The 119003-nt window shown below is 29.8% G+C and overlaps 6 protein-coding genes across 13 annotated transcripts; 4 read left to right on the top strand and 2 right to left on the bottom strand.

Annotated features, from left to right (window-relative positions):
- Positions 1–712: 712 nt before the first annotated feature.
- Positions 713–19780, top strand: LOC129905670 (endoplasmic reticulum metallopeptidase 1). 3 transcript variants are annotated; one of them, XM_055981208.1, is made up of 11 exons: positions 713–754; positions 14050–14732; positions 14802–14886; positions 14939–15214; positions 17679–18243; positions 18306–18490; positions 18551–18694; positions 18749–18848; positions 18906–19008; positions 19119–19398; positions 19474–19780. In XM_055981208.1, the coding sequence occupies exons 1-11, from the start codon at positions 752–754 to the stop codon at positions 19639–19641; spliced, it is 2592 nt and encodes an 863-aa protein (XP_055837183.1). In that variant the 5' UTR covers positions 713–751; the 3' UTR covers positions 19642–19780. The 3 variants fall into 3 exon arrangements, with proteins under 3 accessions (XP_055837183.1, XP_055837180.1, XP_055837182.1); XM_055981205.1 differs by lacking the exon at positions 713–754 and adding an exon at positions 762–1114; XM_055981207.1 differs by lacking the exon at positions 713–754 and adding an exon at positions 6862–7087.
- A 9639-nt stretch (positions 19781–29419) lies between these two features.
- LOC129905344 (endoplasmic reticulum metallopeptidase 1-like) lies at positions 29420–51208 on the top strand. Of its 3 annotated transcripts, none has more exons than XM_055980815.1 (13): positions 29450–29542; positions 43364–43566; positions 43643–44156; positions 44377–44551; positions 44617–44822; positions 44886–45040; positions 45148–45528; positions 45625–45805; positions 45865–46049; positions 50134–50380; positions 50447–50546; positions 50613–50901; positions 50961–51208. In XM_055980815.1, the coding sequence occupies exons 2-13, from the start codon at positions 43525–43527 to the stop codon at positions 51138–51140; spliced, it is 2655 nt and encodes an 884-aa protein (XP_055836790.1). In that variant the 5' UTR covers positions 29450–29542; positions 43364–43524; the 3' UTR covers positions 51141–51208. The 3 variants fall into 3 exon arrangements, with proteins under 3 accessions (XP_055836791.1, XP_055836790.1, XP_055836789.1); XM_055980814.1 differs by lacking the exon at positions 29450–29542 and adding an exon at positions 29627–29771; XM_055980816.1 differs by lacking the exon at positions 43364–43566 and having other exon boundaries at positions 29420–29542.
- A 4401-nt stretch (positions 51209–55609) lies between these two features.
- LOC129921349 (trafficking protein particle complex subunit 2-like protein) lies at positions 55610–57249 on the bottom strand. Its single transcript, XM_056003147.1, has 5 exons — positions 57126–57249; positions 56424–56596; positions 55950–56037; positions 55808–55887; positions 55610–55741 (listed from the first exon to the last, which is right to left on the bottom strand). The coding sequence occupies exons 1-5, from the start codon at positions 57216–57218 to the stop codon at positions 55696–55698; spliced, it is 480 nt and encodes a 159-aa protein (XP_055859122.1). The 5' UTR covers positions 57219–57249; the 3' UTR covers positions 55610–55695.
- Positions 56858–57971, top strand: LOC129921348 (protein Vhl). Its single transcript, XM_056003146.1, has 2 exons — positions 56858–57082; positions 57232–57971. Exon 2 carries the CDS (start codon positions 57312–57314, stop codon positions 57855–57857), a length of 546 nt encoding a protein of 181 aa, XP_055859121.1. The 5' UTR covers positions 56858–57082; positions 57232–57311; the 3' UTR covers positions 57858–57971.
- A 2000-nt stretch (positions 57972–59971) lies between these two features.
- On the bottom strand, positions 59972–68448 carry LOC129905714 (WD repeat-containing protein 48 homolog). The gene is made up of 12 exons (XM_055981255.1): positions 68207–68448; positions 67638–67734; positions 67412–67537; positions 65106–65230; positions 64941–65028; positions 64308–64874; positions 64041–64246; positions 62000–62104; positions 61802–61941; positions 60807–61002; positions 60551–60745; positions 59972–60480 (listed from the first exon to the last, which is right to left on the bottom strand). Exons 1-12 carry the CDS (start codon positions 68249–68251, stop codon positions 60364–60366), a joined length of 2007 nt encoding a protein of 668 aa, XP_055837230.1. The 5' UTR covers positions 68252–68448; the 3' UTR covers positions 59972–60363.
- Positions 68449–78925: 10477 nt separating this feature from the next.
- Positions 78926–114836, top strand: LOC129907684 (snake venom 5'-nucleotidase). 4 transcript variants are annotated; one of them, XM_055984006.1, is made up of 10 exons: positions 78926–79540; positions 105109–105244; positions 111825–112188; positions 112257–112343; positions 112656–113219; positions 113289–113623; positions 113687–113866; positions 113938–114177; positions 114404–114499; positions 114572–114836. In XM_055984006.1, the coding sequence occupies exons 2-10, from the start codon at positions 105113–105115 to the stop codon at positions 114644–114646; spliced, it is 2073 nt and encodes a 690-aa protein (XP_055839981.1). In that variant the 5' UTR covers positions 78926–79540; positions 105109–105112; the 3' UTR covers positions 114647–114836. The 4 variants fall into 4 exon arrangements, with proteins under 4 accessions (XP_055839981.1, XP_055839983.1, XP_055839980.1 ...); XM_055984005.1 differs by lacking the exon at positions 78926–79540 and adding an exon at positions 100708–101011; XM_055984008.1 differs by lacking the exon at positions 105109–105244 and having other exon boundaries at positions 78928–79540.
- Positions 114837–119003: the final 4167 nt, after the last annotated feature.

The raw sequence follows: 119003 nt of genomic DNA, 5'->3' as shown, positions 1-119003 counted from the left end.
AAAAAAAGCAATTCTAAAAATTAACGAAGATTCTCTTGGTTTTTCTTTTTACTATTTCCGACACATAATTGTGTGGAATATTTTTTCGAAATTTAAATTTCAATTAGGTAAATTTCCTCTGTGATTGTCTGAAGTTTAAATTAAAGTCTTTTTATCGTGATCATTGAAATAAAATTGTGCGAAAAATAGATACAATAGATAATAACAGTAGACAGTACATTATCTATAGAGCACCGAAGTTCCTATGCGCAACTGTGTTTTTATTCTCATGTACCTATCATTACTTTTACATACTTGCAAACATTTTCATTCATTTCAAAACAACATTTCGTTTCAGCCTTCCATAGAAGCTATCAAAATAATCATGCATCTACAAAATGATACAAAATGATTAACAACAACAACAAAAAGTACACACCTTTTTACAACTTTTTTGTAAAAAAAAAAAAACTTATGTGATCTCAAAACTAACAGCCATAAAAAGTAAAAGCTTAAAGTAAACAAATCGAAAGTGATGAGTACCAATGCAAGCTAAAGTTATGTAGATAGTGAATTTAAGCCTCATGTCTAGTCAAGTATTTGTTCATCATAGAGCAGACCAAAATTAATATTAAATATTTATTCAATCATCGATTTTTTGCTAAAAAAAACTATATCAATATTGTGTTGAAGTGTTAAAAATTTTTAGTAAGTCATCATTCACACACAATATTGAAAACCTGACACACTTCTAAATCGTGTTTGAAATGAAATGGTAGGTAGTTGGGAAGAAGCTTTTTTAACGGCGGCGTCTAGGTCATAGATATCTACGTTTTGTATGTATCTTAGCAGTTTATCGAATCTATTCAACTCATCAGTATATTGTTTTGTTATTCATGTGCGGATTCAGTCATGCGTTTCGCGCAATTAGTCAATTGAATGATATTTCGCTCTGATGTCAGATCTAATGCCAAATTACTTTTTGTCGTGGAGGTATTCGTAGGTAGTCTTTCCGGTGGTGCTCAGATAGTGGCTTTAGTGGGAGTACGTTTGCAAATTTGTATTGGGATTTTCTGAAGAAGATTGAGTGTAATAAGAGTTGTAATAAAGCATCATGGGAATATTTTTTGATCTTGTGAGTGAATATTAAATGTTTAAAATTTTTTAATACTATCTGCATTCTGCATTCTAAGGATTTTTGTGTTAATTTAACTAAGGAAGCCTACAAATGTGACACGTTTACGATATGAATTCAGTAAAAAAAAATTTGTTTTAATAGTTCAATTTCGTCGTTATAATAAAAATGAGTGGAAAGTGCCTTAATATGTATATTTAGTTAAATAATTTAAAATAAAATTTTTACTTCTGCATTAACTTTTAAAAAGCATCAAACTTATTTGTTTAAACTTTTATTTCGTATATGTGAAAAAAGGTGTCGTGGCATAAGGTCTAAGTTGACTGATACAAAAAAACAAAAGTGACTTCATAAAATCCAAATTTTGCTGAATTATTTAAATTGCAGGATTAAAATCAACATCAAACTTCAGTTTAAATGATAAAAGTTTGATGCAAATCAGTTAGTCATTGACACGAACTGAATTCTAGTCTCATTCAAAGATAAAAACAAAATTAAGAAAATAGTACGCATACGCCCCAGTAACTTTTTTTTAGTTAGTTCATAAAAACATGTGGTTCTTATCTAAACATGCAGTTGGATGGCCATCTTAAGGTTTTAAATGTTGAGAAACAATTTCCGTATTTTTTTTTTAGATTTTTATTATACTTCCTTTTCCTCCCGGATTTAAAGTGAAATTTTAATGTGAAACATTTCCAGTTGAAATAAAAATTCGCAAAAATTACAGAATTTTGTTTGGCTATTTAGAACTAATATATGTCAATCCACCGTGGATTTTCGGAACAAAAAAATTAACATAAGGACCACCCTAATAAACATGGGTAATACATTCAAATTAGAAAATTGGAGTTTTCCAAATTGATAAACTAAGCCAATTATCACTTTTGAACAAGTAACACATGACCCACATAGAATAATAATGGGTCAAGTCCACTTCTCTATACGAGTAGGTTGAATGTTTTAAGGTCTTAATATTAAGGGTTTCGTTTAAGATCAAATAGTATGAAAGAAAAATCTTGGGAATTATTTATAATCCACTATAGTGATTTGCTTAAAAATTCGTAGAGTTTTGGGCCGATATTGATGGTACTCTCCACAAAATGGAAAATGTTTTTTTTTCTCAAAAACGGTTCTAACGATTTTGATTAAAAATAGGATGCAGGACTAGCTCTAATGGTAAAAGTTGCTTTATGTAATATTAAATTTTGTATTTTTGGAATTTTAAAAGGGGGCCAGAAGAAGTTTAACATGATTTTTTCATAATAAATGAAATTTTATGGCTTACAATTAGTTTTGAATATACTTGAATGAATCTTGGGAACATTTATATTTGAGTGATTTTGCAACTTGGAACAATTTTTAGATTTTGGAGTTGTGAAAAAGAGAGGCAAGGGAGCATTTTTTTTTTAATTTTTCATACTAAAATTCAATATTAAGAAGCGAAAGTCTGGAACATTTTAGAAGAGCCCTAAAAGAATCTTGAACAAATTTTGGATTATTAAAATTTGAAGAGGGGGAGGGCAGAAATTTTTTTTAATTATGTCGTAAAATTTTTGTAAATTTTTAAGTCTGTTATTTTAAGTATTAGGGACTTAAATTCGTATTGCGTGTTCATCGTGTATTTATTAATATCTTTACAATTTCGTATTCTCAATTTTGGTCAAAAGAAGGTCTTTTCTAAAAGGACTTAAGTATCCTTTTTTTCGTATGTTTTAACTTGAATAAATTTGAAAGGACTACTTACCTATAATATGAAAACAACATTTTTTTTTAACTTTCAATATTTGAAAATTTTGGGGTTCAATAAGAACTTTTTTCTATAATAGCCGTGTTTCATTGATAACTCAGTACTACTACTACTCAGTAAAATTTTACACGGGAAACAACAACCTTAACCTGTTTTAATTATTTTATTTTAAAATTTTCAAAAGGGGGGCAAAAGTGGGGTAAGAGTTTACTAAAACCGTTTATTTTTTAGGGGAGCGGGTCAAAATTCTGGCTTCAAAATTCTGGTTTTCAAAATTCTGCTTTTTTCAGAAAAATTCAGCTTTTCAAAATTCTGCCAGCATTTTTTTGAAAAAAAAAATTCTGCTAATTCTGTTTTTTTCATAGCATATGCGTTTACTTACAAAAATACACCTCATTTATAACTCACATCTATATACCGTTGAAAACTAATAAGAAACGATGAAGATTACTTTTCTAATTCAATTCTTTTAATATGAATTTTTATTTGTTTAATTAAAAAAATTTAAATTATCATTTTGCGAAGATATTTATCATTAAATACCTTTTCTCAATATTTTTAAACAAAAAAAAATAATATTACAAAAATTGAAATAGTATATAAGCAGCAAATTTTGAGGTGATGATTTTACAAAATTCTGAAAAATATTAAAAAGCGCAGAAAGAATTTTGACAAAAGAATTTTGACACCGGCAGAACTTTGACCCTAACCCATTTTTTAGTTTATATGTCTTGTTCTTTTCTTAATGATTTTTAGTTTGGCTTAAGAAAAAATTTACATGTTCAACTTGGAAGAACTTAAAAAAAAAAATTTTTTTGAAAAAAAATTGGAAACATTTTTTTTTGGCTCCTAACTTTCGAAATATTGAACACAGAGGTGCAAAAACTTGTAACATTGTTAACATCAACTTTTAAAACCCGGAACAACTTTAAAAACTTAATTTTCGAAAAAAGGGGGCTGTGCCAAAAACGTTTTTTTGGCTTTAAAACTCCCATTTTTGAAAACAAATCGGAAAAAATCGGGAACAACCTGGAACAACTTTCAAAAATAACGATTTCAAAAAAAGGAGCACACTTGACACAACTCAAATTACTTACTGTTAGGTGTTCTGTGCACTGCTTTGATTTCTAAACAATTGGTTTGGAAAATTAAATTTTAAAAAGCTTTCGCTTGAGCACTCAAAAATCATCTTCATAATGTATGGACTGAGTTGCAAAATTTAATGTTCACTAAAAGGAGTCCAAATCATGAACCACGCGGAATGAATTATACTCTTTTATTTTGTAGGTACCAATGCGTTTGGCAGCAACTCTTATTGTATTTTGAACTAATTCCAAACTTTTTACAAGGTATTTATACTCCGCAAAATTGGACCTTTTTATTATTTTTAAAATCGCAACGTCATACATATGTATTTTTAAAACAAAACAAAAATATGATAAAAATAAAAACATTGTTTTTAACATTTTATAGATACTTCATGACTATTTATCACTCTATGATTTTATTTGCCGATTGAATTCTGTTATTGATATTTTCTCCTCATTTCTTTAATATCTGTTTTGTTTTTAAAATTATTTCTTTATGACTATATTTATCCACTTCTAGCCTATACTCAAGGTTAAATTCTTTTTAAATTTAACAACATAAAAATATTTTATATTATTATCATTAAAGTGTATCCCGTAAACAAGTTTAATTCACATTCAATTACACCAGCACAAAAGTTTATTGATTCCCACTTAAAATGAGTTCAAATTATTGTGGTAATATGGAAACATTCTCTGATATAAGCCCCCCCAATATCAACTCGATATTCTTTATAGAATAAAATTGATAAGAACCAAAATCAAGTTGATTCTTCAAAAAAACATAGACAAATTATTGTGTTGCAAAAACATGATAATATCTATTTTTTTATTACAATTTCACAAGAGTACAATAAAGATAAATAATTATTAATCGCCTATTGGATCATTATAATAATACTCCATGCATATGAATGCATATAATGGACTTTGTGAAAAATAACTTGACGCACGCGCCAAGGACATAAACGTAGGAATAGCGAAATTTCAAAATATGCGATTAAAAATGATTTTACTCGAGGTGGTAGGTCTGTAAATTGGAGGTGTTGTAAATTTATTTAAGATAAATTGAGCAATTAATATCGAATCGTATATGAACCTCGATAGATACACTCCGCTTCAACTGAATAAGCACACAAATTTTCAAAGGTATTTTGTCCATTTTTTCTTAAGATTAAGCTTTCATGTAACATTTGATGATATTTACAGTTAGCTTGCGATGTTGAGAAACCAAATCAGAAAGAATAATTCTCAAAGTACCGCTATTTTTTTTCGTGTTCTCTTACAAAGCGTCCCATATGGAAAAATGCAGTTTTTTTTTGCGTCAACTGAATAGACACACGGTCTTTCAAGGTCAATATCTTCGTCGTTTATGAGAGTTTTGAGGTGTTTGGCATACCAAATCAAAGGTTGAAATGTTCTCAGTGAGATTTTGCCATTTAATTAAAATTAAAAAAAAAAGTAGTAGATTAAAAGCTTTGAATATTGTCGACAGAGCTAAAATCAATTTGCTAACGGAACAAGTACTGACCGGGTCTGCTATAGCTACCAAAATTGATCGGAGTTTTAGTGTGTTGCCTATTCGTACCTCAAAAATAAAAGTTCGTACAGGAAAAATATGAATTAAGGTAAAAAACGGCAAAAATAGCAGTTAATCGACGAGAAATTTTGAGATCTGCCTCCAATTCATTTGACTCTGGGGCAAAAATCAAACAAAAAGCTGGTGTTTCTGCAAGTGTTTCAACACTCCGCAGAGTTATTAATAGCACGGATCATTTTAACCCATTAAAAGTCCAAAAGAAACCAACTTTAAACAAGCAACAAAAAGGTATTCGTTTAGAATTTTCTAGACTCCATATGAGCTGGAAAAATGAGTGACGCAAAGTGGTTTTTTTCATTTGAAAAAGGTCAATTTTGATGGCCCCGATGACTTCAATTGTGAATCCATCAAAATTGAACTTTTTTAAATGAGAAAAACCACTTTGCGTCACTCATTTTTCCAGCTCATATGGAGTCTAGAAAATTCTAAACGAATACCTTTTTGTTGCTTGTTTAAAGTTGGTTTCTTTTGGACTTTTAATGGGTTAAAATGATCCGTGCTATTAATAACTCTGCGGAGTGTTGAAACACTTGCAGAAACACCAGCTTTTTGTTTGATTTTTGCCCCAGAGTCAAATGAATTGGAGGCAGATCTCAAAATTTCTCGTCGATTAACTGCTATTTTTGCCGTTTTTTACCTTAATTCATATTTTTCCTGTACGAACTTTTATTTTTGAGGTACGAATAGGCAACACACTAAAACTCCGATCAATTTTGGTAGCTATAGCAGACCCGGTCAGTACTTGTTCCGTTAGCAAATTGATTTTAGCTCTGTCGACAATATTCAAAGCTTTTAATCTACTACTTTTTTTTTTAATTTTAATTAAATGGCAAAATCTCACTGAGAACATTTCAACCTTTGATTTGGTATGCCAAACACCTCAAAACTCTCATAAACGACGAAGATATTGACCTTGAAAGACCGTGTGTCTATTCAGTTGACGCAAAAAAAAACTGCATTTTTCCATATGGGACGCTTTGTAAGAGAACACGAAAAAAAATAGCGGTACTTTGAGAATTATTCTTTCTGATTTGGTTTCTCAACATCGCAAGCTAACTGTAAACATCATCAAATAATACATGACAGCTCAATCTTAGGAAAAAATGAACAAAATACCTTTGAAAATTTGTGTGCTTATTCAGTTGAAGCGGAGTGTATAAAAATCATTCACAATATAAGGCATCATTTTGAGCTGAAAAGACCTAGAATACGGATAGAGTTTTTTTTTTTGCAAACATAATCAATTTTTTACTTTGGTGAACGGAAATTTTTTCACTTATTTTTGAAACGTTCTAAATAAGTTTTAGGGATTAAGAAGCCTTGATATTTGTAAATTTAAATAAAATTTAAAATTAATAATTTCGAATAATGCATTTTTTTACCGTAAAATGACGTGGCATTATAAATAAAATGCGCTAACTTAAGTTTTATGTGAACATAAATACTAAAGCAAGGATACTTAACTTATATACCAACAATTTATATAAGTAAGACCAATCAATCCAAAGTTTCTTGAAATGGATACGAATATGAAAAATGTAAGTGTATCAAAACATATCTTTTCAAATTTGTTTTTTTTTTTATTGCAATAAATGCCTACAATCTATCGAAGGACTAAATTAAAACAAGCTAAGTTTGCACTCAATACGTGTAATTTATGTCAAATTGACGGAAAGATGTTGAAAATTCTAATTTTGTGTTTATGATGAAAAAAAAAAAATTAGAATAAAAAAATTATAACTTTTTATGAATTTTAAAACAAATATTCAAGTGAAAAACAGAAGTAATGAGATTCTCAGACAAAATAGAATGTAATATCGCTGACTGAGAATTATAAGGGTGTATTTCATACAAAATACAAAAAATGAGTTTTATACACCAAAGTTTTTGTAATTTCAACGGCTTTCAGATAAAATTAAAAAAAAAAAATTAGAAAAAATTAATGGCGACGGTACAGGTAAAAAAGACATACAACTTTCATGATTTCACATAAATGTATTAATATAATAAGGTTCTATGTCATTCAAATTGTAACATAGAACCCTTTTACTGATTTTTTTCAAACAAAAAATACATTGATTTAAGTTAAATAGAACTTTTTTGAGCAAATTTTTCAAAATGAAATCTATAGGAAATGTTTTTTTTTTTAACTAAAGTAAAAATAAAAGATCTTTTGATGTTTTTGCTGGTATTGAACGACAGGGGTGGAATCGGCTAACTTGATAGTCGATAGTTGACAGTCAAAAACGACGATTTTGCTCCATAATTCGTCGTTTTTGACTATCAACTATCGACTATCAAGTTAGCGGATTTCACTCCAGGGCTTTTGCTAAACTGAAAAGAATTTTTTTTATCTCGTTCTGTACGCTTTAAACCAAAATATGTACTATCCAACCTTAACTTTTGCAATAATTCATTCGGGTTACCTAACCTAGATATTCTTACATCATAATTAAATTAGAGTTATTTTTTTGTCTGCCAAGAATTGGAAGTGATTTTTTGAAACGTTTTTTTTTTTTCATAATCGAGGTTGGGAATTTCATAGTTCGTATTAATAAACTAAAAGTTAAAGAAACACTTAGATTCCTTAACTTAAAACAAAAGAAGTCAAATCTCAAAAAGTACCAAAAATGTAAATTCGGACAAACCTAAATCCGATGGCAAGATATACAAGATCCAATCCTCTTAAATTAATAAGATTTCTAATAAAAATAAGTAAAATTTGTTTAAAATTTGTTAAAATCAAAGTGAACTTCATTTTAACAAGAATTTTCTTCTTAAGAAAATTTAAGTGCTAAGATTGAAATGATTTTTCATTAATTTTATGTGCATTCTTATTAAAATTAAAAGATTAAACAAAATTTAAATTTTTTTTTGGCATACATTTTGCACCGTAGAAGATGATTGTTTTAAGACGACTGTCTTGTTGGAAAAAGCATGCAAAATCCGATTGATTTAATACAAATTCTAATTGTTTTTGGCATGTCTTTTTTCTGCGTACCTAATTCAACAAAAGCAGGAAATATTGTTTTCTATAAATGCAATAACGTAATTTGTGGTATTATTTTCTGTTATTTAAAATAGAATTTGACTGTTTTGTGCAAAACTTGAATAAAATTAAATTAAATCAAAGTCTATTTCACGATGAAGTCACTTTATTTCATATAAAATCCATTTATTACATGTAAGCTCTTTATAACTATAAGGTTCTATGCATAGCCGTATTTAGGGGGGGATTTTTTTTCAGAAAATCCAAAGATACCTATATTATAAACATATACAAGTCTAATATATGCAGCACTAAATGATTTGTTTTTGTATTTTAGTGATCTGATTACCTATATGAAAATCTCCCTTAAAATCACTACCAATTTTGCATAGTTGCAGAAGCTGTCGATGAAGTTTGTATAAAGGAAAACAAAAATTGTTTGGTCCATTACAAAGAGTTTTTATCTCTTTGACCATTTTCTTAAGCACTATGTTAACACCTTAAAATGCTCTTGAACCCTTTAAATACCACAAGTACTTATGCAGGGTTTTTGGTGCCGGGACTAAACTATGCTTTTTCAATGGGTTTCGGTGGCCGAACTCGAATCCAAAGACGGACTTATTCGATCACATCTCATTTTTGAAATATTACCCTTAAATCTATTTAAATCTTTCAGACATCTTTTCTACTGTCCGAGATATCTTCAGTTGCTTATTACCCACTTTTGTTCTATGTTAACCTTAAATCCAGTATGTAAGCGAAAATAAATGTATCGATTTATTCAGAGACTGTAGTACCTACCAACGCTAGGAAATAACCTCGAAAACTGGTAAAAAGCGGGATTTTCGATTTTCTAACGGGAATATCTCAAAAACGCGATGTGATAGAATTTTTCTGAGTTCGGATTCGAGCTCAGCACATAAAAAACCTGCTGAGCTCGAAACCGAAGTCAGAAAAATTTGTAACAATTTCTAAAAGAATTAAGTTTTGTCTCTCTAAATCCGTTTAAATCTTTTAAATATCTATTTTCTTCCTCGAGAAATCATAACTTGAAATCAAAGTGTTTGGGGCATCTCATATTTATTTGCTTTTAATAGCAAATATCGAAAAGTTGTATACCAATCGCTTTCAAATTTTGACACAATTCTTTTAGAAACTGACAAATTTAATTTAAAAAAAAATAAGTAAACGCTAAAAAATAACTTTGAAAACTGGTAAAAAGTGTATCTAGAAACACATTCGTTCAGCACCTTCTCTTATGATTCACACTTTCAATAAAACCCAACCAAAAAACATTTGCTCAAATTCTCAAACCTACTATGAACCAACTTTAAAATGTGATTAGACTTGAAAATAGTTTTTTTTTTCTTCCATTTTGAGGTTAAAATTATATTATTACTTTGGTATCAAATGAGAAATCCTATTTTCACTAACCAATGTGGCTTAAGTAGAAGTGTTCCTGAGTTGTTTTGATTTCATTTTAATACTACACAAAAATAAGAGAACATTTAAGTCAGAAATCACCTATTTTATTGAACTTGTTAAATATTTTTGTTGCAAATTGTTAATTTTGTTTGTTATAAAAAAGTAGTTCGTAAAAATCTAAAATCTTTTATTATAAATTTTAATTGAAATCGGTTACCTAATTCGTTTGTGAGAACGTCAGAAATAAAAAACAACCGATCTATGGTCTTCAAAAGTAAGACTACGTTTATTTTTTTTTTTTTTTTCACTTCAGATATTTTGATGTAGTAAGCTTAGAACAAGCTTTTAACTACAATCAGAGGCTCATCATAAGTGCATGTTAGTGGTTAGTAGACAAAAAATACAACCTCCCACATGCACAATATAAACAAATTTACAAGTTATAAAATTATAAGTACAAAAAATCCAACATGTATAATTTATTTAAAACATTGATTAACAGTCACGATTGTGGAGCACTGGTTCGAAACAATGTTTTTAAACCCATTTTCGTCAAATTAAAGTCTAAGGATGAATGGTTCAAGTTAAAAAGTTTACTCATGCGACTAAGAGGCTCATTAATACCATAGTTTGTTCTATGAAAGTCGATATGCAAAGGTTCAAATCTTCGTAGGAGGTCAGATCCACCCGGATAATTTATACCAATAGAAGCTAATAGATCAGGGGCGTCAAGTTGGAAATTAATAAGCTGATGAAGAAAGATTAAATCATTATTTACACGTCTCTGTGCTAAAGTTTGTATCTGAAGAAGTTGAATGCGATGTTCATAAGGTGGCAAGTTGAAAGGGTCGGTCCAAGGAAGACCTTTTAGAGCGAAGCGTACAAAATTGTGTTGAATAGATTCGATTCGGTTTTTATGAACTTCATAAAAAGGACTCCATACTTGAGAAGCGTACTCAAGATGGGGTCGAACGTAGCAGTTGTACAATTGTATAAAAGCTCTTTGCTTTTTAGTGGTAAAAAAATTTTTTCATAAAGAAAATTTTTCCAGTGTTATTTTCATTTGAATAGGGTTGCCAAATTTTTCCTTCCTCTTATTATTTTATTAATTTTTTTTTTTGACGTGATAACGTCTTATAAATCGATGAATCATGGCAGCCACCACAAAAAGTGACGCCATTTTCTAGCGTTACACTCTAGCACTTTCGCAGTGCGGCAAAAAATTTCAATTCAAAATTAAAAATAAACTATTAGAGATACAAAAATCTTTTGTATCTATTTTTAAAAATTCCGTCCTTTAATAGGGTAAACAGGGGTAAAACGGAAAGATGAAATTTGGGCTAAAATCTAAACGCAAACTCGTAGAGAATTGATTTTTTTTTGCTATAGATAAATGAGACTAATTTAAGAATAACTGCATTTAAGAAAAAATTCCCAAAAATTTTGAAACTAAGCTATAACGTTTTGTTTGAATGTAGTACACGTGTTGGGGCTATGACAAAATGATGATTTTGGGTAAAGGAAATTTTTTTTTGACAATTCTAAAGATGCCAGGTGAAAGATGAGGGAAAATAAAATTAGGGGTCTAATACGGATTTTTTTCCAACACTCTGCGTTTCGAAATATGAATTTTTGAAAAACACCATGTTTTTAAGGGGTATTTTTTTTTTTTTTTTTGAGCGTCCAAAAAATCTCAAACTTATAGGACATTTAGGTTTTGGCCTTATGCATTAATGTGCAAAAACTTGGAAACATTTAGTGAGTTTTTATAGAATAACGGAAGGAACAAGTTTTTAAAAAACACGTTTTTTTACCGTTTATCTTTTTATTTTTATTTTTATCTTTTTTTCTTTAATAGATACAGGAATAAAGTATATGGAGTAATGATAGACCACGACTATATGTGTGCGAAGTTTCAATTTTCGTAAACAAAATTTTGAGATAACGGTAAAATAAAATTTTAGAATTCAACAGGTTATAACTTTTGACAAAGAGCAGATAGAAATTTTATTAAACTTTTATGAGCATCCTGATACAATTACCTTTCGTTTGGTATATATGGTATAAATCAAGAAACTTGCGAAAAACCTCAAAACACCAGTGGAGATCTGGTTCTAACTTCTCTTGTAGGCATCTTTGAAATGAGATTGATACGTCATTTGAAAGGTGAAATAATAAGCTTTCACATGGTAAATTTGTTTATAGATTGTCAAACAAAAAAATTGATTCCATAGCCTGAGAATATAAAAATAAATGTTTTTTTTGCTTTTTTTAATGAAATTTGATCGAGTTCAAAAAATTGTAGCTCTTTTTGTAGATGTCTCATAGACCTGATAGATATATATATTTTGAGCTAAGACAATAAGCTTTCAGATGGTATAAAATTATAGAATTATAGAAGAAATACTTTACATAATTTTTTTTGTAAGCTTTTAAAATAAAAAAATTAATGTAATGAGAAAATAAAAAAGGTATTTTTTTAGCTTTTTCTTGTAAATTATGATTGTTTGAAATAAGTAAACGCTTCAATTGACTCATTTTAAACAAAAGCACACAACCTGTTTTCTGACGACGTTATCACGTAAAATCATCGTTCGTAAACCGGCTTTACAGACAACCTCTTTTTTTCAGTAAATAGGCTTTTGTTTGGCTTTTCAAAATTTTTTTGATCTAATTAAAGAACATAGATATGGCAGTAGGTATTAGTTATGTTATGTGACGTTTTTTCCTTTAAAATAGGGGTGCCACATAGAAGTTCCCATTTTAGCTAAGTAACTCGACAGTCGCCTCTCCGAATAGAGTACATGATTAAATTCCCGGAAGTCTGTTAATTTTTCAACACTTTGTCCAGAAATTGTGATTTCTTCTTTGTTTCTATATAACTGTTTTTATAACTTCAGTACATTTTTTTAAATTTAATTTCAAGTTCATAAAACCTTTTTTTTGCATTAAAGACAATTTTTGTATATGCTAATGAATAATTTAACAAAAAATAATTACAAAAATAAACTAAAATCTGAATACTCCAAAATCATAATAATTGATTTCAGCAACTTTACATAGCCTTTAACAAGCGGACAAGCTCATTTCCTTTTAGTAAAAAAAAAAAACTGAAAACTCCACTAACACCTAGTGACTTATTTTCAAAGTCAATTATCACGCGTTTCATCATATATTGCAAGCAGTTTATGCGCAGGTTAAAAGATTATGATGATTTGTCTGCATTTTTGTAAATCCTGTATTTGAATATTTGATTAGTAGCCTAGAAAATCTGTCATAAATTTTTAAATTGCTATTTGTTTTCAGTACAATCACCGCCAAGTTTTATACGTGCTGAAACTAAAACTAGTCATTAAAAGTTCGGAGCTTTACTTTTTAGCGTTTCTTATTTAAATGAACATTTAACTAAGTTTTTATTTACTAAAGTTCTGAGAAATTAAAATCTTGAACTAATCAAAAATTAAACCCACTGAAAAACTCAATATTTCAAATTCTCTTAAGGTTTTCGGTGCTCTTAAACTAAGAGTACTCTGCTAGCTTTACTCAACTATGTACGGAGAACTACTTTTGATAATTTTTATGATCTACAGTTTATCAGCATAAAAATGTACCTACATTAACTTTTAATATATTATAAATTGAGACTGACAAATCGCCATCCTACTACAATTGTCTGGATCGAACTAGATTGTTCCTTTATTTATGATTCTAATCAAATATAACAGCACCAAACCGCAACACTAATTATAATCAAAGGTTGTAAAATATCCAAATTAGCTAAAAAAAATAACTGTTATCAAAAACTCGTGGCTATTTGCTATTATATGCCACCCACTTAAGCAATCATAACCAAATTATATCTGCTTCTTCAGGAATTTGAAATTGTTTTAAGCTTCTTTATGACTTCATTGCTTTTTAATCGAAATTAATTTTTAATTTTAAGAAAAACGATAAAAAATCTATATGACTCTTTAAAGTACAAAGTCATTCTATAACCTATCAAAAATTTATCAATTTTTTTTTTCATCACTGCTATTATATAAAAAAATTTTTTAATTTTTTTATGAACTTTAATTTTCATTGCAGACTCACATTTTAGATAATAAATCTAAATATCACCTAAATGTACTCTATAGTGTACCGAAAAAAATTAATTGGTGGTTTGCACCAATTTTTGTCGCCATTTGGATTATCCTCTATGTGACGGTTGTTTTGAATTTATCAATTCTATTGCCAACACCGTTGACAATAAAAGATGAACCCAACAATCCGGATCGTTTTATTGCCGAACGAGCTTATTCAGTACTCGAGGGTTTGGTCAACCTTGGACCTCGTATTGTTGGCAGCGAAGCCAATGAAGTGAAGGCTGTCGAATATTTACTTAATGAAATTGGGAAAGTTCGCGAACAATCTAACGAATATTTTGACATTGAATCAGATGTACAAACTGTTACTGGCAGTTATATGCACTGGACCATGGTCAATATGTATCAGGGTGTACAGAATGTTGTTGTGAAACTTAGTGCAAAAGATACGAATAGTTCATCGTATTTGCTAATCAATAGTCATTTTGATTCAGTGCCGGGAAGTACTGGAGGTGGAGATGATGGGAGTATGGTTGCGGTAATGTTGGAAGTAATGAGAGTTATTGCGAATTCAAGTGGACCCTTGGAGCATCCAATAGTGTTTTTGTTTAACGGTGCAGAGGAAAATCCTCTGCAGGCATCTCATGGGTTTATAACGCAACATAAATGGGCGAAAAATTGCAAGTAAAGAATAAATAGAATTTTAGAAAAATAAATTGAAATGAGTTATGAATGGCGGATATTATGTTTCAGGGCCCTTATTAACTTGGATGCTTGTGGCAATGGCGGAAAAGAAGTACTTTTTCAATCTGGACCAAAACATCCGTGGCTTATGAGGGTAAGAATTGAATTTTGAATTAAAATTAAATTTCATGATATTAATATTTCAGTATTATCGAAAACATGCAATGCATCCTTACGCTTCGACAATGGCCGAAGAGATTTTTCAAGCAAAACTAATTCCATCCGATACTGATTTTCGTATTTTTCGTGATTTTGGTGGAGTTCCTGGTCTTGATTTTGCTTATACATACAATGGATATGTCTATCACACTGAACATGATCGAGCTGATATTGTTCCAATGGGAAGTTTACAAAATACTGGTGATAATATACTTGCAGTTGCAAAGGCTATTGCTAATGCACCGGAAATGTACAATACTGAAGTGAGTATTAATATTTTTGATTTTTGGGAAGTGAAGAAATGAAAAGTTACAACAAAGCTTTTCTTATTTAATTTTGTTTTATTGTGTCAAAGTCATAATTTCGCGTTCACTGTGGCGTATGAGTAACATTTTTGTTAACATCACTTTATTAAGATTAAGATCTAATAGTTGTAGGTTTGGATCAGAAGTTTTAGTTTGGTTTGACTGTATTAAATTCATTCAAGCTCCCTTTGCAAAACTAAAATTCTTTCAAAAATGTTCTCATTTTTTTTAATTTTATCCTTTTTGCTAGTGTTTTTTTTAACTCATAAAGTCCTTAAAAATATTTTTGCTGAAATGCTGTTTTTTGATGGGTTGAGTTATGTGTGAGAAAAATATCATAGCAGCTGTCATAAATATTGTTAATTTTTTAAACTTGTTTCGTTTGCTATAAGAACTAAAAACCTAAAGAGTCTTAAAAATTATCTTGAGTGAAAGGGTGTTTTTTTTTTTAGAAATGATGAAATTCGGAAAAATTATCACAAAATTTGGAATAAAATTTTACTCCAATGAAAATTGGAAAAAATATTTCATTAATAACTGAAACGAATAATCTAATCTATTAAACTATTTAAGGTCAAAGATTACAAATGGTACCCGTACGAAATCTATGTTGTCTTTGCGATTACGAGAAAAAGGTCTTTAATTTTTTTTTAATATGAAAAAGTATTTTTATAGTTGTAGAGAAAATGTGGGTTTATTAGAAAAACTAAGTTACAATATTGAAATTCAGCAATTGTTTTACTTTTAAGATTGGAAGCAAGAACCTAAAGTGTCTGTAAGAATATCATGGTTAAAGGCTGTTTTTTTTTAAGTGAAACAAAATTGATGGGCCACTCTAATGAAATTTGGTAAAAACGTTGCATTTGGGATAAAAAGCAAGAATAAAGAGTTTTGATTAAAAAAAATTCCGTGAAAGGGTGTTTTTTTCGAAGAGGCAGTAAAATCTGCAATTTCTCCAAAAAGCCAATGACTCGTATATAGTATAACGTCTAAAAATTTAAGTATAAAAACTTTCAATTGTCATCGAAACAAAAAATAAAATGAAAAATTAACTTCAAATTGGGAGTTGGCGTCCCGAAAAGCAGGACTTAAACTTTTCTAATACCGTTCTTTCACACTTGAAAAAATCAGCCTTCCTCCTGTATTTCGTTCTACGAAAATGTCTATCTTTCATGTACTATTTAGCACCACAAATTTTTGCTTGCAATGCTAAAATTCCGAGAAAAGTAAAGAAAAGAAAAGAAAAGAAAAGAAAAGAAAAGAAAAGAAAAGAAAAGAAAAGAAAAGAAAAGAAAAGAAAAGAAAAGAAAAGAAAAGAAAAGAAAAGAAAAGAAAAAAGAAGGAAAGACATTAAAAATGCTACTTTTTTGATAATTTTGAAATTAGCTATATATTAGGTTAAGCCTTATTTTAGCGAAATCTTGAATAACAAGAAAACCGATCGAGCTACAAAATCGAGCTTTTCTTTTTTCATCTAAAGTTTCAAATTTCTGCAAAAAAAAAAATTGAATTTCGCATTTTTTGGATTTGAAATCTTTGTATACCTACTTTAAAAAGTATTTGGGCTACAAAATTGAAATTTGTATCAAAATTATTTTTTACGAAAAGCTTTAATTACTGTGAAAAGAAAAAAATTATAAATGTTATTTTTCTTAAATATCTCCAATGGCCTGATCAAACCGAAAGTGCACTTCTGAAACTTTAAGTTGAAGTAAAAAATGACTGAGAGGACGTACAAAATTAATTTTAGGGCTACAAATTAACATTTTTAATTAGCTACAATTTTGGTTATCAAAAAAATAATATAATTTTTCTATTTTCTTCCTCTAAGTCAGTCTTATTTTAGAGGAATTTTGAATACCAAAAAAACTGTTGAGACTATAAAAACCAAGTTTGTTCAATTGAAAAGCATTTAATCATTTCAGATTTTGTATACGCTAACTTTGGACTTATTTTGGCGAAAAATTCAATAACTCAAAACCCATGCGAGGTACAAATTTTTCGTTTGGGCAACGAAGAAGCATTTAATTAGCTACAGTATTAATGAGAGTATTTTTTTTTAAATCCCCCAAAGGGATGTAGTCGGTTCTTAGAAGTTTTGGGTTTGTTGACATGTATGTTTTATAGCAGTCACTTAAAAGAGTTGGACGTTTTAAACCTAGGGCTAGGGTATGAAATGCCTTACCTTCATCTTCCCTCTTTGACCAGCGGAAATTTAAATCAATTAATCATACTTTTTCAGTATATGATGAGTAATTGATATAAATCGATTTGAAAAATTGATGGGTGAAATAGGGAAATTATGCCAAATTATATTTTTATGCCTCCGTTACCCCCGAATTTTTCTCTTATTTGACTACAACATTATGAAATTCTGATAAAATATACAAGATTCATGGTTAAAAAATTTATTTTTTTTCAGGAACACGAAGATGGCCATGTCGTATTCTATGATTTTCTTGGATGGTTTTTCATCTTCTACACTCAAACAGTTAGCACAATCATCAACCTTGTCATTTGTGCTGCTGCTTTAGCTGCTATTGGTACATCAATATTCTTCATGATTATTCGTTCTGGACTTGGAATTGATGAAATTCTAAAACGTTTTGCTTCTGTAATTGGTCTTCAAATGTTATCATTGATTTTAGGAATTGTCCTATCACTTTTGGTAGCGCTATTTATGGATGTAATCAATCTTTCTATGACATGGTTTTCACAAATGTGGCTTTTAATTGGTTTATATTTCTGTCCAATGTTCTTTGGAATGGGAATTATTCCAGCAATTTATTGCCAATATAAGAAACGTGATCAACTAAGTTTGGGCTTCAGAATTCAGTTGTTTATGCATGCACATTGTTTATTTTTGGTAGTTTTAACTTTGTGTTTAACTTTACTTGGATATCGATCAGCTTTTATGGCAATGTTGGCAGTACTTTTTGATATAATTGCTTTGATAATTAATTTGGCTACCAAGTGGCATAGAAGAGGTATAAGATTATAATGATAGTTTGTTTTTTTTGAAATTTATATTGAATACTGCTTCTTCTAGCCTATCTTTTTGCTGTGACTGTTATCGTTTGCCAAATAGTGCCATTTATCTATTTCACCAACATCACTTATTCCTTTGTTTATACTTTGGTTCCGATGATGGGACGCAATGGATCCGATGTTAATCCAGATTTAATGATAGCAGCTCTTTGTGTATTTATGTCAATTTTGTTTGCTGGATTTCTGGTAAGTTTACCAAGTTCGTCAAGCTTAAAAATTTACTTTAAAGGGTCTATTTTCTTTTAGATGCCACTTCTTCTCTTTTTCCGTAAAACGAGAATGTTGATCTCGGGGTTCCTTGTGGTCACACTTGTGTTCTTCATTATTGCTGTCACTCCAGCTGGATTTCCTTATCAAGAAAAGACTGCTGTTCAGCGAATTAATTTGATTGTAAGCTTCAAAAACTTATTGATCTTTTCCAGAGACTGTATTTCTGCATTTCAGCACGCTAGAAGAGTTCTTCACGATTTCGATTCATCGGTTAGATTGAACGATTCCGGAATCTATGTTTATCCCCAGGATAGAAGAACTTCTACTCTTGATGGTAAGCTAATAGCTTGATAGAATTGTAACCATCATTTATTTACCTACACAATTTTAGATCTAGTTCCTGTTAAGAGGAAATCACAAAAAGTTAGTGACTTTTGTAAAACTGAGATGTTCTGCGGAGTACCGGCTTACAATCATAGATGGAATAAGGCTTGGTAAGTAGAATTATGTGATCAAAAATCTAGCTTTGCTAAGAACCTTTTAGAAGATTTCACACAGAAGAAATTTGTAAAAATGTCCATTAATTACTTTTTTCCTTTTTTAGTGAATACAGTTCGTGGATAGATTTCAGTGAACCAGATCTTCCGTCCATTCCCAAATTGGAACTTTTAGCAAAAGAAGTCACACCTTCTTCAGCTCGATTTGATTTCAAACTTTCAGGCCCTGATCACATGACAATATTTATTGGAACGAAAAACGATGCCAAAGTAAAAAATTGGACATTTAATGACACTTCGATAAGGGAAAACTGGGAGCAGCCATATTTTATTTATTTTTCTTATGGCGTTGATTCAACAGCGTTACAATTTTTTGTTGAAATTGAAGTAATACAAACATATATTTTTTTTTTTTTTTTCTGGAATCTAATATTTCAAATATTTTATTTTTTATTATTACAGAAAACTGGAGGAAATTTTTCAGAACCAAATCTCGAAATTGGTATTGGAGCTCATTGGGTGCATGATAATGCACAAAAAACAAAAGATTTTCAAGAATTTTTAGATTCTTTTCCAGTGTGGTCTTATGTTAGCAATTGGGTAGCTTCATATGAGAGTTGGGTGTTTTAGAGAAGTAAAATTAAGAATTTTTAAGAAAAAAAAGTTGATTTGTTGGATTGTAACAATCTCGTTATTATTTATTTGATTTTTTAAGTTTTAAAATGTTTTATGATATTAAAAGAAATACAAAATGTGTTAGTTAAATAATTTTTTTGAATTTTTAGTGTTTATGTTTTTTTCTTTACAATCACACTTTCAAACATTTTGTTACCTATTTCAAGTGCAGTTCTTTGAATTCATGAGAACTACAGGGTATTTTTTTAAAGTCTTGTTATCGTAAAAAAGAAGTGCATTTATTTCGTGAAAACGTTGAAAACGAAAAGAAATAAAAAAGTGGATAAGGGTTCAAGGCTTTGGTGGATCTTAATTACTTGCTGCGTTTGGCTGCAGGAAAAAGTAATAATCTAAGTTATTCCGTCAAGTTCAGTGAGGAAAAGACTCGTGAAAGCTGGACTTAAAGCTCTTAAGTCAATATTGAAGCCGTGCTTTTTAAAAATAGTCAGAGAAAAACGGTCGCTGTGAGTCCACAGCATTTTATTTGAACTCAAGACATGTGAAACAATGTTATTTTTGAGGAATCGAAGTTTTACTTGCATGTTTAAAATACTCTGAATACATCTTACGGATGCACCCGCTTTTGAACCAAAATTTTTGACTTATCGTCAAGAACAAGCGAAAGAAGTAAAAATAATGGCAAAAATTGTATTGAAATGCCCACTGGGTTCGTTATTAGAGGCAACAAAACAGGTTACTTTTTTTATTTTACAGAAAATATTAAAACAAACAACAAATTTTCGAAAAAATTGATAATTTTTAATATAAATCATTACTTTTAGCTCTTCAATGTTTCATTATTATTTATTTATGCAATATCAAAAAGAAATTTAAATTAAACCATCGGCCTAAAGTTGGGGAAGTTAGTAAAAATAAGTCCTGGGACTGGTGTTTAATCCTGTTTGAGGTTTCGAAACGTTGTTTCTGTAATAACTAATCCCATAGTGTTTCTGGATTGATTCTATCATTTCCAGACCTGTTTGAACTTGAACTTAAAAATATTATTCTTTGACATAGACGAAAAACTGTCAAGAATCAAAGATTAAAAATCTAGGTGGCACGTGGTACTTGAAGGCCTAAGAGATTTCAGTTGGCTGATAGCAAATCATTTTTGTATTGAAAATTGCATAGTTTGGGACACCCATGAAAATGTGAAGATTTTTAAATTTTTAACGGTGAAGTGAGTGATATAGAAAAGTATAAGATTTAATGCAAAAACACAAAAATAATTCTGCTACGAGTTTTTCTGACTATAATGCAAAAGAAAACCTATAGAAAATAAAAATTGGTTTTCGTAAGTAATTTTACTCATTTTCCCAATGGTTTAAATTTGGCATTTGAATTAAGCTGGTTTCTAGCAACACAAAATATACATATTGACTAATGGAAAGGTTTAAAAGGTTTTCAAATATCATCTAATACCGCAGTATGGATGCTTTTTGAAACTCTTATTATCAAAGTGATATAAAACAAACCGCCTTTAGAATAATATTTGAATATTTATTCGAATCCATATACCAATTCAGAACACAAGTGATGGCTTAGTAAGTTGATAATGTCTTACGTAATTTTACTTGAATTAACATTCAAAACAAAAATTTTCTTTCAATTAGATTTAAAAAAAAGTACATTTACTTATTGACTTTAAAATTTTACTCATTTACTCAAAAATCATAACGGTCGTGTTCAAAGATTAAAAAATACTAATTTAAATGAACAAATTATTGTTGGCAATACTAAAGGGATGAATCAATATTCGTTTACCTTCAACTGAACAATGACTTTTTAAATCGATTGACTTTCAATTAGAATAAAAAAAAATTCTTTGCGTGTTGTTTAGTTAAAAAAGATAAAAAAAAAGAAAAAAAAATCAAAATAAATAATTTAAAATGTATTTAGATAATTTAAAGTATTTGTTACTATATCGTGAGGAAATGACGTGTGAATGTGTAAGTTTAATCTTTTTTTTTTTTTTAATGTTAATATATTTATAGAAGCTTGTTCAGTGTTCTTACATACCGTTAATGAAACGTCGTAGACGCAATAAGATTGTCGTTTCAAAGTAAAGCAAAGTGAAATATAATTGCATACTTATAGACACATCTTCAATATTAAGAAAGCCGAAAATATAAAAATATAAATCCTTTTGATATGTATAGTTTTCCAACAAAGCTTAGTTTGAAATTTTTTGTAAAATGTCAACCGTCTAGTCTATACCTCAAGTAATATTCATTTAATGGATATATTTTACAAACATATGCATATGTTCACATGCACGTAATTTACACCAACCAACGGGTTCACTGGCCACTGCCTCATAAGAAACTATTAGCCTCCACCTAAACGTAGTTTAATTGAATATAAAAATTGGATTTGAGAGGGTATCTACTTAAGATTTAATCTTGTCATGCAAAAAATATAACCAGTTCAATCTTAAATGAGCGCCAACATAATCAGAGCATGTTGAATATCGAAACATCTATCAGATGTAAGGCAGTGGCGTAGATAGCTTTTTGCTAAGGGGGGGGGATGGGTTGGGTTCGATATCCCGCTTTTTATATTCCCGTTTTTTTAAATCCCGCTTTTAAAATCTCGTTTTTCATTATCCCGCTTTTTATAATCCCGCTTTTTAAAATCCCGATTTTTATAATCCCGTTTTTTACTATCCCGATTTTGCAAGCAAAACTAGTTGTTTTATTTTAAAAAATCGCGCGATTTTTTAAAATAAAACAACTAGTTTTGCTTGCAAAATCGGGATACTAAAACAAATTAAAAAATGAGACATTGTTCTAAACGCATTTAATTAAAACCCTTAACAAAAAATATATTATATAAAAAAAATAAGAAAAAGTAAGGAATGTGATAATAAAAAGAAATCAATTAACAAACTAATATTTACTTTATAAAGCATAAAGTTTCAGAAGAACAATCAAATCGTGATAATCCCATAGATTAATAATAACATAAAATGATCACAACACCTTAAGTTAAGTACACACTACATAATGAAAAGAAATTTCATTTAAATATATTTCAACTTATATTTGGATGCATTTCAACAATTTTGATATTTAAATAAATGAAATTTCTTTTACTTGCGAACTCAATTTAAGGCTTTAATCATTTTATGTTTTTATAAAAGAAATACCGTTTTCATAATGTGTTGAAGGTACATATTGTGTGGGCAAAAAATCAGTTTTACTAGTTTTTTGTCTATTTCTCATGATTTTTTTATTTGTGAATTAAGCATGTATTTTGTAAAAAAATCGGGATTTTCGGGATTTGACGGGATTTTAAAATGCGGGATTTCAGGAAACGGGATTTAAAAAAGCGGTATTTTAGTAAACGGGATTTTGAAACTTTTTTTTCGGGATTTTCGAAAAACGGGATTTTAAAAAGCGGGATTCCGATACGCTCCCGGGGGGGATAGATCTAGTTCGCAAATTTTTTTTTAAGTTTTAATAGTGCTTCTTTGTATTGTTTTTATTCTCTTTAAATTGGAGAAAGTTCTTTCGGTAGTTGACGTAGAAACCTGCAGTGTAGCTAATATCTTTAATAAAATATAAATACCAGGACAACTTTTTTCGGTGCAGCTTTTGAGCGCTTTCAATGAGTTCATAGAGGAAGTATTTTCCCTTCTAATCAAATATCTTTTCTGAGTTTTTAATTCTTCACACAGAGAAAAATATGACCAGGACCACCCAAATACCAACAGATTTCCTTATTGAACTGTTTTATGAAGAAACCTTATTAATATCAACAATTAATAAGGTTTTTCCATAGAGATTTCTTATTATTTTCATGTACAAAATCTTTCAAAATTTTTTTGTAAAAATTTCATATTTTTTCTAACTTGGCACTAGAACAAAAATTGTGACCAATATTTCTATAGTAAGTTGGAATAGGTGATCCCGTACATGATCGTATTTTTTTTATTAAAAAAACAAAACCGACTTCCATGGATCAAAACTGGGTTTTATGGTTTTTCTAATGGTACTGAACAGGCACCAGCTTTTCAATACCTACAAAAAGAATTATCAAAATTGGTTCACTTGGTCCAAAGTTATGAGGTGACAAACACAAAAAACAAAGTACAGACGAATTGAATAACTCCTCCTTTTTGGAAGTCGGTAAAACAATTAGGAAATCCCGATTGTTTAAATAATATTTCCTTCTTGGATGAAAACTATAAGGAAATCTTATTGTTTTTGTTCTATTTTATGTGGTCTAGTTTTTGGTAAAACTCAACAGTTTCATTAAATTTTTTAGTTGCTTTGTCTATTTCAGACGAAGAATCCTTAGAAAGAACCGGAAACCCTTCTAGTGTGTTTTCATGGTTTGTACATTTTTCTCCAAGGCCCATTACATAGAAATCGAGAAAAAGATTGAAAACAGTAACACGAAAATATTCTTTGCTGTACTTTGAACCGAAGGGTTCGAACGATTCTTTTGTCGCTTCACTTTTCTCTTATGTTTAACGCCTATGTCAAGGATTTCAGCTAATTTTTCTCATATACAAAAAACTTTCGAAAATGAGTCGTCTTCTGCCCGTTTAATTTTTAGTTGATCCCTTAAATCTTTAGCGAGCTCCATTGCTTGGACCAAGTCTAAATTCACTCTTTGAAAGACCGACTTAATGGCAACGAAAGTTGGTAAACCATATTTATAACCTTTAAGCTAATCAAGAACTCGAAATCCATAGCGTTTTTTTCAAAGTGCGCTTCTTCAACTTATTTATTCATGACTGTTTATACTGCACAATTATCGATCCCAATAAGGGGGATATATCCCCCTGATCCCCCCCTATCTACGCCACTGATGTAAGGTGCATTATTTTTATGTACTTGAAATATAATAGATATTGATATACCTAGGTTTATAAAAATTACAGTAATTACATGGAATAAAGTCTCCTCACACTTTTTGGTTTTGAGATCTTAGATTTATGGTGATTAACTAGATTTGGTTTTGTTCATACACATTCAATGTTAAAAATGTTTCTTGATATTTAAAAATCCAATAGTTAGACACAGGACCAACATAGGTAGGTTAAATACTTCTTTCTCGCTCCAGGTGCATCGCAAGGAAGTCATTTACGTCCATTAATCTTCTGTCATTTTTTTACCTAAAACGCTTTAGCATTTAATTATTTTTTTTTTTTGTTATTTCTTCTTTTTATATTTTTTTTTATTTGTTAATTTTGTAATTATTTTATTATTTTTTGTATTGATTTTTTAATTCTTTGATTTAGGGCCAATTTTTCAATAGTCAGTTAAACAGTCAGTTAGTACTTATTCCTAAGGATAGAGAAAAAATCAATTTTTCAACAGGCAGATATAGCTTATTCCTAAGATTAAATCTATCTGCTTCTTTCAGAGACGAATAAAATTATTCTAAGGAATAATCTCAATAAAATTATTGTGTCAGTTGTCAAAGCTGTTTTGAAAGAATTTTGAAAAAAATACAGTGGAAAACAAGAAAACAAAAACAATCATGAATAAAAATGACGTTTAATTTTAAATATTTTTGAATTTGACAATTTTTTTTTGTTATTCTGTAGAATAAATTATTCTTGATTGAAAAATTCAATGTTTTTATCTGATTGTTTATGAGCCTAATAACTTTATTCGTCGAACAGTTAACTGACTGTTTATTAGAAGATTGAAAAATTGGCTCTTAATTTAATACTTTACTTCGTTTATTTATCGGAACTTCAATAACTTCACAATTAAAAAAACAAATTAAATAAAATCAAATCAAAATTTGTTTGATAATCTCATAGGCATAAGGGAGTGTTTTAAAATAAATAGTTATATGATTCATTTCTTAGTCTATCTACAGGGTGATTCATAAGTAATGTTTAAAAAGCTAGAGCGTGTAGGTTAAGTCAAAGCAAGCCCCCCTCGTTTAGCGGGTAGGGGCAATGGAAAAAAAATTATTAAAAATCAACTATTATACTTACAATAACGTGCTATACTATTTTGTAAAGCCAAAACCCTAGTCTTTTACAAAAACTTCAAACAAAGCCAGTTTTTGAAAAAAAAATAATTTTCAAAATCAAAATTTTTGAAAAAAAAAAATGGAAAAAAAATTTCAAACTAATTTTTTTCAAAATTTTATGTAATTAAGTACTATTTTAGAGATTTCAGTTTTTGTTTAAAAATAACTAAAAGCATCGAATTTTAAAAACTAAATTAGTACTTAATTACATAAAATTTAAAAAAAAAATTACTTTGAAATTTTTTTTTTCAATTTTTTTTCAAAATTTTGATTTTGAAAATTAATTTTTCAAAAACTGTGCCATAAAATGGCTTTGTTTGAAATTTTTGTAAAAGACTAGGGTTTTAGCTTTACAAAAAGGTATAGCACGTTATTGTTGGAATAAAAAAAAAAAAAAAAAAATAGACCCCCCCCCCTCCCATACGATTTTGTTCTTGTCTCAAATTAACATAAACGCTCTAGCTTTTTGGACACATTACTCCTGAATCACCCTGTATAAGTCTGCAAGTCACTGGTCAGAAACAAAGCCAACTTTTCAACAAGCTAACTAACCAAAGAACAATTATTTTATTAATAAACTTTATGATTTATAACTTCATTAAATTATTTTGTTTGTTTATAAGTTTTAAACTCTATTGTTTACTATAACCTTTTGTACCGTATTTGTCATGGTCAAAAATTTTTTCAATGGTGAATCTGCCAGAAATATAAAAATTTATTTTCAAATTGTTTATTTTATTAACCGGCAATTGCTTACTTTACAAACCAGTGTTACTTTTTTTCAGCATTATTTTTTGTTTTCCTAATGAGCCAATAAATAAAAATTGTTGATTAACATAGGCATCGCACTACCCACAACATCAACTTTTTTTTGTTTCTGGTTTCTATTATGTATATATCTTGTTTTCTCATTTGCATTAAAACTACGAAAGAACAACATTATTATTGTATCTGCTTGCATTCATAAAAAGTGTGTGTTGTAGACTCAAATATATTAAATTGTATCTAAGACTCTAGTCAACTTGGTGTATAATTGAGTCACACTAATCTTAATCTTGTTTCTTGTCACATAGACAACGACACTCCCCCTTACATTGACGCAAGTCCCCCAATTTACTTTATTTATCATAAATAGAGGAAAAGGGGGTGAAAGAATAATATGAGTATTATTGTAGTAGATCTAAATGGCACTTCTTTTGTCTTAATTAAAAAAAAAACTCAAAACTAAAAATATCGAACTGGCAATTTTAAGTGTTGCCAGGGCCGGATTTAGAGTTGTGGGGGCCCCGGGGCTGCAAAAAAGTGGGGGCCCCCCTCTCAGCTAACTTATTTCCAAAATAAAATTAAGATTATTTTTGATAGTTTTAAATTTATAGGGAATAGAAGATAAATACCATAAAATGGTATGATAACGAAGAAAAAAATAACAAAAATAATAAAAAATTATTAAAATTATTTTTATTTTAAGTGGAGTGATTGAATATAGGTAATTCAATATAAGTTCAAGTGACCTCAACTCCAAAAATTAATAAAGCGTTTCGCCCAGGTACGACAGTAGGCTCATCGCTTTATTAATTTTTGGAGTTGAGGTCACTTGAACTTATATTGAATAAAATGGTAAGATTTTGTGACTCAAAGGTTTTTTTTTACCTTCAATTCCGTTTAACCAATAATTTTACTTAAACATGGAATTTCTTAAAATGTGGAGTTGTGCTGGGATGCTTTTCTAATCATTTCTTTGGGAACAGAAATGACAAAATTCAAAATAGTTTATATTAAGCGTTAAAGTCAGGGATTCAAAAACAATCTTTTTCTTGTACTTTTTATGAGCTTATTTTTAGAAAGCCGCAAATTCCTGCGGTTAGGTACTTTGGGCAAATTCAATTGCTAATTTATTTCACACAGAGTCGCAATCAAAATATTTATATCCATTTAATATTGAAGGAGACAAGGTATTTCGTAATATTTAACTCTTTAAATTTAAATTGAATCGACTCAGTAAGAAACTTGTTGCAAAAAAAGTCTATCAGCGGTTTAAAAAAAAATTCTATTCTCTTCATTCCTATATATGTGTTTCTTTTTAGTTTAAATCAAATTAAATGTATGCACTTGAAAACTTTGGATATTATATGCTTTACCTTATTCTTAGGAGAGATTAATTACAAATCTCATTTTGACTGGATATCTTACATATTTCGAATTACTTTGTGACAAAGTTTGGAGGCTTCCAGTTAAAAACGGGAATTTCTGAAATATTAAAATAGTTTTTTTAATTGATAATACTTTTCTTTATGTACATTGAGGTGAGCATTCTAAAAAGATTTGAAATTTTTGGATTGGAAATACATATAATTTTCGTTATCTGAAATTTATACTATTTGCTTTTTTTTTGAAATCTTGGTTTTCGGTATTGATTGAAAATTACAATATTGTAAAGAAAATTTGTTTTTATTCGTGGACTGTTAACTAAAATTTTGCGTATTATAAAAGTGTACCACATCATCTGACTGATGAGCCCAACTGTTGTTCCTTTGAAGTACAAACCAATAAAATTGAATTTATTTCAAACTGTCCACAAAACAAAAAATTATTTTTTTGCATCATTCTTTTTTGGTGATAAAATTCACTAAAGATCTTGTTTCTTGCCTTTAAAGAACGAATTTTACATTTTTTCTCATAGTTTTACATTAAACAAGGTTTTATGAAAAAAAAATTAGAACTTTGAGCAACCCAGTCATACATTTTATTTTTTTTATGACGACAATAGCTGCTTTGCACTACTTTTTCAATATAGCAAAAGTAGTTCAAAGTAGTTTTAAGTACTAAGCAGTAGATAAATGTTCCCAAAGGAATGCAGCTAATGATACAGGTTCTTTGTTTTTTTTTTTTTGATTTTGTGGGGGCCCGGGGCTATAGCCCCGGTTGCCCCGCCCTAAATCCGGCCCTGAGTGTTGCCATGTACTTTATAGTATTTTAGGAAATTTTGTATCTTTTATATTGTTTTTCATTTTCCTTTACGTGTAATAAACTTTTATACCAATTTGTACTTATTAATTTACAACGACAGCCCAAGAAATCATTTTTGACCCCATGCATGGATTTGCCCCAACTTCCCCTATCTCCAAACAACTTCTATTATTTTGCCAATTTTTTTTTTTTTTTTTTTTTTTTTTTTTTTCAAAAAATATTCAATAGTCAATGTTTACATTTTTGTCTGAGCAATAATATTTTTTCTCTCTCAAAAAAAAAAAAACAAAAAAAAATATTTAAGTGCATGATTAGCAATAACCTAAAAGTTCGTGACCTACAAACTATTATATTCTTTTGTTGTTGTTTCCATTTTATTGTGCTCCACAATCTGTATCTTGGTTGTTAGTTTAACTTCTCTATCTAAATTTAGATTTTTAGATACATTTCTGTCAATGCAAAATAAACCAAAAGAATATGTATAATATGTTTTGGCGCTGGCGCTGTTAACTTCTAGACTCTGAGTTAGCCGGTCGGTGTGTTGGAGGCAGCGAATGAACATTGTGAACATAATAAAAACTGATTGGCGCTCTCCAACTCTCGTTTTTTTTTTTTTAAAGGCCCAATCATCCATCCATCCATCAGCATCCATCAGTTTAAGTAGCAAAGTAAGATCGCGATGGTCATGCTAATTTTCTAACTTGCTAGTAGTTCTCTCTCGAAGTAATTTTCTGATTTTTTTTTTAATCTGAATAAATAAAAAAAAAACATCTTCGCGCTCGTTAAGTTATTTTTGGACAATTTTATTTTGGCAAAAAAAAAAAAAACGAAATAAAATTGTTTAAAGCTGACGGCACAATTTTAATTAACGCACCTAAATATTTATAAGGTAAAAAATATCGGAAGAAATAAAAAAAAAAAACTAAACTAAAACGAAACAAAAAATACTTGTTTAAAACTTTGAAACTCTTGAATAGAAATACTTGTTTGTCATCTCAAATCATGCAAAAATGTGATCAAAGCATTGTGATAATACGATAGTTTGCTATATGATCATTATAGTGACAATCGCGGCTGCTACTGGTTGATTGAAAAGTACAATTCAAATTATCTTTGAGGTTGAGAAATTGAATACTTTTAGATACATTTAGATCAATTTTATTTTATAGTTTTGAGTTTAGATGTTATAATACCTAGAAGGTGCTATTCTATCAATTTAATTTTATAGTTCTTGAGAAAGAGTGTGTGTTGTGTTGTTTTATGTAAACAATGACGCCCGGTCTGTTATCTAAATAGATATGAAAAAAAAGTTGATTGTGTTGGCAAAATATTTAGTGAAAAAGCATTGGAACATGTTTTTGAAATGAAAAGAAAATTGTTTACAAAAATAATACGTATCAATATTTTTGTTTAAATTTTAAATATTAAGTGAGCAGTTTTGTCTATATTTAAACCTACCTAAAAAAATGGAAATTAACCCAAATCATTACATTCAACTTAAAAAATAATCCCACACAAAATTATCGGAGCATAAATCCTTATTCAAGCTTCATGTTATTCAAAAGTCTTGTCTTTTTTTATAATCCATTGATATAATAAAAAAAAAAAGAGTGGATTTTATGACAATTTATCACTTTACGGAGTTAATTTATTCAATTTTTATTCACAATTTTGCGAGTTTGTTCATTTAGTTCCTATTATAGTTTTTTATTGTTGTTGGTTTTATTTTGCGAATTCTTAAAGAAAAAAATTACTAATTTAGCATTGCCAACATAAAAGTTGTGTTGTGTTATTGTAAACTTGTTTGTGAGTTAATTGTTTTTAAGATGAAAATACGGCATTATTTGTTTACATCAGTTTCCTAGAAAAGTGATACTATAATATTGATATCCATTTCTGTGAAAATATCTCCAATTTTTGCCACTTTATTGTTCTTTGAATAAATAAATAAAAATATTTGAGCGAAATAAAAATGTCTGTTTTCAAAAACTTGTGCATTGTAAATAAAGTCCTTTTCTGCAATAAATTTATCTCTTGATTATCACACTGGTCGGCAAAAAACTAAAAAAAAGTCGGAAGCAAGAACTTTATAAGGTGATTTTGATTGACTTTAGTGTGCTGAATTCAAAACTGTTTACACATTTTTTCTATCACGTCTAGTTTTTGAGCTATACTCATCACTATTTTCGCTATAAAGCTTCAAAAACTAATTTTTAATTGAGTTTTTTTTATGTTTAGTCAAAAATATATATTTTCCGTAATATGTTGCTCTTTATAAGTCCAAATCAGAAGACGCAAGATGGAATTTGATTCAAAAAACCATTCATTACTTTGAAAAAAATAATCAAGATTTTGAGATATCTATCATAAATTTCTTTTTTCAATATCTTTGAGAAAAAAAATAATTTTGAAAAAATATAAATACCTTTAGGACGTGTTGATATGGCGTTTTGAGATTGCATAAGTAGTTTTACAAAAAAAAAATAACGGTGATGTAATTCAATGTCTAATGTACCCAAAAACACGCGTTTTTGACCTATTAATATTCAATTATTTCAAAAACGTGACGTGCCAGTGAAATTTTGACTTCAGATTCGGACTCAGCACACAAAATTCCTCTCGAAAAGTAGGGTTTGGTTCTTGCTCTATATCCGTTGCCGACCAGTGTTATTAAAGAATATCCGGACGTAAGCAACATTATGCTTTTAACCTACTTCCAAAAAGCAGGAGGTATTCAATTCGTCTGTATTTTTTGAAGTGAAAACTTCTTTAGTATCGTAGTGATTTGAAACACGATGGAACGAAAAAGCGACAGGAAAAATCAATTGATTATGACTTTTTTGTTTTATTAGATAGATGAATGAAATTTATACTGTAGATAGGTAATAGAATAAACTATAACTGTACAAAATGTCAATTAGTTTTATATTCAAAATCCTGAGATAATGGTGAAGAGATGTTCTTTTTCTAAACACGTTAAAAATTCATTAATCAGTTTTTAAAAAAATGGTTTTTCAAAAAAAAAAATTGGAAATATGTTTAAAAAACACCCAAAATTGATATTTTGAACATTTTTCTTAATTTTTAAACTAAAATTATTAAAACTTTTTTTTCACAAAAATTGCAATATATTTATTGCGATGAATTTTTGTTTTATAAAATGTTGGTTTAATAAAAAAAAAAGTATGATTCCTTTCAATCGAAGCGTTGCGACTTTCCACTTCACTTCATTGCTGTCGGATGCAATCTTAAAACAAAATCTACTCGAAATGGGATTTTGTTTATATTTTTCTTATGACAGTGTTAAATCACTGGGAAAAGGATTTTTGCCGCAATTTGAAGATCTTGATTCTTAAAAATAGAATGTTTAAATTTTGTTGTCTTATGTTCAAGTGTACAAGTCATTTTGTTCAATATGTTATCTTAGTAAATAAGAAAAATTTTAAGTAAAATATGAATTCCACACGCGCTAAAATATTTTTATCAAACAGCTATCAAAACTTTTTCATCCAAAATTCGAAATAAATCTTCTCGGATTTTTTTTACTTCTAGCCTACACACAACATACAAATATTAATACATCATCTCTAAATAACCATTTGAATTATATTCGTCGTCTTCTTGACACAATGAAGACCTTGAAATGATCTTTTATCTTCAAAAAATTCGATTATAATCAAAGTGTAATTGATGGACAATGTGGTGATATTTTATATTTATTTTTTTTCGGACACTTCAACTTTATAACAATATTTCCCATGTATGCGCGTCTTCATGCCATGATGAGACAATCACTATTTAAACATTGAATAGCATCAGACATCATCAGTTTTTGTTATGATGAATAAGTTGAGAGATTGTTTAAAGATGATTTCAAATTCTTATATAGGGGTGCAGCCATATGATTTTAATTTATTGTCTGTGTCAAATTAACCGATGACACTTCTCTTAATAAGTTTGTTAACTTAGCTGAAATGCTGAAACTAATCAAACAATTATTAAGATAGTATAGATATGATCAACTTTTGATTTTATTTGATATCATAAAATATTCTATACCATCAATCTGAAATGATTTATTATTACTAGTTGCAAATATAATTACAATTTAAAGTTGTTGCGATCATCAATAATTAAAAGTTATTTAAAGAATTTCTCTTCATTTAATATTCAAAGAAAACAAACTTAAATAGTCAATAAATATGCAGTAAAAATCCCTCCCAAAATGTTTTGTATTTACGTAGACTCTAGACACTAGACACCAAAGAAATGACGATATGAAAAAAGCAACAAAATGACCACTATAACCATATTCTTGGTGTGGGTGTTTTTAGAATATTTTAAATCTTATATTTTTTGAATTGCGATATTGGTACCATAGAACATGATAGAATGCGGTAAAACTGCGCGTTGCAATTCTGTCTGTCTGTTCGAACTTGAATCTAAAGACTAAATCACTGAAATTAGGAAGTTTAATAAATTGACATTATATTAAGCTCATTTATCTATGGATACAATAGATAGATAGAAACATGAAAGCCATAAAACTATTTTTAGCCATAAAAACCTTAACGCAGTCAGAATTGACTGTAATTATTTCAATCGGTACTTTCAAAAGCTGTTATACAATATTTCATTTTATTTTATTTTAAAGGTTTAAGATTTCTACCAAACACCACATGTATTTTTTTATGTTTTTCTAATATTGGGTATCAAACTTCGGGTGCGTTTTACAAAAATTAAGCTCATTTGTAAAATATGTGTAAGAGAATTTATTCGAAACTTTGATTCGGAATATTTCAAAAATAACATTGTAATTTGTTTTAATGCATTTTTTTTAATGCATTTGTTTTCATTGACGAATTAAAACAAAAATATTTATTGCAAATAAAAATATTTTGCATTAAAAAAAAATTAATGCGAATATAAATTGTATGCATTGAAAAAAAAAATTAGGTAGGTAATGCAAATATTCGTCTAATACAACTATAATATTTAACCTTATGTACGATCAAATAGCCAAAATTATAAGAAATTAGACGAGTATTAAAAAAAAAAATGTTTAATACACACATTTTGCATTTAATTTTATTTTCACTGCATAAAATTTTTATTTGCAATAAAATTTATTTTAATGCAAAATATATATTTTATTTGCAGTAAAAATTTTATTTTAAATGTAAATATTTTTTAGTTGCAATACAATTTTTTTTTTAAGCAAAGTTTTTTCAGTTGCAATAAATATTCTTCTTTTAATGTAAAGTTTTTTGTTCAATTGATATTCTTACAATCCTGGTTGTTTGTACGGATACGATACGCTTGGTCCTTGTGCCACCTCGTACTAGGTTATGGTTGAATTAAACAAAAAAAAAAAACAGGTTATACTTGAGTAGCGCGACTATAATCTGGTGTAACCAATTTTTTCGACCATTTGAAAAATTATGGTGGCCCGAAAAAATTTTTAATTTCTTACCAAATTTTTTCGGGAACGTAAGTTTTGCCCGGAAAATTTGAGCCCGCGGCAACGTTTGCCCGCAGAAAAATCAAAAATTCCAAAGACTTAGTGCAAAAAAAAGTTGGGTTTTTTTACGATTGCCCGCGTTGATTTTTTCGGGCTAGCCAGTACTTTTTTGGAAAAGTAGTCACTACTATTTAGTACTAAAAAAAAAAAAAATTTTTTTTAAGGTTTTTTCTCAAAAAATCGAGTTTAGGAAAATTTTGGAAAAAAGTGGTAAAAATTTCTTTAAAAAAAATTTTTTGGCCTTAAAAAGTGCCTTTTTGGTGAAAAAAGTTAGAATCTCTTAATAATATCGAGCCCTGATAAGAACTCGATATTTGTCCACACCTCCTCGAGACGAAGGTGAGGCAAAATTTCTCAAAATCCACTTGCTTAGGTACTTTTATTGAACGAGAAATTGTCTTTATGCACCAAATGCAATATTTGTACTTAAGCATCTGGGTTTTTCTTAATTTCTTCAGTTGTGTGTAGGGCTTCGTCGAAGAAGGAGCTCTTGTTCAGAGCTCTGGTCTTTAAGAGATATTATTTCTTTTTTCACTTTTTTTTGCTGTTGAAGAAGGACTAGTTGCACGGTTCTTGACTGGAAATACTCTCTTAAGAGATATGATTTCTTTTTTCACTGTGGGTTTTTTGTTATTTTAGTCGTGTTTTATTGGTACTCAGTATTTTACTGAGCAAACATTTTATGCTGTTAACAACAACAATTGTTAACAGCATAAAATTTATTTATTAATAATCGTTACTGTTTAAGGGTAAAAAATGTATACGTTTAGAAAAAAAAATGTCTTTAAACCAACGAATAAAAATCTTTTGTCTATCCTTAGCAGTCATTTCTTGTTGTTTCCCGTGCAAAATTTTACTAAGCTAAGTAGGTACTGAGTTGCCAATAAAATACGGTTTTTGTCATGATTTTAACAGTTGTTTGTTTTTCATTTTGATATTAAAAATAATATCGGAGGGATAATTTTTCTTTCTCTTTTGTTTTTATTTTTTGAGCATTAATAATTTCCATGATGTTAAGTGAATGTTTTTATGATAATTTAGTTCTGCTGAGAATATAATTCAGTCTATGTCTTGGAATAATTTTGGTTTCTACAAATCTATTGGATAATCGAAATAAAAGTTCGTTCTTGTTGATTCTCATGAACTTTTATGACTAAAGTTAAGACAAAATACGAAACTTTATTGTTTAACAGCGCGCTTTTTTGAAGGCAAGGTACTTTTAACATAAAAAACTGTTGACATTGGCGCCTGCCAGACGACTTTACATACCCTAAGCGGAGCAACGAAGTTGCGTGAGCGGGACAGAGGACCCAAAAAGTAAAGTTTAAATCCTGAGAACCCGCGAAGCGGGCCAGGCAAGGTACTTTTTACATAAAAAAACTTTTTACATAAGAAACTGTGGACATTGGCGCCTGCCAGACGACTTTACATACCCTAAGCGGAGCAACGAAGTTGCGTGAGCGGGACAGAGGACCCAAAAAGTAAAGTTTAAATCCTGAGAACCCGCGAAGCGGGCCAGGCAAGGTACTTTTTATATAAAAAAACTTTTTACATAAAAAATTTTGGTTTCCACAAATCTATTGGATAATAATTCGAAATAAAAATTCGTTCTTGTTGATTCTCATGAACTTTTATGACCATAGTTAAGACAAAATACGAAACTTTTTTGTTTAGAAGCGCGCTTTTTTGAAGGCAAGGTACTTTTTACATAAGAAACTGTGGACATTGGCGCCTGCCAGACGACTTTACATACCCTAAGCGGAGCAACGAAGTTGCGTGAGCGGGACAGAGGACCCAAAAAGTAAAGTTTAAATCCTGAGAACCCGCGAAGCGGGCCAGGCAAGGTACTTTTTATAAAAAAAACTTTTTACATAAAAAATTTTGGTTTCTACAAATCTATTGGATAATAATTCGAAATAAAAGTTCGTTCTTGTTGATTCTCATGAACTTTTATGACTAAAGTTAAGACAAAATACGAAACTTTTTTGTTTAGAAGCGCGCTTTTTTGAAGGCAAGGTACTTTTTACATAAGAAACTGTGGACATTGGCGCCTGCCAGACGACTTTACATACCCTAAGCGGAGCAACGAAGTTGCGTGAGCGGGACAGAGGACCCAAAAAGTAAAGTTTAAATCCTGAGAACCCGCGAAGCGGGCCAGGCAAGGTACTTTTTACATAAGAAACTGTGGACATTGGCGCCTGCCAGACGACTTTACATACCCTAAGCGGAGCAACGAAGTTGCGTGAGCGGGACAGAGGACCCAAAAAGTAAAGTTTAAATCCTGAGAACCCGCGAAGCGGGCCAGGCAAGGTACTTTTTATATAAAAAAAAACTTTTTACATAAAAAATTTTGGTTTCTACAAATCTATTGGATAATAATTCGAAATAAAAGTTCGTTCTTGTTGATTCTCATGAACTTTTATGACCATAGTTAAGACAAAATACGAAACTTTTTTGTTTAGAAGCGCGCTTTTTTGAAGGCAAGGTACTTTTTACATAAGAAACTGTGGACATTGGCGCCTGCCAGACGACTTTACATACCCTAAGCGGAGCAACGAAGTTGCGTGAGCGGGACAGAGGACCCAAAAAGTAAAGTTTAAATCCTGAGAACCCGCGAAGCGGGCCAGGCAAGGTACTTTTTACATAAAAAAACTTTTTACATAAGAAACTGTGGACATTGGCGCCTGCCAGACGACTTTACATACCCTAAGCGGAGCAACGAAGTTGCGTGAGCGGGACAGAGGACCCAAAAAGTAAAGTTTAAATCCTGAGAACCCGCGAAGCGGGCCAGGCAAGGTACTTTTTACATAAAAAAACTTTTTACATAAGAAACTGTGGACATTGGCGCCTGCCAGACGACTTTACATACCCTAAGCGGAGCAACGAAGTTGCGTGAGCGGGACAGAGGACCCAAAAAGTAAAGTTTAAATCCTGAGAACCCGCGAAGCGGGCCAGGCAAGGTACTTTTTACATAAAAAAACTTTTTACATAAGAAACTGTGGACATTGGCGCCTGCCAGACGACTTTACATACCCTAAGCGGAGCAACGAAGTTGCGTGAGCGGGACAGAGGACCCAAAAAGTAAAGTTTAAATCCTGAGAACCCGCGAAGCGGGCCAGGCAAGGTACTGTTTACATAAAAACTGTTGACATTGGCGTTTTCTTTAAGAGTGAATAGACCTATTAATCTCTTTTTGATTCTTTGGTTGCCCTGAAAAGGGCAGATTGGTACTAATGTACAGTTTGTTTGTTTTTTAAGCAAGGCTTAAATTATGTCCTATACTTTTTAGGAAATCAACTTTGTCCATTGATTGGCGGGTCAGCAGAACTCTTTGTAGTCTTTTGTTTCTTTGTTCGGTTCTTGTTGTTGGGCGCCGTGCTTTTGCCCTAGCCTTTTCCAGTTCCATTTTTGCCATTATGGTTTCTTTTGCCAGGTCTTCTGTGATTTTATAAACACCAGCATGCCGTTGGCCAACAACCACCTTTAAATATAAAAAAAATATTAGGAAAAATATAGATTTAAAATTTGTATGAAATATTTTACCTTTAGGCGGCGATGCCATGCTTCGACGCAGTTTTGCGTTCTTGGAAAGTGCGTCTGCGAAGCACTGTCTCCGGTGGTCCAGAACCATGTTGGGTATTGGGGAGGGCGAGATGTCCCTACGTAAACACGCCGAAACCATTGAGCAACTTCCCTCGACTCTGCAAATTGAAGTGAAGAGTACAACGCAGAGAAGTAACTCTTCACTTCGTCGGCAGGCACGAAGCTCAATGCTTTCAGCATTTTTATTTCGGAGGCAAAGCTCTCCTCTCCCCCATACTTCGTGGAATAGCCCAGATCCCGAACTTGCCGCCATATAATTTGGCCAAAATGAAAAAGGCAGCCTTGACCCCTCGCGTCGGGAAAACACCTGGCAACAGATGTTATAATTGCCTTCTCAAAGTCTGACACTACGACTCTTAGCCGTAGTGTCAAACCGAAGTCACTTGCGATGTTCTTCAATTTTTCCCAGAATCGCTCATAGGCCACTGTTGTCCTATTGCTCATAAGGCAATAGACAAGTGGCACGACGACGCCATAGAGGTAGCCATGGACGGAAAAAAGCTGTCCCATGATGGAAGGCGTGACAGCAAATGTCCCGTCAACGAGCCAACACTCGGCTTGAGCAAGGTACTCAACGGTTTTTTTCGTGCCGAGGATGATGTTCTTCCCGGCACTGTAGTCGTCCTCGCACAAAACGAAGTTTTCCCCATCTACGAACCTCAAATGCTGAGGAATATTAATCTCCTCCAGAGTTTCAGGCTCTTTGAGGAGGGTAGCACGAACTCGTCTTATTTTTTGTTTTTGAGCTGCCTTAGAAGGCAAATGTACCCGACATTCCTCTTCAGCCTGCACCACCGTTTCGCGTATGACCACGCTGGGCGGGATTGGCTCTCTTGCTTTGGTTTTTAGGAAGGTGTTGGCCTTATGCACCTCCTTCTCAAAAGCCTGGGGAGCATGGCTATGGTCAGTTTTTGACGTAGACGTCACCAGGTACTCCCCATCTCTTTCGACCGTCTTCATCCGGGCCTTACACCGGAAATTTTTGCGCTGTGCGCAACTCCACAGGGAATGGTCATCAAATTCCCTCTCGAGATGGAAGAGGTAGCCATCTCTACAGAGTTTGATCTTCCCTCTGCATGATTGTACTACCTAATTAAATTTTTTGTTTTTTTTTTTTTATTATTTAATACCAAAATTTATCATGTTTTAAATAAAATAATGTGTGAAATATAGTGTTAGTATGTTTGTGTTAGTTTAAAAATTAAATAAGTTCAAAATACCGAAAAGTAAAATGTTAACATGCACAATGTTATCTTAAACTTGTTATGATTATTATAAAAAAACAAGCTTTAAATTATATTTGTTAGTGTTTATATAGCATAATATTATAAAATATATTTAATTAAAATGTGAATGTATGTGTACTTACTTATGTGTGCTACTTATTAACTTACTTGAACAGCATATATGTATTTTAAAAACCTAACATCGATATTTAATAAACGACACTACTAATCCAACGTTCTTATTAGTCAACGCACCAAATTCTGAAAATTTGCGTAAACTCAGTTTAAAATAATGAAACGAAAAAGAAAACATGATTTAAGAGTAAGGAATAAAAAAAATAATTGCAGCACATGTCACTTTAGATAAATTGAATTAAAAAATAAATAATAAGATAATAAAAAGAAAAATTTTTTTCGCGAGGATTATGAATTTATTTGGAGCGAAACGTAAGCAATTAAGAAAAATAGCCCGAAAATCACAGTTTGCGTAGAGAAAAAACTAAAATATTCTGAGTTTATGTTCTAAATAAGTATTTAAATTTTGTATCAAAAAAGAATTCCCATAAAGATATGTACCGATATCATAATATCACTTTTAAAAGATATAGCATTTGTAGATTTGTTAAAAATATTTACCTACTAAAAGGTGAAATAATTTAACATCTGACTTTAATATAAAATCTTTAAAAAATTAAAGTTATTTTAAAGCAATTTTTAAAAATATCAAATAAAATTGTTGAATTTTAAACCAAAATTCATACAATTTTATTTGATATTTTTAAAAATTTCTTTAAAAAAAATACTTAAAAATTACTTTAATTATTGAAATTTGTATAAATTGATTTTCGTGTCAATTTTAAGAAAAAAAGCCCGAAAATCACAGTTTGCGTAGAGAAAAAATTAAAATATTCTCAGTTTATGTTCTTAGTAAGTATTTAAATTTTGTATCAAAAAAGAATTTTCATAAAGATATGTACCGATATCATAATATCACTTTTAAAATAAATAGCATTTGTAGATTTGTTAAAAATATTTACCTACTAAAAGGTGAAATAATTTTTCATCTGACTTTAATATAAAAACTATAAAAAAAAATAAAGTAATTTTAAAGTAAATTTTAAAATATCAAATAAAAATGTTTGAATTTTAAACCAAAATTCATACAATTTAATTTGATATTTTTAAAAAATACTTAAAAAAAAAACTTTAAAATTACTTTAATTTTTGAAATTTAGGAAATTTGTATAGATTGATTTTTGTGTAAATTTAAATTTAAAATTATATAAATAATATATTATTTATTTGTTACCACGATTATTTTACTTTGGGTGAAAAAAAAAGTGTGGCGTGTATTCTTGTCCTTAGTGTTTTATAAAAGAAAATATATTAAAAAAACACTTACCTGGGCAAAATGTGACATTATAGCTGCTAAGATCACTTAAGACTTAAAAAAAAACTCAACACTGAACACTGTAGGTATACTTAAAAAGCACTAGAACACTGTATATTAAGTTTGAAATTTGAGTTCAAGATCGACTTTGGTTGTTCGATCAATGAGAATTAACAAGGACGAAGGATGCAAAAATAAGGATTTATCCCTTTTTTTTGGACATTAAATGCGATTAAAAATTACAAAACGTAATTTTTAAAATACTAAATAAAAATGATTTTTAAATTTTTTTTTTGAAAATATGAAGCTTTCAACATCTTAAATAATCCTGTACGAACAGAATTTTAAAAAATTACATCATTTTCAAGGGATATACTAATATATACATTATTTTTCGTAAATTGTATTCTAAAATTTATATAAATTACAAAATAGCATCGTAAATTTTATATATACATAAATTTATTTTCCCCCAGCTCTTAAAAGACTCCATGATGAATCCAAAAATTTTTTTTTTTTTTAATTTATGAAACTTTTGTACAGTTTTAAGCTATATTTTAGGACTATTAACAAAAACATTGGTCGATCCGATCAAAAGATATAAGCACTTTAAGGTAACCATGTTAAATTTTTTTTCGATTTTGTTCAAATCAAACATGGAAACTATTTCGTATTAATTGCTTATTTTTTGACCAAATTTTAAAAGTTTTATGTTTAAATTAGTTCAATGATCTTATTACAATTCTTTTAAGACCATGAAATCAAAAATTTATAGAGTGGATTTTGAAATATTAACATTTAAATGGCACCATGTCGAAGAATTTTTCTTTTGATTTTTCAACTGTGAGTGAACTTCAAACGTCATTTACTCGGCTTTTTTTTTTCTTTGTACCGCCCCCGTTTTTTGATTGGTTGATTTACAATTTATTTTAGTCACTCGATTCCATGAGAATCAAAAAGATTCAGATAAACAACTCGTCGTTCAATAAAAGTACTTAAGCTTTTGGTTCTTCCCAAAAATCTTCAATTGTTCTTGGGTTCTTTTAAGAACTTAAAAATATTTTTGGAGGAGATAGTAAACTATTTTTTATTTATATTTTTTAATTTTTTTATTTATTTTTTAATTTTTTTTTTAATTTTTTTTATTTATTTTTTAATTTTTTTTATTTATTTTTTAATTTTTTTTATTTATTTTAAAATTTTTTTTTATTTATTTTTGAATTTGTGAAATTAAAAACAAATCTCTTATAGATCCTTTGAAGTCCTTAAAAGAACCAAAATATCAGGATACGTGGCGAACTGGCCACATTTTACCAAAACGGAAGATCCTTAAGTACTTTTAATTGAACGACAAGTTGTTTCTCTGAATCTGCGTGATTCTCATCGAATTAAGTGATGCTCCTCATTAACAAAGTACCGCCTTCGCTTTTTGATTGGTTGATTTACTATTATCAAAATATTTATTTTAGTCACTCGATTCCATGAGAATCAAAAAGATTCAGATAGACAACTCGTCGTTCAATAAAAGTACTTAAGCTTGTCGTTCTTCCGAAAAATCTCCAGTTTTTGGGTTCTTTTAAGGACTTAAAAATATTTTTCGGAGAGGTAAAAACTTTTTTTATTAATTTTATTTTATATTTAAAAAATTTTTTTTTATTTATTTTTTAATTTTTTTATTTATTTTTAATTTTTTTTTCTCAAAATCATTATTTTATTAAAAAAATAAGCACTGTGGCGTATGTGTAATATTTTTTTTTGTGATGCTTTTTACTTGTTTCTAGACAAAATTCACATAATGGACACTATGAATCTATTTGATTACATAAAATGATTTTTTTATCTGAGATGGGCCTTTGATTTAGATGTATATAATATGTGAATTCTTGTAGCGCCTAATGAACTTATTTCAAAACAAAATGCTATAACAATTCAGTTATTTTAAGTATTACTGGTTCTATATATCTATCTATAATCTATACCTCTCCACCAACTTTTAGCTTAATCGGTTCAGCCGGTCTTCAGTTATAAATAGTGTAAATAATTCGACTTTCTTTTAAATACATATGTATGAAAATAACTTAAAAGTTTTCAAATTTAAAAAAAAATGTGGGTTTAATAGTAATCAAGTAAAAAAACTGAATTGTGATTGCACTTTTTTCTGGAATACCTGACATTAAAAATGATAATATCAGCCAAAATGTAAAACTAAAGAACACGTTTAGGTTTTACCAGAAAACTAACAGAAAATGCACAGAATTTTTGAACATTTTGAACAGTTTAGGTATTTCTAACCTTTCTAAAGAAAAAATTCCAAAGCCATCCTTTAAAATATTTAAAAAAAAAAAATTAAATTAGTTTAAAAAATAAAATTATGATAGTGACGACAAAAAAGTATGGCTTCATCAGTACTTATATTGCCCATAACCTCGTAAAATTTTCGATTTTGATTTTTTTGCATATTTGGAGTAAGGGCATTGTCTCTGATTTATTCTCATTTATTTTTTTAGCCTAGGTCTTCAAATAAGTCAGAAATTTCAAAATGTACTTTCGATTTTTTTCATTTTTATATGCAAATTGCGATAGTAGATTTAGTGTTTCCCTCTATAACTCAGAAGTTAGAAAAATGTAGTAAGGGCCTTTACGAGATTATGGGCAGTATAGTCCTTTTAAGTTCAAGCATGAAAATGAGAATTAAAATAAAAACCTTGCAAATTTCTTTTAGAAACATTTATCAAGGTTATATTTTCTTTCCAACCCCACTGTATATTTATTTTAGAATTGCAATCTCGATGATTTTATCTGTTCTGGTAAGCAAACGTAATCAAATGAGCCAGACTTTTTGAAAAAAATAAACACAATTATATATTCTTATACAAACACACTCAAGAAAGAACAATTAGATAACGTCCCCTAAGCACCTTTTAGGTATAGGTAGGCAAGGCAACATGTTTTAAACCATTTATACCACAGTTTTCAGATATTATTATTGTCTATAACGCGTGAGAACTAACTCCATTCAGCGTACAAATCAGCCTTCAGCCCAGTGAATCTTCTAGTCAAACATAAAATTGTATATAAAAAACTGTCATGACATCATAAGTGAAATACCGCCCAACCTCACACAATCCAGTATGAATTCAACGAGATATAAAAAAGTTACTACCAAACCTGCTGTACGCTTATTTATTTTTATATAAAACTTTGAACAAAATGTTAAAAAAACAAAATATCTTGAAATTTATTTTACAGGCGGAATGCGAAGGTGAAATGCGATACAGTAGAGTATCGACTGGCAATAAAAGGAAGAGCCGCCGCGTAGGATGGTATTGGGCTCTTCCTTTCCTTGGTTTCTGGGTACTACTCTATTTCGGAGTGGTTCTACCAATTTACCATCATTTACCTGAAGCACTTAGCATTAAGGACGAACACATTCACCATGACAGATTTATTGCCGAACGGGCTGAACAAACTCTGGCCAAATTGGAGGCTATTGGACCAAAAGTTGTTGGCAGTAATGCCAATGAAGTTGAGGCTGTTAATCTTATTGTAAGCGAAGTGGAGAAGGTGCAGAAGATTATGAACAAAGAATTATTTACATTGGATCTTGATATTCAAGAAGTTTCGGGAGCATATGTTCACGGTGAAATGGTGAATATGTATCAGGGATTACAAAATATTGTTGTGAAGTTTGCATCAAACTATTCAAATAGTTCATCATATTTACTTATAAATACGCATTTTGATACAAAACCTGGATCACCTGGTGAGTTGGAATTATGCAGGGAGAAAAAATTACGCCAGATTCTGGTAAATTTAATCATAATATAGTTGAATATACCAGAAATATAGTTAAATATACCAGAAATATAGTAAAATTTACCAGAAATATAGTTAAATTTACCAGAAGAAACAGTTATCCCTGCGTTTTTTCTCGCTTTGTGTTGAAGCCCTAAAAAAGTCTAATTTTGTGATTCTTTGGTTAGGTTCCGGAGATGCTGGAGTAATGGTTGCCATTATGCTCGAAGTAATCAGGGTTCTGGCAGTTGGCAGGCAGACATTTGACCATCCGATAGTGTTTTTATTTAATGGAGGGGAAGAAAACCCTCTGCAAGCCTCACATGGCTTTATAACTCAGCATAAATGGGCTAAGAACTGCAAGTAAGCTGATGACGAAATTCCTTGTTTTGAAGTTTTTTCTAACATTGTTCCCTTTTTCTTTCAAGAGCACTTATAAACCTCGACTCAAGTGGAAGTGGACACCGGGATCTTCTCTTTCAAACTGGTCCCAATAACCCTTGGCTACTCAAGTACTATAAGCAAAATGCAATTCATCCATTTGCCAATACTATTGCCGAAGAACTCTTCCAAGCAAATGTGATTCCATCCGACACTGATTTTAGGATATTCAAGAACTTTGGCCGAGTTCCAGGTAAGACATTCAATTCACACCCACAAAACCAAATCTAACAGTTTTTTTCATATTTTTTTTCAGGCTTGGATATGGCCCATACCTACAATGGTTATGTCTATCATACGAAATTCGATACGATGAGTATAATTCCGCAAGAAACGATTCAAAACACCGGTGACAATGTTTTATCCCTCGCTAAGGCTTTTGCTAATGCCCCAGAGCTGGAAGATCCTTCGGCAAGTATACAAAACCCTATCCCCAAGGGCTTATTTCCTCACCATCATCAGTGTTTTATAGTTCCCCAAGTATTAACAAGACTCTCTCTCTGTCTCTCTTTTAACAGATATACGCCAAGGGACACACAGTCTACTATGATGTCTTTGGAAAATATCTCGTCTACTATACCGAATCGCAGGCAGAACAAATCAATTACGTGCTTTCAGCTTTGACACTTCTAGCTGTGGTTGTATCCCTGTGGGCCATGGCCAAAGTAGGTGAAGTGTCCTTCGTTAACATCCTCGGTACATTCTTTTGTGTGTTTTGTGTGCATGTTATTGCTTTTGTTCTGGCTGTTGGACTGCCAATTTTGTTGGCAGTTGGATTGGATTTGTTGGGATTATCAATGACATGGTTCACCAATAAATGGATGATTATTGGTCTTTATGTGTGTCCAACATTGGTTGGATTGGGTATTCCTACAGCAATTTATATTAGCTCTTCCAAGGTTTGTATTTATTATATAGTGCAACAGAAGCAGCATTTTAATCTTATTTCTATTTTAGAATGAAATTAATGAATGTAACTTTTGTTTATTTTTTAGGACAAATTGAATATTTCATTCAAGACTCAAATGGTGCTTCATTCACAATGCATTTTGTTGACCATACTTTTATGTGTTGGAACATACTTTGGAATAAGGTCGTCGTATTTGTTGATGATAACTGTTTTGTTCTATTATATTCCTTTGGTTGTTAATTTGGTGACTTGCTTGTTTAAAAGAGGTAAGAATTTTATTGGAGTCTTGCAAAGTTTTCAAATTATTTTTTTTTTTGTTCACAAGGATATCAATGGGCAATTCTGGTGGTTGCATGCCAGATACCAGCATTTGCAAGTGTAACATACATGTCGTGCATATTTTTCATGAGTCTCATACCAATGATGGGACGAATTGGATCGAAGTATAATCCGGATTTATTGATTGGAGGTGTTGCATCAGTAACAGCACTGTTGGCGTTGGGATACATTGTAAGTACCTCTATGGAAGATTTTATTACGATGAGATAATAGATGAGATAAGTTCTAAATAAGCCTAAGTATAAGTGTTGCTTAGGTTCCAAACAAAAATGCGATTGAAAAGTCAACAAAAATCAATCATTAAAAATGTTCACTGGGGAGTATACGTAACATTTTCTTCGAATGACAAAAATGAAAAAGTTGATAGAGCAATTTGTATAAACTGCTATAAACAAGTCGTTATTAATTTCAATTAGAGATAACCTGGGCATTAGAATGTTCCTCATTTTTAACACGGCTGAATATTCTTGGAAGCTCATTTATTTCAAAAAAGGTTCTTATTTTGGTGGTTTAAAATTTTTGAGCTTCCAAAATAAATCGTCTTTTTTACTTGAACGTTTCTTTATCGTGTATAATTTAATGTGTAGCAATTGTTATCTTGCCAAGTTTATTTTTATGATCCACCTTTTTCTTAAGAATTACATAGATAAACAAAAATTTCTACTTTCTTTGTTAAAAGCCAAAGATTCTTCATCGAAAATTTAGAAAAAAAAAATGAAAAGTCGTAGGTGCAAAAATAATCAATTTTGTTTTTAATTCTTTTTTTTTTATTATTTGAGAAAAAAAGCAGTTTTTTATTTGTACGCCAAAAATTAAATAAAGAGAAATAATTTATGCTAAAGAGAAATACAGAGGAGGTACATTACATGCATCAAACTTGATAATAGTAGCTTTAATTATTTTATACACAAATCTGGTGAATGTATGTAAATTGAAATACATACAAAATTTTAAAACCATAAAATTCGGAAAAAACTCTTTTTAAATGCCAATTCAATAGGATTAAAAAAAAAAAACAGGATTCAAATTGATTTCTTTATTGATGCGTTTTTTTTTATAAATTTGAGTAGTTTAAATGAAAAATAATTTTGTGTACTAGTTTATTATTCTAAAAACTTGCTCTGTTATTGCAGTTTTCAAAAAAGTATAAAAGTTCAAAAAGTTGACCGAAAGATATTACAAACAATTTGAATTCCACAAAACAGGGTTTATCATGAATTGGAGTAGGTTGGGGTAAGTGCGCGCACTTTTCACTTAAAGGCGAAATTGTGAAGATTCTGTAAGAGATATCAGCATAAAGTTTTTTACATTTGATAAACCTATATTTTGGGAACAAGAAAACACAAAAAAAAGTATTGTAGTATAAATATATCATATGATTCAAAACAAAAACCATATGAAGTCAAAGTGCGCACTCTTGTCCCTAAGTCAGGGTAAGATAGCGCAATGTCTTGGGTAAGAGCGCGCACATAATTTTGATAGGAATCTTGACAGTTTACGGCTACTAAATTTCTAAAAATTTAATGTTATACTAAGTTAAACAAAAATTTCTTTCAAAAGTTCCAAGTTTTCACTAAAATGAATGAAAATATTAAAGAAAAAACAAATTAAGTTCAAATACAAAAACTTAAACTTTATTTATAAAACGAAACAAACAAAAAAGGTTTCTAATTAAATCAGAGCCTTTCTTTTTTGGAATTCATGAATAATAGCCTTCGTTTCTCAAGATTCAAGTTTAAAAATTCTCTGTACTATAGATCAGATTAAAAAAAGAAAAGTTTAATATGGGGAGAAGTGCGCGCTCTTACCCACAAAAGGACTGCGCGATTTTACCCACAAAGGTACTTTTTTTCTATTTATCAAATTTATAATAAAATAAAACTAATTTTTGACTAAAATCAAATATAAATATGCACCATTCAAAAATATATGCTAGTCTCTGTATCTAATGCTGCCACGCCGACGCCACACACTTTTCCAGCACAATTTTTTTTTTTTAGCCGGGTTTTTTCAACCCTCTTTTAAAATAAAATGGAGATATGCACACACTCGCGAAGATCGTCACTTATTGACGAATTACTAAGCGCTGATTTCCTCAGTTTTCGTTTTATTTTTTACTTGCGATATAGGTACTATATATCAAGTTATGCATTCGTACAAAAAAAAAAAGTTGAGATAACATTTTTCCATGACATTACGATGGTAGACAATGCCAAAAAAGTGGGTCCCGGAAGTCCGTCTGTCTGTCTGTATAAGGAGCTACAGCCTAAACGGATGGACCGATTAATGTCAAACTTGGTATGTAGCGTTATTTGGCGACTCTCCAGAGGGATTTTTGGAATTAATTTTTTTGGACCAAAAATAACGGTACTTGTCATATACCGATTTTAGTAAAATTGAAATATCTTGAAAACGGCTCCAACGATTTTGTTTAAAAAATTCAAATGTTAGTTTTAAGCTAAGGTCTATCGTTTTATGGAAATTTTGTTTTTTGAAAATCATTATTAACGGTACCTGCCATAGAACCGTTTTTTTCAAATCCTCTTATCTCCGAAACTGCATATTCGATTTCAACGAAACTTTTTGTGAAGAATCATTTATACAATTTAAATATAAACCAAAAATAAAATTTTCAAAAAAATAATTTTTGGATTTTTAAAAAAATTTTGAAAATTTTTTTTTGAAAAATCAAATTTTCGAAAACGGGACATTGAATTTTTTTGAAATTTTGTTTTTAGATGTTGATTAGTGATTTCTACAAAATGGCATACCAATTTTATTTTAAAACTTTTTTTCCAAAAAAATATTTATAAAAAATTAGTTTTTTAAAAAACGGCTCTAACGATTTTGAAAATTTTTTTTCTAAAAATGCATGTTAATATATCAATCAAAACTGCATACTTGTTTTGGCAGGCAATTCAATTTCAGATTATATTTTAATTTTTTTTTTAAACGAATTTTATTTTTTTTTCCAAATTTCTATATAAAAAGTCTTAAAAATTTAAGCAACTTTAACTCTAAGAGCAAGTTCGTGCGACCCAGTCGTGCATTTTATTTTTTACACAATTCGAGAAATAAGCAATGCGCGCTCTTACCCACTGCGCGATCTTACCCCAAATGACTCTATAACACATTTTCTCGAACTGTTGTTTGTTTGTTTTTAATTTTTTTTTTTTTTTACAAAAAAGTCTCTATTTGTTTGTTGTTTAAAATTTTGAAATTTTTTAGCTTTAATACTTTTTTGAAGACTGCAATAACAGAGCAAGTCACAACATACAAATTTTGTTTTGAGGTATTGCTTTACAAAATCAAGGAAATCATAACATAATTTTAAACGATAAATTAATATCGTAGATGAGTCGAAAATACATACATAAATACGGCCAAAGTTTTCAATTACTCGACGTTTTGGTTTTACTAATATGAATGCACGAACCGAAAAGTTATAATCATTTTCATCAAAAAACAATACCGACTTCCATGGTTTTATGGTTTTTTTTAATAGTTCCTATGGCCAGAACTGAACGAAGAAATTAGACCACATTGCGGTAAAGAGTGAAAAGTTGAAATTCATAATGAACTAATTGAAACATTTATAATTTAATTAATTATTTCTGAAATTCCATAGAAATTTCCTAAAATTTAGAATTACTTTCGAAAATCTTTGCAAAACCGGCTTCCGCAATTTTTATAAAATTAATCATTTGTTGGTTTTTTAATTGTTATTAAGAAACGACTTCAATGAATATTTCTTTACGAAAGCGTTTAAATATCCGTATTATTAAAATTAAGACCAATTGTTTAAGACATCCTGTTTCAAAAAAAGTTGCTAGTAAAATTTTTTTGGGTTGTTGTTACTTTGTTAGTATTGATACCCAACTTCAAAAGACCTAAATTGCTTCGTGTGAAAATACCTGAACTTTTCGGATTTTCTTTAGTTTTTATTTATGCTGTAATTTATGTATGTAAATTAAAATGAATCGAAATGTCTATCGACAATTATATTAAATAAATAATTATTAAAAACAGAAACTTCGACTTAAAAAAAAAGATTACGCATACGCCACAGTGACTGTCACTTTTAAGATCTAAACTGAGAGTTAAAAAAAATGGCTGATAAAATACTACCTTCCACTTAGAGGTTAAGCTTAAATCATTGTTATATTTCTTCTGTGGACCTTAAAGACTTGATATTTCATAATACATATGTACATATTTATATTAAAAATATTTTAAATTTTTTTCTTTCTTTAAGATTCCACTCCTGAACCTATTCCGGAAATCACTCGTAATAATCACATCTCTCTTGACCATCACTGCCATTTTCTTTATATTCACTGTGACACCAATTGGATTTCCATTCCGAGAGGAAACCAATGTTGAACGATTTCATCTACAGCATATCCGGAGACTATTTCACGAAGCTGATTCATCAATTAGTCGCAATGATTCCGGATATTATTTTGATCTTCAAGACCGACGGCAATTTAGACATATCAAAGGTAATTTTTGCATTTTTACTTAATCGCCCCCTAAAAGAAGGGTTTTAATAAAAATCCTAATTTCAGATGTTTTCGATACATCAAAATTAGCAGACATGTCTGAAGAATGCAACAAACATATATTCTGTGGTTTTCCTGTTTTTAACCATCGCTGGAATAAAGCAAAGTAATTTTAATCAAGCTAAAATAAAAAAAAAAACTCTGATATAACAATATTTTATAACACTTTTAGGGTTCTATCACAATGGCTTCCTTCTGACGATAACTCAATACCTGGATCTCCAAAACTCACTTTACTAAGTAAAAATGTTACTTTAAACAGTTCATCAACTATTCGTTTCGATTTTGAACTAAGTGGACCCTCTCACATGGGAATTTATCTAAATCCACTAAATGGATCGAAAATAATCGAATGGTCCTTTTTGGACACTTTGCTTCGAGATAAATGGAATCCACCTTATTTCGTTTATTTCTCAATGGGAAAGGATAAGACTCCTTTGCAATTTTATGTTCTTCTTGAGGTGAATTAGATTTTTAATTTGTTTTTAAAGAATTTCTTGAAAAATATTCGATATTTCAGAACCAAAGTTATATGGAAGAAACAAATAGCACAATTCCTACTTTAGAGCTAGGAATTGGTGGACATTATGTTAGCTTTGAACACACACGAAGTCTGGCCAACAAAGCATTCATTCAAAGCTTCCCACCATACGCCTATGTCATGGAATGGCCAAGTTCCTATGAGCGCTGGATTTACTAAAACAATTGTTTTCTAGTTTGTAGTATTTTATACGCATAATAATTATATTTATAACAAAAAAAAAAAAACTAAATTTAAAAAAAAAATAAATTATTGATGTCGAAAAAACTGATTGTGTTATCGATTAAACCCGCATCAAGGATTCCGCACAAAACCCATATATCCTTCGCATTTATATTGTTGCGGTTTATCATTTTGTGTGTGTGTGTGGTTTTGCAATATGTCGTACCTTTCTTCTCTCCTGATACTCGAAAGCGCTATATTGGTCAGCTTATTCTGTCATTTCCGGTTACACTCCTTCTTCGTCCTACTTCAGCTGATTCTGATATGTTTACATGGGAACCATTAATCGTTTGTCCTTTTTTCCATTCATGCATTCATTTAAAGGCTCCTGATGAGTTTAAATGTTAAACGGAAATGACTGTAAATTGAAAAGGTATATGGGTAGGTATAGTATAAAGCCCCTGACCGAGTTTTTGTTTCTTGGAAATACCAGTAGGTTAGCTATATGATGACTGCGAGAGAGAACAACATGGGGTTGGCCTCATTAGCCAGAAATATTGTATCATAACCTCAGAAAACTGGTGGACATTTATGAAATATGATTGCGTTTTGGAAAATTGTTATGCAATATTATGGATGGAATTCAAATGCCAACGAGCCAGTTGGTATGCTAATTAAATTCGAGGCAGATTTAATGATGGTTTAGTTAATGAAGTTGAACTTGTAATGGTTATATCTAAAACGCAGGGTAATAAAAGGTAATGCATCGTTCTGAATGAATACGAAAGTTTCGGTTTTTTTGGTTTAAACCTAAAACAATACATACTTTTTGAAATAGATATTTGTTTTGATTTTAATTGGACCCAATCAGTTTTGATAACATTTGAATCAGTCATTTTTAAAACCTCATATAAATGATAGAATACAAATGTTGCAGGAATGAATTATTGCGATTTATTGTATATTTGGGGTCTCAAGTTTTTCGACAAATTCTTTTCAGTGTATATGAGACACCGCTAAACAAATTAGAGGGAGGCAGGGGCGAATGCAGGGGGGGGGTGCGATTTTAGCTATTGCGAAGATGTATGTATGTATTTCTCAAAGAAATTGCCCTCAAAGTCAAAAATAATCATGGACAAGAAAAAACGATCAGCCTTCAAAAATTAATATCTGAGCAACCAAAAAAGATATCAACAATTTTTAAACGCAGTTATACAAGGATATTTACTTCAACCAAGATAAACGTTAGTTTTAACAGAGAAATTATCGTTAACATGAGTAAAGGTATGCCACAACAAGTGTACGAAGGGGTACACTATTTTTGACCAATAACTCAAAATCTGGTCATACGATTTTGTTGTGACGTGTGACCTATATGAAATATTTGTTCAGGATGTCAAAAGCAAGCTCTGTGCGAAATATTGGAGAGTTTGACTGAAACCACTTTTTCATAAAAATAATGCGGGGTCCTTCAAATTTTATTTTTGGGACCAACATTAACGGTATCATATTGGTCCCAAAAATAAAATTTAAATCTCTGCCATCTAAACAAGATTCGAGAATTGCATTTTATTAAAAACGGCTCTTAAGATTTTGATCAAAATTTATTTAAGGAACTGAATTATTAGTTAAGGATTTATTCGATTTTTTTAGCAACCGTAAACTGAAAAGTAAGTAAAATTTTCGAAATTTTTTTTTTTCTTTGAAAATGAAATTTTTTGAAAATGGTTTGATCAATTTGTTGGTAATTTGTTTTGAAGTGCTGATTTTCTTAAAAATAGCATACCAATTTTTTTTTGAAAAATGTAAGAAACTTTTATTACTGGGTTATTCATCAGTGGTTTGCCAAAAAAAAAGCTCCACCGTTTAGGTTGGATTGAGATAAAAAAAATCGTTAAGGAAGGGGGAGGGGGACAAAAATTATTAAAAATCAACGGTTACACTCACAGTTACTTGTTATATTTATTAACATAATGTACCTTTTTGTAAAGCAAATTTTTTTATTTCATTTTGTTTCTAAATAAAGATGTTTTCGAAAAAATTATTTTTAAACTCAAAATTAAAAAAAAAAAAAAACAAGTTTTTTTCAAGATTTTATGTAATTTAAGTAGGGTAAGGCGAGGAGGTCTCGACATGTAGGAGGTTTCATCAAACTCAAATTTCTCCCTTCCTTTACATTTGATTGAAACGATTACTACCTACATATATTTAACGCTTCGAAGTATACCATTTTATTTTCCTTTATTCTGTTCAATTACTGTAATTGCGGAACAAATTATTTCGTATTTTGTTTTTTGTGAAGTGCAGATGTAATTTTTCTTGGTAAGTTCTTAAGCGATACTTTTTTTTGTTTTAAGATTTTGAATGCGATTTGTTGATAAATAAATTAGGTAAATAATAGTGTTCTAATAATTGTAATCATTTAACGTGAATATCAATGTGTAAATTTTCTAAATAAATTTATTAATTGTCTTGTGTTGAAGGAGGTTTCGGCATGTTTTGCGTAGGAGGTTTAGTCAAAATGTAGGAACATCCTTATTTTATTCTTATAGTACGTTTTAGCTTTTTTTTCATATTAAAACCTGTATAACCTTTCAGTGAAAATAACACAAAAATAAAAAAGTAGGTATCCTTATCCTGAGAAGACATTTGATAAGTTAGCCATGCTAGAAGCAGAGGCTACGTTTAGCTGCTGGGGTCCCGGAGAAAAACTAAATTTGGGCCCCTTTGCTCTTTATTTTTCTTTGTAAGAAAATGTAAGTTTCCTTTTATTTTTGTTTACCTTAGGTATTCAACATTTTGTACCTTGTTTCGGCCAGTTTTTATTTCAATTTAAAGTTTAATAAGTGCACTTCTGGTTCGATTTACCAATGAAGAAAGATTTAAAACTGACTTTGTGGAGCGTTTTTTTCACCGGAGCCCCTTTTTTTACTTGAATATTTTAAAAAACGTTCAAATGACAAAGCAAATTAGAAAAAGATATTTTTTTTTAATTTCTCAATTGGCTTAAGCAAACTTAAAGAGCACCTTTTTAATTTAAAATTGGAACAAAAATTTACTCGTAGGAGTAAAAAATTAATTTTTGCAAAGCAAATAAGCACAACTAGCTAGAGTTCTTGAGATTGAATTTTTCAGACTCCTCATTCATTTTTTTTAGAACCCAATAAAGGTTACGAGTTCCCACCTATTGTATGGTTAGCCAAAGAGACCCCTAATTTGAATTTCTTATGTTCCTGGTGATTCGTCGATAAGTAATTTTTCGAACTGACGGAACCTCCTATGGCATGATGAAACCTCCTACTTAAAAGTCGGAACCTCCTACAAGGTAGGATGTTTCGTCACTTTTTCTTTATTTACTAATTTACAATAAACTTTGATATGGGTAGTAATTTACTTACTAAAATTTGTTTTTGAATGAGCTTAAACCTTAATAAAAAGCATTTTATGTAAAAAGATGGCTATTTATAAAAGGAAGTTCTTAATTTTTAACAATATCCGTTAACGTGTCATAACCTACTCGCCTTACCCTACTAATTTGTGTTGAAAAATACTATACCTACTCCTTTTAGTCTTTAGTCAAAAACAGAAAACTAGAAGAAGAAATGTCTTGTCGTTTTCGAGAAATAAGAAAAAGAAAAAACAAAACCAAATTTCAGAATCTTTTTATTTTTACGTAGCTTGACTTGTTGGTGAATTAATTTGTGAAAAATGACCTAACCTTTCTTCAATTATCTATTTGAAAAAAAAAAAAAAATCAGGGTTATATAAATAAAGTGACATGCATAGATAGGGCTCTATCAAATTTAAAACTCACGTTAATATTTATCTGAGTTCCAAATTATTTCACTATATCAAAAACAAATTTAAAAGTCAGCTTAAAGGCTAACACTCGATTAAAATGTAAGCAAGCGTTAACCTTAAAAATGACTATTTAATTGGTTATTGGTTAAGTGACATATGTAGAATTAAGTGAAATGTCAAATGAGCTTTGAATTTAATTATTAAACGCGATTGCCCGGGAGTTTTCATTCAGAATAGGGCTGATTAATGTGATACGATATATTCATGAATACTTAAATAAGAAACCAAAACCAAGAAAACTTTGTTACCTCCAGCCGAAAAATGTGGCCCTTATTAATAGACCCGAATTTAGCAAAACTCGATTTTAACAAAAATAAATAAATAGTATGTAATAAAACATACATCTAACTTCTAAACTTAGAATTGGCTTAGAAGCAGTTCACCTATAACTAAGTCGATATTAAAATGATAGCACTTTTTAATTTTGAAATGAAATGTAGGTATGTTGGTATGTATGTTTTATTTTTGTTAAAATCGAATTTTCGCTAAATGCAGGTCTATTACTAAGAGCCATAGTTTTTTTTTATTACTTTGCGCCTATAATTTTAGATTATGTTCATTTGAAAAATCCCAAAATCACATAGATTTGAATATTTTTTTTTTATTTCAAAACAAAATTCTTATTCCATTCATTTTTTTAATAATTTATTTTATGATTCATACAAATTAACGTTATCTTAAACTATAACTTTTATGAATTTCCGCTCATTATATTTCGTACAGTTTTGTCGAATTTTCTGTAAAATTTTAAAATTTAACTATTTAATATATTTTTTTTATTTAATCAAATTATTTTTTTTTACCTGGAAGTAAGTTGCTCTCCAGGAGCATAAAATGGATTACAGACAGCATCGGTGTACAAAATTTGGAGATTTCGGAACATCTACCAAAATTTAAAAAAAATTAAATAAAAAACTGATTGGACACTTAAATCAATGTACTTACCGATCTAACTTCATTTTCTCTTAAAGCAATATTCCCAGAGTCAACAACGATTATGAATTTAATTTTAGTATTTGTCACAAATCCATAGCTGTGAGAGGCAATTAGATTAAAAGGATTATACAGTAGATATATTAAGTTCAGTTGTACAAATATTTGAAAAATTCGTTTAGCAATTTTTATACTCTTATATCAACGAAATAGCTAAAATTTAATTCTGGTCCAAAAATAGCTAAGTACAAGCTAACCACAGATGAACCACAGTTAAATCGCTGGATTAAAAATCTGAACTAAACTTTAACCATTCTTGTACAACTGATTCTTAGGCCCAATTTATTCAATCTACATTATATTTAAAATCTCCATTAAAAATTTGAAAACTGTCAAATCGCATTCAAATTTTAAAATTTCCCTTTTTAAATGGCGACTTTTAATGGAGTGTGAATAAATTGGACCTAAAAAATTTAAATAAATTACATTTTATGAGTTTCTGTTGTATATAAAAGCCCCAAATACAGTTCTTTAGATTCAGGAGTAGCTTTTGGTGTTGGTAAGCATTTTTCTTCTACAACATCTAAAGCCGCATGAACTTGATATTGAAGTTCTAGCTCTTTGTCCAAGTCAGTTGTCGCCAAGTACAAAGGTGCATTCTGTAAAAGAAACTCACTTAAAAAAATATAATATATAAAAAAAATATTTTCTTAAAAAAAACTTTGTTACACCCTGTGAACGAATTTTTAAACGTCGGCAAGGTAGTGCATATTTACTAACAGCTGTCATCAAAATGACAACCTTTCTAAACGAATTATAAACTAATTTCCTCCCCAAAATGATTCATCTTAATTAATTTAATTGTAGAATGATATCTTCTTTATGAGAAATTTAAGTATAAATGATTTCAAGTTAAACAAATAAACAAAATAACACAAATAAGCCATAAAATAACAATGAAAACAAAATGTAAACAATCACTTCAATACATCATACTTTCTCGCTCTTTTTCTCAAAATGTCATCGCGACCGTGAAGGAATGTCAAGAAAAACAGCATCAATTTTTTACACTTTTGTTATCGTTTAAAAATCGGTCATTTCCACCCAAATTCACTATTTTTAACATCATATCGATTCGTTAATAAGTAAGTTAATCAAATACACTTTTATTAGACATAAAAATCTTACATCTTTTCCAATAATTGATATACAAACAGCCATTTCAATTTTTTCCAACTTTTTCGTTTCAATTTTTTTTTCCTGTTGGCTATGTTGACACATTCACAATGAGTAGAAAAAGAAGAACTGTCAAACGAAAAACTTCTTCTTTGCATCACAACTGCCATCTATGTATACACAGTTAAACTAATAATAATGGACTTGATATGGAACATGGAAGACGGAAGTGCAAATTCAAATGAAAAAATACGTTCAATAGATTCCACAGAAAAATCGTTTTTAATGTTTGTCAATGGCACATCACGAAATATAACGATATATTGGTTAGATTATAATGGCACACCAAAAGTCTTCCAACGTCTGCGTCCACGTGGAGCAGTTGAAGTCAATACATTTCGATCACATGCATGGACTTTTAGAGACGCCTACAATGGCGAACGCATGAAGGTTTTAAATCAGTCAGTTTATGTAGCGGAACCTTATTTTATGAGACATCCCCGGGATCCGGGTGTTTTGGTATCAGCTAGAAAAGTTCTAACTGTACATTTTCCACTTAGAACATTGAGAGAAAATATGCTTTGGCATATTGTTAGGGAAATGAATTGTCGTTCCGAGGAAACAATTGAACAATATGATCTTCCAAGAGTATTGAAAGACGATTTGATATCAATATTTAAACAGGTTTTGGCATTTAGACGAAGTACGGGCAATTTGGAGTTTTTAATGTTTTACAATAACTGACACTAAATAAATAAAAAACCAAGAGGTGCTTTTATAAATTTAGAAAATTAAGTTAATTGTCTATAAGTATTGTGATTTAGTAGGTAAAATAAATAAAAATTTTAAAAAATTGAATACCACAATGTTTAATTATTCTTTTCGAAATTACTTTATTTTAGAAGAAGAGATGATGCAAGGCGTTTTTTCGGTCATATCTAATGTAGAGATTGTAAAATATATTTTCCGTTAGAAGCATTGACATTTGACAATGCAGATTTTGTATGTCTTTTCTTGGAATATTATTAATGTAAGATAGGTTCAGGATTCCAAAACAAAAATTCAGTTCGAGATAAGAAACATAATCAGCCCTATCGTGAGTGTCACGTGAACAAGATTCCACCCGGAAAAATTTAATTTCATTTTTTTTCCTATGAGTGAGTTCCGGGCGAAAAGTTATTCACTTTCGAAGATCTCCCTGTGTTTTCAACTTTGTTTAAGGTAATTTTATTAAAAAAAAAAATTCCTAAAAATAAAACAACCCTAAATAAAATAGAAGTTTTTCAAAAATTCATATTTCAAAACGCAGCGCCAAAAAATAGGAGGAGGAGCCTAATTTTTTTTTCATAAGCTTTCCAGTGGCATCTTTCAAATTTCAAATCACTTTTCGAAGGTCTACCACATGTTTTCATTGAAAAAAAATAACATTAATAACTTGGTTTTGAAATTTTTCAATACCTCTCTCAACCTTAAAATAAATGTATCTATCGATTAAAACAAAGTTCAACTCTCTACGACTTTTCGTTTAGAAAATAGCCACTTTTTTGCAATGTCGTTTTACCCATATTTACCCTATTAAATCTTTGAATTTCTAAAAATCCTTTTGTAGTGCCCACTTTCAATTATATATCTTTCAAATATTTTATCAGCGATTTTTCTATCTAGTATAATCTGTACGCCAGGTAAAAACCGTCCGATTCGTATTAAATCAAATTGTCGCTCCAACGAATGATACCTCGCATGGCCGATTTTGTATGTTTAAAAAAATCCATGTTCAATTCAAGTCGGCAGATCATTTCGCAGCCAAAAAATTAGAAACAAATAAAATTTCCGTTTTAATTTTGATTCTTTTTCGTAAATAATCTTGAAAAGGCGAGAAGAGAGCAAAGATTTTTTTTCGTGGGTTATCAATCTGAAAAAATGAGTAAAGTAATAAAATGAAAATATTTTACCAAATTTCTTACTCATGAAATTAAGTAAAATATTTTATTAAAAAAAAAAATAGGTTTTGGTAATTTTTGTCTTTTTGAGCTAAAGGGGGGGGGGGGGGTCTCAGTCATATGAATTATAAGTCTGTTAAGTTTCAACTTCCCCCTATACGCTATACCCCCACCAAATAGGATAAAAATATGTCTTTTCTTCATCTAAAAAAATGAAACAACCATTATTTTTTTTATAAACTTTTTTAAGTTCTTTTTTTTTCATTTGTATTAATTTCATAGCTTTTTGTTTTTGTTTATTAAATTATTAAATATTTTTGTTTTCTTTTTTTTAAGTGTATTATGTACACTCTTCGAGAATGACATTTATGATATTTTGTTTTTTTGTTTTCTTCAACTGAAAAATGTTAAATGCTATTAACTTTCACATTCTTTTTTGTTTTGTTAAATCAGGTTTGGTTTTTGCATAGTTTTTGTTTTTTTTTGTATTAATTTTTTGATAAAATATGTATTGGAATAATGAAATACTGGAGTTTATATTTTTTTTTGATTTGTTTTATAATAACAACTTAAATGAAGAGTATAATAGATTTGTTTTTTTTTTATGTTTTATGGGAATAATAACAACAAACAGAAATTGTATTAAACTTAAAAAGACATATAGATCATTGTTTTTTAATTTGTTTGTTTGCTTTTTTTTTTAAAGAACGAAAAAGTTTTTGTTATGTTTTTGATTTAGATTATAAGGTTTTTTGGTTCTTAATGTTTGAGTTAGTCTATAGGATATATTGGCAGAATGTTAGTTTACAATGCAGTCTAGGAAAACAAAACGAAAAAAAAAAATTACAACGACAACACAAGTTCATTAGAACAAACAAATTAAATAAAAAAATTCAAGCTTGGCGTAGATTTTTAAAAAATCATTTTTTTCTGAAAAAAAATAAGCTGATAAAATAAAAGAATAATCTCAACTTTAACGAACTTTCAAAATCCATTGACTTTTTTAGTTGAGAAATAAAAAGAAAAGAAAAATAAACAAGATTACAATGATTTTAAACTTATTAACAACAACAAAAGGGTATAGGGAGGGTGATTTGATAATAATAATAATATGCCATCGTTCTAAGCTTTAGTTCTGGCTTCAAGGTTATCCTTCTTTTTTTAGGGGACATCAATGTACCCCCAACATTTTCATCTGAATTGATGTGTTTATTTGTACCGCGGAAACAATTTCTTTCTTTTTTTTATATATTTTCTCTTATGAGTGTATAACTGAGGTTTGATGTTCTTAAATGAATTTTTGTTTTCTTTTAAATCTTAGCGTCGTAGCTAAAGTTTGGCTTGGTTTTGTATTGGAAAGTCAGGTCGGCTGATTGCTTCCATATGAAGTGGCGAACTGTACGCAAATCCATGTTTGGATCAACAACCTTTAACAAACAAAAAATAGAAAAAATCATGAGATTAAGTCTTTCAAGAGAAACAATCTGTTTTACTAACCACATCATTGCATTGCAATTCAATACGATCTTCCGGTGGAATTTGTGAGCCTTCAGAATTGGCATCACTTTGACTATTTTGGGATGAGTTTGAGGCATTACCACCACTTGGTGTGGTTTCGGCACCCAGCACCTTTTCCAAAACATGCTCGCACACTTTTCTACATTGAATAAATTCATTTGCGACTAGTCGATCCTAAAATAAGATACAATTTACATAAAATAAAAAAATAATACACAATCATGAAAGAAGTTACTTTTTTAATACGTTCCGGTTTAACCATTGAAGGATGTGGTGTAAGGAAGAACGATATCTTAATAAATTTAGGAGTATTCTTTTCGATAACAACATCTGTTACCCATTGTGGTACAGTTTCATGTAAGCCAGTGCTTTCATTTTCACCAGCTGCATCTCGAACTAGTAGGCGACATGTTGTTCGACCAGCAACTTCACTATTTTTGACAGAAAAAAAAGAAATAAAAATTAATAAAACTCCAAAAACACAAATAAATTCATTTAGGCCCATTTGCTCATACTAGTCATAAATTCTCATCTTAGCTAGGTCGAACATAACTCTTGTGTTTTACTTAGTTTATTCTAAGTTGCTAAAAAATATTTATGTTTAACCTAGCAATGATTTACTTTCATGATATAAATCGCTGAGAACTTCAAATTCAAAAGTCAAATCAATAGAAACGTCAAATAATTTGCATAGATTTTGAGCAATTTAGCAATTAATATACAACAATATCGTTAAATTTTCAAGTTTGTGTCTTTATCTTGCGGAATAAAAGTGTAAAAAAGTATATTTGAGCCAAAAATAAGTGTTAATTGGTTAAACAAAAATTATTCGTGTGTGTGTGTAAATGTGCTGGTGTGTCAAAATTAGTCAATGAAATATGGCAGCAAAATAGTGCCTCATACAAAAAACTGTGGTGTAAATTGTACCATCTGTGGATGGTTTAAGTTGATGAATGTAAGTTTATTTTTATTAAATTGATAATAATTCATGTCCTTTGTACTACCGACATCAATTTTTGAGCGACATTCTTGCTTTTTTCATAAAATAAAAGTGCCTAGGTAGAACATAACAGCTTAAGTTCTACTATTTCTTCCCCCTAAGTTATGTTAAACTTAGAGGAATTTATGACACAGTTTGAAGTTCGTGCAAACCGTAATGTAGAACTTAAGGGTTTATGTTTCACATAAATATTTAAGACTCGTTTCAGCAAATGGGCCTTAAAAACTTACCTAAATATAACAGGTGTATGTTTTGGAACTTGAAAATAACCATTACCCTTGATATCTGAATCTAATTCATCTGCAGGTAAACTATGCGGTGGTCTCCAATATTCCAGTAATGCTTCCAAAAGTAGTTTTCCATAATTTATCTAAAAATTTCAATAATAGTTGATTTCAAGAGTAAAATGGTGATTTAATAGATTTTACTTTTATATCTGATGTTGGTTCAGCCAATTCAGGAAGACCAGCTTCTATGGATACCCAGGCTGCAAAACAATCAACCTCATCTTGTCCTAGGACAATTGTTGGCATCTATAATGTATTTGATAGAAAAAATGTTTTGTTAGTAAGTTAATTTTTTTTTTTTTGGTTATGACATGAGTTGTAGGAATTTGGTAGATAATGATTTATATGAACATACAACTTTTCTACAAAGAGTTCGATTTATTTTTACTCCTAGAGTTTTGTTGCAGTGAGATGCTGTCCTACCTTCGAAGACCTAATCGTCCATGTTTTTCGACTTTTGTTAATTTACGGCATTAATAGACTCTAAATTAAAAAATGTAGACACCTCTTATAATTAAGAATGAAGAATACATTATGGAGCAACTAAAGTTCTGTCAGAGAGGCATAGGCTTTGTGAGGGATAAATGTAAACGTTAGAGATTTTTTTGGAACTTAAGTAGAGCGTATGCATCTGTTTCGTGCTATGTTCTGTTTTTTTTTTTTTTTTGGGTAAATGAGAAGCAGTATGAGGATATGTAGAGTTGGTTCCCAGCAAAAAATTGGTCAATTAGGCAATTTTTAATATATCAAATTTGAAATCTGTCAAGGTTTGATTGTTAAGTTTGGAATCATTTACCGATGATATTGTTTTAAAAAACTTAGTATCGTTAGCATATAATGAGATATGGGATTGTTTCATGGTGAAGATGAAGCGGAGGAGACCTAAATGACCCCGGAAATAGCGTAAAAAGGGTAAGAAGCGACACCATAAGTTAGAAAGATATCCATTTCAAAAGGATAGGTTCAAAGGCAAGAAAGAGCGTTGAATTTGAAGAGTATGAGAATATGGCAAATTTGTTCAAAGGATTTCTAAAATCAGTGGAGACAACATCGTCTTTCAACCCTCCATCAAGCCTTTGAAAGAATAAAGGACACGAATTCATTGAGGTAAGTGGTAGTCTAGGAGTGTAAGTGGCTAACACCGGAAGCTTATAAGTTCGGAGCGGTTGCATTTTGCATTTCGAATGTTTGGCAATTAGATAGTAGTTTTTATATCATTTTCGCATATTTTTTTGTGAATTGGAGTTATAAAAGAAATTGTGAATAAAGATAACTTAAATAATTGTGAAACTGGGAAAGAGAACGTTTCAGGACATTTATTAAGAAGAGTGACGGGGAGGTGGTTGAATTATTTGACTACTTGAGAATAAATCTTGATGATTGCAGTTTTTTTTTACAGAAAAAGAAATTGAGGTATAAGACCCTTTGTCGCATACCCAAGGAGATATTTAATAAATACACAAATAATTCTAATTGTATGGTATGGTAGCATAAACTCTCAATAACTGATAAAACCAGATTTATTGCCCAGTTTATGTTAATAGGTAGGAAAATACCTGACCGAAGAGCTAACAAGAAAAAACGTGATACTGGCTAATACGCTATGCACTAAATTTTTAAAATTAAGGAATAATTAGAGTTCAAGCCTAGGAAAAAAAAAAAACAAAGCTGCTGAAAGAGCAGTCCCTGAACTCGCGTTGAATTGAACTTTGGATGACTCTACCAAGTAGGAATTTAAATGTGAATTGCTTATAAGAGAAATTCTTTATTTTGCACCTTGGCGCATGTGATATTGTGAGAGGAGAGTTTACAGTGAACTCCTGAGTAAGATGCTCTTATGCTGTTCATTTAGTTACGAAGGACTTAAACCAACAGTTATATCAATTGCATCTGATGGAAAACTCTCGGAGGATGCTTTTTCTGCAGAGATCATCGAGGTCAAGGATGCTCTCGGATTAATAAATAGCTCTTTCAACTACTGCAGCAAAGTATCAACGAAAAAATAACTCAATGAGGGCGAATGGAAACAAAAATTGAGAGTTCTTTATAACGTTTGGGAAGAAACTTGTTAATTTTGAAGTAAATGCAAAAGCACTTTGTCTAGACGCCTCTATGAAGCACGTCATAGCTAGTATTATTTTAATGGATCGAGAACAAAACAAAAAAATTCATTCATTCTCACCCCAGTTTTGAGATCCACTGTGAACCAATTTGGAATGTACACTTTGTAATTTCTTTTCTTAATTTCCTCTTCATAGTCGACTTTGCCAAGATCTTCCTTCTTCACCACACGCAGCACATCATAAATGGAGACATTATCTTCGGTGTCTTTTGTCACAATGTGCCGTTTATCATTTAACACAGTTGATTTTTTTATTGCTGCTCCACCTATCAAATACAAAAGACAATTAAAATTTTTAACTATAATATATGGAATCATCCAACTCACCCTTAATGCATGTAATTTCAACACCCTTGCCACTGGCATCGGCTGGTATAGAATTCTGTGAGCCTTTGTCATGATGTGGCAGTTTCCAACATCGAATATCTGAATTCCATGTTGTAGCCCAGACGCCGGTTTTATCAATGTCATAACACAAACTCAAAACAGGAGCCTTTTCCTCACACACCAGCACACTATTGCTGGGATTTCTTAGCTCGGTATGGAAAATTTTCTTATCTCGGCTGCCTGATATTACGTATTGGAAATTCTCACTCATCAGCAACGCCCAGACACCTTCTGTGTGTACATTTATTGTCTGGATGCAACCCTGTTGTCCCAAATGCCACAACTTGATTGTGCCATCGGAACTGCCTGAAACAACTTGTGTTCCATCGGGCGACACGACTAGTGCTCGAACATTTTCCGCATGACCTCGTAGTTTCATCATCTTTTTGCACATTCGAGGATCCCATATCCGTAGGACATTCTCTGTCGATCCACTAACAATCACAGTGCCTGAAGGATTCATTGCTAAGCTGTATATTGAGTCTCGAGATCCCAAAAGATTTGAAGCTATTTTGAATAGAAAAATAAATTTTATCAATTTTTTTGAATTAAAAATATAATAGACGAACTCACTTGACACGGTGTTATTACTGGCAGTCAGGGCTGTTAATGTATTCACGTCCCATAAAAAGATCGATTTATCTAATCCCGCACTGGCGACCTGCAGTTTTGTTTAATGGAAACAAAAAATGGATCATAAATCAAAAAGAATAAATAAAAATCAATGGAAAATCGAACCTGTTCTCTGTCTTTAGCGTAGGCCAAAGCTTGCACATAATCTCGGTGAGTTTTTAGTGTTGACATACAGAAGCCTTGGTGGGCATTCCACACCTTTACGGTTGTATCACAGCTGGCACTTATCACTGCAAAATAATAAAAACAAAAAGAAGAAAAATGAGAACATTTCCTTAACCTTTCCAACACAAATAAATCGCTATTAATGATTTAATGGTATCCATAAAAGAATCTGGCGCAAAACTTAAATCTATGTATCTACCTTTATATTTTTGAAATTAGCGAAAAGCCTTGTACTGGCGAAATGTTTAAAAAATGTCGCCACAAGAGACGCTTGGATTGCAAAACTTACAACAATACATTTCAAACTTGACTCAAAAAGTGCTAAAGCAAACAAAATTTAAAAGCCGATTTTTTTGGTTGTGCCCTTTGAAGAAAGTTTGGAAGTAACACCAAGCCTAAAAAAAAGAAGTAAGCCAAACCCTTGTTTATAAAACAAAGAAAAGTAACATGAACCGCTCAGAATCGGGGAAGTGCAGAGAGACTTATGTCGAATTCCTTTGAAAAAAAAAAATCGAATTAAAATCGATCTCAATGCGTTTGTCGTCAACAATGTTTCGAGCATGTTTGACAGAACAAAAAATCGAATTTAAATCGATTTCTTTTTAAAAGAACAACTGAGGCTTGCGAAAAAATGGACACTTTTAGGAAAAATTGAAGACAAGATTTTTTTTCTATTTTCATTTCACTTAGCTACTTTTTCAGTCTCTAACATTTCTGAATCTCTGTGAATGCAGAAACAAAAACCTCATCTGTTAAATATTACCTAAAGAAAAATATGCCGTTTTTTCAATGAGCTTAAGTAAATGATCTACTGTTATCTACTCTGCGCAAACTAATGTTGTATTAATAGGCGACAAGAATGAGATAACTTTAGCAAGAAAAAGAAAAAAAACGAGTTTTTTACTATAAATTCAACTTCAATCTACATTTTTTAAAGTACCGAGTGACGCAATGGTTAATGCGATGGACTATGATTCCAGAGGTTTTATTGTATTGTATTGGATTTGTACCCCGGCCTTCACCACCTACAAAAAAAAAAAAAAATTGGTCAGGGGTACTGCCTATTGTGAGGAATTTTGATTGTCATGAAAAGTGTATATCTGCTAATGCTAAGCCGTTCGGACTTTGCGTTAAATTGTAGATTCTTACATTCTTGCAAATTAATTACTTGAATGCGTGGTTTTACGTGGTTGAGAGTCAATAGCCCGTGCTCTTTCATGGGGCATTTTCGGTCTTTTTTCGCAACATTCAAAGATTTGCGGTAATAACCTATGAAGCGTAAACATATTCAATGTTCAATGTTCTTGTCCTCTGTTTAAAGGAACGAGCTAAATAACCTTGTTCCTACTATAATAAAGTGCTTTTGATCAAGAAATGGACGCAATTTTTGTAAGCTTTCTGAAAAGCAGTCTTTTTCCTTAGTTAAATGTATTCAAAAATCTAAACCATTATTTTAATTGGGATGATGAAGATGATGTAAGGAAGTTTAAGTTAATAGGATGGGCATTGACAAGAGTTGATTCAAATTATATGGCTTTCTTTGATTTAAGGGAACAATTTTTCGAGTGAAGCTCGGTTCAGTGTACAGGGGCCTATTTTGGTTCATTTATAAGTTTGATGATAAAACTTTCCACAGTTTAAATTTAATGATAAATTTATCATTTCACTTTATTGTCTAAGAGAGTGAATGAAAAAATTCAATTATGCAATTCACAGTGAAATTGACTTGGTCAGAAGGCTGAAACTTCAGCAGTCAAGATAACTGGTATACGCGGAGTGTACGAAAACCAAAGTACATATTTGCTTGACGAGTATTTGTCGTTCCTTAGCTTCTGGTCTAGAAATCGAACTGACTAGATTAAGGAATTTAACTTGTTTTAATATAGCTTTTTACTGCCTTTAGTCCATATAAAAACTAAGCGTTTCGTCCCGGTTTAGCTCATTTGGACCCATCAGTTTGACTTATCGTGAGACACTTCGTCAATACGGAATTTTATTTGACCCGACAAAACCTAATCGCTTACTGGTATTTATAGCAAACAAGCAGATTAGGATGTTTGCAAAAGACAATAAATATGAGAGCCGTGGAATTGTTCCGTTCGACGAATTGTTTCAATTCAGCTTTAAATGAGTGTCAAAAATGAAAAAAGCTTTTGAATTCTAGGTAGAAAGGTTTACAAACACTTTTAAAAAAAATAATTTACGAACTATGTATTTTTCAATTTTAAGAAACAGTTTCAACTTACAATTTCTTCCATTGCAGCACAAGACTATGTCGTTGACCCAATCGTTGTGATGTTCCATACTTTTGATATATTTATTTTGTGATTCAGTTTCTTTTGTATTCCATACTCTGATAATAGCATCTCTGCCTGCAAGAAACAATATAAAAAGAGGATCAAACGATTAAAACATTCCTTTCTATTAAAGTGCAAAATCAATCCTCATCAAACTAAAAAAAAAAAAACATACCAGCAGAATAAAGTTTTCCATTATTTTGATCCAACTGCAGTGCATTGACTCCATTCCGGTGTTGCTTCTCTTCGGCATCTCGTATGACAAATGATACCTTGAATTAATTTTAATCAAACAAACGAAATAGAAGAAACAAAAAAAAAGTAGAAATGATTCTCATGAACTTTTTTAAATGTCCCCTCAAGGGAATTTTAATCAAATAAAAAAAAAAAAAAACATGAAAGCCTCCCCAAAAAAATAGAAAAAAAACATTCAAAATGACAGGGGAGCACCCACATTCAATGGCATCATAATTCGACTCGACTCGAAGCCGTGTGGGTCACAGGTTTCGTCGCATTTTGCTTATATTGATTGACCAATGCAAAAAAAAAGGAAATTTCAGTTCTAAATTAAATTAGCTTTCTAATTTACTTTTACAAAAGGAAATTAATTAAATTTTCAAGCTTTTTGCGTTGCATTTTGATGCACAATTGTGAGGTTTAGTTGAAAGTTTTTTTATTTTACCGAATATACAAATTGCGAATTTATTTTTTTTTTTGTAGGTAGTCTTTTTCTATTTTATTTACCTGCATTTTCTTACGGGCCCCTTGACAACCTTTGTGCGTCAACATAATACAAATGAAAGGTTTTTTTATAAGGAAAAACTAAAAAACTTGTTTATAATGAGTTTATTTTTCATTTATTTTGTTGTTTAATTTGTATATTTTTTGGATTTTATAAAAATTTTCTTTCTTTTTTCCAATTGTGAACCACCAACTTTTTTTATTTTCCTTCTATTTTCTCTCATTTATTATATCTGTCAACAATAAACAAGAAATTACAAGAGAATGAAGTTGGTTGTGATTTGGAAATTGGGGAATTTTTTGAAAGATGTCATTTTGGTGTTGCGTTGCCGTGTAACATGTTTTTATTTTTACTAGCGAGTAACGAGTTAATCGCTATTTTAATTTTTTTTAAATCAGACGATTAAAGGCTTTGGATGATTAAAAGCTTCAATCCTTTATTTTTTTTTATTTTACTGTTAATAAATAACCACCATTTGGAGACATCCGTCAGAGCAGACAAATTGTTCTTAAAGCCTTGTACGCAGCTGAAGCGAAACAAGAGTTTCCCCACAAAAATAGAACATTAAGATCTAGAACGGAAATAATTTTTTGTTTTTGTTTTTAAAACTTACTTTCTGATGTTTATCTTGAATTTTTTTATTTGTATTTTTATTATTTTTATTTTGACATAGTAGAATTTTTTCGTCAACATGCTCGCTGTTGACTTTGAAGACTTTAAATTTTTTTGTCTCGCTTCAGCAGCGTACCATTTTATTAAGTTGTTTTTTTTTTCAGTTAAAGACGATTAAAATCGGCTATTTTAAAGTATTTCTCTCTATGCATAATTTGGCTACGTTTAATAAATTAATTTTTCGTGAAACTCCTATTAGACCGAGAGCCGGCAGCATATTTTGGCAGTTTTGATATAACCGAAATTCGAGTGTGCACATATCTAGATATGCACCACAGTATGTCAACGGTACAAGTCTGGCAGTGATCTTTTTCAGCTTTCTCTTGCCAGACGCAGTTAAAGTGCAGCAAAAAATCAATTTTTGGCGTTTTGGTGTAACCGAATAAATGATACACCAAAAAATCATAAAAAATCCCCTGATTTCGAATCTGTGGGTACCGCAAGTTTCTTTTTCAGCTTTCCCCCCGCCAGACCGCTTTAAAGCATTTTTAAGTGCATTTTTCTAATAAAAACCCTGATTACTTCTTTTCCGTTAGGTATAACCGTATGATGGTAACAAATTAATATTCTATGTCTATTCTAGGTCTAGAAAATATAAGTTTGAGCCAGCTATTTTTCAGCCTTCCCTCTGCCAGACGCATCCAAAGTGCAGTCAAAAATCAACTTTTGGCGTTTTGCTAGGTATTACCCCAATAAATGATACACCAAAAAATCATAAAAAATCCCCTGATTTCAAAAATGTTGGTACCGCAAGTTTCTTTTTCAGCTTTCCCCCGCCACACAGTGTGGCCAATCACGAATCTAGCTGGACAAAATTAATAACTCGCGTTTAATCGACTTTTTTTCTAAACAGTTTTAAACAAATGAATGTGAATAGATAAAATTCTATAAAAAAGAAAGATTTTTTAAAAAGAAATCTATAATTTCTGCAAAAAGTGGGTCAAAATAGTGATGAAGAAAATGCATTTTTGATTATGTTTCCGTAAACATATTCTATGATTGGATATACTTAATTATTTAAAAAAACGCTTGAAAAATCTCAATAAATAAAAACTCTATTGCTATTCACGAAAAAAGAGAGGCAGAATAATTAGGTTTTATTAAGAAATAGAACTTTTACACACGTTTTTGCCAGGTGACATACATGATTTATTTTCTCAATATCATGCTTTAAATTAAAATGTTAGCAATGATTTTAATTGAATATGCTTCACAATCATAAAAAATGGCATCACCTTTAAAAATATCTGCAGATAATTTAAAAAAGTAACTCCTTTTTGTGCGATGCAAACTTGAAACATAAGGGCCTATTAAAAACAGCTGTGTTTATATTACCTTCGATGTTTTTCAAGCTAATAATTCTCTAAATTTCTTCGTGACCCTATTTCTGGCCTTTTACACTTGCTTGCTTTTTGCATTGAACTTGTTTAAGATGTTCCGACAGAAAAGCATCATTCATCAATGATAATGCCTCATTAGATTGAAAATTCCAGTGGTCTAGTGGTTCCAGAGGATCAGAACTTAATCTTTTATACATTTTGATCCTTCACTCAAAGAACATTTCTATAAATCCTTTCCGGTATTATTGGAATATGCTTTTTAAATTTTGCGGAGAGCGATTCTAATGATTTTAACTATTTTCTAATGGATAGGTGCACTTAGGAGACTTTTAACCTTCCGTTTGTTATTTTTTTTCCGTTTTTTTAGTTTTTAAAAATTCTTTTCTACTTTTGTTTCACTATCTACTGTTTTTGTTTATATAGTTATCACATAATATTGGTCAAGCAAAATGAAATTCATGTTTAAAGAGTGGTCCAAAGTGTCTTCCACCTTTTTTGTCTTTTTTCGCTTAACTTGAAGCACAAAACTTTTATATATGTTTTTAATTTTTATTTATTGTCAAAAATGTTCCAAAAATGATACCTGCTCATTAAAAGATCAAAAAAACTGTCTTTTCGATCTTATTTGGCAGTTTTGACACATTTTTCGAAAATTTGTTTTTTTGAAAATCTTGACTTCATTTTGAAAAGTGAAAAAAGTTGTATGGCGGTCGAGAAAACGCGAGACATGTCACTAGCTAATCTTAATGACAACACTCCACCAAACACTAATTAATTAATTTCAGACCGGAAAAATGCGGAAAAATTAACTTTACCTCTATTTGAAAAACAAAGATATTTTTTTTTGCACTTCCTAGCCTTCATACAGAATTTATTTTTTTTTAAATAGTTGCAATGGTAATTAATAAATAAAAATTATAATACCTTACCCCCAAATGTAGATTAACAATTAAAAAAAACAATTACAACAAAAAAACTACCACAGCGTTTTTAGTCGTCAACCAAACTCAAGCGAAAAATAGAATACTTTGTATTATCTCCATCCAACTGTTGACAAGAACCAACTTTCAAGCTTAGCTTACGATAATCCGAGATGAAAACAAAAAAACCAAACATGAATTACAGTTACCCATTGTATTGAGAAGCTCTGCTCATGATTTAAAATCATGTGGCTAAACTTTTTTTTTTCTATTTTGTCCAGTCAGATTGGCGAATTACCACACTGTGCGCCAGACCGCTTTAAAGCATTTTTAAGTGCATTTTTCTAATAAAAACCCTGATTACTTCTTTTCCGTTAGGTATAACCGTATGATGGTAACAAATTAATATTCTATGTCTATTCTAGGTCTAGAAAATATAAGTTTGAGCCAGCTATTTTTCAGCCTTCCCTCTGCCAGACGCATCCAAAGTGCAGTCAAAAATCAACTTTTGGCGTTTTGCTAGGTATTACCCCAATAAATGATACACCAAAAAATCATAAAAAATCCCCTGATTTCAAAAATGTTGGTACCGCAAGTTTCTTTTTCAGCTTTCCCCCGCCACACAGTGTGGCCAATCACGAATCTAGCTGGACAAAATTAATAACTCGCGTTTAATCGACTTTTTTTCTAAACAGTTTTAAACAAATGAATGTGAATAGATAAAATTCTATAAAAAAGAAAGATTTTTTAAAAAGAAATCTATAATTTCTGCAAAAAGTGGGTCAAAATAGTGATGAAGAAAATGCATTTTTGATTATGTTTCCGTAAACATATTCTATGATTGGATATACTTAATTATTTAAAAAAACGCTTGAAAAATCTCAATAAATAAAAACTCTATTGCTATTCACGAAAAAAGAGAGGCAGAATAATTAGGTTTTATTAAGAAATAGAACTTTTACACACGTTTTTGCCAGGTGACATACATGATTTATTTTCTCAATATCATGCTTTAAATTAAAATGTTAGCAATGATTTTAATTGAATATGCTTCACAATCATAAAAAATGGCATCACCTTTAAAAATATCTGCAGATAATTTAAAAAAGTAACTCCTTTTTGTGCGATGCAAACTTGAAACATAAGGGCCTATTAAAAACAGCTGTGTTTATATTACCTTCGATGTTTTTCAAGCTAATAATTCTCTAAATTTCTTCGTGACCCTATTTCTGGCCTTTTACACTTGCTTGCTTTTTGCATTGAACTTGTTTAAGATGTTCCGACAGAAAAGCATCATTCATCAATGATAATGCCTCATTAGATTGAAAATTCCAGTGGTCTAGTGGTTCCAGAGGATCAGAACTTAATCTTTTATACATTTTGATCCTTCACTCAAAGAACATTTCTATAAATCCTTTCCGGTATTATTGGAATATGCTTTTTAAATTTTGCGGAGAGCGATTCTAATGATTTTAACTATTTTCTAATGGATAGGTGCACTTAGGAGACTTTTAACCTTCCGTTTGTTATTTTTTTTCCGTTTTTTTAGTTTTTAAAAATTCTTTTCTACTTTTGTTTCACTATCTACTGTTTTTGTTTATATAGTTATCACATAATATTGGTCAAGCAAAATGAAATTCATGTTTAAAGAGTGGTCCAAAGTGTCTTCCACCTTTTTTGTCTTTTTTCGCTTAACTTGAAGCACAAAACTTTTATATATGTTTTTAATTTTTATTTATTGTCAAAAATGTTCCAAAAATGATACCTGCTCATTAAAAGATCAAAAAAACTGTCTTTTCGATCTTATTTGGCAGTTTTGACACATTTTTCGAAAATTTGTTTTTTTGAAAATCTTGACTTCATTTTGAAAAGTGAAAAAAGTTGTATGGCGGTCGAGAAAACGCGAGACATGTCACTAGCTAATCTTAATGACAACACTCCACCAAACACTAATTAATTAATTTCAGACCGGAAAAATGCGGAAAAATTAACTTTACCTCTATTTGAAAAACAAAGATATTTTTTTTTGCACTTCCTAGCCTTCATACAGAATTTATTTTTTTTTAAATAGTTGCAATGGTAATTAATAAATAAAAATTATAATACCTTACCCCCAAATGTAGATTAACAATTAAAAAAAACAATTACAACAAAAAAACTACCACAGCGTTTTTAGTCGTCAACCAAACTCAAGCGAAAAATAGAATACTTTGTATTATCTCCATCCAACTGTTGACAAGAACCAACTTTCAAGCTTAGCTTACGATAATCCGAGATGAAAACAAAAAAACCAAACATGAATTACAGTTACCCATTGTATTGAGAAGCTCTGCTCATGATTTAAAATCATGTGGCTAAACTTTTTTTTTTCTATTTTGTCCAGTCAGATTGGCGAATTACCACACTGTGCGCCAGACCGCTTTAAAGCATTTTTAAGTGCATTTTTCTAATAAAAACCCTGATTACTTCTTTTCCGTTAGGTATAACCGTATGATGGTAACAAATTAATATTCTATGTCTATTCTAGGTCTAGAAAATATAAGTTTGAGCCAGCTGTTTTTCAGCCTTCCCTCTGCCAGACGCATCCAAAGTGCAGTCAAAAATCAACTTTTGGCGTTTTGCTAGGTATTACCCCAATAAATGATACACCAAAAAATCATAAAAAATCCCCTGATTTCAAAAATGTTGGTACCGCAAGTTTCTTTTTCAGCTTTCCCCCCGCCAGACCGCTTTAAAGCATTTTTAAGTGCATTTTTCTAATAAAAACCCTGATTACTTATTTTCTGTTAGGTATAACCGTATGATGGTAACAAATTAATATTCTAAGTCTATTCCAGGTCTAGAAAATATAAGTTTGAGCCAGCTATTTTTCAGCCTTCCCTCTGCCAGACGCATCCAAAGTGCAGTCAAAAATCAACTTTTGGCGTTTTGCTAGGTATTACCCCAATAAATGATACACCAAAAAATCATAAAAAAATCCCCTGATTTCAAAAATGTGGGTGCATTTTTGAAGTTGAAGTTTTTTTTTTAGCTTTCGCCCCGCCGCCAGACCGCTTTGAAGCATTTTTAAATGCATTTTTCTAATAAAAAACCTGATTACTTATTTTCTGTTGGGTATAACCGTATGATGGTAACAAATTAAAATTCTATGTCTATTCCTGGTTTAGAAAATATAAGTTTAAGCCAGATATTTTTCAGCCTTCCCTCTGCCAGACGCCCTTAAAGGTTTCCCAAACAGGTTTTTCCATAGAAAAAACACCTAGTTTCTGTTTTTTTCTTATAAAATTGAAATAATATTTTTTTGTTTAGAGTAACCATATGATGGCCAAATATTAACTTTCTCTGCCTTTTCCTGATTTAGAAAATGTAAGTTTAAGCCAGTTTTGTTTCAGCTTACCCTCTGCCAGACGCCCTAAAAGGTATCTCAATAGTACGGGAAAGTTAGATTTTGCTATATGGGGCATGGGGGTCTGGGAAAAAATCCGAAACTTCTGGTACCCACATTTTTGAAATCAGGCGATTTTTTATGATTTTTTGGTGTATCATTTATTAGGGTAATACCTAGTAAAACGCCACAAGTTGATTTTTGACTGCACTTTGGCTGCGTCTGGCAGAGGGAAGGCTGAAAAATAGCGGGCTTAAAATTATATTTTCTTGACCTGGAATAGGCATAGAATATTAATTTGTTACCATCATACGGTTATACCTAACAGAAAATAAGTAATCAGGGTTTTTATTAGAAAAATGCACTTAAAAATGCTTTAAAGCGGTCTGGCGGGGGGAAAGCTGAAACAGAAACTTGCGGTACCAACATTTTTGAAATCAGGGGATTTTTTATGATTTTTTGGTGTTATTTATTGGGGTAATACCTAGCAAAACGCCAAAAGTTGATTTTTGACTGCACTTTGGATGCGTCTGGCAGAGGGAAGGCTGAATAATAGCTGGCTAAAAATTATATTTTCTAGACCTAGAATAGACATAGAATATTGATTTGTTACCATCATACGGTTATACCTAACGGAAAAGAAGTAATCAGGGTTTTTATTAGAAAAATGCACTTAAAAATGCTTTAAAGCGGTCTGGCGGGGGGAAAGCTGAAAAAGAAACTTGCGGTACCCACAGATTCGAAATCAGGGGATTTTGTATGATTTTTTGGTGTATCATTTATTCGGTTATACCAAAACGCCAAAAATTGATTTTTTGCTGCACTTTAACTGCGTCTGGCAAGAGAAAGCTGAAAAAGATCACTGCCAGACTTGTACCGTTGACATATATATGTGTATACTGTGGTGCATATCTAGATATGTGCACACTCGAATTTCGGTTATATCAAAACTGCCAAAATATGCTGCCGGCTCTTAGACTATATGACTTTTTGCAAACTTTTTCCCAGTCGATTTGTGAATAATAATACTTACTCTTAATCTCAGAAATGATGTACTTACTATACGCTGTTAATACTGTCCTATATAAGAGTTGACTTTGCTTTAATGTAAGGCAACCTCAAAATCTATATCCGAAATTATGTAATGTATGTAAGAGGGCCAAACATATAACATAATTAAAAAGAAAACACGATGTTATCGCTTCAGACGATGGACAAGAACTGCTCTTTATTATATAAATATTTTACAATTTTGAAGCTTAACAACTAGAGTGCATGATCGGGTCATACGGTAATTTGGATAAATCATATTTACATAAAATAGGTCATACGATAATGTATGGTAAATAGACAAAGCATAATTAGAATAAATAGAATCGTACGATAGATGAATACGTGTTTACATATTATACGTTAAAAACATAAAGAACATGATAATAAGCGAGAGTAACACTGTGGTTACATTAATTAAAGCCTACATGTAACAGTTCTGTCTTAAAACAATTAAGTATTAAGCATTAAATTAAGCGAATTTCTGCATGTCTTTTTGCCCAGTTGACTTCCGTCTTAAATTAAGCGTACCTACAAATCTCAACTTCTTGAATGTGCTAATTTAAAAGAAATCCAGTAAATGAAGATGACAATCTTCTTATTTTTATATGGAGACATATTAATTTAAAAAAAAAAACAGGCAGTCATTTCGAATCGATTCTACAATTTTTTAATCCACTAGCTATCTCAATGTTAAAAATAAGTTTATGATAAACTGCAACTAAAGCTGAAGTTTCATAATAATTTAAAAATTTGTTAATGTTGTTTCAACTATGTATCTAACTTATATTAAGACGGTTTCCACATTAATTTTAAAAGGAAATCTTTTTATATAAAGACATTATGCAGTGCACATACATATAATTAAGACGGAATGTTTTCATTTTTAATAGATATTTTTAAGGTGAAAATTCTAATTAAAAGGAAATGGAGTTCACTTTGAATTCGTGCATTTGAGCGGAAGTCCTATGATCACGTGAGAAGGTATTTTTTTAGTAAAATAGTATTGTTTGAAAGTGTTACCGAAACACCGCTTGTGAATAAAATCCAATGTAAGTGACATTCGATCAAAGTGTTGCAGTTTGTACATATAATAACCAAGCACCAAAAAATTGTATTCAAATTTCAAATATCAAAGGCCCAGGGGTCGAACTACGTCATACGTACGTTAACGTATTGACGCTTTATGTCTCTATCATTTTCTTCTGATTTAATAGAGAGGGCAATAGTCAAATCGCTAACAAACGTATGCCGTGGTTCGACCCCAGGTTTTATTACTATCTTGATTTAGTTTCTTTCCTGGACTTTATTATATTAAGAACTGTTTTAAAAATATTAAACACTTTCTAAATGGTCTTTACAAAGTATCCTAAAATTTAATTCCAATAAATTTAAGTGTCTCGTTATATCTAATAATAAATTTTTAATCTTTTCCTACTTTAAAATCATATTTATAATTCAATAGTAGTGCCACCACTGTAGTACTTTTCCCTTTACTTAAAAGAAGGGAGCAACTCTTTCGTCTTTAACTCAATTTTATTAATCTTTTCAAAAGCTTTCTAGTGCGCAATTCTTCAAGTAAGCTTATATTCTCTTCTTATTGAAATACCACTACTTTAAACTTGTATAAGATATCCAATTCATATAGAAATTTAATGCTATCTCTTATTTACAACTAAAAAGAAACATCAAAAGAATCAACAATAAAATGAGCAAAAGACGCAAAGTTGTTTTAAGAGTACTAAAGTACGAATGATTCTCTCTGTTTCTATTGTACATGAATCGCAAACGCAAGGTGTTTTCATTCAAAGAAACTACTACTTCAGCAAAAACCAAAAATATATAATATGAATGTACTGAGGCAAATGAACAGTGTATAGCACAATCAAGTTCAATCATAACTGTTAATATTCTTATTCCAGATGTTCCATAAGCAATTTACCAATTAACAAATTTAAAAATTTCATATAAATTGAAAAGTGTCAGATTTTTGTCATGATACAATAACGATGACTTAATCAAACCATTAACAAACGGTTTTGAACTGCGAAAAGTTTTCATGGGCAGACAAAAAAGTTACGTATCTATTCAAATTGTTATTGTTTGTAACCACCAACACTACTCATGTGTGCCGCGTCGGAGTTCTGTACCTAAGTTTGTTGGGGGATGCGCACTTTAACTTCAGTAGTGGATTTGATTAGAATAATAAATAGCAAATATTTAGACCATACAATTGATCAATTCAATCAATATTTTTAAAGATGTTAATATAAATAGATCCATTTAATTGACCCGCAAACAATAAATACCTGTTTTATTTTTTTTTTTTTATTAATATGGGTCACTGTGGTGTATGCGTGATATTTAACAAAAAAAATTCGCCTTTTACCTTGTAGCTCAAATAACCAAATTGTGTTAAGCAATTTAACTTATTGGTTGCGTGTTAAAAAAAATTTCAAGGTTTAAATCAAAATCAATGGGTTTCCGTCTGTACGTTTATCTGTACGTATACACATTTTTACTGCCAAACATTTGTACGGATTTTCTCCAAATTTGGTTAAAATGATTTGTAAGGAATTTTGAAAGGTTTTTAAAGCATTTTTTTTAAACAAAATTCCGTCAGTTTTGTCGCCTATTCCAGTATGTTTTCCAAATTTTGCTTAAAGTTTATACATTTATTTACTTATTTATTTATAATGTATAAATAATGACTGTTGTTATAATCCTTAAAAACTCAAACAAGTCTGATTCAAATAACAAGAGAAAGTACGTGCGACCCAGTCGTGCATTTTATATATATCCTTTTTTACTATAAAACAACATTTAAAATATCAATAATGAGTACTTTAAAATTTAACAAAAATCGATTAAAATCTTAAAACTTCCAATTGTCGCTAACTACAAAGTTCGAAGTACCTACTACCTACTCCACAAAATTCTTGGTATCAATCCATCTAATAACGTTGTCAGCCGGAAATAATCACCAATTTTCAACCAACTACACATAAATACTTTTTATAAATTTGTAAAAAATTAATTTGATAACAAAATTTATTATTATTCATCGATGAGATAAGCTAACCGCACACCAATCATTTAGAGTCCAAAACTTATCATCTTTATGACGTAGTTGGAAGATACATATGAGATAAGAAATTTTTTATTTTTATTTTTAAATTTCTTAACTTACTCATACGACTCACGATTTATACTTTGGCCTATCTCTTTAGACTCATTTTCAGTTCAGACGGACCTGATATTATTTTTAAACATACTAAAAAAAACCTCGCATTCAACTGCGAAATTTTGCGGTATAACGAGGTCAGCTAAAGCATTCATGTCTCAGTACCATTTTAAAAGGCATACGGTTCTGAACAAGCTTACCCAGATACGTTCAACTTTAATATCCGACTTTCAACGCACGTGCGCGCGATTACACATATATACAACGGCTACTCTGGAGAACAAAACTTTACTCTTTTAAAGCCACCTGAAAATAAAAAAAAAAAGTATCTAATAGATATCCCTTCGTGTTGTATTGTATCTTTTAGGTAGTTGAATATTATGTTTCTCTTTTGAATTTCATGGATACAAAACAGTCTCTTCATGGTTTACATTCGATAAAATTCTATCTGTACATCCAGTATTCTCTAAGTACTCGTTTCGGTTGAATCAATAAAGATCCATTATAATATAGTCGCACAGTTGAGTGCGGTTCAACTTGAAGTACCAACTTCCTATACATATAATTTTCAATTTTTGTGTGTTGAAGTGAAAAAATTCAAAAATTGGAAAAAAGTGCAAGAAAATATTTAAACAAAAAAGCTAAAAATATAGTCCTGTGAAGTTTTGTGAAAAAAGTTCTGTTTTCTTCAAGTTCACACATCCTTTTTCCATCACCATATCAACGAACTTCATTGATTAAACTTTATAATCCATCTACAAGGTTCTACTAAAAAAGAAAAAAAGGTAAAAAAAAAGTTTAAATCAGATGTTCAAAAAGGTATCTGAATGTTGTTTTTGTGTAGGTACCTATAATAGTCATAAGGATTCTTATATTCGCATGAAGCTTTATCAAAAAAAAAAATCAAAAATAACAAAAAAAACCTTTACAGCTTTTACTAATGTTTATTTTTCTTTTTTTTTATGACAACACCTTGAATTTCAAATCCAAAATCACATCACACACTTCCCTGTTTGAATTTCACATATCACAAACTCTCTCACAACTCTCGCACAAAAAAGGGTAAAACAGGTTTTTGAAAATTTTGTTTGTGAATAAAGTCGGATTGGTAGGTACATTTTTCAGATTCATTTGGGAATAGATAGAGAGATATAGAATCTCATGGAAATTTTTTTTTAGAGGGCATTCGACTCAAATTCAAGGTCAAGTACACAACGCAGAAGTTGTGATAGTGTAACTTTTCCACAGTTAGACTTAGATAGAACACAGAAAGATAGGTCGTGAAACAAAAAGTGGGATTAGTTAGAAGACATTGCGACAAACCCTCCTTTTTATATCGAAGCCAAAAAGTATCTTGCAGATAGTTTTTTAAAAAGTTTCATCTCTCTTTTTGTACTTGTCTTGAAGCGAAACCCCGCTATCAATGTCAAGTTGAAATTATGTTGGAGATAAATTATTTAAATTGTCTTTGGTTAGTTACATTTATTCGTTCTTTTGTCGGAATGTGTATCCTAACAGACCTTAGGTTAGATACAAGTTCAAAGAAAAAAAAAATAGAAAAAAAAAAGAATTGAAAAGACTGGAGTTCATTAAGTCAAGAATCTTTAAGATACTACCTTTATCACTATCAAACAACCTTTTGCACATATGAATCTTAATAAATTAGATACAAATTTTCCAGGTGAATTAGTACCTACCGACGCAAAGTCATTGATTATTTAATGTAATTACCTTTTTTGCACTAGCGTTGGTACATTTTTACTTCGTTTTTCCTTATTTTTCTTGGCACAATGATGGACGGTTCTCTCCGCAATATTGTTGCCTGTTCTCGTTGTTGTTGTTGTTAGTATTTTCAAGATGCCATCATAGCAGTGTTAAAGGATGATGCAAAAAAAAAAAAAAGACACTTTGTTTACTTCATTATTTCAAATTAATGAAATTTCTTTCTACTTTTCATTCTTTCTTTCATTCTTTGGTTTGTTGATAATGAATAATTTAATGAAAATTGATGTTAGGGGGCGTTTTATTTTTCCTCAGAAAAACAATTCAGTTTAAAGTGAATTGATTCAAGGGAAAATAAAATAATACATAACCCTTTTGGCGAATAGAAGGAATTCTAAAGTTACAACTTGAAATAATTGAAAAATTTTTAATTAAACTCACAAATGCAAAACTTGTAGAATAGAAATCTATCAAATTTCATGGTGTTAGTTAACTTATTTCCAGAGAAAATTTCATAATAATTCCAATTTTTAATTGGGTTTTTAATATTTTTTTTTTCTCACAATTATGAGTTCTTAAAATTGGTCCTTATACCTTACTTATAACTGACAAGGAACCAATTTTTAAGTGGATAATGAACCTAGAGTGTTGAATATTTTTTTTTATTTCAATTTATAAAAAAAAAATATTGATTTTAATTAAACGAACACCAATAATGTTTTTAATAATGAGTTTTAAAAACAGAAATAACAAAGGGAATAAATAGGCCACTTATTTGACAAAGACAAATTCTGTGCGTTTATTTTAGCCCTTTTAAATTGTTTAATATTTCTTTTTTAAGTCTTGTGTAGGAGGGTAAATCTGTTGACATTTAACTTGCAATAAAGGAAAAAATCGAGATAACAATCACACATAAAATTTCGATGATAGAGAATTATGAAAAAAGTAGATCTCGGAATTCAGTCTGTCAAGTCTGGAAAAATCTCGACTTTTAATATATAGATATACAGGGTGTCCCACAGTCACTGCCCTAAATGAAAGCCAAGGATTCCTGAGGTCATTTTAAGTCGAAAAACTTAAGAGGTAATTTTCTCGTTTTAGTCCCGTTTTCGAATTACCACGGTTTTTATGATTTTTGCTCTCTTGTCCTTTAGCTGGCCTTATCTTTGCCAAACTACGTTTTATTGGAAAGATTTTTTTTTTAAACCAATCAAGAATTTATTACAGTTTTAGTTTGTCTCAAAACATTTTTTTCTACGGGCAACCGTTTCTTCACAATTTTGCATCAAACACAATTTTCTTCGTTTTTTAAGTTGTTTTTTACACTTTCATATCATTTTAGTCAAAAAAACACGTTAATGAGTATTACTTTTTTGTGCCTTTTTATTAAAGCCCAGTTTATTTTCATAAAGAAAATAAGTTTTATTTCATAAAAAAGGATACTGAAAGTAATTTTTAAAAAATAAACAAACTGAGTGAATCAAAAAAAAAATAATTTTTAAATAAAAAATTAATTTAATTGAATTAAAAACTTTTTCTGAGCTATTGTGGTTAAGAAAAGAACGAATAGATAAGTTTTTAAAAAAATTAAATAAAATCTGAAATCAAACTACCTCCAAAACAAGTATGCAGTTTTGAGTGATATATTAATGCATTTTTAGAAAAAAAATTTTCAAAATCGTTAGAGCCGTTTTTTAAAAAACTGATTTTTTATAAATAATTTTTTGGAAAAAAAGTTTTAAAATAAAATTGGTATGCCATTTTGTAGAAATCACTAATCAACATCTAAAACCAAAATTTCAAATAATTCAATTCGAAAATTTGATTTTTCAAAAAAAAAAAATTTCAAATTTTTTTTTTAAATCCAAAAATTATTTTTTTCGAAATTTTATTTTTGGCTTATATTAAAATTATATAAATAAATTATTCACAAAAAGTTTCGTTGAAATCGAATAAGGGAAACCTACACTATCTCCAAAAAAAAAAATCTCAATCGGATAAAATCTCCAGAAAATTTTTGACCCCATGGACAAAATCTCCATGGGGAAAGGGATCCAATAAATAATTTTTTCTCCCATTTTCTCCAAATCCCCAAAAATCTCCAAATAGCAAAAACAAAAACGTAATAGAATGAATAGAATGATAAAAAAACACTGTAAGGCAAAGTAAAATCAGGTCTAAACACGACAATTTTGAAATCATAAAGGTTCCTCTTTTAAAACGGAACACAAAAAATAAATTATGTAAACAACCGTCACATGAACCTTCGTTGTTGGAACTACCATTCGTGTGCCTTAACAATGATTCTAAAATACTGGAAGGATACAGCAAGTTGAACTAAGCATAATCTTTTGAGGCAAGTTATCACAGCTTACAATTAAATATATGAGTAAAAATAGGTCTTTCCAAAATGAAGATGCGCAAGTTGTGTATCAAGCAATCAAATCGCGCGCGCGATTTGATTGCTTGATACACAACTTGCGCATCTGAAATTTTGGGATTTTCGCTTGGAGATTTTTTTTTTGGAGATTTTTTCCTGGAGATTTTGTCTATACCCAGGTCTGTCTTGGGGATTTTGGCTTTGGGGATTTTCCCTTTGGGATTATGGGTTTTGGTCATTCATCACCAACCCATCGAATAATCAGTTTCAGAGGTAATCGGATTAAAAAAAAAAACGGTTCTATGGCAGGTACCGCTAATAATGATTTAAAAAAAAAAAATCATTAAAAGATAGACTTTTCTCAAAACTTACATTTGAATTTTTTAAACAAAATCGTTGGAGCCGTTTTTGAGCAATTTTTACTTTACTAAAATCGGTATATGACAACCCTACTAACAATTTTGCTTCTATAATGGTTTACAGAAGCAACAATTGCATCTGTAAAGCTTTATAGAACCAAAATTGTTTGTCGGGAAGTACCGTTATTTTTGGTCCAAAAAAATTAATAAATGCTAGATACCAAATTTGAAGTCAATCGGTCCATCCGTTTAGGCTGTAGCTCTTTATACAGACAGACAGACTGACAGACGGACTTCCGGGACCCACTTTTTTGGCATTCCCTACCATCGTAATATCATGGAAAATGTTATCTCATTTTTTTTGTACAAATGCATAACTTGATGATGTTTGTCCAGTGAAGCTCAAGTTAACAGACTGATAATTTGTTTTCGATACTGCCAGAGTTACCAGAACATTTCTCTTAATTTGTTATTCAATAGTTCACATTAATTTTTCCAAGCGGTTTCCACCAGAGATACCCAAAGGAGATGGGAAACTTTCGTACGTTTTACCCCCCAAAACCCATTTGTTTATTTCGTGTTGTTGTAATCTCTTTTGTATTCGTGAATAAATGTGAAAAACACACATAGTGTAGCCACGGTTCTTTTACGCACACCTAAGCAAAAATGTACGATTTTTCACGCATACTTAGCCAAAAATGTATATTTTTTCACGCATACTTATCCAAAAATGTCTAAAGCAGCTTGTAGGCAAACCCGTATGACGTCAGAAGTTTCTCATCTCTTTTGGGTATCTCTGGTTTCCACTCCGAGTTATTTTGCCTCATTCGCAAATAGAACTGGAGTTGTATTAATAAATTCAAACCATCTTTCGGTTTTCGTGTACGTGAAGTCCACGTGAAAGTTCTAATTTAGATTCGTTAAGCTCTATGTGTTTATGATAAATTCATTGACATTATTTAGACAATTTTGTAATTTAATGTTCGCTTTTTTTATTTTTTTTGCCTACTACGAGTATTGCTGTAGCCACATGACACAATTGTGTTTTGTTTTCTGTTTGAGGGATATCACACAAACAAAATGTACAATTGGGCCTAGAACTCTACCTTGTGGTACACAAGCCACTCTAGATGTGCTCTGATAACTAATAACCTTTAAACAAAAAAATTCTATAAACCGTATTTCATAGGTACATTACTCAAACTTCAATTACATTTTCTGGAAAACTATAATTTCTGACTTAACCCTTAGTACCTGGTGGCATAAAAATTATTCTCTTTATAAAATTTCTCTTTTAAGTTGATTGTGTTTTTTAAAGCATCTGTCAAAAATGTTCTTAATTTCATTCAGACTTAACTCAGAAAACTATTATGGTGATGATTTATGACTTCAAACTCTTTTTAAGTCAAAACGTCAAAGTTAAAGTTCAATTTCTTTATTTTCTAATGTTCTCCGCTCATGCTCAAAACAAACTTTCGACAGAATTGGTAAAATATAAAAAAAAAATTTTGAAAAAGGCCTTACGGGTGTAATTGATTAAGGGCCACTTTGTTCACAGTCGATTATCTTTTAATGAAGGATTATTCCATAGAAAAATCCTTGATTAAAAGATAATCGAGTGTGAACAAACCGGCCCTAAGTTTCCTAAGGAAAATTTATGTAAATGAGTTTCGTGATATTATACCTACCTACTATGCATTTTTGGAAAGTTATTAAGCTTACAATTATAAGTCAAACGTCTGAATTAATGACACACAAACTGGTTACTAAATCTATGGTTAAATTCAATTAAACAGCATCAACGATGTTTTTTAAGCGCTTACTCACTAACCAGATAATTTTTTTTAGTTCTTAGAATTGCTATTGATATTTTTTCATTTTTGTCCCCTAAAATAAAACAATTGAATAAATGTTTTATAAATCTAGGTATGTATGTAGGTACCTTTTTGGTGCTGTGAATAACTAATATTACAAACACATTTAACTGTAATTAAAATAAATACCATTGAATATTACCAACCCGAATTTCCACCGCAAATATATCAATCTCTGTAAAAATGAATTTGGATTCATTATTTATTTATTATCTTTAATTTTTGATTGATAAATTCAATAACTCAAGTTTCTGAATCTGATATGTTCATTCATTTTCCCAAAAATATCAACAAAACTTTTTCGCGATATTCCATAATTTTGTTGTCACACCAAAGATTCTAATTTTGTTTGACTCACATGTTTCATTAATTTCCGTCGAAGGAAATATAATCTTGATCTACCTGGGTATAATCAATTGATTTTCTGTATTCCCCTTTCGATTAAAAATTACATTTATATCCTAAAAATACCGACAGAAATTTTGAAATATTTAAAAATAAAAAAAAAAATTCCAGATAAATTGTTATTTTTGAAAATCCAAAAAATACCAAAAATATAATAATAACTGACAAAATGTTGGTATTTTTGGCAACAAATTTCAAATGTCACAACATCCTGAATAATTCAAATTTCTCAATTTAAACGCTGCGCTGCAAGGATTCCAAGAATTTTGTTATCCCCACAGCCAACATCGCGCCAGGATATAACACACATCATTAGATACAAAAATATTTTTTTTTTATATTCATTTGTGAGAGTGTAGGGTTTTGTCGGCAATGAAAATTTAATTTTTTTTTTTGAATATTTTATATTCATTAGGATTTGAATTTTTTCTGAGAAAAAAATCTCGTTATCAATATAAATTTTCTTCTTGTTTTAAAATTCTATGATACACAGAGTGGAGGAACTTATGAAAATAAATAAAATCAAATTCATCAAAGGAATAATATTTTCTTTTAGCCCAGGAAAAATAGATTTATTTTATTCAAGGAAAAAATTTGTAACAGGCTGATTTTTGGTATACAGCTTGGTGTAAGGGTATTTTACAATCTGTTAAAAGTCCTGAAGTTTCCTCTGTACGTTAGTCCAAATATAAAGGGTAATTTGATTAAAATAACAAATATAAAAATATCATGAAAAACATAGATACGAATTTGAAGTGTTATAATTTCTAAACGGTAAGTGATACAAGAAAACTTTGTATGACTTCTATTTGTAAAATAACGTCAGCTAAAATTTTGTGCAACATAATTTTTATCTAAAACCTACCGTTTTAAAAATAAAAACAATTGTGACCTTTGACCCCTTATAAGGGGACCAGCGGACAGAGGAAGCTTTAGGACTTTTCACAGATTGTAAAATACCCTTACAAAAACCTGTATACCAAAAATCAACCTGTTACAATTTTTTTCCTTGAAAAAATCTATTTTTCCTGGGCTTAAAGAAAATATTATTCCTTTGATGAATTTGATTTTATTTATTTTTCCGTACACCAAGCTGTTTACCAAAAATCAGCCTTTTACAAATATTTTCCTTTCTTTGACAAATTTTTTGTTTATTCTTACTGGACTATTTGGAATAATTGACTACTCAGAAATATGTTGCCATAAGTACATCTCATATTTCCTGTTTCAAGTGTAGGGTAAGTCGGGAGAATATGCCACACTTAACTATATTAAAAATAGTAAAAGCAAGTTTAGTTCAAGATTTTATTTTTATTTATTAAAATGTCATTTTATTTAATAGAAAAACCAATAAAAACATAACTTTAATTCGTTTAATTCATTTTAAATAAAGTTTTAAAAAAACCTTAAAAAGTGACATTTTACCACATGTGAGGGGTGGCCACTTCTGACGGGTGGATATACCGGCAGACATTTAGGCAGTTTGTCCTTTTTTAAGTTTAATCGCGTGAAACATCGGGTCCTTGTGCATCGATCTCTGGCATTTAGAGCATTAAATACACTCACATCTTGCACTTGCTCCGAATTTGTCGCAGAAGCACAGGTCACAAATTGGACAGAAGTTGTCTGTATCCTCTTCACCACTTGAGGAATCATAAATGCTGGTAGTGCTTCCTAGGAAGTGTCATTTTCACTTTCTTTTTCCTTTTTGTTCTGTTAGATAATTCTACTTTTTTTGTTGGTGTGCAACGTATGTGGCATTTTACCCCAAAACGTCCAAAAATATGAAAACATCCCTAAACAAAAATTAACGCCCCCGACTTACCCTATTATTATGTTGAGGAATTGCAAGTGCAATTATTGCTTTGCTGCATGATTGAAACAAATTTGTACTTCTTATTTATCCTTTGATTAGAACCATATCGATTTATTTATGATAAATTCATTGCTATTTTAACTAATAAATTGAGTCAAGTTCTTAGAATTGCTAAATTGATATTTCTAAGAAAAACCAGATTTTAACAAAATTTGATATATGGTATTCAAACCAAGTGGATTTGAACAAGAAATGCGTAAATAATAAATTGGAATAGCATATTTTCAAAGAAAGTTAAATACAAAAGTAAGAGAATGCGATCTTATTTCCTCATAAAAACCTAAACTTACATTTAGTTGGAATGAAATCGGCTTAGGTAATAGCTTCTTCAATTATAGTTTTATAGCTCTATTAGTTTCAGCTTAAGTTTTATTAGGTGCAGAACTTTTAATGAATCATCATTTTGTTCAAATAGGAGAAGAGAGAGCCCATAATATTATGAGTCTTGCAGTATAATTTAAGTCTACGATATAAACGAAATAATAACGATTATAGGTACACATAGAATTAAAAGTGTTTGTGTGCTTTTGTTGTTCCTTTCATAAAAAATGATGTAGGCTGACTTTGATTCAAGTGAGAATAATAAAATTCCAAAAAATGTAAACAAATCCATGTCATTTTATATACGTGTCTAGATGAGTACGAACTTATCCCACATAAATACTACCCACTCATATGATTATGTTGTTGACATGGTTTGATTGAAATGTTCCTATATAATACCATTGTAATAATATTAAAGGTTCAATAAGCCTTCAAAAATCTACCCACAAAAAGAAATTAATGAAAAATGCCTTTGGCATTTGTCAAATAGGTTGTTTTGTAAATTAAAAATTTATAAAAAAATTTTGGGTTTTAATGGAGAACCAAAATTATACATATTAACTTATATTGAATAGGGTTGTTACATTAAATTGGCCAAAATACTTTTTCATGTCTTATTAGAGCAGTGATTTTTGCAAAAAAAAATAAACTTTATTTATTTCATTTTTCTAGTTAATAAAGAATGGTTATAGTTTAATCTAGTTTGTGTTTAATAAATTAGCATAAAAAAAAAACTAAACAACAGCGTTACTTTACAACAAATTACAGTTCTATAGTTACAAATAATATTGTTAAGCTCTCTTTATAGCAATTTTAAAGAACAGTTATTTTATAACGTTAGTCTCCTATAAAGTTAAATCACAGAAGGATAAATGTCAATTAAATATTCTTAACAGTTTATTTCACTATGTTACCAATAACTAACTTATAAACTTTAACTTTCCTAAAAACGGAGGAAAATAAGCAAATAAAAAATAATTCTAACTAGGTTTAAAAGCTTCAACTTTTTAAGTAATGAGAAACCCAAAAAATATCAGAAATGTTAAAAAAAAAAAAAAAAAATGGTGACAAAAAGTAACTCAGGGGTAATCCTAATCATAGTACCAGAGTATTAACTTATGTACATATCTACAAACAAATTGTGTTTTCATAAGGTTAAGACTACTAGACTACAAAACAAACACAGATTCATTCATTTCATAACAAAACTTAAATAAATGTACCTTCAAATTAACAAAATTGTTATTTGTTACCATATTATGGTAGGTTCTACTAAAAAAATCTTTCTTATTTCACCTAATATTGAAAAACTAAGTACGCCATCGTGTTCAGGATACTTGAATTAGTAGAAATGACAGCCCTCTGTCGGTGTTTTGAACAATCACAATGTAATGAATAAGCACAAAGTGCAAATAAAAAGTCTATGTACTATACCTGTTGACGAAATTTACTTAGAAAAGGCGCCAGAATTTATAGTTTTTTTTCAGAAAAAATGCAACAACAACTTTTAGGTAATTTTTAACTTAAAAAAAAAAACAATTTTTCAGTATCGATCAGCACCTTTTTTATATAAAATTCTGAAAATTCAACAGTATGATAATAATAGGAACCAAACTAGGGGATGTCCCGACCACTTTTTTGAAAATTTTATTTTTCCCATACAAGCGTGGACCACCTTAGTACTCACACACATAAAAACCTCTTAAAAATATACTTTTTTTCTTCGTCGCATTGTATTTAAGAAAAAAAAAAAATAAAGCAAATAAGATACTGAACAAAATCTGGATAAGTATATTAACTTTACAAACCCAAATATCTCGGAAACACAATAACAAGCTAGGAAATTGAGCATATACAAACTTTTAATCAGTACTTTTTGACCCACAATACTAAAATATCATCAAATCTGACTAGAACCGCTTTTCCCATACTAGAGGTCCGGAGCTTTTTATATAGAATCTATAGTACTTTCTAAGCGACCAAATTGCACCGTCAAAATTGTAAGCCTACAAATGAACTCATTGAAATCGATTTAAGCACCCTCGCGACCACTCAGCTAACGAATAAAGTACTTCATGATAGTACTATATATTCTCTATTTGTACAACCGTCCGGAGTCTAAATCAAAACCAAATTTTTTTTTTGATGGTTTAAAGTTGTTATAAAAATAGCATACGAGATTATATTTATTTTATGTAGGTGTTAGTTTTTTGGAGATTAAGTAGATATATCTTTAGTTTTATTCGAAAATCCGTTACCATTCAACTCCTACGCTTAACCAATTAGAAAAAAAAAGCAATTACTTACGACCATTCTATAGAAAATCTCATTTTATGAAACCCATACAAAAACTATGTTCAGGTTCAAAGAACAAAATAATTTCATTTCAGATTTGTATAACTACTCGTACTTTTCATTTTATTATTATACTCCTTGGTGTGGTAACCCTACCACAATGCAACCACGACTAGTTTAGGAAAATAGAGTCCAAAAGCACATTCTACCACATTCTATGTTGCTTTTTATTCGGTTTCATAAAATAGAACACTATTATACGCTAAATAAATTAAATTAAGTGTTCTTTTTTTTTTTTGCACACTTAACTTTTCTTTCCAAGTGATATGGCTCTTGAGTGTAATCAACTTAATAAAATGTTTTTTTCTCACTCAAAAAAAAAGGGGTGGGGATTGAGGAGTTGATTAATATTTAACAATGTGACTGTTAGTAAAGTACGTATATGAAAATTTCATTTGGAAAGCTAATTTCATTTTATTGCTTAAATCGTGGGATCTTTTCCCACAAGTTAAATATTAATGCAAAATATTTATATGAATGAAATTTTATTATAAAAATGCTTGCAAAATTTGTTAATCATTACAAAATAGGACAACCATACGAGAAAATTTATTGAATTATTAAATATTAAGCTTGTAGGTGAACATTTAACATTGCCCATTTAGGTTTGGTATTTAATTTTAATTAAAAATAATTCTAAATGGAAAAAATAGTTAACAATTTTATATAAGGTGGGTTTATAAAGTGTGTACATAATTATTATTACAATGAATTAAATTTTCATGTGTCAATTCCAATTGTATGCAAAATAATTTGAAAGCAAAATGAAACCCTATCTAAGGATTGGTAACATTGCAATAGGATAAGGTAAAAGTCATTAATTTTTAAATAATTTTTGGAATAACTGTTTCCATTTTTTAAAACTTTCTTATTTTTTGTTTTATGATGTCCTTGTCACTGGAAATACCTAATGAGAATGTTTTATCCTGTTTCTTTCATGCAAAAGATCTTACCATTGAGTAAACTTAACTCAATAATACCCAACATTTTATGATCTAATATACAATAAATTCTAAAAGGGAAAAACTATTTTTCAACGAGTTAATGTATATTTTATTATAATGGTTTTATTAGTTTCAGTTGAAATTTACTAGTTTTATAATTGATTTCCCTGTTTCAGATAATTTTAAGTAAACTTCACCTACCGATTTAACAAGTTCGCCTGAGATTTTCTCTCATTTTTTAATGATATAATTATAAGAAAACGGATAAAACACACCTACAGACTCAACCCAAAATTAGTAAGCTGATTTCGTAGAAAAATCTCGTAAAGAAAAGATTATTCGTTGACGAAAATAGTTCTTAATAAGAGTATACAATAACTGTAAATGTACTACCATGGCATAAAATTTTGTGCAGTAGATATACAAAATAAAATAATAGTCGGTAAAACTCTATGAACAGTTTATACAAGTATGTACTCAATATACACAAAGCACATAAATGTCTTAATTGAGAACCCTGAAATCTGTACTCTCTGTATAAAAACTGTACTGTATGGTCTTAATGAGTTTTAAAGTACTTTTAATATGCTGAATATATAATTTAATCATGGGAGTTCTGCTTATACATATAACGTAGTTGACAAGATCATATGCCTGGATTTTGTCAGTAAATGAACACTACGATTTTTTTAACGCCCAAATGTGCACTTTTAGAGTATGAACAGAACACATACATAGTTTATTTTCTATATTTTAGCAAAAGTCAGCATACTGCGGAAAACTCCATTTGACTTTTGAACTTTAAACAAACAAGAAGAAAAGTGGAATTCAAGAGGAAGAGAGAGTTATTTTTAATGAAACGAATACATTATTGCGTTTTTATACAAAATAAGGGTTAAAATCAAACTTTGGTCTTTTCTGTCATGTAGGCATGGATTCCTTTTCCCTGTCAGTGTTATTAAAATTTGACAACCAAACTCACACCTCTATTCCCGCTGACAAAACGCATTGGTTTAGAAACGATAACGTCATGAATACTTATAAAAGAGGTATATCAATTCCCAAAAGGTATTACGGCAAGCACCAATATTTCTTAAATAAATAGGGTAGAGTTGCTAGTAGCCGGCCGGATTCTGTCTCATAAAATAAAGAAACGTCAAATATCAACATTTTCGAATAAGTCTTGAAATAAAATGAACTTTATTTATTAATTTTTCGGTATGGTTAAAAAAAAAAACTTAATAATGGTTCCCAAAAGTATTTTATTTATGTTTTTGTATAAAAAACCCCAATTCTCCTAAATCCGGCCTTTGTTTCCTATTTTCGGCCATTTCCGGCCACTGACTTTATACGGTCAAGCTAAAAAAATTTAATGTTTTTAATTTAAATTTTTGTGTTTTAAGAATTTAGAAACAATTTTGATTGTTAATAAGTTATAACATCAAATGATTTAAAATTGTGTTTATTTTTTTCCAGTTTTTAAACATTTATCAATAAAAGGGGGCCGAATACAGGAAACTCTTGAATTTCAAAGCTTTTTTTGTGTTCTATCTCCGGCCCCCCTTAAAATGACCAAAATTCACATCTTTTTCCTATTTAAAACCTATTTTATTTGAAGAACAATATATATTTAATAAGAAAAACAACATTTTAAAGCATTAGCTCTGAAATTGTTTCCACAAAACACTAATTACGATAGTAGGTTTCGGCAGTAAAATTACAAAAAAACCGTACCCAATTGGATCACTTCACAAAAAGTTATTTTTTCTAAAAAAAACTGAATAACAAGAATAATAAGAATATTGTAGTTTTAGGAGAGACATTTAAATGAACAGCATAAGAGCAAAAATGTGGAATAAATCCTACGAAATCACTAGTTATATCGGTTTTTCTGAAAGGTGGCCGGCTACTGGAGAGGGCCGGAATTAGGCAACTCTACCCTACAAAATATAAATTGCAAATTGGCCTTTAGCGAATTTTAAACCTTGCATGTAAAATTTTGAAGCACTACTTATGAACATTATTTAAAAAAATTAGAAAATGATCATGCAAAGTTAATTGGCTACACTATTGGGTGAGCGACAAAAAATTTATAATTTAAAAAGAATGTTACGCATACACCACAGTGATCCAAAATCGTTAATTTGTATGTATCATGGTAATGAATTTCAAAGCTTTTTCCAAAACTATAAACAAAAAAAAGCAACAAAAACAATAAAATTAATAAATCATTAAAAATTAAAACTAATATTTTTAAGCTTTAAGGTTCTTTAAAACCATCATAATGACCTCACTTTGTATACAAAACCTAAAGTTTCTATTATACAAAAACATAACGATTCTATTGTCTCTTTTGAACGTGTTGGTTATTATAATTTCACTTGTAACTCTTACACCCACCATTTTGATGACATTGACACTTCAACAAACTTTATGCTCTTCAATTTGAGGCAACAGCCCATGAATATGCACATCAATAGGCAAACATAATTTGTATACCGTCCCTCTCTATCTCAATTTTCTGTTATTTATTTTATCAAAACACTCAAAGTGTAACCATTTCACCTCTGGGCTCTGGTACTGAATTTACTTATAGGTCAAAATGTCAAAAACGATAATGTGGGTAGTTGTTAGATATCTATACTAACATGTCTCTTTATAGTTTATAGATGGGAATTTCAGCCTCAAGAGACCAATGTCATGATGATGATGATGGTGTTGAAAATGTCTTACAGGCTATTGTGTGGTTGGTTACTTTGAGGTATTTTTGATACTTGAAAGAAGCCACTTTAATATGGTTTTTATTTTTGATTATATTTTTTTCAGGTGTAGGTTAATACTCAAAGAAATTCAATAATTCATTGTAATAATTGCTATTTATAGAATATATAGGATATGAATGCGCAAAAAAAATCGTATTTCTCAAAAATAGATAAATCTAAAGGCTATAAAAGATCAAAAGTAATTGAACTTATTCCAAAGAGATGTTGCTATTATCTAAGGATAAAACTCATTTTATCCTTTTTACGGTGAATAGTTATTTACCTTCCTTGAGAAAGCATTCACAAGGAAAATTGAAAAAAAAAAATCCAAGAAGATTGCCGAGAATCAGGGACATAGTCGTTATTTTACTTAAAAGGGGAAATCAAATTACAGAGGAATAATTGTTTAAATGAATTACATAAATATTTCAAAAGTGCTCAATAAAAATTACTTCAGCTTCTGATGTGAGTGCTGCTGACTTTTATTGATTTATAAAAATAAAGACTTGTAAGTCTTGTAAGCATAGCTTGAAAAAGGACCGAAAATAATTTTTGTTACGCAGGAAACTTGATCCCTTTTTTGATACGTACCTGATACTTTTACATTTGAATTAACAAGAAGAATCGAATTTTGATTTATCCTTGCAAATTACGTGTAGGTTGTCCCATCTTGGTACACAAAATACAAAAAAAAAGGAATATCCTAATCATTTCCAATTAAATGAAATCGTTTGAATAGAAATTTGTAAAAGACACAAAAAGCATTGAACGTGAACTGTGCGTTCTATTTGTTTGATAGACTAATAGGTAAGACAACATTGTTGTCTGGATGTCGGCTGAAAATAAATTTGAATGTATTTTTATTACAAGAGTAAATATTGAATATTTTGTTGTTTTTTGTTCTTCTATATTGACACTGTACAATAATGATGTTTGAATTTGTATTTTTAGGTTATTTTGAAGTGGTATCTGACACTTACATAAATAGTAATAGGGACTAGATATTAGAAGAAATGAATGATAGGAGTAGGAGGATTGAATGAGGCTAATAACCTTAAGCTATGAATGGTTGATAGTGATACCTTTCATGCGAAAACATATACCTACTTTTTTTTAGATTAATTTGACTAATTTATGTTTCATAAAATTGGATACGGAAAAGTATGAGTTCTATAATTGAATTTTTGGTTTAAGAACTGAAATTCAAAGCAAAAATTACAAAATGATCATAGAAAGTAAATTTGCTTGGTTATTTGGTCAGCGATAAAAAAAAATTATTTTAAGTTAAAAAATTTGGTTACGCATACGTCACAGAGTGACCCAACATTATTTATTCTTTTCTGGTCATTTGAATTCCCTACTTAGAAACATAATGTGGGATTATAATTGGTTAAAAAGTAAATGAATCAAATTGGCACTTAGGAATTTTTTAAGCTTATGTCATTATTTTGGACTAATGAAAAAAGTTTTTAATATCTTTTTTGGAATTTGTATACAGATCTCAAAAAAATTTTAGTCATCGGTGAACATAATAATAGTGTACTGAATTTAAAATTTGAAGGTCTTTTGGTCATGGTAGTTGTAAGGCTACCAAGGTAAGACCCCTGAAGAATTCTAGAAATTTTGAGGAAAGACTGCAAAATCTTCTCCAATATACTTACCCCAATTAGGTGATGAAAAGAAAAAAATTCAAACAAATGACAATTCTGAGCAAAATCTTATTATGAACAGAGGTGAGTCAATTTCTTCTTCCGCTGAGTGGAGGACCTATAAAAAAGAAAAATTGCAAAAGTTCCTTAGCTGATGCAGTACCAAGGTTCACAAAAAATATCAACGTATGATTCTTGTATGCAAATTAGATACTAAGCTGAGGGTTTTTTGAACAAAATTTACGAGCCTCTCAAAACTCCACAAATTTTAAAATTCTGTCATAATGCGTACAGGTACACCTATTAAAACCAAAGAATACAAAATTTTGATAACACTTCTTGTAAGATATAAGTCATATAACATTTACATGATAAAAAAAATTTAAGTAGATACAAAGGTTACATCCTTGTAGTCAAACAGAAAGAAAAAAAAAACCCTTAAATAACAATGAATCTCAAAAGAGCTACAACTTTTTTATATTCTAAGAAACACACACGCCATTAAAAAAAAAAAGGGCAAACGCAAAGCAATTTGTGTGCGGTATCACACAAAATATAACTTTTTTACAACCTAACTTAAATTATCACTCCGATCTGGGTTTCGTTCTTGTGTTTCCACTCCAAAAGACAACAGCAACCCAATGCAGTTAAAATGCTTGAGACGCTGAAATAAAGCCATAAGCTCCATGCTCATGGCTATCTCTCATCTACCCACACATTTTCCTTTTCCTGGTCATCATGATTTATATTATATTTCCAGATACTTTTTTTAATCTGATAGTACTGAGACTGCATCTTTCGTTTGATGTATATCTCAGCTGTCCCTTTTTATTGAAAACTTAAATGGGCGAATGATTACATCAACCTACATAAGACTTTAACTTAAGGGAAGAATATCTATACACAAGTATAATGTATATAATACTATAAATATGTTACACCTGATTTATACACTTCATGACATGAATGTCTATATATTTTGTTTTTGGTGTAATCAGTGTCACTTTCACTGATAACTTTGTTTGAGCTTTAAAAGTCTTAACTTGTCAATCTATACGACAAACGATGTACAGTGGGTGGAAAAAGTTTTCATACAAATGTTTTTTTTCTCAAACTAATGGTGATGTTAGGCTACTCATGAGAAGATGATTAATTGTAGAAATAATACTAAAATCAACAAATGATCTTCTACTCGAGTAGATAGGAAAATGTAGTTGTTGTACTAGATTTCTACTAATAAGTAGTCTACCGCCTCCAAAGGATCACGGCTACTAATGGACATCGAATTGTGGAGCAAACTGTAAAATTCAACAAAGATTGCCAAATAGAATAAGATTGAACAAAAATTTGTTGCTGTATAATTGAAATGTAGTAGTGATTTGTACTAGATTTGTAAATTATTTCACATTTTCTGACATCATTTAGGTAGTTTAACGTCAATTGATTTATTTAAGAATTAAGAATTTAAGTAACATTGTAATGACAGCCTTTAAAAATAGAGTTTCCAATGTATAAAATGTTCGATAAAGATTTTGATGCACTGTATAGCTCAAAATCAGTTTGGAAAATAGAATAAACAGACTTTGTTATTGATTAACCGCCATGGCAAAGAAAATAAACATTAACGTGTTGGCCATCGTGTCCATCTGTCAAAGCAATGTTTTGTGTTTGTTTTGTTTTGCAATATATAGAGAAATTATTTTTAATTAAAATAATTTTATTTATCAAGTGGTAGGGCATTAAGAGAGGAATTGTTGGTTTATGAACAGTAAAATTCATAACTAGTGTAACATTATTTCTTTTTAAACTTGTTAAATAGAGTTTTTCATAATGGAAATAATTTAAAAATTTTGTATTATTTGTCAACCAAGGTTTATATTTTTATTATTTTTTTCCCCCAAAAGAACAATTGTTGGAAATTATGTATTAAAAGATCATTACCGAAATTCTGAGTTAGTGTAAGTTGGGCCATTATGCAGTGCCTTAATTCATATAATGAATCAAATCAGAAATGTTTACAATAATACTGAAAAACTAAAAAAATACTCTAATGAAGACTCTTTACGATTTGTAAAGTTTTTTGCACTGGTAACAACAAAATGTAGGTACATTTAGAAACAAAACACGTTTTTTGGCCCTTCAGATACAGCAAAACTTTTCAAATCAGAAGAATTTGATCGATGCATAAAACATGTGGTTGAAGTAAAACCCATGACTTCAAAATCAAAGAAACTTCAAAAATACTTCTTTTTCCGCATTTTCTCCATTTTTTTATAGCAAGAAAAAACATAAACTTGGATGAAAACTCAAATAGAATTTTTGAAATGACTGCAATTTCAAAAACACGTATTTTCCAAGTAAATGCAGATATTGGGATATAGAAAAACAAAATATGCTTTAAATATTAATTTCAACAAACCCTACACTTTTGCGGGTGAGAAGTAAATTTCAGTCGAGTGTAGCTAGTACAAATGTACACCTACACTTCTTTGTTTTTATCATCACATTCTTCTCAAAGAAAAACGCCCTTCAACCCAAAATTTTCGTTTAGACTCTTCCTTCATTCTTATTGCAAATAAAAACTTTTACACAAGTTATAGAAAGGTAACGTATTTGTATTCATTAGATGCATATTTTAACTTGTATAAAGTGGGAAGTTACTAAATTTACCATTTTTTATTCTTGGCTTTAGAAATACAGTAGTAGGACTCTGCTGTGTTCTTAAAATTTATTATTTTCTAACTTATTTTTATTCGTTTTCGTAACTATTCTTCTTATAACAAAAATCTATCAAATTGATGGTCGCTTCTGATTCAAAAATTCCTTACATTTCAGTCAAGTAGATCTAATTAACTTTACTATTCTAGCATTTTTCAATTGTCAAAAATAAAAAAAAAATCATGTGTGCAATTCACACGTGGTAGAAGTGAAACCTTGAAAAATCATAACTTTTTTGTCTTTTATCACCTTTGAATCCATTTTTGTTATGACAACTTATAATGAATTTTAAATCATCTGAAAGCTTATGTTTCAGTTCAAAATATTTATATGGCAACATCATACAACATCTACAAAAGGAGCTAGAATTTTTCAACCCAATCTGTTTTCATCAAAAAAGCAAAAAAATCAATCTTTTTTCTCTTCTAACACCATTAAATCCATTTTTTTTAAATGACACCAATAAAAAATCTGACAGCTTATTATTTCACCTTTTATAAGACGCTTCAATCGTATTTCTACGATGCGATGCCTGCAAAAAAAGTAAGAATTTCTCAAAGCCAACCATGTCGAAATTTCAAACTTAGATTACGGTACTTTCTACAATGGTGGCTGGTCATCGGCAACAGATCTCCACAGGTGTTTTGAGGTATTTTTCAATTTAAGATTGTGTAACTTGTAGAGCACGTACCGTTATGTGTTATAAATCTAATAAAAGGTTATGTTATCAGCATGCGTATTAAAGTTAAATCAAGTTTATATGTGCACTAGATCAAAAGATATAGGGTGTGTAGAAAAAGAACATCTTTTTACCGTTATCTCAGAATTTTGAATATGAAATTAATTGAAATTTTGTACATTTATAGTTTATTTAATTACCTATCTACAGTACAAATTTCATTTATCTATCTATTAAAACAAAAAAGTTATAACAAGTTGAAGTCGTGTCGCGTTTTCGTTTCATCTTGTTTCAAATCACTACGATACTAAAGAAGTTTTCACTTCAAAAAAAAAAACAAAATGTATTGTAGCGAGAAATAAAAATTTGAAAATGGTAACGGAGTTACGAATAACAGAGTTACGCGCGACAGAGTTACGGCCGTCAAAGTTACGCGAAACCGAAGTTACGAAAAACTAGAGTTACGAAATCTAAAGTTATGTTAAGCTATGACATGTGATTTTTGGGTTGGCAACAATTGCAACAACAGTTCACCACACCAAAATAACGTCTGTAAAAAAAAGGGATGGTTTGGTTATTATTTTAATATAAATAATAACAAAGTGGGTATTACAAAATACGCTATGAATAATTATATTAATTAATAGAAAAAAAATACGTATTTGCAATATTAGTTGGACAAATAAGAAGTTAAATTCAATTATGACCCCCAAACTTACATAAGTGTACTCATGTTTTTTTTCTATTTCAACGTTTTTGCGATCTTCTCACAAAAACAAAACCATATATGTATATCTATACCTATCCAATCAAAATTTTACGAGATTAAATAACACCCATTTTCGCTTTACTCATTTAGTTCTGACCAATGACAAAAATGTTAATCTCTTGTTTGTATTTCCATAATTCCATGTCGTTCCTCGCAATTGTTGCCAACCCAAAAATCACATGTCATAGCTTAACATAACTTAAGAATTCGTAGCTCTAGTTTTTCGTAACTTCGGTTTCGCGTAACTTTGACGCTCGTAACTCTGTCGCCCGTAACTCTGGTATTCGTAACTTCGTCGGTTTCCCAAAAATTTGTATGAAAACAATAATATGAAAAAATTGTCTTTCAATCTTTCGAAGCCAATCCAGCCGATGGTGGTCCCTAGACAATGACGTCAAAATGGGAAGTCTTTTATGTGATAATAAATCAATTCGAATCAGAATCAGAAAAGAGGCAATCAACTCAATTACATGAACACAATAACAAACTTAATCACACTGTGCTTTTTTATGCCTCTTCTGTTATCAGTGAATCGGCTGACTTGTGTTTTATTTTTGGCGCCTTTCACACACATTATTCGTGTGCTCATGAGCTTGAAAAAGAGGTCATATATAATTTCTGCCAAAAATTTTGAAAATCAAAAAATTAAAATAAGAAAAACAAATGAAACTTTTGACAAAATATTTGTGAAATTTTTAACAAAAAAATAATTTATGTAGGTACATTTTTCTCTTGTGTTTTTAAATTTAGAAAAAAAGAAAAAGTAAATAAAAATAAATATTCTATTGTACATAAACAAGAACTTTTCTCTTTCGGTTTTTTTTTTTTTTTTTTCTTAGAAAATGAGAAAAATAATGTAAAAATTCTCTTGGACCTTGTTGTTGACTCTGACATTCGAGATTGGGTGGCATTAGCATCTAATCAAAACATTACAAGTTCAACACGAAAAACATAACATAAAATTGTAAATACAAAAAAACTACTTAAGAGAAAACTATTGCACTTTTTTTTTGACGCATTGAAATATATTGTTGTTTGTTTTAATTATACCAACTATAAATAAATTCATAAACAAAAACAAAGAAAAAAACAGAGCAAAACAAGACTGAAACAGAAATAGGTATACGCAAACGCTCAGTGGTTGTCAAAGTGGTTGCATTTGATTAATATAGCAATCTCTCGCCTTACTACTTGTTAATTGTTTACAAATCTCAATGTTAATTAATTTTTTTTGTTTTCCTTATTATTTGTATAGCGAGCGTCTACCGTGGATATGGTGTGTCTGTGTTATCGCTCTCAATTAAAAGTTGTGAATAAATTAAAATTATTAAATAACTAGTGTCTTGATAAGTTTTTCTAAGTTTAATACTTTTTGGTGATAGAAGTCTGTTTACAAGTTTAAAAAATCTTGTTGAACAAAAAAATGCAAAGATTTATTTTGTGAGTTTTTAAAACTAAAATGTTAATAATTAAGCACACAATGGTGGAATTATTTTACTTTTCTTAGATAATAAAATAAAACAAACACTAAAATTGTAAGTTTAACAATTGAAAGTGAAACTTTTAAGACAAGTGTTATGAGATTGAGCGTCTGGGTGTATTTAACCTGTTTTAAGGTTAGGTATTTTGTTTTCAAGGTCAATATTGTTTTGACTGTTTAATGTTTACAATGACGAGAAAATATGTGTTCATGTTCTAATGGAATATTTAATGAATAAACATAATTTTTCGAATTATAGAAGCTAAAAATATTATTTAAACAACGACGTCAAATAGGAAAGAGTTGATAGTAAATCAATATGAGTTTGAAAAGTGGCGGTGAATTAAGTTACACAAAACCATATTTATTTATACTAAGGTTCATCATCACACTGATGTGCGATCGAAGAAGCTTTTTCTATTCTTTTTCTATAATGTTTAAGTGATTTGTATTTTAAAACGGTTGTTCGTCAAAACAACTTTAAATTTTAGGTTACAATTATTCTGTTTGTCTACTGAAGATGCATAGCAAAACCAACACATTTTTATCATTGGGAGAAACATTAATGCAATTTTCTTAATTCTGGTTTAAAAATTTTAGAAACATAGAACGATAAGAATAATTTAACTTTTATAAAAAGTTTTTTGTGTATTTCGAACAATCTTAATTTGGGTGTGCTAAGATCACTCTTTTCACACTAGCTTAATGTTTTCATTTTTATTTTTATTCACTATGTACACAATTCTGTATCCCTTTCAGCCTACGAAGAGACACTGTAGGGTCAGTTTTGGAAAAGAGGAACATGTTATGCATATGAAGGGTCCAGAGGTGCTGTTTTTCCCCTGGACCCTTCATATTTAAGAAAACCTTAAATTATTCAAAATTATCAAATCCAATTCTGATAAAAACTGTATAATGCAATTTTTTTTAAACGTTCAGTAACTATATCTCTCCCAAATAATATTCTCTGTGACTTTATCTAAAATGGAAAACATCAATTTCAATTACTTTTTAGGCATTAAATCTATGTCCAATATTATTTCACTACAAAATTTGGAATAGATTATTTTTTTCTTTCAAAAAGAATTATTAAAAGCGTCTTATTGGGTTCTATGCATTAAAGACACTAAATCTTGTTCCTGAAGATTTTCTCAATACATAGTCAATAGTCAGCCCTATCGGCAATCTCATGTGAGAAATTTTCCTGGGAATAGATTTTCTCTCCCGGGAATCTTTCTATATCGGGAATCTCCATCGGAATTTTGTCTTCGGAAAAGAAGTACAACCAACTTAAAAAAACACAAAATTTTTGACAACTCCAATATTTATGGTATTTGGTGCAAAATGTAAACAAAAAACAAATAAATTACTGTGTTGTGCAATATTTGTATTAGCTAATATGAAAGAACGTGCCGAAAGGCAAAACTTTTTAAAAGCACATGTCCGAAACAACGTAAGTTGTGATTTTATTTTCTTAACGTTTAGCCCAAGAAATGTTTTTTTTTAGATTTAAAAAATATTATAGTGTAAATAAATTGATGTTTCTTTTCTTTGTTTTTTGTTATTCCTTCTAGCTCTCCTTGAAATATTCCAGTGGCAATATCCGGATTTTTCTCTAAAAAATAAACACCAAAGTTTCCATTTCGTTAACCTAGCCAATAAATTATTACGTAGGTGTCCAAAGGCATTTATACGATTTTTTTTTTGTTGATTGCACTTGCCCTCAAGAAATAAATAATTTAATATTTTTTACAGAATATTTTGAAACTTGCATTTATCCTTCAAAAAATCTGTTCCCTATAAAAACAAAGACAGAAATACTTAGGGGCAGAAACTTCATTGCCGATAGGTATTTTTTTAAGGGAATATTTTTTCCTAGCAAGTTTTTCTATTAAAAAATTATTGCCGATACCGATTTTTCGAATAAGAGAAATTTTTCCAGGGAAACTATATAGCCGATAGGGCTGAGTAACTATACAGGGTGTCCCAAAAGTAATGGATCAAACGAAGTATGCTGATAGGGGATCTTAAGGGCTCTCAGAATTTGGTATCTTGTTCATCCCAAATCCTTACGGTTTTCGATTTAATGCAATTCTTGTGAAATTTTGAAAAATCGCTACTTTGCAACAGTATTTTGCTTCCTGCTGCCATTATTGATTTTTGTTTTTTACAATTCTTTTACTAAAACATTGACAAATAATTAGGAACAATTAATAAATCAAAATATTTTTTATTCCATACACCATTTCGCTGCAAATTAACTAACAGTTTCAAGTTTTATAAAAAATCAATTTTTAACTTTTATTTGAGAGCAACACCGCAAACAAAATTTCTACGGTGTGAGAATGGTTTATTATTTCAAAAAGTTGCCCAGTTATTGTAGTTTTCAAAAATGTATAAAAGTTTCCAAAGGTGCTGTTAGATCGCAAAATATTACAATTTGAATTCAACAAAACAGGGTTTTTCAAAGCAAAAATACAAACAAAAATAGAGGCTTTTGTTCAAAGAAAAATAAACAAATAACAGCTCGAGAAAATGTGTTTATTTTTGCTTGTTTTTTGTTCTGAAAAATCCTGTTTTGTTGAATTCAAATTGTAATATTATGCGATCTAAGTTCAACTTTGCAAACTTTTATACATTTTTGAAAACTACAATAACAGGGCAATTTTTTAAAATAATAAACCATTCTCACACCGTAGAAATTTTGTTTGCGGTGTTGCTCTCAAATAAAAGTTAAAAATTGATTTTTTATAAAACTTGAAACTGTTAGTTAATTTGCAGCGAAATGGTGTATGGAATAAAAAATATTTTGATTTATTAATTGTTCCTAATTATTTGTCAATGTTTTAGTAAAAGAATTGTAAAAAACAAAAATCAATAATGGCAGCAGGAAGCAAAATACTGTTGCAAAGTAGCGATTTTTCAAAATTTCACAAGAATTGCATTAAATCGAAAACCGTAAGGATTTGGGATGAACAAGTTACCAAATTCTGAGAGCCCTTAAGGTCCCCTATCAGCATACTTCGTTTGATCTATTACTTTTGGGACACCCTGTATAATAATAACCAATTTTGGTATTCATAGAAGTGAGTTAAATATCTACTTAAAATTAAGTATTTACTTAAAGTTAAAGCATATACTTTTTTCGGGTGCATTTTTTCAGTAAAACTTTTAACTTTATAAAAAATAGCACATAGCTACTTTTTTCTGTAGCAGACTGCAAATTTTTCACGTTGCTCACTCCATTTTTGTTAAGTCGCCATTTAAAAGAGGAAGTTAAAAAAAAAAACTTTTATTAAAAATAAAAATATTTTTCACATGAATTCTATTAGGGGAATTTTTTGAAAAAAGAGTCTTTGTACACTAAAGCTGTCCTTAACACAATATTAATGAAGACATCTACTCAATTGTCTCCAAATAAATTAAACAAAGGGTACCCACTTCCATGGAATTGTTTTGGCAGATTTTTGTATGTTTTTTGATCTTATTTATTTAAAGATTCATTAAAGTTAAGTATTTTAATACATACATTAACACTAAATATATTAATTTGTTTCATTGTTTTTAGTAATAAAAGTATTCTTCTATTACCGTTTTCTTTTAATTTTAGGTTCAACTTTCCAACTTATCAATAAAAATAATTAATTGCAACACCCTATCTCAACAGTTGGAAGGGGTACAATGTGGTGTATGCGTAACCTTTTTTTTTCATTTTTTCTAATTTTACATAATTGTGCCTAGGTTTGTTTGGTTATGTTGTATTTTGATTCTAAAATGTTTTTCAATGCGACAGATAAACTTTAAGCAGAAGTACTAAACGAAAGCGTTTTGTTTTATAAAATTAAACTGTATTAGGTATAGATCAAAAAGTGTCTCAATTATTTATATAACTTGTCTTAACTGTCCAAAAACTAAACAACAACAAAAAACACACACTTTTTTTTTTTATTATTTTGATTTTATTTCATTTGCAGTTTAGTTATAGAAGTGTAGATTCATTTATTGTAGAATTAAGAAACAAAAAAAATTCTCATTATTATATTATTATTTAATGCAGTATTATGGCTGAAATAACATCACAATCGGGACTTCGATCTAAATTGGGAGATTTGGTTGAAAATAGCTCATCAGCTCTCACAGAAGCAACTGAAGTTACAAAAGGTCTTAGAAATGTTGTTGGATGGTTAAAACAGGTCACTGGCATTTCTAGCAAAACAAAAATATATATGTATTATCTGTGTGTGTGTGTATATATGTTGTATTTGATGTTACCCATATATATGTAATATGCATTTTTTTTATGAAAAGTTATCATAAAACAAAATCATTTATTGTTAGATGTGCTGTGTTTATTTATGTATCTTTCTATAAAAATCCACTTTCTTGTTATGTCAATCAATTTCCAAATATGTTGTGTTGTCCTATCAACTTTTTATAACTTGTCACGATACAAAAAAAAAACAATTTACGCACTTGTACATATATGTAGGTACTTGTGCGTAATTTAAAAAAAAAACAATATTCATAGTTTGTAGAATGTAGATGCGTGGACTTAAAAAGCACGTTTTGTCTAATGTGAAGCACTTATCATTCACTTTTATTACACCTGTCTTGCATAAATAATCTTAATCTCCATAATTTTTTGTCATACATTCTTATTTGATTCATAAATAAATAATGTTTAACAAATCGATACAAATGATAACTGTATTTGCATATTTAAATGCGATTTAGAAAAGTTGAATAGTAAAAACAAATGTTGCATTTATTTCGTCGTTATCAAAAGAAATGTATTTTTTATGGAAAAACTGACATTTTTTTTGAACGTGATAATAATTGAATCGTTTATTTTCAAAACATGATAAGTCCACTTTTTTTCAAAATTCGTTTTTTTAACTGAATATGTTCTTGGGGTGTATAACCACACCTGCCTTCAAAATATGAACCATCTACTCAGTCTATATTCGATTTTACAACTAAGCGAAAAATTTTTTTATTGTCAAAACATGATAAAATTCCCGGACTTATCATCATTTGAAAATAAACAGCAACTTTTTTACGAGTAATTGACTACACATAAAGAAGCTGACTATTGACTCAAAATCTTAGGTTGAAAGCGTCTTTCAAGTAAAATAACTACTCGAAACATTATATTCTATTCCCAAATGCAATTGTTTGATAGTCTGCGGCTTTAAAAAAATTTTCATATTAATTTTAAAACTAAATTCACATTCGTTTATTTTCAAAGTATGATAAGTCCAAAATCGTTTTTATTTTTTATCTTTTGAACTATCGCGATCCAAAAAGTAAATACCAAACGATATTCTGTAGCTAGGTAAAAGTTCTACAAAATATATTTTTTATACATTTAGCCACACTTAACAAAAGAAAATAGAACGTTTTTTTCTTCTCCTGAAAAATTTGAAATCATGGACTTATCATGTTTTGAAAATAAATGATTCAATTAATATAACTGTAGGTTTAAAGTACGGGTGTTTTCATAAAAGTCGGAAATCTGCGTTAGTACAATCGTCTTTCTGCTTTGTTGCATTATTGAACACACCAACTCTGCAGAACGTTCGCAGGCCTGCTAAGTATATTTATCATCACTGAACTTTCATAAACGTTAGTCAAAAAAATATTTTCTTTTTCAGTTCCAGAAAATATTGTTTTTAATAACACAGAAAATTTGTGAACCATGTTTCATTAGGGTGGAGCAATAAAAATACTGTTTTTTACTTTTAATAGTGGAATAAAAAAAAAATCGCGTAGTTCACATTTGAAAAAAAATTATAGATGAAAAAAAATATTTAAAATTAGAGTGTTCAAAAAAGTTTTTTTTCTGTTTTTGAAGAAAATGAGTTTTAGTGTACAGATTTTTAACAAAGTGCGTTTTTTGGTATATGTATAATATTAAATTTATATTAAATGAATTACATCGATTTTGGTTGAATTCCAAGAGCAAATGTAAATTATTCAATTTTCGGAGCACCCTAATGCCAAAATACTAAATTTTTTACTTTATCATAAACCTACTTTTACAAACTTTCTCTGTAGTGAAAATCTATTTTTTTTTTCAATTAACTAAAAAAAAGATTTAAACAACCCTAATGCCAAATTTTTTTTGGTAACTTGGTTAAAAGAATATTCGCGTTAATTCATTTTTAATTTCACAAGCAACTCTGTAGGGGATAACAAAAACACGATTTAAAATCCAAATTTTCGAAAAAATAAAAAAGAATAATTTTTTGCACCACTCTTGGAGGCTTTGTACAACTATAATTTAAGAGCAGCTTACAAGTTAATACATGTATGTACATTAAGGTGGACCTTGGATTATTATTTTTTTTTTTATTACAAAATTCCACGGTGGATAGACATCAATTAGTTCTAAATAGCGAAAACAATTCTGTGATTTTTACGGATTTTTACTTCAACTGCTTAGTCTCCCTCACTGCAAGTCTAATGAAATTAGCCATAAAAAAGTACAAATCAAAGGATCTATTTATATGTAAAGGAGAATGGGCATTTTGGACGTTGAGCGGCCATTAATGAAATTGGTATCAAATTAAAGGGCTATATCTAAGGACAAACTTTTACATTGGATGTTTCACTGTATTGCATTTAGAATGCAAGATATTGCAATATTAGTATTGTTAATGCATCGTTTAATGTGTGAATGAAAAATTGGATTATATTTTTATTTTAAATATACAATATGAAGCTCTGTCATTTTCCCTGACCCTGAAGACATTGATCTTGAAAATCCGACCAATAAAACTCATAATACAAGATTTTTAAGCCAACCACTTTTGTTTTTGTTCGAGAGTTTTTCGAACGATTCAAACTAACAAAAAATTGAACAACAAAACTCTCAAAATAGGCTTAAAATTGTTGTTTAAAAAAGCTAATAGTTTGGGTTCTAGTGGTTGGATATTCAAGATTAAGGTCTTCGGAGTCAGGGAAAATAACAGAGTATCATAATATGCACTTTAAATACATTTTAAAGAAGATACAACATTGAGACAATCTGCATAAAGTGTTAAATGCAAAAATGCATTTTACCCGTTTCTGGAGTACGTCATAAGGATAAAACTTCTGCAAAACATATGTAAGACTTAATAACATCATTAGAATAACAAATTCATTAATGGCCGCGTAACGTCCACGTTCCATACAAATTTGCCCATTCTCCTTTCAAGTGAAATCCGGTAGAGGAAGGATGGCAAATAATAATTAAAAAAAAAAAATTGGAAAATTGTTTCTCAACATTTCCAACCGGATGGGGGCTATCTAACTGCAAGTCCCGGATAAAGACCACCCAAATGCACATCCTAAAAATCCAATTCAATTTATTAAACCAAAATTTGACCAAATTTCTTTGGCGCCGGGTACAAAGGTGTTAAGTCAGAAAATTTAGTTTTGAGGAAAATGAAATTGAAGTTTCAATTTTTGTTTGTAAATCTAAATATTATTATTTTTTAAAAGTAATGATGCAGAAACATCATTTATTAGATCTATTTTAATATCCATATGCTGTTGACCAGAAAATGACCGGTTTAAAAAAAAAGTGTTAAGTCACTTTAGAGCCATTTAGTCTTCAAAAATAAACTTGGTCCAAAGGTGTTAAGTCAAGAAAAATCTTTGTTTACATTGATAACAAGGTTTAATTTATAAAAGAAAGTTGGAAATATTAATGTGATTAATTACCAAAGGATAAAATTCTTTTTGAAATAATATAATACAGTAGAAAAATAGCTTTTCGTTTTTTTTTCTTCCTCTTGACTTAAGGGGTAATAACACCTTGTAAACCACGAAATCGAGCGTCGTTTTCATCAGCGTATAAAACAAAGAAGAAATATTATTTTCTTTTTGTGTTTGTTTAGTTTAATTAAGTATATTTATAGGTAATAGAGTAGGCTAATGTTAATTTTTTTAATGATGTGAAATTTTTTAAATGGCGGTGTAGTTCAGGATGATAGTAAAATCCTGTGCTCCCATCGGGCGACCAACTTACTCCTACAGTTTTTAACCGATTGGGCTGAAATTTTGTGTGGAGCTTAAAAATACTATTTTCTAGTGAAGTACGTAGGATTTTTTTGAAATATTAAAATTTAGCGATTTTATGGTCTTTTTTTCAACGAATTTTGTTTTTGGAATGAAATAATTTTTTCAAACTAATGCCATTTCTTTAAAAATTAATATTTCAAAAAAATCCTACGTCCTTCACTAGAAAATAGTATTTTTAAGCTCCACACAAAATTTCAGCCCAATCGGTTAAAAACTGTAGGAGTTAGCTGGTCGCCCGATGGGAGCACAGGATTTTACTATCATCCTGAAATACACCGCCATTTAAAAAATTTCACATCATTAAAAAATTTAACATTAGCCTATTCTGTTATCTATTAATATACTTAATTAAACTAAACAAACACAAAAAGAAAATAATATTTCTTCTTTGTTTTATACGCTGATGAATATGACGCTCGATTTCATGGTTTACAAGGTGTTATTACCCCTTAACGCTTTAGGATCAATATTTTTATTTAAAAATTAAAAATGAATGCATAAACAAAGGAGTTGAGTCAACTTACGCCCTTAGTACCATACAATTTAAAAAATTTTTGACTTAAACCCTTTGTACCGAATCATTTCTAACAGAAGGAGATACGCTAGAGCTATGGCGATAGGACCAAACGAAAGAGAAAAAAAAAACTGACTGAAGTCCAATAAAAATCCGAAAATCGATTTTTTTGACTTAACCCCTTTGTACCCGGCATCAAAGATTTTTAAGATTAAAATACAAATTTTGAATTGAATTCCTTGTAATTCCTCTCAATTTTAACCATGAGATATAATATCTGTGAAGTTAAAACTTAAAACACATCACGTAGAGGATAATTTTCTAAGGTATTGTAATTCAAATACTTTGAGGCATTACTTTGATAACTTGCCTCGGGCATATCATATAACCTTCGCGCGCCAACAACGTGAATATGAAGATGTCCATATCTCTTGCAAAATATTACTTATTTATGTTTATACATACACACACTTTCTTATTGCCAAAGGAGGTACACTTATCATATACTGAGAATGAATTATGTTACTTTTATTTTTTCAAGCAAAAATACCTCCATTGTTGTTTTTATTTTCTTATATGATATTAATTTAATGGTGATGACGACTCAATGAATTGCTTCTAACATTATAAATCTCTTAACACTGCAAAGATTCATACCTAATATGACGCAATTTGATAAATATTAGTTTGTTTGAAAAGTTTTTAAACTTCTTTACTTTTACTTTTTAAATCCCCTATACAATTTTCTTCTTATAACTTAAATTTACTTATTTCTTATCATCTTAAAGGTTCAGTTATTCTAAGAATTTACATGATTATAGTTTCTCACAATTTACTATAAAGATACTTTGCTCAGTTTTCACTTCTTTATCACAGGATAGTTTATTTTAAGTGTTAAAGGAAAGGTGTAATGAGATAAAATGAATTTCTTTTCTCTTTATTTATTTTTACTTTGATTAAATAAATAAAAGTTTCATTTTAAAATGATGAACTTTAAATGTCTAGAATTTAACTTAATTTAACTTTTTTACTTTTATATAGCCATCCATCAGTGTATGCAAATTAAAAGTAAATTTATTCAAAGTTGTTTACTCATGTCTAGAAAGCAGTTCAGATAAAAATGAAATGTTATTATTATTATACACCTTTAGGTATAGCTTATAGTTATAGTCTTTTGTTTGTCTAAGTTGATTGATTAAAAATATCAAACGTTTTAAAGTACAAGGAAAATGATGGATCACATTCATTTTTCCTTAAGCCATTGACTGTTATGCATTATTAATGCATGGTTCTAATTTTTTTTAATGTGGATCTTTCCAAATTTTGCCTTAATTTTATGCTTTATCTCACAATCATTACCTCCAAATTTAATCAATGAAACATTTTCCTTTCTCGGATGTAATGTATTAAATTAAATTGGTCTATACTTTTTATATAATTTAAAAACGGTGAAGGTCCTAGGATACTTCCTTGTGGAACACCTTCCAACTAAAATGTCCATGGCCCCGAATATTATTTATTCTACACCTCTATCCTTGCAACTAACAATTTGACTTCTATAAAACCTTACGGAAGCAACAGTAGCATCTGTAAGGCTTTATAGAAGCTAGATTATTATTCGGCACATAAATTTTCGTTTTACTTGTGCAAGGCTTGATTTCCAATGGATGCCATTGTAGATTTAAAATTTCAAAGAAGCCATCGTCAGTCGGAGAGTACCATCATCTTTAATGTTAACATACGATTGTTGGTCTTATAAGTAAGCTATGTAGCATTGGGAAACTTCGTTAAATACCATACATAATTCTCTTAACCTTTGGTCATATTCATTGATGGGGTCTACTCGTAGAAAATTGTGAGGGAAAATTTTGTTCATATAATGTATAGTCAATTGGGAGGCAAAATATCGGAGTTTTATTGTTTTGTGTAAAGTACTTTTTACCTTAAAAGTGTATTACTGAACAAAATCCTACTGAAAATCATTCATCAAGTCATGCTTCTCATTTTCTTTCATATAAAAAATCCCTTTCATCGAAACTTTTCAAGCTCGAACAACAAGCTTTTTGCTATAAAATTTCAATATTTTATGCTTTTTTGGCTGATTTTATTAAACAAAAAATACATTTATTATTATTCTTTAATTTAAATTAAAAAAAAAATAAAAAAAGAATTATTATCTTCGAATTTAGGCTTCAATTGAAGTAAGAGAAGCAGGCAAAAGAGCTGTTTCCAATCTACACACCCATCCAAATTTTATATCTAACGAGCTCGATTCGAGCCTTGTCGAAGAACAACCCCATCATCATAATCATCGTTTAGCGTCGAACAAAAAGTGTGAATCGATTATAAGTCAATTGGAAAAATCTAAAATCACCAATATGAGAGATTTGAAACCATTGACAATATTGCATTATAATGATGTTTACAATGTGGATTCTAATTCAGATGTGGAACCTGTTGGTGGTGCAGCCAGATTTTGTACAGCAATAAGATCTTTTAAGGAATTGGATCCTTTGATTTTATTTTCGGGAGATATATTTTCACCGAGCATGTGTAAGTACTATTTAGGTTAAATTATTATTAGTACTAAAAATGTACTAAATAATTTTTATATTTTTTAGTGAGTACGTTTACACAAGGTGAACAAATGGTACCGGTTCTAAATGCTGTGGATACACACTGTGCAGTATTCGGAAACCATGATTTTGGTAAGTATTTTGTGGAACGTGGGAAGTAAAACTGACAGTTTCGCTCAAATGATTTTCATTTTCACTCGATCTGAACATTAGGCTTACTTACATTCCACAGCCTCTTTTACAAATAATTTTTATATTTCACGAGATAAAATGAAGATCAAGTCAAAAATAAAGATGTGCAATGTAATGCCTAAACTTTCACGCAAACGATTGTGTTTTTAATACACAAGTTAAGTTTCCACTCAAACTTACTACTTTTTTCTTTTTGTGGAACGTATTGTAAACATTTTTTAACATATCGTTAATTTGTATTTTCTTCTACAGACCATGGCCTCGATATTCTCACTGAACTAATAAAAAAGACCAATTTCCCATGGCTCATGTCAAACGTAGTGGATAATGAAACTGGCCGACCCCTAGGAGGTGGCAAAATCAGTCATTTTATATTCCACAACCAAACCTCCATCGGACTTATTGGACTTGTGGAAAAAGAATGGTTGGAAACTCTACCCACAATCGATCCAAAAGAGGTAACATTTATTGACTACGTCGAAGCTGGTAATAAACTAGCTGAAGAGTTACGTAACGAAGGCTGTGAAATTGTTATTGCACTAACGCACATGCGAACACCAAATGATATAAATTTGGCCAAACATTGTCCTGGAATTGATCTAATTTTGGGTGGCCATGATCATGTTTACGAAATTCTCGAAATAAATGGAATAAAAATTGTTAAATCTGGAACAGATTTTCGACAGTTTTCAAAAATTACACTGGACAAGACAAAAGGTGAAAATGGAAAAATTCAAGTTGATGTGGAACCTGTGGATGTGACATCGGCATTTGAGGAGGAACCCGTATTGAAAGCAGAATTGGCGAAATATTCTGGTATTTTTTTTCACTATAGCAATTTAAGTTCAAAATTGTATCTTCTAAAATCTAAAATTTTGATTTTAGATGTTATTGAATCAAAAATGACCGAAGTATTAGGAAACTTTTCTGTGGAACTTGATGGTCGTTTTTCATCAATCCGGACATCAGAAACAAATCTTGGTGACTGGGTGTGTGATGTTGTTCTAGCAGCAACTGGGGCTGATGTAGTTGTTATAAATTCTGGAACATTCCGATCCGATCAAATCCATCCACCTGGTCCATTTACAATGAAGGATCTTGTAAATATTGTTCCTATGAGAGATCCATTGATTGTGGTTGAAATTACAGGGAAATGTCTGTTGGAAGCTTTAGAAAATGCAGTCTACATGTATCCAAAGCTTGAAGGACGTTTTCCACAGGTATTATTTTCAAACACAATATATCTGCCTAAAAATATGCTTTAATTTTTGTAATCTTCATAGGTATCGGGTGTGACATTTGCATTTGATCCATCAAAACCACCGGGCAAACGAATAGATCCACAACTTGTTCAAATTGCCGATGAGTTCCTTAAAATGGACCAAATATACAAAATATGTATTAAGAGCTATATGTATGGTGGATGTGATGGATTTACTATGTTTAAAGATGCTAAAGTTTTGGTAAGTTTGTGACATACATAAGTTTTTGGTTTGTCTGTTCAAATAAAATATTTATTTTGTTTTAATTTAAGATGGATGATGATTCATGTCCAGAACTTGGATTAGTCCTACAAAATCATTTCAAAGCTATTAATATGCGAACGGGAAAGACCAAAAACTCAAAACATCGCCAATCGTTAGTGACTTTATCACGAAGACATAGCATGGTGCAAATGTTGGATAGTTTAGATTTAGATGGACCATCACCAATTAGAAAATTATCAATTGGACATAGTTCGAAATCGATTGATCATAGCACGACTTCTTCAAAGGTAAGCATTTTTCGTCAACTCCCAAATAACAATTTTGCTTCTATAAAGCTTTACAGAAGCTATAGAAGCACCTGTAAAACTTTACAGATGCAAAATTGTTTGTTGGGCTGATAAAGGCCCAAATATAATAGGCGTGATGTTACTACAAGCTCTCCATTTAATTGTAGTAAAATGATGAAAGCAATCAAAACTTTTATAAACCTTTGATTTTTCAATTTTATTACAGATGTTAAGACGAGCATCGTTAGATGATTTAGAACAAATGAGTTGCCAGCTTGCACCCAAAATTCAACACAGAATTATACAAATTCAAAATGAAGACGTAATTTTCCTTAAAAAAAAAACTTCAATAATTCGAATCATAATTTCAAACCAATTTTTATATCTTTTTCAGCATTATAATCAACTTCTACTTAAAAAGGAAACCACTATTAAGAACTCTGTAATCACTGAAGTCGATGATGAATAGTAAATTTTTTTTTATTAAAAGGAAAAATAAAACGAACTGCAAAGCAAAGCTTTGGAAAACTATCGACTACTATCAAAAACGGATGCTACCGACGAATTTAGTTGACTAAATCATTAATCATTCAAATTAATTTTTAACTAAAACTAACATTATTTTAGTAAAAATTTAACTCAAAAAAAAAAAACAAAAAAAGCTTTAAAACACATTATAAACTTAAGTGATCTTTTTCTTCCATTTCAATATTTTTTTTTTTTAATATTTATTACGTTCACAGTTCCTTGGTATTAAAAAAAAAACACTCATTTTGTATTGTTTTTCTGCACAATTTTTTCTCTTCATTTTGTGATTAGGATAAAAGAAAATCCATTTAAAATAATTAAAGCAATATAATATAAAAAAGAAAAACTTGAAGAAAATAGCTTTATTTCTATGAAAAAAAAAACAATTAATAAATTAATTATGTGCGATTTAACTAACAAAAAAAAAAACGGGACGTAAAAGACTAAAAATCTAAAAAAGGAAAGAATAATTATGCACTTTTGTGTTTAGAAAATGCTAAATTTATTTTATTATTTTTACCTTAAAATTAAATTAAAAAAAAAACATTAATAAATTATTTAACTTTTTTAACTCATAGTACATACAAACATTAATTACATTATGTCACAATTTTTTTTGTATATTTTAACAAAAAATAAACAAAACAACCCAATTTAGCATTTAAGACATCCTTGCAACGAGAGAGACATTTTTATGTTGTTTCGTTTTTTTTTAATGGTTGTTATTTTTTCGAATAAATTTTATATAAAGAAAAGAATCTATTTTATTTATTTTAAAGTTAAAAAAAAAAACTCATGTTATCCGGGAAAATTTATGTCGTACCTACCTAAAAAATGATTGGTGCCTCGTATTTACAAAAATCCATTTTGTTGTGTTCATAATTTACAGATTGTATTTTTTTTTTAAATTATTTATATGAAAACAAAAAAAATAATGTAAATATGTTATTATTAATATACCTAATCATTACCAAAACAATGAAAATAAAATAATATTTAATAGCAAGTAGACTAAAATATTTCTTTTTCTTTCGGTGATTACTGCGAACAATCAATGTATTACATATCGTATTTCGAATATATGTAAAGCTAAGATATGCGTAACAATTCTTAACACTACACAGATGAATGGTAAAGTATCTTAAACTAAAGATTTAAAGACAAAAGATATATAATATCAAGTTGAATTAGATTCTTGACGTTATAAAGTTAGCAGAATGAACTTAAAGATGAGATATGATTTTTTTGATGAGCAAATATAAATAAAAATTTAAATGTAGCTAATTTAAGAATGGATATTTTTTACATTTGTTAGAAATGACAACTTAAAGGAGAGTCCTTAGTTTCAACTAACAGTTATTTTTATAACTCATATAAAGGTTTATCTGCATCGTTTAAAGTTATTTCTCTTTAAGATAAACATTGGAAATTCATAGTAATATAAAACAGTACGCATACGCCCGAGTGTACCGTCAACTTTTTAAACGTTTTTTTTTTATGCAGAAATGGTGAAACTGTCCATGAAAATTTGAATAGCTTAAATATGCCTTTTTAAACATTCAGAAACAGGAAAAATTACGTAGAAACTGTCTACACGAATAATGAAGAAAATCATCAATGATTTTTGCTCTACGTAGTTAAAGTAGTTGTAATCGATAAAAGCCAAAAGTTTAAAGAGTCAGTAATATTAAGGTTAAGTTCAAAATTCAAGCATTTTAAATTTATTTTAATAATTAAATTTTTTTAAATAATTAATTTCCTTGTGGAAAAGCAAAACATTTTTATTTGATAAATTCACCAATTGGTACAGATATTAAATTTCAGACCTGGGTGAAAGCAATTCAAACTATTTTGTTGGATTTCAGAATGAGTTAATACTCTTGACTGAAACCAATGGAAAACGAAATATGTAATAGGTGTGGTTTTTTTTGTTTCTCTATATGGAGGGCTGAGAGCTGAAGTGAACCAAGTCAAAAATATAATGAGTTAAATTAAATACGTTTCCATTGAATCTCATGGTGAATGTTTTTTTCGAACCAATGACAATTTAAATCGAAACACTTTTGAATCAAACTAATGAAAGACGTTAGCAGAATCAAACCTTTAGCAGATTTTGGCACTAGATTTGGATTTTTTTCTTTTTTGAATTGATTCGTTTCAGGTGTGAAACCTCCATGTAGAGTTTTGTACAAAAAAACGATATCGCGACATTATAAATTCGTTCAAATTAGCCCAGTTCAATTCAATAATCGTTCAATTAAGCTGAAATGGAAAAAATTAGATCATGCAATTTTTTTTCATAGGACGGTAGGGGGGATCACTGAGAACTTAAAACCAGTTTTAGGGAACCTTGAGCGAAAGCCGCCATCTTGGATTAAAATTAAAACACGTTTTAGTGAATAACTCGGCCATTTTTGATTTTTGACAAAAATTATATAAATAAAACTTGTAGAAATTTTTATTTTCTATAACTTGTATTTTAATTTTTCTATATGACCCATATTTTTTACGAGTTAATTTGAAAAAAACTATACCCCTACTCAGCTTAAACTTTATAGTTTATACCCGCTTTGATTATAGATTTAAATATCAACGCAATATGGGAGTGTTTTTATATGTTTTTAGAGATGAGAAATCTAGCTGCAATGTTAATTTTTGAAAATTCCTGAAATTTTATAAACAAAAGGAACTATCTCAAAATCGGTAAGTGTCATTTTAAACAAAATGAGTAAATATTATAATTGATGTCTAGAAAGACAATTAAGCCTTTGAATTTTTCAAATCGGTTCAATAATGCCTGAGATATATAATCAGTGTGTTCCTTTGGACTTAAGTATCTAATGCTAAGTACTTCTGGTTGTGTTCAACTCCATTTCTTTCATAAAAAAAATTTCTTTGAATGGATTCAGAAGTACTTTTTTGTTTGAGTGAATACTATGAACTAAAAATGAAATCCTTGGATTTAATAAATTAAGATTTAAGGTATAACTACAACGGCCACTTTTTGCAAAAAGTGAAAATTTTCAAACTCATTTTGTGACAGTTTTTCTGACTACAAAATTAAAAATAATGACGGAAAAAACTTATTTTTTGGTTAAAAAACAATTTTTGTAGTTTTTTTCAAAAAAAAAAATAGCGCCAGAAAGAAATAAAAAAATTTACTTTTGCAAATTTCTCACTTTTTAGGTCATTGTAGTTAAAGCCTGGTACGCTGCTCGCGCTAAATTTTAGCTGGGCTAAAATGAGTCCCATTCAAATAATCGATAACTTGTATGGAAATTTTATCTTGGCTAAAATTTAGCGCTAGCAGCGTACCAGGCTTAAGGCTTTAAGACTCCTTTGCTGAATCGAAACTTAAGCATTTACGTTCTACATAAATCCTTATGTGACAGTTTACACAGAGGAAAAAGTAGGGAATAAGAGTTTATGCTCAACATAAATTATTTAAGTTTCGGTTCAGCAAATGACCCTAAGTGATTGGATTTAAAATTAACTTTAATCCAAACTAAATCCAGAGTGAATAATATGGTCGTTATCTGCATATCGCCTATATCTCGAGATATTAACATTTCAATGCAACCATTTCAAACAAATTTGCACTTATTTAATGGTAATATATAAAAAGAAAGGCCATGTCCTAAGAATAAGATGTACAGGAATGGTTGTTTGAAGAAACCAGTGCGGCATTTTTACAAAATAATGCTAATTACACTTTATGTTTCCACCTACTCAAATCCGACATTAAGCTAAGTAAATTTGGAATAAAGCCTTAACTACATTGGCTCAAAAAGTGAAAAAGTACAATAGTGAAAATTTTCAAACGCATTTTTGTATTAGGGGTATTCACGATTCGATGCAAATGGTCTTGTATCGTTGTAAAAGTGCAAAAGTGTAAGATTTTCTTAAAATAAAACAACCGAATATACAGACTAAAATTTTTTTACACTTTTGCTATACCCCAACCCTATTGCAAAAATAAAATACAATGGTGCAAAATTTGTCTATTGTAGTTGTAGTAGTAGAAAACAAAATTTTGCATTTTTACACCTTTTTGTTACACCGGATCGTGAATACCCCTATTGTTTTTCGGGCTGGGAAATAAAAACAAATGATGCAGAAAACTTATTTTTTCGTCCAAAAAACATTTTGTTTACTCTTTTTTACAAAAAAATTCCGCTTGCGAGAAAAAAAATGTTTTCACTTTTGTACCTACTTTTTCAAAAAGTGGTGAATGTAGTTAAGCCTTAAATCTCGAGATTTATTCTAAATCTTTAATTGAGAGTACTTAAAAATTTTGG

Source organism: Episyrphus balteatus, chromosome 1 (genome assembly GCF_945859705.1).
Source record: "Episyrphus balteatus chromosome 1, idEpiBalt1.1, whole genome shotgun sequence".
Lineage (NCBI taxonomy): Eukaryota > Metazoa > Arthropoda > Insecta > Diptera > Syrphidae > Episyrphus > Episyrphus balteatus.
Note: the sequence above shows the minus strand (reverse complement) of the source record. Positions and strands in the feature narration are given on the sequence as shown.

Excerpts from the sequence above, each read along its gene's own strand:
- LOC129905670 (XM_055981205.1), top strand. The coding sequence starts at position 1,094 with ATGGGAATATTTTTTGATCTT. Across the intron at positions 15,215-17,678 it reads CGGAAATGTACAATACTGAA|GAACACGAAGATGGCCATGT; the intron begins GTGAGTATTAAT and ends ATTTTTTTTCAG. Across the intron at positions 18,491-18,550 it reads TTTTGTTTGCTGGATTTCTG|ATGCCACTTCTTCTCTTTTT; the intron begins GTAAGTTTACCA and ends ATTTTCTTTTAG.
- LOC129905344 (XM_055980815.1), top strand. The coding sequence starts at position 43,525 with ATGAATTCAACGAGATATAAAAAAGTTACTACCAAACCTGCT. Across the intron at positions 45,041-45,147 it reads CAGAGCTGGAAGATCCTTCG|ATATACGCCAAGGGACACAC; the intron begins GCAAGTATACAA and ends CTCTTTTAACAG. Across the intron at positions 45,529-45,624 it reads TTTATATTAGCTCTTCCAAG|GACAAATTGAATATTTCATT; the intron begins GTTTGTATTTAT and ends TTTATTTTTTAG.
- LOC129921349 (XM_056003147.1), bottom strand. The coding sequence starts at position 57,218 with ATGTGTCAACATAGCCAACAGGAAAAAAAAATTGAAACGAAAAAGTTG. Across the intron at positions 56,038-56,423 it reads ACAACAGAAACTCATAAAAT|CTATGGATTTGTGACAAATA; the intron begins GTAATTTATTTA and ends TGCCTCTCACAG. Across the intron at positions 55,888-55,949 it reads GAGAAAATGAAGTTAGATCG|ATGTTCCGAAATCTCCAAAT; the intron begins GTAAGTACATTG and ends AAATTTTGGTAG.
- LOC129921348 (XM_056003146.1), top strand. The coding sequence starts at position 57,312 with ATGGACTTGATATGGAACATGGAAGACGGAAGTGCAAATTCAAATGAA.
- LOC129905714 (XM_055981255.1), bottom strand. The coding sequence starts at position 68,251 with ATGTTGACGCACAAAGGTTGTCAAGGGGCCCGTAAGAAAATGCAG. Across the intron at positions 65,029-65,105 it reads ACGCTAAAGACAGAGAACAG|GTCGCCAGTGCGGGATTAGA; the intron begins GTTCGATTTTCC and ends ACAAAACTGCAG. Across the intron at positions 64,247-64,307 it reads TGAAATTACATGCATTAAGG|GTGGAGCAGCAATAAAAAAA; the intron begins GTGAGTTGGATG and ends TGTATTTGATAG.
- LOC129907684 (XM_055984005.1), top strand. Across the intron at positions 113,867-113,937 it reads TTAAAGATGCTAAAGTTTTG|ATGGATGATGATTCATGTCC; the intron begins GTAAGTTTGTGA and ends TTTTAATTTAAG. Across the intron at positions 114,178-114,403 it reads ATAGCACGACTTCTTCAAAG|ATGTTAAGACGAGCATCGTT; the intron begins GTAAGCATTTTT and ends ATTTTATTACAG.